General features: G+C 33.4%; 2 protein-coding genes across 2 annotated transcripts; both read left to right on the top strand.

Moving 5' to 3' along the window:
• Nucleotides 1-22,711: 22,711 nt before the first annotated feature.
• Nucleotides 22,712-92,560, top strand: LOC147063619 (sodium-dependent neutral amino acid transporter B(0)AT3). The gene is made up of 7 exons (XM_085959759.1): nt 22,712-22,892; nt 82,981-83,235; nt 84,827-85,384; nt 86,675-87,349; nt 89,376-89,737; nt 90,737-91,000; nt 92,338-92,560. The coding sequence occupies exons 2-7, from the start codon at nt 83,107-83,109 to the stop codon at nt 92,516-92,518; spliced, it is 2,169 nt and encodes a 722-aa protein (XP_085815885.1). The 5' UTR covers nt 22,712-22,892; nt 82,981-83,106; the 3' UTR covers nt 92,519-92,560.
• Nucleotides 92,561-106,757: 14,197 nt separating this feature from the next.
• RpS28b (Ribosomal protein S28b) lies at nt 106,758-115,711 on the top strand. The gene is made up of 2 exons (XM_085959741.1): nt 106,758-107,041; nt 115,634-115,711. The coding sequence occupies exon 1, from the start codon at nt 106,834-106,836 to the stop codon at nt 107,029-107,031; it is 198 nt and encodes a 65-aa protein (XP_085815867.1). The 5' UTR covers nt 106,758-106,833; the 3' UTR covers nt 107,032-107,041; nt 115,634-115,711.
• The last annotated feature ends 28,468 nt before the right edge of the window (nt 115,712-144,179 follow it).

The following is a 144,179-nucleotide window of genomic DNA, read 5'->3' as shown; positions in this document are numbered from 1 at the left end:
ATATTTCGTATTTTTTTTTAAATTCGAGCACTGGCAAGGACGCTACCTACTCGTACGGGATTTTCCGAAGATTTAATTAAAATAAAACTTTTATCCAAAGCAAATTTTGATTTTACCTCCTTTCTTGGAAAATCTACAAGTGCTATCAATAAAGGTTCGATCTGAGAAAAATATAATAAAAAACACATCGCGTGGTTTTTGCCGTTACTGAAAAAGTAACCTAACTCTGTCCCCTTTTAGCGTGCAAAATTTGGACGAGATAGAGAGAAATAACAGTGGATGCCAGGAAAAATTGTTGTGCAAATGCGTCCTTATCTTGATAATAAAACATTCGCAGGAGCGAATGGAACAGAGATAGAAAGTTGTAAAACTGGTAGATTTGTATCATTACTCTAGTCTAAGCTTCTGAATTGATTCTGGAATATTTAGACGATGACCAGTGATCAACAAACTGTTTACAATGTTTGTATTGGTTAAATAATCTAATTACATTGGATGTTTGTCAATGAGAAAATCAACAGGGACATAAAATCGGATTGAAAAGACTTCTGTTTACTTTTGCTCACACACATCCAGAATGAATCGTCGATTTCATTATTTAGCAATATTTATTAAGAGTTATCTGCGAGATCGATTTAACGAAACACACAACTATATAGATCGATGCTGCTAACTCTTAAAAATTAAAAAAATACTTCTTGGGTAAAATTGACAGCGGAATTAAATATTGTGTCACACAAAAAATGTTTTAGCCTGTGTTGGGTCTTCTCCCATGAATTCGCAAATATTGAATCCTCCAAACCAACCCGCTCTGCACCACACCCGGCCAATAAGGCGTATCAAGGAACCCTACGTTTGATGTGAAGCATTAGTATTTTTTATCTCAGATACATAAGTACTGAGGTCGCCACCCACTCAAGTGTGCTTCGACTGAGTTTACAGAGCCCTTCGGAGAGAGGAGCACGGTGAGATAAAGAAAAAATAAAAAAATGTAATTAATAAATATATAGTACAAAAAACAAAGTTAAAACAATACTGACATACAAAACTATGCGAAATCTTCACATCCCAATAAGACACCGCATTTTTTTAAACGCAACAAAATTGGTCTTTGTTGCCATTCCCAGAAATTCTCGAACATTCCCTGAGGATGTGGTTTGCATCATGTAGTTTTCCGCCACATGAACAACTGACAAGTCCAAGCTCAAAGATCTTCGCAGTAATTGACTGGTGTAGTGGTGAGAAGTCAAACCAATCGCATAATAAGGTTTTATTTGGAAATAATTTCCCTAAAGAGTAGCCTTTACATAATATGTATAGTGCTGGTATACATGCTGTGCTATGGCCGCCATCTTGGAAAATGGCGGACCATGCTTAAAATATTTCAACTATATCTCATTAATGGCTGAAAATATTAAAAAAAAGTCGAATACAATTTAAAAATACACAATATTTTCTTACATAAATTTATTTAAATGACGACTAAGTTATGATTCATTTAATTTAACGTGAATCTCATAAACCGGTGGCTGTTTTCACTTACTGTGCAAGTTTCTCATTTATGGGAATTATTTCGAGGTAAGGAGTAATTTTGACATAATAAAAAATTGAGAGTTTCATTTATTTGGTACGTCTAGAAAAAGTCACGTACAATAAATAATAACACCATGCTTATTCGTATATCATTGAAATAATAATAAAAATCAATTCAACATTTCCAATCAAAAATAGATCCATTCACCCGACGACCGTTGTTACATCTTAAGCCTGATGACATAACAGATTTGACAACCTTCCCTTTGGAGGCTTCGGCGCGTGGGAAACCGGCCATGCGCACGCGCTGGCCGTATTGATTCAACACAGCCTCAACAGGTGCGGGCTGGAGTTTAAATGGCCCAACTGAGAAGGCAGTATCGAATTAGGGATGATTGATATGCAACGCAGACGTGCTTAAAGCACCATCGTCAAAACTGACACACCTGTACCTTTGGATTTGCATTGGATTATTAAATTTGTAAAAAAATGTATATTTGAATAATACATAAGTCAGGATTATAATATTAGTAATTGGTAAATATATTCACGTTTCTTTATTGTCTACCTTTATTTATTTTCTAAATGTTTTTTTTATTATTCCAAACTGTAGTTGCAATAAGAGCTCGCTATCCGAACTCGATGCGGAGTGTCTGGGACTCACGACTATACTCAGTCAAAATCGCTCGGTTGCTCAGACATCAGAGCAATATACCCGAGCCGTATACTGAGCTTCGATAATAGATGTCCGCGACGGATACTGGGTGTGCGTATGCCTTTATGAGTAACGAGGAGATAGGAGAACGAATCAAGTAGCCTCTCATCACGTTCAGAGTGAAGAGGCGACGTTGGACCTGGATTGGACACATGGTGCGGATGCCCGAAGATAACCTCAATCTGGCTCTCCTGTTCTTCAAGCCAACCGGATTCCGGCGTCCTAGGAGGCCGATAAATACTATATATATTCTATATAGTGTATACGGCGGAGTTACGGGATGCTAGTATGACCTGGAATGACGCAAGAAGACTGGCGAGCGACAGGTAAGCAGCGTAACAAAGAAGATAAAGAACGCGTCGATTTGAATACCAATACAAGTTAGTAGGTATCTATTTCGATAAAGTCGGTGTATTTTATGTGAGTTTCATTGGTATTTTTTTGTATTAGTTTTTAAAATAATGAAACTTGTATACAATACAGAGAATGTATTAAGAATCGTGTGAGCGAAATGCATATACAGAGGGATGCAACGTAGGTGTGCTATTTATGCGATCGCGCAACAAAGACGCAAACTCTTTCGCATGAAAATTTACTTGCGTCAGAGAGAGTGAGTGTGTGTGCTGTTCTGTGTTTCGCTGCATTATAGACAGACATACAAATCAAGACAAATATAATATATACAAATAAAAGGAGATGGATATTATGAAGAATAGATTCCGTTTGATTTTTTTCAAATCAATCAGATGGACAACAGTTAAGTAGGATCATAATTAAATTGAACATTTAAAATTCTGACCTAAATTTGTATGATTTTGTTTATACATTGTAGAAAACTGTTTTATCCTTTGTATTATAACCAAAAAGCTGTACGGGCCTCTCCATTCATTGTAATGAAAATAGAGCTATTCAAAATGATAAACCGAAAGAGAAGTTTATTAGTGTGTAGGTTATACATACACTGGGGTGTAATTAAGCCATAATAATTCTTACTAAGTATTTAATTTGTTTTGCGCAGATCTTCGCTATATTTTGTTGCGTCAGACAACATAAATGATATTTAATATTGTCTTCCTATGAGAGATAGCAGTTACTTCTAAATACTGCTCGTGAATATTTTCAAGGGTATTTAATTTGATACCCACTTATTGTTATTATTATTATTATTAAGGGTTGTAAAGTTCACTGTCAAGTCAAGATCAGAAGTTATGACAACGCCAAGTTGTTTATCGATGGTGAATTAATAAATTGTTGGAGTTGACAACCGCTTTCCTGGCATTATTTGATGTGGGGAACATTCTCTATCCCTAAGCTATTAACATAAATTAATATTCCTCTAATTTGTATATTGTGTGTGTGTATCATAAACTCATCTGAGCATTAAATGTTGTAATAAAAAATATGTGCGCAAATATTTAGCATTTTAAGTAGATAAATGAACTCGTCAAATTATTAAGGCGCAAAATAATATAGATATTTTATTCACCTATCATGGGAGTATTTTTTTTAAAAATATTAATTGAATAATATTAATATCCGATTTTGGTGTTTATACTGTTTATTACGACGCTTGCATTCTAACTGTGATGCTTTACGGTAGCGAATCATGGCACCTTATGAAGGCTTAAACATAAACGCATCTATTCTATACACAAGACTGCTTTCGGCCGCTTTCTAGGGTAGGAAAGTATCCAAGTATTAGCACTGATTGTAACAATAAAATTACAATAAGTTAGTTATAATTGTTACAATAAGTGCTATGTTTTAACAGCACCTCTATTGGCTGTGATAAATTTTAGAGTGAGATAGACAGTTTTGACAGTTCAGACGGCTAACTTATTTTAATTTTTACAATAAGTGTTAATATTTCGATACTTTCCTACCCTAGTTAGCAGTCTTGTGTATAGAATAGATGTGAGTTTCGACCCAGAAAAATGGCTGGGGGTGAATTTAAGTCAATCAAGAAAAAATATCCATACTATTTTTTATTGATTTTAGGGCCGCGGGAAGGGGCAGAGTTAATAAAATTTAGTAGGTGCCATTGACTTCCACATTTACCCCACTTATTACAAATATCTTCTCGTCGCTTCACCATACCCAACCACTCCGTACTTTGAGTCTAGCAATAAACGTTATTGCGAGCTGTCGCACCCGCAAGTGGTTATTGAAAGTGTGTGGCTTAACGATCATACTTATTAGGCCGTTAGTGTCCGTTTGTGTTGTCGCGATCGGAATATAGAAGCAATCATTGGATGTCACAATTACCTACTTACACCACATTATTAGTGCCTTGGGCATTTCAGGCCCTAGTGACATAGAATGTCGAAAGGAGTGGGAACCCGTTGAGAAGGCTGTTAGAGATTCTAATCATCTGGCTCTCGATCCTCATGAGGTCCTGACGAAGAAGTAATATTCCATTCGATTAAACAATGTTATTTTCATTACGGGGGAATGGGGGGGGGGGGTTCCAGACGCGAATTCCCCTCCTGTGTGTGCGCACCTGGTGTCCTTTACTTATCTAAATTTGTGTCTCTTTTACCTGAAACAGCGACATCGTTTTCTAAATTATCAAGTACCTAGTTGTTACATGAATTGCTTATCGAATTGCGTTATAATGTTGGCTATCGGTTTTAGTACATTAAATTAAGGAGGATATCAATCAATTCCTTAATTACTAACCGACGTTAAACTACTAGTTAAAATCATCGTAGTTCAATAAGATAGCAGCCGGTGTGCTCGAAAAGTTATTGTACGCGACCTGGCGTATGACACGGCGCTGCGTGTGTGGCAGGGGCGATGGACCACTTCTTCCAAGGGCAGACAAACGCATTTGTTTTTTCCTAATATAAAGTGGCGCATGGAGATAACCAGATTGACTCCAGACCGTTGGATTTCTCAGTTCATAACCGGACACGGTGGTTTTGCCTCCAAGCTCTGTCAGCTTGGCCTAATAGAATCTCCTACTTGCTTACGTGGCGAATTGCAGGATACCGATCACATCCTCTGGGAGTGTCACCATATGTCGGTTGAAAGGGAAGAGCTTCTCAAGTCGGTCCGACCCTCAGTTGGACCGGTCGGCCATTGCGACTTGGTATCTACGAGGGAAAAATTCTCAGCTTTTAAACAGTTTGCGGCATTATAAGGCGAGCGAGAAGGTTTTTTCTCATCGAGAATTGACCGTAATACATTATATGGAAGTAGGGATCACGCACACTCTAGTGCACGCCAACCAAGGTCTTGGGAAGTTGCTCCTGGGACACTTTCGGCTCAACTTTGCACAGCGCCTATCATTCGTTACGACACGGTATACGCCTGCATAACGGGTGTGGAGACGTGGCGGGTGGTGGAGGGAAAAGCAAGCAAGTAAGATAGTAGTAGCCTAATTGGAAAAGCATACTGACGCAAATCCAGCAGTGATACAGGTTCAAGTCCGGTCGGGTGTAGTATTTTTTCCTACAAAATGATTTTTTCTAGTGTGTATATGCATGAAATGTTTTCAAATTATGTATGTAAATACACTACAATAAAAACGAATAATTGGCCTACCACAATATTAGTATGCCATACAATGTCTTCTAGATATAATGTAAGTTATGATAAAAGTAGGCTCTATTCACAGTCGTTTATATGAGACGCGACTTTTTCGCTGACATCTGTCTACTAAATTTATTATCTCTGGAACTTACAAAAAAAAGTTTTTTTCCGACTACTTACTTTTCCATAGACGCATAATAAAAGAAAAGTTTCCGAGAAGGAATGTCGTAGTCTATGATTTCTTTTTTTGTCGACGGAAATAGTTTTCAAGAGAACGTTAATAATATTATGCCCGCGTATAAAAAGTTTGAATTTTTAAATTAAGATTGTAAATCACGATTGATTTCATTTGACGAAGGCAGCCGTGATTTGGTATTCAAAAGAATGATTTTCTGTTCTCTGAAAAACTTTTTATAGTAAAACATTAATTTTGTTATATTATCCAGTAGACGTCAACAGAATTGGTCAGTCCAAACGCAATTTTATTAGTCGAATAATTTTTTTTATTGAACGAATAACAATTCGCAAGATTTAAGAATGTAATATTTTAATTATTGAACATACATAATTTTGAAAACACTTTTGAGAAAATATATTATAACCTAGAATATGAGGACTTTTTAAGATACTATTCAGGCATAAAGCCAAATTCATTCCATGCCAGTTTTGTTCTCCTTAAACATACCCACCGTCAATTGAGGTTTGTTGTACGAAATAAAGTATCTACATAATTTGAAACCACCTCAGAGAAATATAATATAACCACTAAAAAAAATCTTCTTGATAAAAGCACTCCATAGAGCAGGGTTTCCCAAACTTTTTCTGCAATGGAACACTTCGCAAACCCAGGATAACGGAACACTTAGTTTATTTTGTAGGTTATTTATTAGCGCAGCTAACCATTCTGCCAATTTTGGCAACTGTCGTTAAACTCACAAGACTTGTCAGCCGGTCAGTTCAAAACAATATACCCCGTCTTTTTCATGCGCACGGTGCGGGAAAAGATGGTCCTCCGTCTGTACCTAGATCATGGTCCCACATACCGAAGCGGCCCCTCTACTTATCGCTATAGTTAAAGGAAAGGCAATGTGACGATTTACAATTGCATATTCCAAATGGTGTTCGAGGTAAAATTAAGGGTATTTTTAGTGATTTTTTGTATTTTTAATACACCCAATTTTATGTTGATATGCACAATTATGGACATGTCAAATATCGACAATAATCAAAGTAAGCATGCCAAAACCACATATTATTAAATGTTAGTAAGTCTGAAGTGAAACAGCGCCGCAGTCGACATTTTTTTTACTATTAGTGCATGTTTGTGATGTGTGTTTATCTCACTTGGCTGGTCAATCTCCGCGGAACACCTATTCAGGTTCGGCGGAATACTGGTGTTCCGCGGGACATAGTTTGGGAAACCCTGCCATAGAGTATTGAAAAAAACTTGTAGTTAATTTCGTCACAATTAGATATGACGCACATAGCTTAGTTGGTAGAGCGCACTGGCACAAATCCGAGGAGCGCGAAAAAGATCTTTTCTAGTGGTTATATATTTCTCGGATGTGTTTTAAAATTATGTATTTTCAATAAAATAAAGTTCTATTTTTAAATCATGTGAATTATTCGGAATAAAAAAATAGTTTACTATTTATAATCGCTGATTTAAAAAAAAATATTTAAAATAATGTAGTGTTCGAATAAATGTAACAAACAATTAATGGAAAACGCTTGTATACCCATAGAAGAATTGTAATTACATTCCAGACAATTTTTCATTTTACAGTTTCTCATTTTTATTTTCTCTATTCGGGAAAATCTGTCGACTTTGAAAGGTAATATAGTCCGAATAATCTACGATAGAAAATTCTACGACTTTTCATATAAAGTCGACTTGGAGGGAAAATTTTGCGGGAGTGGACGTTATGCAATAAAGAAAAGATATTGAAGAAAAATCATCTTATATGCATATTGAGTTTTATAATATCGTCGGTGTTTTGTAAAAAGGGTGAATCAGTCATTTTGGCGAAATTGAGATTTTAATGAAAACACAATATATACCTCACTAGCCTTGTTATGTAAAAACGGCGAACTTGTATCTCCTCGGGAAAGCACTTAAAAACGATAATCGTAAGGGTGAATATCCACTTTGTGTTATGAATAAAAGGCGAATGTGACATATTAGGCCTTTTAAAATAAAATCTGCCCTAAAGTAGTGGTAAGTGTTATGATGTACGGGCGAATATACGATATTCGCCCTTTCTGCATATCTACCTACATATCAATGTGACTATTGTTAAATCGAAATTGTCAAGTTCGCCCAACGTCACTATCATTCGTGTCATTTTATTATTGACAAAGCTTATTGGCGGGATTGTTTTTAGAAGTTTCCTCAGTGTAATTTATGGCTCGATGACATTGAGCTACTTTACAAGCTGCTTGTCGGCGAATTTAAAAGCGGGCGAGTCAGCTAATGCGATTGTGATGATGACACACAAAACTTTCCACTCGCTCAGAAGCCAACAAGCTAGTGTTTTGAAACCATCATATTAAACCATCTATTGAAACATAGCTTGTTCGATGATGACGCTGGGCGAGTTTACAAACAGATTGTAAATTCGCCAACAAGCAGCTTGTAAAGTAGCTCAATGTCATCGAGCCATTAGTGATAAAAGAATGTTTAAGTTGACAACTTGTTGTTTGAAATATAGTTATTTGCTTTTTTTACTAATTGAACAGCATTTGTATTCAATATTAAGTATTCATCGAGTCATACAACATACTTTACCTCAAAATGGGCGAGATGTAAGTTTTCTTGTTTAATTTTTCGTGTTGTACAGTTGTTAAGCAATTTTGGTTTCGTTATGTAATATTGTAATTTTACATTGACATATTAATATTGTTTGCATATGTATACATAACATACCTACTTAATAATAGTATATTCATTCTTTTTCACACTTCCTTCTTTCTACTTTCTTTCTTTCTGAGACGCTTAAAATTACGAAAACGTGATACCTACTCGTTATTTTATTGTATTTCAGATTGTCTCGAGGACAGCATATGGTTAAATTAGTTCAGTTCAAATTAGGTGTAATTACTGCAGAAAGATTGAGTGACGCTACCGCTTTTTACACTAATTTGCTGGCGATTTTACCTGAGAAATCTTCAGAAATCCAATTCAACCAAGTAATTGCTGTCTCAAGTAGAGTTGGGTATTTCCCGAAAAAATCTCAATCTCGAGATTAGGGATTTCCCGAAATGATGAAATTTTGAATTCTCGAGATTCCGGACTTCCAGAACAGAATTCTCGGGAATTCTCGAGATATTGGGAAATTTAAAAAAAAAACTGTCAAGTGTAAATCAGTGTAAAAACAGATAAATTCCAAAAAAATATGATTTTTTATTTATGTAAGAAGACAAACAAAATAAAAGTAGGAAAACAAAAATAATTAAAAACATTACCTACTTATTGAAATGGAATTTCAAAACATAGACTGTCAATCGCTGCGTCTGACAATCGCATACGATTTCGAGATATAAAATTCCTTGATGTTGCAAAAATTGCGCTCATTTGGAGTCGACTTTAGCTTAATTGTCTTAAATACCCCGATCAGTCTTTGAACGTTTTGTGTTTTCTGTCCAGTTTTTCATATAAATATAGAAAATCGTTTTTTTCAATTAATATTTGATAATAAAGAAATCCTGAATCCCGAGAAAAGATTGTCGAGATCCGGGATTTCCCGAGATGTTAAAAATTTCTATTCTCGAGATTCGGGATTGAAAATTTCTCGAGAATTCCCGTCGAGAAATTCCCGAAACCCAACTCTAGTCTCAAGTGATCACTTTCCTCGAAGTGCTGAAAACTATTTGATTTTGGATAAGAAAACAGGGAGCTTTGTGTCCGCATTTATTTGCAATGATTGTGGGCAGAAATATCGTTATAAAAGTAAATTAAAAAATCATTTGATTAATAAGCTTTTGAAAAACACATTAAGATAAAATATCGGAAATGAAAAGAAAAAAACAGCTGAGAGCCACTGGAAAAGAGTATAAACCTGCGACTGGAAATGTTGTTCAACATAGGAAACGATTTAATTATTCTGCAGAAAATGTACATTTGCAGTGATAGATTTTTGGAGGAAGAAAAGGACATGATTTTTGTGGAATTTTGGAAGCTCTGTGAAAACGATGGCAACCAAGATGAACAGAGACAATATATTTCAGACAGTATAACTATTGAAAACCCCAAAAGGCAGCGTGTAAACAATATTTCGCACAATTTTATTCATTTTGTATCTCCAGTCCAGTTAATTTATCCTTACTTAATAAAAAATAATCTGATGTTCCATAACTATTTTGATTAGGTATAATATGCCTTTTAAGGACAAAAACACTCTTAATTTTTACTAGAATATGGTTTTTATTTAATTTAACTTTCACTATTATATTGTTTTGTCTTGTAAAAGTTTAAATAAAATATTATAAACATAATAAAAATTACTTTCCTTATAATTATTCCCTAATAAACCCACACACTCGAGGGCGAACGTGCAACTATTTCGTATTTTTAACACACATAAAGGGCGAATATCCATTTAAAATGATTTTTCTGACCTTTTTATACAAGTTTGTACATTTTTTTTATATTATCAAGACAGTAATTGTTCCAAGCTTTATTATGTATTTATTAGACATTTATAATCATCCATAGGTAATTAATAAATAAATGTCAAAAGTTAAAAATCCTCCTCCTGTAAAATAGCATTTTGGTTGATTCGCCCTTTTTACAAAACACCGACGATATATTGATTTTAAAAATACTAAGCCTAATTAAAAAACTTTTAAATTCTAATGGATTTAAGTTTTATACTATTCCATTTGAGTCGTTTTTTGCAACCCGGGTTTCGCCTTTCGTCATCTTCAGGCGCTGTGTATACTCACCAAACACAAACATACACTGACAATGAACACTCATAACTCTAGCTTACATAATTAATCAATACAATAAAGTAGGTAAAAATTCCATTATCTACATATCAAGTCAAGGGTCAACAATAAAAAAAACTTATTACAACACACACAACAAATTATGAATAGTTAAAGTGTTAGTAAAAAACTAATTAATAAAAAACTTAAGAGGGACATGCTCGGCGTAGGTCAAAATGGAGCTTTTATTGCATTTTCAAACCATGACCCTGGACATTCCTTAAACGTTGTAGATAATCTATTTATATAATTTTGAAGCCTTATTATCCTTTATATTTATTTTAAACATTTGATGACTGCATAAAGTATTTGTATTACATAAAACAGTATTCTTTTAAACCTCTCGCTATAATGTTTTAGAATATAGTCATATTTCGGTACATGAATGTGCAGTGGTGTTAAGATTTTTTACATTTATTAATTTTTAAACGTATTTATAAAAGCATTAGTATAATTTATGACGAGATTATTTTAGTAAAATATTCACGATAAAAAATTATATTGATAATCTCTGTGATCCCAAATTTGACAAGAATTAGGCATTTTATTATTCAAAAAATGGGCAAGATTAACGCATTTGAAGATAATTCTAAAGGTACTAATTATAAGCTATGTCTTTGACCATTCAAGTTTGATAAACATCCTACGAATATTGATTGCTTTATAATAATTATTGACCTAAGAATAGGGTAATGTTTTTTTGAAATACTCCATTTCTTTTGGCATTCCCCAGTGGTTAAGCTACAACATAAGGCCGTAGTCATAAATTGACAAACTATAATTAAAGTAGGGAGTAAAATGATATTGACGCGCATGTTTGAACATGTACCGCTTAAAAAAAAATTAAAAAATTCCGTGAGGTACATGTTCAAACACGCGCGTTATTTAGAATTAAGAATTTCGAATTCTGTATTTTGAATTTCGAATTTTGAATTCTGCATCTAGAAGTTAGAATTTTGTAATAACTTTAATTTTGAATATTGAGGTTTGAATTTCGAATGCATCCAGAAGTTAGAATCTAGAAGTTAAATTTTTAATTTAAGATTTTGTTATAATTTTGAATGTTCATTTTTAATTTTGAATTTGGGGTTTGAATTTCGAATTTTGAAATTCGAATTTCGAATTTCGAATTGTATTTTGTATTTTGAATTTGAATTTTGAATTTCGAATTTCGAATTAGGAATTTCTTATTTGGAATTAGGAAATTCGAATTCTGTATTTTGAATTTCGAATTTAGAATTTCGAATGTTGTATTTTAAATTTTGAATTTTAGCTTTTGAATTTCGAATTTCGAATGTTGTATTTTGAATTTTGAATTTTGAATTTTGAATTTTGAATGTTGTTATTTTAATTTTGAATTTCGAATTTTGAATGTTGTATTTTGGAATTTTGAATTTTGAATTTTAATTTTTGAAATTCGAATTTCGAATGTTGTATTTTTGAATTTTGAATTTCGAATGTTGTATTTTAAATTATGAATTTCGAATTTCGAATGTGGTATTTTAGAATTTTGAATTTCGAATGTTGTATTTTGAATTTTGAATTTCGAATTTCGTATGTTTTATTTTGAATTTTGAATTTCGAATGTTGTATTTTCGAATTTTGAATTTTGATTTTTAATTTTTGAATTTCGAATATTGTATTTTCGAATTTTGAATTTTGACTTTTAATTTTTGAATTTCGAATTTCGAATGTTGTATTTTGGAATTTAGAATTTCGAATATTGTATTTTGAATATTCAATTTCGTATTTCGAATGATGTATTTTGGAATTTTGAATTTTAATTTTTGAATTTCGAATGTTGTATTTTCAAATTTTGAAATTCGAATGTTGTATTTTGAATTTAGAATTTAGAATTTTGAATGTTGTATTTTGAATTTTGAATTTCGAAAGTTGTATTTTGAATTTCGAATGTTGTAATTTCGAATTTTGAATTTCGAATGTTGTATTTTCGAATTTTGAATTTTAATTTTTGAATTTACGAATTTCGAATGTTGTATTTTGAATTTTGAATTTTGAATTTCGAATGCTGTATTTTGGAATTTTGAATTTTAATTTTTGAATTTCGAATTTCGAATGTTGTATTTTGAATTTTGAATTTTGAATTTCGAATTTCGAATGTTGTATTTTCGAATTTTGAATTTCGGATGTTGTATTTTGAATTTTCAATTTCGAATTTCGAATGTTGTATTTTCGAATTTTGAATTTTGAATTTTAATTTTTGCCAGCAAGAGGTATGTCTGTCAGAACCATCATAACACCATAATGATATTGTATAATTAATTTAAGTAGGTACATACTCAATCTCTATATTGTGGGAATTCTCAGGATTCGGGATTTTATAATACAGCATAACCATTACTTCACCTAATCTACTGAGAATTGACACACCTTAATATAACCGTTTAATATAATATATTGGTAATAAACGAAATATATACCGTTTAAAGAAAAAAAAATCGTTTAGGTACATGTACAAACACGCGCGTTAACATCATTTTACTCCCTTCTTCAATTATAGTTTGTCAGTTTATGGCTACGGCCGTATGTTGTAGCTTAAAAACTGGGGAATGCCAAAAGAAATGGCGTATTTCAAAAAAAACACTACCTCATTCTTAGGTCAATAATTATTATAAAGCAATCATTATTCGTAAGATGTTTATCACACTTGAATGGTCAAAGACATAGCTTATAATGAGTATCTTTAGAATTATCTTCAAATGTTAACAGAACACTTCAGATGTGGGATGTTGAACATGTACCGTTTAAAAAAAAAGAAATCAGTTAGGTGGTTTTATAAATGCGTTTAAAAATTAATAAATGTCAAAAATCTTAACACCACTGCACGTTTATGTACTGAAATATGACTATTTTCAAAAACATTAGAGCGAGAGGTTTAAAAAAATACTATTTTATGTAATAAAAATACTTTATGCAGTCATCAGATGTTTAAAATAAATATAAAGGATAATAAGGCTTCAAAATTATATAAATAGATTATCTACAACGTTTAAGGTATGTCCAGGATCATGCTTTGATAATAGAACAAAAGCTCCATTTTGACCTACCCTGAGCATGTCCCCCCTTAAACATTTATATCACTTCCAGGAAGATTTTTAAACCTAAAACATTAAATCAATGAATGGAATAGCCTTACAATACTCTCAATATTTAGACATTATTATTAACAAAAGGTTAAAGAAAAAATGTACAATGTTCGTTCGACAATGGTAGAATCTCTTGATTTGATTTTTATTAATACTAACCTTTCATAAAAATATAAAATTTATTTTTAAATATCCAATATCCATAAAATATGAAGCAAATAATCAATTTCTAAAGTCCTGTATCATGCTACTTAACTGCAACATATTTGTATATTCTTTTAGCTCCAAACTCAAGTGGCAAAAGACAATAAGTTGCCTTTTTGTTAATAAATGCAAATAACTAATTATTATTACTTTAAACATAAATAGATAATCTATTAATCCTATTCTTAAATGATCAATAAACTTCATAAATTGCTTAGTTCGCTAATAATGACAAGATATGAATATTTATAGGAATAGGAATGTATTGATTTTGGAAAAAGTCGATTGTCTTAGCACAAGGTTTTTTGACTTATCGCCTTTTGCCACTATACACACGATATTGTATGTATGCACTATAATCCGCTGCTTTCACTAATTGGACATTTGTCTGGTTTTTGGGGTGGCGGATTACTGAGAGAGTACTGTACTCAGATCACTCCTCACTCTGCATAACGTACAAAAATAATTATTGTATTAATTAAATAAACACGACTATATGGTTTGACTGATATAGTAGTGTATTTTATAAGCTTGATAATATTACAATTTAAATTTGTGACATATGAGCTCACGTGACGTTAAAACAGTATGTTTCTGGTCTTACCAACACGGCTGTAGGTATTAAGTTGAAAGTTTATTATCTTTTGAGGCCAAATGGATAAAGATAAAAACTTTCCACAGAAAAAATATAAGGTGGGATAGGAAAATCATTTTAGTTTGTGAACAAAATTATGGATAAAAAAATATTATATTTTCCTAGTACCTAGTAGGTATGAGCTTTTAGTTTATACGTAACGAAAAGAGTTCAGCTTGTTGTTTTATGTGCTCTACCATTTTTCTTCACTTTTCTTTCACAACGATGTGTCCTATAATAAACAATATATTTAGATAATTCTAATAACACATAAACATACTATAGTTTGGTATCGGAGAGACCTCGAATCCACACTCATAGAATTCCGGCCAATGTCTTTTACCAATTTTATTTAGCTATTTGTATCCTACATAATTATGATTGGTGGCGCTTTCGCTGGATGGTGGATTACGGATCTATGAGGGGGGGCTTACACAGGATCCCAGATGCTGACCTTTGATGTTGAGAGGGCTGGCTCGCACTGGAACTGGTTCGGTGTTCACGCACTCACGCACTGGCACACGGACGATACACTTTGATGGATGAGGTTGATGAATGATGATGATAGGTTGACGCGACGTTCACTCAAACCGTAAAAGACTTAGTGCAACAAATAGTGCGTCGAACAGATAGGTTTTTTATGAGTCACGCTGTAGGTAGCGACGGTAAACTTATAACAAACTTGCCCACGCCATCTTTATGGATATCACTTGAGTTAACTCCTTATTCGCAATCACGGTCATATTATGACCCGTATTTGCTCATCGTCTGGTCTTGTGACAATAATAAATAAGAGGATTTGGCCCAACCAATGATCAAATTCAACCTTTTGATTAATACTCGACGTCATCATCTCTTTAAGTTTTAGTGTTAACATACTAGTTCATTTTCAAATAAAAGGGGAGGAGTGGCATAGGTTAAAAGAGAAATGTAGATTAGTTATAAAAACGTGACATGAGGCTTATATTTTAAATAATGAAACTGTCTCATTCTCCCTTACTACAAACAGAATAAAAGCGTCATAAATCAAGGTTTCAAAACAAACCCCTTAATATTTATTATAATTTACTGTGATTATTAGAATAAATGAACAAATTTTCCATTATTTTAGGAATATAAAGTTAGTTCACAAATTCACAGACTAGATACAGATTTTGCGGCCGCAAAACTGATTCGCTAACTTTTAGTGAGTCGTTATAATAATTTGTCATGAAACATGCCAACAAAACTTTAAAATTTTGATGTAAAGCAAAGTCTGTGCTTTCAAATAGCTTTCAAAAGCTCATAGCTTTAATAAAATACAAATTTAATACAGAAACTGTAGAATTTTATTATTAGCTTTAACGGAGGATCTACATAATATTATATTTCGTGAAATAATATAACATAACTACAATATCCGCGGCACTAAATTAGAGTAGGTAACTGTTGACCGTAAAATGATTCTTTTTTGAAAATACATAATTTTGAAAACACTTCTGAGAAAATGTATTATAACAAATAGAAAAAATCTTTTTGAAAAAAGTAATCAGAAATCGAACTTGCATCCCTTGGGTTTTGCGCCGTTCACATTGACCACAATGCTAAAGGAGCCGAACTTAATTGAGACAAATTTTAACTAATGGCTCTTATAATACTCTCTGAAGCGATTTTCAAAATTGAGCTACATTAGCTATCGGATTTTGTACTTTAAATCAAAGTAGGTATTGCTTTGATTACTAACCGACGTCACGGATTACTCCAAGATATTTTTATTGTAACTTACTTGAACTTGCTAATATTTTTAATTAACTATTTTTTTATTCAACGAATAATTCACAAGATATTCAAGTATTGAACATACACACTTCTGAGAAAATGTATTAGGTATAGTGTATCTTTTTTTTATTGAAAGGTATGTGAAACTTTTTTTCTACTATAAGATATTACGTATAAACATACGCAGTGTAGAGAAATCTTAATATATTTTTTTTGCAACTATGGTTTGCAAGCTTTTCGCTTAAATAAAACAGCATTATCACGTTTCTATTTATTTTTGTTCTTATTTGCCCAAATGCGTTTCGTATATTGAACTTATGGACACCACGCGGTCTCTTAAATCAGTGCTCCGCAACCTTTTCTCACCCACGGCACAGTAAAGGTCTTCCCAGAATTCCGCGGCACACCATACGTAAAACAATTTATACACCAAAATATGACCTCGGTGCCCTAAGCCCGGCAGCATAAGCGATTCTATAGAATTTTCGGCATTGGTTGCAAAAGGGTATCGCATCCAGTCGTATTGATTGTAGGAGAGTAATAATGAAATTTCTTTTGAAGCAAAGTTAAATGTTTTTGAGACGGATCCAAAATTAATTGCTTGTTTTCATTGGTGGTCTAGTAGGTCCCTTGGTACATTTGTAGAGATCCTTGATTTATTAGATCACGTCCAATATATTATTTTCATTCTGACCTTGCATTGTTCTAATAAGTTCATGTAGGTGGCTATTAAGGGGGGACATGCTCGTCGAAAAATTGACCTAACCGAATTTTTTTTTATTTTTTTTAAACGGTACATGTTCAAACACGCGCGTCAATATAATTTTACTCCCTACTTCAATTATAGTTTGTCAATTTATGGCTACGGCCTTATGTTGTAGCTTAACCACTGGGGAATGACAAAAGAAATGGCGTATTTAAAAAAAACACTACCTTATTCTTAGGTCAATAATTATTACAAAGCAATCATTATTCATAAGATCTTTATCACAATTGAATGTTCAAAAACATAGCTTATAATAAGTATCTTTAGAATCATCTTCAAATGTGTTAATCTTGCCGATTTTTTGAATAATAAAATGCTTAATTCTTGTCAAATTTGGGATCACAGAGATTATCAATATAATTTTTTATCGTGAATATTTTACAAAAATTATCTCGTAATAACTTATACTAATGGTTTTATAAATGCGTTTAAAAATTAATAAATGTAAAAAATCTTAACACCACTGCACAGTTATGTACCGAAATATGACTATATTCTAAAACATTAGAGCGAGAGGTTTAAAAGAATATTATTTTATGTAACAAAAATACTTTATGCAGTCATCAAATGTTTAAAATAACTATGAAGGATAATAAGGCTTCAAAATTATATAAATAGATTATCTACAACGTTTAAGGAGTGTCCAGGATCATGGTTTGAAAATACAATAAAAACTCAATTTTGACCTACGACGAGCACGTGGGCCGTTTATACTAAATTATTTGTGTTTTTTTTGGAAGCAATGCTCCGCGGCTCACCTAGCATCGTCTGGCGGCACACCGGTTGCGGAGCACTGCCTCAAATAATCCTAATTGTTCGCCAATTTTTTCATGTAATTCTGGTATCATATATCAGATTCGAAGGGTGACTTTTGGAACGAGGTAGGCTGTGTAGATCAGATAAATAGAACACACTTGTCAGGTATAGGTATTTACTGGATGTAAGAAGATCGGACTTTGGTTTGAAGAAAATGAGGGTCACGTTAAGGTTATCTTGAGAGATCAGTAGTGAGTGACTAAGCTAGATCAAACGTCGTCTGTAAAAACAGCCTAACACCAAATTATTATTATGTACGATCCTGGGTGGATTGAAACATTACGACCATAGAGACGCTCCGTCAGGGCTCTAAATGGACCGGAACGCACCGGAGCACCGTTCCGGTTTATAAAATCCTCAAAATTTTTGCTGTCTCGTGGAAAAAATAGTTTGACCGTCTGAGCGACATTGGCCATATCCAAAATCTAACACTCCGTACTAAAACAGTGGTGGAACGATTCAACACTGATGCTTTCTAGTTGATATTGGCCGAGCATTCTGAAATCTCTCGTGGCACAGTCAAGCTATCTCAGCTTCGACTATCCAGGTCTTATTTTATCCTCAGGAGACGCTTACCCAGGCCGCTATGCAGATTATATAATTTCTTAAATCATGTTTTTTTGTCTATTAAATTCAAACTATAACGTAGTCTTTTCTCATTGTCATCGGATCAAATATGCATTATAAATAAAGCTATCATTTTTGTGAACAACCATAAAGGTTTTCGAATTAAATGTTTTGACGTGGGGCTTGCGTGTTACTTTGAGCTAGACGTATGACTGGCGTAGGCGCGCACACAGAAAAATACTTTAGGGCTTCAATTTGAAAAAAATATACATAATATTTTTTAAGGTGCCTCTGACTTCCACATTTATTTCGCTTACTACTTAAAGTTTCTCGTCGCTTCAACTGCGGAATAACGCACTTTTACGGGCACATTCACCATACCCAGACACTCTACTTTGAGTAGGTACAGCGTTAAATACCTGGCATGCAGGTATAATTAAGGGCTGTTCACTTACGAATTATTGCGAGCTATCACATCCACAATGGTTATCGAATGCGCGTGGCTTAACGGTCATAATTATTCGTGTCCGGAAATTTGTACGTGTACAATTGACCGCAGGACACTTCTTTGTGAGCTGCTGTCCTAGACACATGTGGTCGTATAGCATTTTATCAATTGACGAGTTGTTAACATATAATAATTCATGCCTAAATAAAACACTTAAAAATACGTAATAAAACCATCAGAAAGACAAAAGAAAATAGGCAGGTAACTAAATTAGAATTACAATCATATCGTATATAATTATTATTAATATGTAGTTTTAACATTTCTGTTTGCAAACTAGCGCCGCATTTTGTAACATACGTACAATATAATACTTCACGGTGAAATGTTCCACGAACAACTCGTCATTTGATGAAATGCTATACGAACACATGTTTCAAGAATAACGGCTTACGAAGAAGTATCCTATGGCTAACTGCATACGTACAACTTGCATGTAACTATAATTATTATAGCCATTAGTGTTCGGTTGCACCAATTCATGAGTGTAACGGGTTTTTCAGTTTAGGTGTCGTAGAATACCGAGAATAGTGGTGCCAACCCGCCCGTAAGTGATATTATATTTTCATAAATAATTTGTATTTTTTCTGGGGAAAGGGTCCAGACACGAAAACGTCTCCTTTTGTGCGCGATTGGACTGGCGTCTTTGAAAAATACATATATCGTTCAAAAGAATCATATTTTCTGAAGCTCTTGATTAATATATTAACATTTTTAATGTATTTCTAATGTGGTAGAGTTTCAGTAGTTCAATACTGAATTAAATATTAATTAAGTCATTAGCTAGAATAGTCTAGATAAGACTAGAATATCACTGACAAAAGTCCATGATTATGAAAGAGGTGACTTATCAATTTTGCCATCAACTATAGTAAGGGTCGGACAGGACGTTTGTCACCAATACCATTTCCGGTTGACTGGATATTGTTGCTTCCTGGAAGATTACTGCCAGGGTTGTCATGGCATCAATAATGATTATTAATTAAAAATTATTTAACTTAATTGCCAATTAATACCATAAGCTGCTCACGTTCATTGAATTCGCAAAATTTGAAAGCTTCAAATATTTTTAATTAGCAAACAATTTTGATATTAGGCTCTAACTTTCGTATTCATTTATTAACAATATTATGTTATTAAATTGAATATTTGTAGAAACAATAGGTGACTGCCAGCGTTTCTGGTAGGCATTGCTAACTACGGAACATTAAATGATAGTTTCTCAACCTTTTTTAGCATACCGGCACTTGTTCAATGATAAATTTTCCCAACTCCCTCTCAATGAAAAATGCCATCTTTATCTCAGGTAATATTAATTTAAGGTGTAAGTTTAATTTGAAATTTTCATAAAGATGAAATTTTGAGATAAAGTGTGCAGATACGTGCATTGAAATTAAGAACATATTTATAAAATTATTTTTCACAGGAACACACTAGATTCCTCACTGTTATAATAATTAGAAAATCAAATTCCCATTTACAATATATATATATATATATAAATATTATATATATATATCTCTCTGGATTTATCTATCTATCTTCCGTTAAAACATGATAGAAAATATACAAGAGAGGGCGAAGATGTATTAAAAGGGGTAAGGTGCAAAAAACCATTTACGAAAACGCAAATCCTAAATTTGAAAAATAAACTGACTCGCAAATAGGAATGGTTTATTTTAATCGGGTCGTGAATGAAAACAAATGCTAGATGGTCTTATAATAGCTTGACAGAAACTTACAATGCAGTACTAGCATATCGCCATACCAAGAATGTTAAGAGGTGGCACTGCTACCCGTACATTTTTTCTAGTGTGAAAAATAATAACTGATGAAAAGAACGAGCTTAGTTATGTGCTATCAATAAATTTGTCTATATATTTTGACATGATTTCGACTTTTACCTCATGCGTTTTACGCATAATATTTTTTGATATTCCTTAAACCTTTTCATTGGTCAGCCTATTGGTATTCGGCAGTACGCTGCAAATAATGTGTTGGCTAATTGGTATGGAATACCATGCCGCCAATGATGTTTTATATAGCTAAGGTGTAAGTGAGTCCAAACTGTAAGTGAACGATTATCATGACGTATAAGGGCATCTCCAGGGCGCAGTGAAAATTTCAAACCTTATTGACACCACAGAATAAGTATTGGCATCCTATTATTTTCTATGTGCGTTGTTATCAACCCTTCCATCTGATGATAATGTGACCTGGTGAGGGATTATAATTTTATTTCGCTTGTCTTTGAAAGGATCTTGAAGATATGTTGTGTGTTCAATGATATTTACTATGATTTTGCATATGATAAAAATATTAGCTAAAACATTTAAAAATAAAAAATACTTAAAGAGAAATTATAACTAGAGGGAGGCTTATGGATTTTTAGTATTACGGAAATTGATGACATTTCCGGAATATGTTGTGTGCTTGAAAATTGATAGCCATCACATAACAGATTAATATGAAAGCCAGTCGCTACCAATGTTTTTAGATTATTAGTTTATGACAGTCCAGCTCATAAATCGCCAGAAACACAAAGCGCGTCGAGTGTCCTCAAATATTATCAATGTTGAATACGCATTTCGTTTACGTGACAAACTTGACTAACTTAATGCATATTATGATACAGACGCAACTATTGAAAATAACATAATTTAAACCTAACTCTGAAGGCAACTCACTTTCCTTTAGATTTGTGTTTCCAGGTAACCGCAGAAAAAGTATTATTTTGTGAGTTAGCGTATTGAAACATCTTTGTAATTTCATTAATAGTATAATAATATATACATGCACTTTTTGTGTTTACATCATTATTCGGTGTGTTTTTTCATCTATAAAAATTGACGCAGTTTGTCCTTTTACAGTCTAAATATGCATTATATTTTGGTTACAATACAAGTCGAACATATTTCGTATTTGAAATAATCTTTATATAAAATATCACCCAAATAATTCATATACCAACAGATATCAATGATAACATCCACTCATGATAGATTAACGTTTCGGGGTTGTTTGCACATTGAATAAATTTAAGGAATTTATTATTGTGCTGAAGTGGTTTCAGTTTTTGATATATGTGGTAATAGGGCGAGGTTCACCATAAATTAATCTGTAATGAGAAAATACTTGCAGGTAATAAATATTATGTTAGTTCTATTACCTATTTTTCCAGTTTCAGTCTCGTATATTTAGGCTCAGTTTACTAGAGATGCTTTTCTCCGACGTCTTTGTAAAATGTTCTATTAAATTTGAATATTATTATAATTGTATTTGAAAGCTTCTATTTATAAATTTTGAATCGACAAAAGGAATAGATATGTGTCATTGACAGTTTTTCACGTCAGCTGTTTGATGATTTTAAATGTGACCCAAATAAGGGACGTCCGTCGCAATTAATCATGTATTATTTTCAGAATTTCGCCCCATTGTCCCGTTGTCAACCCTGTCCCAAAAGGTTTCCATAATAAGCGCACGCATCTCCAAAACGTATCGACGACGTACAACCGCCACGATCGGGAGACCCTGTTCGTGAAAAGCCCTCGTTTTACTCAGTCGCTTCTAGCCCGCCATTTCGCTAGCACGCACGTTCAATTTCCCGCGCGATTTCTCATTTCATTTAAGACCCAAATTCAAATATAGAACACAATGCTTTTTTTATTTGATATTTAATGCTATTCAGTTGAATAATATACAGCCAGTTAGTGTTTTTTTTTGTGCACGATAAGAGATAAAACACCTCTACTTCATTATTGGTGAGAAAAAAAACTAGTCTTATAATAAAATTCATACGTTATTTGTATGTACTATTGTATTTTTGGTTATATAATAAATTAACTTATAATTTTGTCTTGTCTAGACGTGGACTAAAATATAATAAATACGACTGATGAATATTTAATTGTTTTAAAAAAAAATATTAGGTACCTCTGTTGTAGAGGGGTGGTGATTTTGCATACCTACGTATTGATTTATAATTAGTATTATCTTCATTCAAATTTTAAGGGAGGTTTGACTAAATTTATTCGCATCTGTATGAATAAAATATTTAGGTAGCCTCTGAATAAAAATAGGATTATGGAAATTTATTGGGGGAAAGCCAGATAACATTTTGGTAGAGTTCTTAAATGTTATATTATTACCATAATAGATAATATATGTATTGTAATATGTAAATATAGATTTGTAAGTTAACTCGGTATATTATACGTATATATAAGGATAAAGGTAAATCATCTGTACAAGAATATAGGATAACAGAAATCAATGTATATATTAATTTTTAAACTATGATTAAACATAGAATGAAGGCATGTTCAAACATTTTATTCCAAAGATTTTCTAATTATTTAAAAAACAAAAAACTCTCTGTTAAATATTTCTCCTTGTCTTGCATTTTCCTATATTACCATTCTTAGGGGTCGTGACCTCTTCTAACACTAAAACAAAGCTCTTTGATCCGTTTCTTTCACACTTCATAACCACAAGAGCTATTAACGAGTAAATCTCTGTGACTTATTATAATTGATTGTTCTACTAAGATTAAGTTATTTATAAGTCAACTTCATCACTTTATCAGTGGGGAAGGGTGGAGGTAGGCTGTTAAGATCCGACATAAATAGTTGACATTAAACTACTTTATCAGTCATTCGTATTTGGTTTTATTAAACTGATACTACAATTTAAAGATGGCGTCGGTTAGTTTTTAAAAATCAATTAAACCCTGCCTAAACCAAACTATCATAGTGTTTGTATGTTATGGGCGATTCGATAAAATAGTGCACACTTTTCATTCATACTTATTTGTTTTCGTTGAATTAAGAATACATATTGCACTGTTATTGGTTAGTTTTTTAAATTCTTTACGCCCTGCCTTAACCAAACCATAGCAGATAAAATATAAAAAATGATCTATGATTCAATTGCACAATTTTAGATATTATAGATAGACAATTATTTTTTGACTATTATCTCAATTTTAACAAACTAATTAACGCCATCTGTAAATTGTAGACTTAGTTCAATAAAAACAAATACGTATGATTAACAAAGTTTATTATGGACTACTTATGTCAGATCTTAATAGCCTACCTCCGCCATTCGCCACTGCATTTTATACAATACTCTAGAATACTTATTATTCTGCTGGTTCTTCTCAAATGAATTATGACTATGTCGTATATTTACACTTCTTCCCGATAAGTTTGATGGTTAAAAATTAAACATATAATATTGAAAAGGAATAAATATGAGGGAAGAAAAAAAGAATCTGTAAAATAATTAATAATATTTTCGCAGACAATCTGATAAAGTTAATAACATATTTGAAATAATTAATATGTTATTGTCTACGTGGGAAGCAAATTTAGGCTCTGAGGGTTTCGAACAAGGAAAGTAGAGCATGCTCCTTCCAGAATCAGTTCTGAGTTCCAAAGATGGAAAACCTTTAACAGACTGAGGATCATGGTAAGGAGAACTGAGAAAAGATAGTAGAGTGGAGGTTGATAGTTGAAAATCATGGATCCTACATGCTGAGAAAAATTGTGGATTATTTAAAAACATTTAGAATGGCACTCTGTAGTCAATTACATTGGAGACATTTATTATTTAAATATTTATAATTTGCCCAAGATAGCGACATTTAAATAAAATAAAAAAGTTTAAATTTAGAAAATGTATTAGAGCTGAATCGTAAAATGAGCATCCAAAACGAGCAATGATACAAAAAGACGATAAAGTAGTGCCATATCAAACTGGACCATTGATTGTTAGTCTCTCTCGTTAAAGCTAATGTCTTTTCCATCTGTATAGATAGTGATAGAACCTTAAATGATAAGTAAATGTGTGAAATTGATGCATTTTGAGATGACGTATTAGAGGGGGAAATGAAGATTTTCATGGATGGAAAAGATGTCAAATAAATCCGATTTTTTTAGAATTATTAACAACCATGTCCTTGCTTTTTCGTACAAGGTCGGTGTTAGTAATTTTGAACAATCACAAACACCCAGGCTTTGAGAAAAACACATAAATGTTGTGTCCTGACCGGGAATCGAACCCAGAACTCTCGGGTAGCTTACCTACTGCACCACGAGAGCCGCGAGTTATGAAAGAAATAAATATAAAATACCGATTAAAAACGATGTCTCTAGGGAGTTTAGCAGTTATTTGGCTAAATAACCAGAAGGGAAAGCAGTTATTTTAACAATACAGTCATCGTCAGCGAAAACATAAAAAAAGAGGGAAGGTTTGCTTACACAGTTGCTCAATCTGACAAATGACTACTAACCTCTGAATACCTTCAACTCTGTGGACAGCGGAATACAGGTATCGCTGGAGAAGCTTAAGGCTATACTTCAGCTGAGGCATGGTCTAAAAAGATTGTGACTAGGCGATGCGCGGATTGCGAACGAAATATAATTTGTCAGAAAAGTTCAACATGCGTCCTTTTTATGTTATGTTTGTTATAATATTCGTAATAATAATAGTATATTCATTGACATGTTTTCTTTTTAAGTACATACGTAAAGTATTTTAGTCATCTTTACACGATTTAAGAATATTTTCATCCGACGCCATGACAAAACGAATCGACGTGCAGATACCTCGACTATCGCTCTCCGAATGGCAACGCGGCCGTAATTTCGTTCCACATACAGTTGAAAATTATTTGCCGTTTCACTTATGTACGCTCTTAAGTAAAACATTTGAAAGGAGTCACGACCCTTAAAAGTTACCCCACATCCATATTATGTCCGTGGAGCTTAAAGAAAGAGCTTAAAAACGAAGAAATAAAATACATTTTAATGGATCAAGAGAATAAAGTGTATGGCAATTTCATTGGCTATTACCCGCACTTGTCGAAAGAGGTCTCATAAGGAGGAAAATAACTGTTTCATTTTCCTTTTGATAGCGTCGTAAGGGTAAATGTAGCGACTGTGCGTACATAGGTAATGTGAATAAGAATTTTTCGCTTTTCAGTACATTTAACACAGATATAATGGGTCAAGCTGAAAAGGCTTTTATGAACTCGAATTATAAGGTACTATATTCATTGATACAATAGTAGCTTAGTTATTAGGTAGGTAAGTATTTTTCTTATTTACTAGACTATAAAAGTTTTTTGATTTTACATAATATAATACTTATTCACTCTAAAATACAATGGCATTTTTTATCATCCAACAACTTTTAATAATATAGTGTTTATACAACTCATTTTATTGACATTTTTAAGACAGATTTATATTTATATAATAAGTCTATATAAATAAAAGTCATATATAAATAGAAATGATTACAAAACAATACAGTTTTTATGAAAACATCATTCATAAAATATTTTTTTTGTACACATATTTTGGTTTACGCCCGGGTTAGTATAACTACTTGTAATTTTTCTCATTTTACTCAACAAAATCGGTAGCTAAGCTAAGGGCTTGCGCAGACAGAGAGCGGTCGGAGTTCTGCGTTCAACCGACCGTTGACCGCTAACGTTCAGGGACAGCAGACAGGTGGCGGTCAACAATAAGCGTTCCATTTGTTTACAAACGTTGTACTGACACAAGCGCTGCATAATGCGAAACCGCTATATTCCGACTGCGAGTGGAAGTGAGAAAGCACCGCTGTTGCGTACTCACTCCCCCGTGTAGTTTCGCTCTATGTTGTGTGACTGCTCAAATTCCTATGACGGAACTGGACGGGAGGTACGGCGTTCTTTGTAATTCCGGGCATAGAACTCCAGAACTCTAGCGTTCCAATTGACCGGCGCGGTCTGACCGCCGGCTGTGTACGCATACAGTATGAAGTCCATACAGTACAAAGAACGCCGAACTCCGAACGCGGAACGCAGACCGCCTGACCGCGCTCTGTCTGCGCAAGCCCTAAGTGTTTCCTGTGAGCATATCACCTCAGTGAGTGTATTATTTTTTTTAAATTTCGTGTGTAAAATAGTCGTTGCCGAAAAATGTGACACAAACGCGTTATGATTTTTTGTTGTAGTTCCTGAAAATAAACGTATTATACGTTAATAATATCACCATTACCAGCCAGGTTTGATTATCTACTGGGTGAAAGCCTTTCCTGGTTCCCTTAATTCTTTTCGATCCCTAGTTATTCGCTGCCACGTGATGTAATCCAGTTGGATTACGGTGATTTAAAATGCTGATAAATATCATATGTTAGGTTATACAATAGAGCGACGAAATACTGGCATGATGTTTGATCAGCTAAGGAGCGGATATGAACAAAAATATAATTAAATTTTCAATAAAGATTTCTTGGTAGTGATCTAAAAATAAAATCCGTTATTTTGAGACAGATTTTTTTAAAATATACTTGTGTTGATAGTTAGTACAAACAGTAACTTGAAATGTACATAATTAAATTAACAATATGAAACATTATATACATAATTTGTGACTTGCTGGAACATTGGTTCCAATTTAGGTGAACTATTTTATATTTACTCGCTCGATTAGACTTGGCTTTTGGTTTTTTTTTCTGATAAATTTTATTTTTGCACTTACCTACTTATCTTTGGATCCATGTTTCTCATTCAAGCCATCAAACAATGAAATAACTTTAGTATATTACGGAAATTTTCCAACGGAACGGTTATTTTCCAACTACCTTTCTACAAGGCATGCTTACTTTTCACTCTCTTGAATCTCGTCGGTCTCTTCTGCTGTTGAAACACTTTTGCCTGTTATCGCGAGGGATGGTTTCCAATCCTGGTGTCCTAATGAATTTGAATTTCCATGCGCCTGTTAATTACCTACGTGGTCGCAGCCATGATTTATTCTGGATTGGAACCGTTTCCTCGTGTCAAGTCTATCAGGAACCATTAGCGAGGGGGGCAAGACTAATAAATGCGCTCCCTAAAGACATAGACATTTTCAATGATGTACTTTGCATTTTATTTTTGAAACTGTATTTTTCTGTATAAAATTGTATATTTTTCGTTCTCAAAAATTATATTTTTCTGTATTAAATTGTACTTAAGTATGTTTTGATTATTTTTTTTTTTTGTTATTATATATATATATATTTTTCTATATTCTCTTCTCTCTTGTAAGGGTAATGTTTGACTTATAATGTAAATCTCATGTTGTGTACGTCTTGAATTTAGATTTGTTATGTCCACAATGTTTTGTATTCTTAAATAAATAAATAAATAAAAAATAAATAAATATACATTTTGAATCGGTTTTGATTTTTATAATATAATATATAAATATATTATTTAAGTTAAAATATTGTAGATCCTTAGTTAAATACATCGACAGATAACTGAATTCTTTACGTGCCGTGGTAAACAACAAATTTTGTTTTTTGTTGTAAAAAATAACTTAATTGCTAAATATGATATAAAAACAAATGAATCACTATTGTCTATGGAAATATATTTTGACACATTATTAATTCTATTTTATACCGTGCAAAGAAGGTTCGTAATTCAAATATTATTTCTATAGATATTTTGTTGTTTTCGCTAGATACATAATTTAAAAAAAAATCACTAGACTGTTTACAAAGTGGTAGAGCAGATATCCCCATTAACAAAATTACACTCTTATTGAGACCCAGATGTTTCATTAAAGCCACCAACCACTGACATACGTTTAGTAGTTTTGCCAGAATTTTATGTAGGTTGCCTAATGAATTGTATGGTTACATGTAAATTGATAGATAGATTGATAGAAGATATTTCACCGTAGCACAGTTTGAGAGATGATCGTATACTATACGGTCTCCAATTTTATTAGATTCAATACAATTCAATTTTCATAGCCGATTTTGGCAAAATTCATGAATTTTCAAGAATGAAAACCTAACCTAAACTAACAAATAATCCAGTATATTGGCTATTTTCAATTGTTTTTTGCTGCTGACTTCCTGTAAACCGACAAGAACCGTGTTTTATTTAGACATAATTTTTTTATCAGTACTATACGACCCAAAGAGGTTGGACGGTCTTTAACACGCCAGTGCTCAAAACACGCCTGGTGTGTGACCATTAGATACATATACATTCACTGCTGACCAGTTAATTACCATATTTAATTATCATGCTAATTGCTACACGTCAGACGTGTCTTGAGCACTGAACGAGTGGTGGTAATTAACTGGTCAGCATTGACTGTGTTAATATACGACCATATATTTCCGATAAAACATTTCACGGTGTGTGATACGGCGAACTGCATACGTACAAATTTCCGGACACGAAATGTATATTAAAATTTATAAAATAATAAAATTCTATAGGGCATCATTAGAAAAGGGGAAATGGAGTAAGTCTATTCTACCATCACCACGAGAGGTGCCATGGTTTGTAGAGTCTCCTTTGACGAGGAATGAGCTTAAGTTAATACTGAGGCTAAAAACAGGGCGCACAATGGGCAAAAGATTTGATGTCATCATGGGAAGAAGCGAATCGCAGCTCTGCGACGAATGTCACGTTTTAGAGGGCATTGTACATATAGCACTACAATGCCCTAAATATGAAATTCATAGAGTACAGCTGCGAATTGCGGATATTTATGAGAATGTCGATGAATTGAAGGGTGTCCTGGCGGTGGGTAAGACGGAAGAGCTAGGCAAAATTGTAAAGTTATTTAACAGAATAGGAGTGAGGACCTGATCGACGGATCCCCTTCTATAAGAGAAGTGGCGATATGACAGCGAGTCGCAGTCAAAGCCTCGGTAAAACCACAAAAAAAATCCTGTATATATAAACTTAAATTTAATGCTTACTCAATTAATAGATAATAAAATTGCTTCCATCCATAATTTATTACAAAATTCCGTCAAACAAAAATTACAAAAGTCATCCATCACTCTGAAACCCCTAATTAACAAAATTTTGCTTTTCATGCATCAAATTTTGATTGATTTTTAAAATGTAAAGTTTTCTTGAGGGTTGATTCCATTAACCTTGCGTTGGGTGATCTTGCATAAATCGCGGCGTTGGCGATTTCCCCGTCCTGGGTGAAGGCTAGGTCACGTTCCGTATATAACCCCGTCAAGTGCAATGCCTTTGACGACGCTCGGTAATGTCTTACGTAGGATGTGGAGGCTTTGTGACAGCGTGAGAGCCTTTCTCAGCGTAGATAGTATACTGCGTAACATATAAATTAGATCTCTGTATAATTTTAAGGTTACGTATATTCAAACAAGTATATTTTGACGACGGGATCCCATAATTTATTTGATGAAATTCCACTTTCAAACAAATTATAAATAGGTAATTTATCAGAATATTACACTCTTTATGAAACATATATGATTTAAATTCTAATGGATTTAAGTTTTGTACTATTCCATTTGAGTCGTTTTTTGAGACCAGGCTTTCGCCTTTTGGCATCTTCAGGCACCAGCTACACTCACCAAAAGGCAAAAAAACACTCACAACAAATAAAATTTAACTCTAACTTATATAACCAATAAATCCAATTGCTGTATGCAAATACCACCAAAACATTACAAATAACTGCCAAATTTGTAGGCTACACACATTATTTAATATACGTGTATAATAATGGTGGTGAATGTGGTGGTATTAGTACGCAAATACAATGAATTCTATAAAGCATTTAAAATTGTATACCTTTACTGAAGTGCCCATCTATATATAAACTGAGTAATTAATTAAATTGCCAATTATGTACATTGTTCGTAAAACAATGTATACAAATGAGAATTAATTCTTGAATACAACAGTGTCTATGGCAAGGATTTCCGCGAGCTTACCTTCATTGAATATATTCAAATGGATATGATTTTGCTTCCTTAACCTAATATTCAAATCACACGGTACGATTCGACTCAATTTGAACTAAATCATAGACAGTGATAATTATGAATGGTTTGAATCGCATAAATAAACCATATATATTATATAAGTAATCAGTCGTTTCTGGTTATACAGTATTGCAACATGTCCAGATTAAAGGAGCGAATTCATTCTGGGTTGGTCGATTATTTGGGACGGTCATTACTTGAAATTAAATCTATGGTGCAGAGGGTTCAGAAGACACTGTTAATACGTATTCACTAGTAACTATATGGATACTATCCGCGGCATAATTTATCTCTCGGACTAATATTAATTGAATTGGGATTTACCTGGCAGAACTTCATTGTAATGATATAAAAAACAAAATCTTTGGTTAATTTTACGATATTTGAATTATTTATATTGACAGCTGTTTCTGGCTATAACTATATAATATAATTCAGAACAATCATAAGATTAGTAACATATTGTTATATTAAAATAATGTTTATATAATCATTACACATTGTAGTTTAAAAAAATATTACTTCACCTACAGAGAGAGACGAAATCTTTTTATTTATTCTATTATAATTATAGTGTTTCTTTGTAATACCCTCAATCACTGAAGGCTGTTGTGTCTGCTCACGAACTTGGGTGTTTGTAACGCGGTCGTACCAATGTACCCCTAAGATTCGGTGGAGACATCGATGAAGAAGAGACGCTTTACGTGGCTGGGATACGTGTTCCGGATGCCACCAAAGAGTGCGACACTTCGTACCCTTGTGACACAGCCTCACCCTGCAGCATTGCTACAAAAGTGACCTACGTGCTGCAGGTCTGACATGGCGGGAGGCGCAAGTGTTGGCGATGGACCAAGCGAAGTGTCGCGAACTTGTGCTTACCCTATTCCCCAATTCTGGGTCGTGACAGGGTGAAGAAGTAGAATATATAGTATATAATTACTGAGGATCGTGGGCATATCCTAGTTTGCTCACGATTCTCGTCCAGTTGAAAAACTTAAACCAATCAGATTGTTCTTGAGATTTTTTTCGTGTGAAAAAATAAATTATGTGTTACATGTCACACGCCAAAAATACACTCTGATCTGATTTTCTATAAGCGCCTAAAGAAGTATAACATCAAAAATGTAGAGAATTATTTACAAAAAAAATCTCTGTCAATATTGTATAACGTACCCATGCTAATCAACGTCTACATACTTTCTAATAGGAGAATTATTGACGATAGTACTCTCAATACGCTGGAATAATTGAAATTGGAATAATTCACAATTGTCGACAGGAATCGCATATTGTGGTGTAATATGACAATGGCGGTAATCTAATAAATAAGGGATAAGTGCTTCCAACGGTGAATGAATTAATTTTGAATGGGTTAACACAGGTTCAAAATAATACCACTGTCATTACAACTTAAATGGTTCTTTCATTATATTATAAATACTTGTTTATTGCCAATAAGTTTCATGTAAATGCATAAGTTTTCATAATACAGTAAACTCACGATTATCCTTGCATGATTTTTTTAATCGCTCGCTTTTATGTTTACGTATTCTGCATTAAAGCATATTGAAAACGGACAATACCTTTATGATGTGTTTAAAATATGATTTAAAGTTTTCATATAACCTTTTTTGAAATAATTGCTATCGATTCAATAGGCTAAAACATCTCTTAGCATAGACATTTTTAAAACCATGTTATTTTTCTTCTTAGATTTTCTTAGTTCATGCCCATTCCTTATATTGTGTTGCTCGCGTCTTCTGATATCATTCCTGCAACTCTATAGATGGTATAGGACTGGGACAACTGGACGCCAGGAAAATTGGGCGCTGAACTGTCTAATGAAATAAATATACGATTTTATACAAAAAGTAGACGAAGAACTTATCTACTACTTAGTAAACATAAATAATTTTGAAAAACACTTCTGAGAAAATATATCATAACCAATAGAAAAAATCTTTTTGGAAAAAGTAAGACACTCCGGCAGGGAATCGAACCCTGCATCTCCTGGGTTTACGCCTTGTCCGTGCATTACCTCTATGCTACAAGGTGACATACTTATTGCGACAAATTTTAACTATTGGCCTTTTAAATATCTTCTAATCAGCGCTCTTCCAAATCAAGCTACTTTGGCAATCGGTTTTCAAAAAGATATTTTCTATTGGTTATAATATATTTTCTCAGAAGTGTTTTTCAAAATTATGTATTTTCAATAATTAGAATGGTACATTCTTAAATCTTGTGAATTATTCATTGAATAAAAGAAATAGTTAATTAGTACTTAGTAGTTTTAATTCATTTTGCTCTTAACATAATGTTTTTTTATTGTGGATTGATAATTATCATGCCTGAGGCTTTGTACTCGTATATAAATAAAATAACAATCTCTCCGCTGGAAGTTAAACATGTGCACAATAAATCATTATTTACCTGTGCATATTTAAATTCTCACCAAGTATTAAATAATAGTTTTAAATAAATATTTTTAACCTATAACTCACAAACGTATATTTATTTCCGAATTTCAGTCATTTGCGTGGCGCCCAGTTGTCCTGGCGCCGAATCGTCCTAGACCCGTTGGTATTTAGTGGTCTTGCAAAATACCGGATTCTGGTTGGCTTAAAGAGAGTACAGAAGCCCGTAGCATATGGCTGAGACAGGTTCAATGTAGCATGATGTTCACCTTACATTTGACGAGGGGTTGCAAGGTCATATTTCATACCTTTACATTGCTGTCAATTCTATGCCACAGCACACCTGGTATCTATCACAAAAAAATGTTAGCAAAGTGTAACATACGTTTGCTCGAAAGTTACCATGATTTACTACTGTACTGTAAAACAGGGGGAATTTGGTTATAATCGAGTACAACTGTACTTCCCAAATATTTCTCACTGCGTTAGATAATAATTGAATATATTATAATATAGAAAAATACCAGGTGGCAGTGCCACCTGTCAAAATTCTTGTCGATGCACTCAATGACACTATTTTTTATGTCATAAGCAAACCAATATAAAATAATAATATTCGTAGCTAAAGAACGCAATTTGAATACCAATGTAGTATCTATTTTGATAAATCCGGTGTATTTTACGTCAGTATGCATGTGAGCGAAATTTGTATACCTGACTAAGCGATCGAGTGCAGCCCGCATGAGAGGGATGCACATGGATTTTTTATTTGTGCAATCGCGCAACAAAGACGCATTTTTTTCATGAAAATTTACGTACGTCCGATAGATACAGCTTTTGTGTTACAGATAGACATCTCTAGCCTTGATTATATTCTTATGATTATACTCTCTCACACAGATTTACATAGGTAAAATGTTTTTTCTCACCTTACGCCTTTTAATATTTATACTCTATTTCTCTCTCGTGTAGATATTTTTTTCCTTCTGAGTTACAGACAGACAGATACATCAAGACAAATATATAATGTAATAACCGCTAGTGTTGGTGTATATTGTGTACGGGTAAACGTAATTAATTATATACCTTACTTACGAGTAAATTAATTTAAATGCCGCTATAATCTTATTAAGGAAATATATCGCGATAGTTATATCGCATAACACGACCCCTAAAATGGTAATTACGCGGCGTAGACAGTTGTCAATTAAACGGGGGTAAAACAGATGGCACTAATTCAGTCGGCCAGAGTCCGTCGGCATTTATTTTGGCGGAGAAATTATGTATTCCAGTCGGCGTCGCGACGACCCCTTCCCCGATCCGAACCCAAACCCAAACCGGGAAAACTTTCGTAGCTTATTTCAATTTATAAATTAAATTGCCGGGCGTTTATGTTTAGCAGACAGCCATTTTTATAATGTAAAAGTTAAACGCCGTTTTTCAATCAGCTTTTTGAATTATATGTTTCAACTTTTGCACATGCAGTCGAACTTGGTTATTACGAGAAAGATGAGACCGACTGAATTTGCTTGTTATAAGCATTACACATTTTTTTTTGTTATATAACGTTTTTCGCGCTACGTTCTATTTAAGCATAGAACATAAAAAATCTGAAAACCATCGTAAAAATCCCCGAAACAAGCTTGGCATTTTAGGCACTGGTAGGTACCTACTGACTTCGCAAAGATTGGATTTTTTACATGCAATTTCAACGATATGCGTGGATAATTTTTCAATTTTATCGGCAAAAACACCAATCAGGTACTTAACTAGTGTCATAAACGTAATTCGTAATTCGATTTAGGGTCGAAAATGTTGTTTTTAAATGATCGAAACATTAACAGTTTTGTTCGATATACCCGAGAAGGAGCTCGTTATAAAAGTGAATAAATATATGGAGAAAATCATAAACTAAAATGTCAACGAATGTTTCCTCATTACATCCGATATCTCGCTATTTCCGTGAACGTAATAACCAAGTTCGACTGTAGTTAAAATGTTTCGCGGTTCAATTTTATTGAGAATCGCTGAATTAGCTGTACTTTGATAGAGCAATTTACAGCTGTTTGCAAATACGAGAAATACTTACCTCTAGACGACAAAGTACCTACGATTTAATTACTTATCTTGACTCCAATTAGTTAAGCAAATAAGAAAGCGAGTGTACAAATACAGAGTCTCCGTTGCTGTTTTCCACGGAAATATTTACCAATTCATTGAGCTCAATCTCAAACGATCCATTTCAAAGGCTTCCAACACTTAACTGCGACCACGCAATTACCAGAGAGCGGAAATAGAATTGTAATATAGCTTGTAACTAGGGAATCCAATCCCGAGCCAAAATTCTGATCCCGGGATATCGGCATTACAAGTTGACAATCCCGGGATCCCGGGAGTGGTCCCGGGATTGGCATTTTTTTCCATTGTTAATATAAAATTTTTATATTTACAAATAACATTAAGAAAATTGGTCAAAAATAAATCTAGTAAATTTATACTATTTAAGACATTTATTTTTAATATTGTATACGTTCAATCTTGGAAATACACAAGTTTAATGGAGTAAATAATATTGTTATATAAATAATAATGTGAATTTAATATGAGATTGCTGTTTCTGATAGTAAAGACATAATGAATGGATTAGAGAGATTTAAAATAATAAAGCAAATAATCATGGTGTACTTATGGCCTTTCCGCTTCATAAATCTAATTAGTCAGCCAAATATGAAACTGCCGTAAAACGTATGATATCATGGCGGAATTACTTTGTTAAAAGTGCGAAGCATTGTTTTTTTTCCAATCTTTCTCATTTTTAATAATTTATGTGAAAAAATAAAATGAATCGGCGACCTACACATGGGTATAAATCAAACTTCATTCAAACTCAGTTTATTTATAATGTAGTTATTCTTTATTAATAGTATTTTTTTTGTTATATTTTCGTTTTTATTTTATTTTCCATAAAAATTAATAAAAAAAATCAATTCCGAAATCCCGGGATTATGTTTATTAATCCCGGGATTCATAGGTATCGAAAATAGCTCTGGATCCCGGGATTGGAATCCCTACTTGTAAATATGTTACAAGACAAAATGTTTTCAAGGAAATGTGAAAGAAGAAATTAATATTTATTCTAAGTATTATTATTGAAAGTGTTTCTCTTTATAGATGGAATTTTGATTTAGCAAATAATTATTACTCAATTTATTTGAGTAAGCATTTAATTGCTGGGAATTATTTTAAAATCGAGACGTAATAAAATTGAATTAAATTGTATCAAAAGTAGGTGATTCTGTATTATAGTCCCGTGACTGGAGAATAAAAAAATGTATTAAGTTATTTTTATATATTATGATGGTAAAGTTTTACGGTAGTGAATCATGACACCTTACAAATGGTCAGAGCAACCGAATGCTGAGCTTCGAGAACACAATATGTGTGGGTGATGGAGGTAACTGAACTGTCATTTATTTATTAATGTATCTAGTATTGCAGTGCCTGGCAATAATTATAGACGTGGGTATGGAATCCATATGGGACTCGCGCTATCATAATTGGCCCAAAAATTGTAATGTTACAAGCTTAAATCTTGTGAATTATTAGCATATGCATGTACGTTATAACTAAAATTTTCAGAGATCCTGACACCAGTTAGTAATTAATTCTGATTGTTTGATTCACAAACAGTTATTATGTTAATATACATATTTATCAATAATATCTTATTTTTAAAATATGGAATCTAAATAAATAATAATTTACAAGATAAAAAGAACTTCTTTATATACCACGTTTTTAAATTTTCTGTTGAATCATATAAACTTGACAATTCTATGTATTAATAAAAACTTTTTATTGTACTTGATAGAAATACTGAATAAATATTATAGAATATTGAAATGTCAGTTTGACATTTCATATTGCTTTCCATAGTAACGCACGTATATATTAATAATTTAGTTGCTAGGACCCCCTTAGCAACCGACAATAATAACTTTCCATAGAAAACAGAATTAACTGAAAATGAATTCAATTCTGCTTAAAAATGGCTAGAATTATTAAAACAATGCATTGTCGTCGTGTTCTGATATATTCTAAAAGTTTCAAATGTCTAGCTAGTCGGGAAGTTAGTTAAAAATCTTCAATCGTCCAATAAAAATCTTGGACAAACAAGAAAAAAAAATACTGGACACACAAGAAAAAATCTGTACCAGACAAACACGAATACGAGCTAATAAAACGTGGTAAAAAATGAGTCCACACATTGTGTTATATTTTGATTAAAAGCAAGCAAATGACATGATAAAATAAAATAATGAGTTCAAATTGTAATGAACAATAGTTAAAATGAAATGCCAACTAGTTTATCGATAGAACATGAAATTATAGTACTTTTTAATCTCAAAGCGTATAGACTCGGCTTTCGGTTAACTTGAACTTCTGCAAGGAATTGCCTCATCTCATAATTAACTTTAATAAAATGCCATTGTAACCTCGATTATAATATGAAAATATAATATTTGGGCGCCTGTATAAAAGTGTGTATTTTACAAATTGAAATGAACAATGAAATAAGAACATTGCGTAGATTTGTTAAAAGAGTCATTTAATTATACAACACAATTACGTACAACATTTAAATTTTGAAATGATACAAAAAAAATATAGAAAATTAATACAACGTTGAGATATATTCGATTGGTACGGTGAAATACAGTCTAAATGGTTTTAAATTGTACTTAGCTTTAATTAGATTGAAGGCTGCATATTTAGCTTGGCTGGATCTGTTTGTTCATTTCCCCGTCCGAAAGGGAAACATCAAAAGTGGCGTAGAACTGTTATTTAAAATTATACCGGGAGATATCCATCCTGTATCGATTCTAATCTTGGAGTGTTCTACTTCTTGGGTCCTGACCCCCTCCACATAACAGATTATTGCATCATCTTCCAAAAACGGGAAGATTTCTTATTGTTTGATTTTTATAACGGTTATTGTTTTAAGCAGGGTTGACACTCAATATCAACAAGATTGTGAAAAATTTATTGTTATTTGTTAATTAATTAACGGTATTTATTTAAGTTTGCGTTACAAGATGTATCCATGTCATATGAAATGTAACATGACAATTGTTATAGGTTTATTAATACATAACCTGCAAGTAATTTTGCATTTCAGATTTAATTGTAGTAAACAATACATGTCTTGAAATCATTCTGAGATTTATTGAGTTCGCGCTCAGCTGCAAAAAGACCTAGATCAGTGTTGTATACTATATAATGAAATAAAAATCACGTAATATTGAAAAAATATTACGTAAGTGAGTCATCATCATCATCAGCCGGGGTCAATCCACTGCTGGATGAAGGCCTCCCCAAGCTTTCTCCAACTCTCTCGGTCCTGTGTCATTCGCTGCCACGTATTTCCGCCGAACTTTACCAGTTCGTCAATCCAGCGGCTTTTAGGGCGACCCTGTGGCCGTTTCGTACCCCTTGGGTACCATTGGATGACGGCATTTATCCAGCGGCCGTCCTTTTGGCGAGCAATGTGCCGCGCCCATCTCCATTTCAGCTGTTTGGCAACGTCTATTACATCGCGTACTCTTGTCTGCTTCCTAACCCATTCGTTTCTCTTACGGTCCTTTCGCGTGATGCCCAACATGCACCTCCCCATGCCTCGCTGTGTGACTCTTAGCCTTTGGACATCTCTCGTGTTGAGGGTCCACGTCTCGCAGCCATACGTGAGCACGGGTAGCACACATTGGTTGAACACATTACGCTTAAGACATAATGGTAGGTCACTCTTGAATATACTATTCAGACGTCCGAAATCACTCCATCCCAGCTTTGTTCTTCGAGCAATTTCATCGTGCATGCTTCCGTCTATGGACACCTGCTGTCCGAGATAGATGTAGCTGCTGACTTGCTCGAGTTGGGTGCCAGAAATACAGATAATCGCAGGGTCCAAAAAACAGTTCCTCATCACTTTTGTCTTTGAGACATTTATCTTTATACCGACCGTTTGACTGACATCCGCAAGTTCTTGCATTCTACCTTGGAGGTCTTTCGGGTCTTGTGAGAGTATAACAATATCATCTGCAAAGCGCAGGTGACTGAGGTGCTCTCCGTTAATTGAAACACCTTTTTCATCCCAATCAAGTTTCCTAAATAAGTCCTCAAGAGTAGCGGTGAATAATTTAGGTGAAATGGTATCACCTTGCCGGACACCTTTGTTAATGGGGAATTTACATGACCGTTTGTGGAGTTTCACGCATGCTGTGGCATTACTGTATATACTGTTCAATATGTTTATGTAGCGTCTGGAAATTCCTTGGTTGCTAAGGGCGTCTAAGTAACCAAAGTAAAAGTCAATAATAGACTTCTATTTTGATTTAATCTGTTGACGACATGGAAAATATTAACATTCTTATATAATGTTGCAGTTATTCACAAAATTCAAAAAATCACTCTTTTTACAGTCCAAATCATTTGATAATATATTAGTAATTAAATATCTGCATAAATCGTCACTCAATTATTATGATTTTAACAAAATTTAGTGAAGATATTCTACTGAATGATTGAAAATTATTATAATCCATATATTATAAACTATCTTAATTTAATTCAAATGATTTCACCACATCAATTAGTACCTCCCAATTAAATTCACGTTATAGCACGCGAACGAAGATTTAATATTACGTAGGCCGTAGAGAGTCTACGCCAGACGTAGAGCTAAGGCGTATAATGAAATTAATGATGTGTATCGCAAATTTCTCAATTAATTGCAACATTTTGATTAAACATAACGTATATAAATTAATATAGTCCATGATTTTATTATTTTTTATTGAAGTTTATTAGAATTTAACGCATTTTATTGAAATATATTACGTACATTTTTCATAACACTATATGAAGGGCCTAGTTTCAAAAGCCCCTAAAATGGTTTTTGAACTTTTTTAGTTAGATATGGAGTTAGATGGATATTTTTGTGACCTATATGATGGCCAAAGATTGAAATTTAAAAAAACGCCAAAATTAGGGTAAATTTCAGAACCCGCTAAAATGGTCGGGTGTGCTTTTCAAATACCGCTAAAATGGAAAGCCAAAATACTCCATAGAATGTAACGAATTAAAAAATAAATACATAAAGTTCACAGATTTAATAGATATGATTTTTTCTCATTTTTCTCAAAACTACCTAAAATCGTTTTTCTCATTTTTCTCAGTACTACCTAACATCGTTTTAGGGGCTTTTGAAACTAGGCGCTTCATATATTGTTAATATAAAGGCTTAAGTACATCAAATGTTATTAAACCAGTAATTCTTATTATTTAAAAATAAACCCCAAGAAAATGAATTTATTAATAGTATAAAAAAGCGACACCAAACAACAACCGATTAAACCTGTGCCAATATAAATATTTATTAACATGCGTCAATAAGTAATGGGAGCAGTACTGGGAAATAAAATCAGGAATTAAGATAACAAAGAGTGTCTTTATTAAAATCAGACGCCTCCTTATCAATCGAGATCTTAACCTTTATTTAAGACTGCATATGTTTCCCTGTTATTTTCTTTCAGTCATTTTCTATGGTATGGACACTAAAGTAAGATATGTCATAACAGGGTTGAGGATTTTGAGATTTTACTGAATAGACGCATCCTCAAAATTTCTTATACTAATTGGGTGATAAATGCTGATGTTCTCAATCGAATGGGGAAGGACTAAAAAGTTATGCGTAATATCAAGGCCAGACAACTACAGTACCTTGGCCACATTGTGAGAGAATAAAATACACAATTCCCTAAATTTTTTTATTGGAGGAAATATTAATGATAAACATAGCAGAAGACGACGCTGTATCGATCGAAAAATACAATTATGAGTATGGAGAAATATGGAATAAACTTTAACACGTGTTAAAGAATATGTCATAAGAATGAGAATTTTCAATATTTTCAATAGTTACGTCTGGATCATAATAATATGTATTAAAGTTTATAATGTAAATGAAACGGGCATATAATATTGATAATATTTGAGGTCACTCAGCGGGCTCTGTATTTTGGCGTTTTATGGTCTGATCATCATTAAGTTATAAACTAAAGCTAACTTTAAGTATTCTGTGTTCGCACTACTCGATGACTCTAATTATTGATGTTGCTATTTTTCTGTTACCTGGAATATTATCAATATGATTTTTGACATAACTAATTTCAGTATCACAGGAAAACTATTTAGCGTGGTTACGCATATGAAAAATATTTTATTTACATAATTCATCATTGTTTAAAAAATAAATCATACCGTGTTTGAATTTATTTATAGAATTAGAATAAATACAGAATTATAGTCGTAATTCATATTTTAAGCCTTGATTGTGTTTTGCTGAAAGTCGTATATTCTGCTGCGTCATAAACAACGGGCGATAATATGAAAAAAAAACAACGGATTATTTAATAACGCCCCGTCAAAGTTTTGTTAACTTTTTGCAGGAGCTTTTTAAACATAGGTACGTACGATTTATTTCAAGAGAACAATATAAATAGAAAATATCGTGGGCGTACAGGCAAAGGTCACTAACTCCAGTTTTGATGAAATTGAGATTTTATGTCATTATATAGAAAAAGCAATGCTGCTTGACTGGCAGAAGTCACGATTTAAGATTATTGAACATATAAAAAAATAAAATTAATGAATAACTCAAAAAATAAAGATTTTACAACCATTTTAAGAGTACCAAAAACACAAAACATTGATTATCTCAGAACTATGTATTTGGAGTTAGTGACTTCTGCCTGTATGCCCACGATATTACACTCAGTAATTTTATTAATTTATTTTAAAAATCAATTGTGATTTAATAAAACAGAATGGCTTATAAATAGGTTAACATTATTTTTATAAATTGTATTACTATTTATGTAAGTGTGTTACTCGAAATTTATACGAAGAAAAAATATTCAAATATTTAGAAAATAGTCTTCACATAAACTAAATAATACAAAATAACATAACGTTTCAAATTTAAAAATACAAGTAAAATTAGTTTTTACTACTAGTCAAATAAAAGGATGAAATTTTAGAAACCGAAACAATATTTCTACGAAAAAAATAATTCTTAATCGTGGCTAATGTCACTATGGTCGGCTATGGTCACGAAATATTTCAGATTTGTCAAAAATAAAGTATGGCATTTCTGTGAAAATTGTCGTTTTAACACAGGTAATGCTGACCTTTTAATTACCATGTTTAAATAACACGTTGCTGCCCATATTCAAATCCAGAAATGTCCACAGAAAAACTAAGACCCGGCTCTATAAAACCGTCATACGCACAGTCGTTGCATACGGGTGCGAGTCATGGACGCTAAATGTGAAAGCAACTGAAATGGTGGATTGCTTTGAGAGAAAGATCCTGAGGCGGATATACGGACCCACGAATGATGGTGGGGAGTGGAGAATTAGGTACAACACGGAACTATACCGCTTATACCAAGATTCAAAACTCTCCACCTTCATAAAACTCCAGAGGCTAAACTGGGCAGGCCATGTCACGGATACCGAAAAAGATCCTCGAAGGAAACCCAGGGGGGAAAAGACCAGTGGGAAAGCCACGCACACGATGGGGTGACAACATTACAAAAGATGCCAACCAGCTGCTAAAAATCATGAACTGGAAAATACGTGCGGAGGACCGTTCCGGCTGGAGGACGGCGGTGGAGGAGGCCAGGGCTCGACTTGAGCTGTAGCGCCATCGAAGAAGAAGAAATAACACGTTAATTATATATAATGGCCAATTGCTCTAAACGCGCCAGTCGCAGTGTTAGCAATAAATGAACCCATATCAATAAAATCGAATATAAGAGTATATGAATTGATAATAATTACTATTGTGTTTTATTTTTTCAATCGGCATTAATCATATGTAAAAATTAAATATAAAATAATAAAAAATGCGATCCATTGTAATGTTTTATTGCTGAAAATCATTTACAACGATGTGTCCAACTAAGAGGTAGGCCTACATTGGATTGATTATGATATAAGAGAAATTATTGGTTTTTGCATAATTAATCATGAAAATGATAATATATTTTGTTTAAAAGATATACAACATACCATTTATATCTTCTTTATCTATATAATAATTCTTGCCCTTCATCAAACTGAATTTGAATTTAAAAATATTATTTTAATTAATTTAACCGCAAAGGAAAGCAAAATGTATATTCCGTCGATACACCTATTTAGTTTTGAGTATCATAATAATCTATTGATAAGTGAGAACTATTAGTTTCCATACTATAAATATACCATTTGACAGTAATGTTGTTGATCATTAAATTTGTGAAAACTATCTATTTCTGATGTCGCTTTCATCTTTTTCAATGTTGTTGGCACTAAGTGACAGTCTATTTTATTGTGCGAATATATAATATTCCCTTTTATGATTATGATTTATAATTAAATTGAAATATACACGAATAAATATATAATATATTATATTAAAGTATGTAAAGACGTTAAAACCAACCCTAGATGTTAATCCATCGATTAAGAAGATGATATCGAATTTATGGACATATTTTCGATTGCCCCAAAATATTGAGCATAGCCCTGTTTTACGTCCCTACCCTACTATACATACGATATTTTTCGTGTTGATTTTTACGTTGAAAACTTCTTAGTCCATGATTCAGTAACTCTATTTCGAATAGTTTGTATATTGACATGTTTAATGCCTCCCTTAATGCGCTCAAGCACAGCTTTTACAGTTGTATCTATCTAATTTGTCTTTTATATTATTTTGTACTAATCCTTTGTTTGGCTGTTTTTATTATTACCACGTTTTTTCTTAGCTCGTATTCTTATTTGTCTGGTGGTTGTTTATCCAGTACAAATCTTGCAATCGATTTTTAACTAACTTCCCGACTAGTCAGGCATTTGAAACTTTTAGAATATATCAGAACACGATGCCAATGCATTCTTTTAATACTTTTAACCATCTTTAAGTAGAATTGAATTCATTTTCAGTTAATTCTGTTTTGTATGAAAAGTTATTTCGGAAGAAATCCGTAAGCCAATCCACTATTATTGGTTGCTAAGGGGGTGGTCCTAGCAACTAAGTTATTAATATATACGTGCGTTACTATGGAAATCAAAATAACATTTCAGAATTCTATATTTGATTGTTTGTTGCAAAATAGCAAAAAAATGTTTTTGTTGACAATTGCCTTATTTGTCCTAAATTATTAATATATAGAATTGTCGAGTTTATATGATTCAACAGAAAATTTAAAAACGTGGTATATAAAAAGTTATTTTTATCTCGTAATTATTTTTATATCATTCTAATCTACATATCCCATCTATGCAGATTACTAAAATTTACAACCAGCAGATGGAGCTATTATAATTGTTTGTGCCGTTTATAAATAAATAATTGTATAAACGATATTGTCACAACTATACAGTTAAATACTATATGCTGTGTTTTTAATAATGAAATCAATAATTGAATTGTAGTAGATTTTTGGGTTTCCACCGTGTGTTCTTCTTCCTTCTTTCCTCAACGTTTTGGGCTCGTTGCAGAGACCATTATAAAGAGATGATATGAAACGTCGAGGAGAGAAGGAAGAAGGACACATGGTGGAAACCCAAAAATCTACTACGATAAAAAACAACCGTGAAAGCCTCAAATATTAAATAATTGAATTCATAAGGTATTAGTTTGTTTGTTTACCTTTGTTAAAAATCGTGCTTGATATCAGGTAATCTGATCGATTTTTAATTATCGTCCGCTTTCTTACTTCCATTCTACTAACTGGATTCCGATACGCTAGCCTTCATAAAATTGTTAACAGAAACTATAGGAAGTTTGCAAAATCCTTCGGAACCTTTTTATCTACATGCTTTCAAATTATTAAGTAAACATCGGTTTAGTTTGTATTAAATTTAAACCAAGCTGGTTAAAAAATAGTACCTATCTGAGAAGACATGATATAAATAAATATAATCAATATGAATCGATAAACATTAAAAAGGAAAATATTTTTGATTTGATTTGTGGTCTACGAAAATACTAGTTTATATTATGTGGATAATCAATCATTACATTTTCTCTTATTTGGTTTGGATCTACTGTTAAATTATTAGAAAACATTATATTTGATTTCACTTAACAAGTATATTATATTTGTAATTTTGAAATATGGCTGTATAGACGCATCCTCAGAATTTCTTTGACCGACCGAGTGACTAAAATGGATGTTCTAAAACGAATGAGAAAAGACCGAGAAGTTTTTTTTAATATCAAAATAAATATAAAAAAAAAACTGAAGTATCTCAGCGAGAGGGAGTGATGTTTTATCTCTTTTTATTTCTTTTATTTGTACCTACATCGTATTTTGTGAATATTTATACTATCGTTAAAATGTAGTTTGATAAAATTTTTCGAAGAACGATTTTGAAATATTCGTAGAAATAAACTGGGTTTTTAATTTTAGTCATTAATTAAAAATAATTTCGAATTGTAGATTCATTTGTGGCAAACTTGTCAATACACCTGTATATATATTACGGTACCTACGTTGTAGAGCTTGAATACTGATAATCCATTCACTGATGTGGTCAGTTTAATAGGATAGGTACTCGAACGAATACATATACAATGTTAACAATTGCGAGTGTTACCAAAACTGGCACTAGACTCAGTTTGGGTGAGTGTTGAAATAGTACCCCCCTCGTAGTGAAATACTTTCGCACATTAAAAAAATGTTCTTACTATAGTATCCGTGAGTTTTTGACACTTCAGATTGGCGTGTATGATGTTTTGTGATGAATAACATCATTTGAGTTTTTTATGTGTACCTATTTTTTTTTTTGATAAACACAAAAAATAATATAATGTGCTTTAAATAAATGTCAAAACATACTATCATTCAATTTTCAAAAGTATATGGTAGACGTGGGCAAATGCGGCTCCCAATATCTCTTATAGGTATTTTCATTCCTCATTATACTTGTATTTTCAAAAGTTTTATATAGCAAAAGGGCGGACGTGCTCAGCGAGGATCAAAATGTAGCTTTTATTCTATTTTTAAAGCATGACCCTGGATATTCCTTAAACGTTGTAGATACTATATTTATGCAATTTTGAAGCCTTATTATCCTTTATATTTATTTTAAACATTTGATGACTGCATAAAGTATTTTTATTACATAAAATAGTATTCTTTTAAACCTCGCGCATTAACATCATTTTACTCTATACTTCAATTATTATACATTTGAAGATAATTCTAAAGATACTAATTATAAGCTATGTCTTTGACCATTCAAGTGTGATAAACATCCTACGAATAATGATTGCTTTATTTATTGACCTAAGAGTAAGGTAGTGTTTTTTTGAAATACGCCATTTTTTTGGCATTCCTCAGTGGTTAAGCTACAACATACGGCCGTAGCCATAAATTGACAAACTATAATTGAAGTATGGAGTAAAATGATGTTAATGCGCGAGGTTTAAAAGAATACTATTTTATGTAATATAAATACTTTATGCAGTCATCAAATGTTTAAAATAAATATAAAGATAATAAGGCTTCAAAATTATATAAATAGATTATCTACAACGTTTAAGGAATGTCCAGGATCATGCTTTGAAAATAGAATAAAAGCTCCATTTTGACCTACGCTGAGCATGTCCCCCCTTAATACTGCATGAGAACTTGACTACGGTGTGGCTCTTTATATATCATATAAAAATCCAGAATGTCGCTCTCGTTGACTTCATATATGCCCATCCCTGGTATATGGTATTCATTTTTATATATCTAACAATAACCAGAAACTGATACCGTTCTGTAATATAAAAGTTACAGACCAATTTCTTTGGACGCAATAATAAAGAAATAAGTCTAAATGTATCGCTTTATACGCGTTTTATTAAAAGCAAACGTTTCAAAATACATTTGTTTTATATCTGCTTGCTGAAAATTGTGTTTAATAAAAGTCTCATTTTGCTACCCATTGAATTAGTAAGCGGCCTCTCAGTACATTCTAGAAATTCCATTAGTCAGCATGGTTAGACTTTATTATGAAACAGATGAGTAAACATTTTCAGACTTTAAAAGCTCCTTCGCCGGGTATTCAGAGCTTTTATTTTATTTCATGAAAGCTGTATTATGAAAAATAGTTTAGATTAATAATACTCGTAGACTATTTTACTGATTGTTTAAAATATTGATTAACCCACAGTACTGTAGCGAATTGTTATTTTTTTTTAAGGTTATCACATCCGTGTGGAAACACTAAAACAGCGCTTATGCCGTATATTGACAACAGCGGGCAGCACTTTATTTGTGACGGTGACCGGACAAAACAAAACAGCCAGGGGAAAAATGAAACATTAATTTTTGTGGAATCTATTTATTAATTAAATTTTAAACGAAATACATATACTTATATATAAATATTTAATATTTAAAAAGAAATCAATTTTTAAATGAAATCATCAAGGTATAATAATATATACTTTCATTTTTTTTTTACAGTACCGTTATTTTGAAATTAAAGCATTTTTATATATATAGAGTATATAAGATTGTATAATGTAATCACTGCATGTTGGCCATTTGGCGTAAATACCTCAATTAATTTGTTTGATTTCGATAATCATGCACGACTATTGCCACTCAATTACTAAGGGTCTCATACTTTTTATTTATAACTTCAAGGCGACCTGTATGGGCTAATAATAATCGGGGTGCCGGACGAAATCAAAAATCACGAAAAAAATGGTTTTTTGTCTCTCCTGTAAAAAAATGCGCAATCGTAACACTTATCTTGAATTGCGCAAATTTTACAAGAGAAACAAAAACCTTTTTTTTTTGTAAAAAATGGGTTTTTGTCTCTCCTGCGAAAAATTGTGCAACCTTAACACTTATTTTGAATTGCACAAATTTCACAAAAGAGACAAAACCATACATTTTGTAAAATTTGCGCAATTCCAGATAAGTGTTGCGATTGCGCAATTTTTTGCAGGAGAAACAAAAAAGCATTTTTTTATCTCTCCGAATCTCTTAATTATTTTTCGGGATTTCGGCTTTCGGGATTTCGGCTTTCGGGATTTCGACCCAAACTCATCCTAAGCTGGCCGGCAACACCGAGCTAATTTTATTTGAGGCTTTCTAGCGATTAGTAATGCAGAAATTAGGTAAATAATTTGATTTATTATGGCGTATTGAAAATCTGTTCTATTAAAAATCTATCAACATAATAGAGATTTTTCCTGAAAGGTCATAATTATATTTATCGTTGTTCTGTTTTGTCACTGTTCTGTTTTGTCATGTTCTATTTTGTCATGTTCTGTTTTGTCGTGTTCTGTTTCGTCACTGTTCTGTTTTATCTTGGAACCCTTTGTGACACAACAAAGAAATACAATGATTTATATTTTTAAGTTTTGTTCGATTTATGGGAGCCCGCTTCTCCACATGTTCTTCATCTAATTTTTGCAAGTGTATTATCTTGGTATATCGAGAATCGTAATAAAAGTCTACAAATTATATATACATGTACAACAGTTGGATCTAGGCGCGTGCCCTTTTAACTTCAACTCACATCTACATTTACCGTATTTTACCTAATCATGATTTCTTTTTAAATCATTCAACTTCGAAATCTCTTAAAATATTAGTATAAAACTTTATTATTTTAGGGAAAATAATATAGTTTATAACGTATGTAAGTTTCATTAATATTGGTCAAGTAGTTTTTGAGTAGTAACAAACAAATAGAAAGACAAAACTGTAATTTTATTATTAGTATTACTATATTACTATAAGAGAAGGACTGCTGATTTTATTTCTAAATTACAGTTATGTATAACATGGTAATCATTGGTGAGAAAATGTGTTTGTTCTCAAAATTGTTTTTTTTTTTTTTTTTTAATTTATAACAATCATCATCATATCAATGAGAAGCATTTAATTTTTTATAAAGCTTGAAATGTGAGTGAAACACTTTTTTTACCATGGCTGATCCTAATAGATAGTATGGGCCTCCAGAGTTGTTTTTATGAGAAATGGATGCTAGTTACTTGCTCAACCTATTAAATACGTGTCGCTACATTTCAAAATCAGCCAAGTCCACCTTCAGGTATTTTTTACTTTTTTTGTGAATTGCTGAAGAACTACTGCTTTCTAACATTTCTGCATTATCAAAATGTGGAATTTATTAATTTAAAATATTCTATAGTCGAAATAAGCCTTGTGACTGTGTATTTGAGAAAACAAAGAGCTGTTTTTCTCCTATTCGTCTATTATGGACTTGGCTGATTTTGAAATCTAGCGACACATTCATACTACTCTGACTCAAATATAAATTGAAAAACAATATGTGTACTTGCCAAGCCCAGGATTTGAACCTGGGATCCACGATGTTATAGGCCTTAATCGTGATACTATGTAATAAATACATTTTATGTTAAAATTATGAATTACATTCAAATAAACGCGGAATCTCGTAAAAATAATTAATGGTCCTAATAATTAATCTATGGTTTTCCTGTATATAACTTTTTTAATATATGTATCGACGCAATTGCCGTAAAGCTGCACCGTAATAAACAAGACAAGTGTTGTACAGGCGGTATTTAATTTTAAAGCGAGTATGCTTGTAAGTTCAAAATATCCCATATTGAATGTGAAGGGTTTAACGTTGTTGTTCTACCAATTGCCATTTAGGTTACAAATTATCTTTGCAAAATGAGTGAGTTATAGTAATATGTTAGGGTAGAAATAAACCTTACGTATTTAATAATGTTAGAATTTTAAAAACAAAAAATTTAAAATAAAATTGGCTATAGATCCACCAGTATAAGTTGCCAGCTGAATGAAGACGCCACGTGGAAACATTTGAGATATCATTCAATACTTTTTATACTTAGAGCTTAATTCTAAATTTGAACACCATGGTACATCTTTAGTTCTCACTTGTAGGGCTTTAAAAGTTCTATAAACTTGTCGTGGTAACTTAATTCTTGTCAAAAGTAAAGTTATCAAATCATTTTATTTATTTATTTTGACACGTTGAGTACATAACAAATTATTAATTCAGGGCGTTCACAACATGACATTTAGAATCAAAATTACAAGTATCAGTTAGAGAAAAAACAAGGTGGAGGAAAAAAAAAAAAGCAAAAATAGTTTTATACAAAAGAAATAAAATAAAATAAACAACAATAATTCAAAAAATACAAATTAAACAATAAAATAGAATTTAAAAAACTGAATATATAATGGATCGCCAAAAATATCTACATCTCTATAGGGAGTGCATTGACCAGCCGCATAACCCTCGCTATTGGTGCCTGGTGAGCCTGACATGAGGAAACAGCTTTCACCCAAAATAGGCCATGGCTGCGACCACGCATGTAATTGACGGGTGCGTAAAAATTCAATTTTTCTAGAATATCGGGATTGAAAACGATACCACGTGAGAGCAAGGAAAAATGCTTTAAGAGCAGATGTGACCTACGAGCTTCAAGAGAATTAAAGGCGAGCATGCCTTGAAGAAAGTTAATCGGAAAAGATATACCATTCAGATGAAAAGCATATTTTTAATAAAACTGTACAGAGAAACGACAACTAAATTTAATATTCATGAAACAATAACGTGTTAAATGCATAATACACTTTTCACTTCTGAATAATATTATCCTTTTTTTTATTTTAAAGAAAGAAATATTAAAGATAGAAACGCTTTTCTCAAAAAATATGTCGGCCGTGTTGTAAAGCTCAAAATTCACTCTGTCATAAATCAACACAAAGGAAAACGTGAAAGCTCCCACACACAATGGCGGATAAAAGATTACGGTCATAAAATAAGGCATCACTGCATGATGTTATTTGTTAGTACAGTTATCGACATTTTTTGGAAAATATATTTTTTATGGCAATACTTATATTTATTATGTTTGATTTAAATGTGAACGAGTTCAGAATAGACTTTCTTTCAAATAATCGTATTCAACATATATATAAATACATGGAATATATGGAATGTTACGTTCTCAAATCTTGTGAATTATTCGTTGAATAAAAGATTTTTTTTGGTTTTTTAAATTGTTAGCAAGTTCAAGTAGACGATATAACTTAATTCCTTTAATCCTTAATTTAAAAACACAAAAACCGATAGTCAATAAAAACGCAATTTGATAAGAATTTCATGTAGGACCTACTAGTTTAAATTATCGCAATTAGATATGGGCTCGTAGCTTAATTGGTTAAAGCATATTACCAGTGGATAGTATACGGGTTCAAATTCCGTCGAGCACCGTTTTTTTTCAATGTGAATTTTTTAGGTGTTTTCAAGTTATGTATGTTCAATATATGGAATGTTACATACTTAAATCTTGTGAATTATTCGTTGAATAAATAAAAGAAAAGGGTTTATTAATAATCGTATTCAATTTAATAACATCATCAATATATTATGACATGATACCTTCTTATTCTTCGTCCAATGGCGCTACAGATCAAATTATGTCTTAACATCCTCGATTCTCCTCTTCTAATAGTTTCAAGTAGTCTCCAGTTAACAAATAATAAAATTGAATATATATAACATCTCATGCATATTTTACACACTAGATTTTTTTTTAGAATAAAATACGATAACCGCCGGGTCTTGAACTTATAACCTCTGTATTCGAGCTAGTATTCAAGTATGTATCAATTAAATGCGTCTGCATTCTTAGAGCGACGTTTGCATTCATACACCTACACTACACTTCAACATAACACATATCTATTCGTAATAGCCACTGCAACGACTCCGAATTTTCGAGGAATGAAGCAAGAAGTAAACCCAAAAATCTATTTCGATGAAGTGTAGTATTATTTGCTGTTTATTTTCTCATCGTGAAGTTTGTCTTTTTGCACACCCTGAAAATTGGAAAAGAAAGTCATAGAAATAGTATGAAATTCTCTGCAAATGGACCTGAAGTGCAAAATAACTTTTTAACATGGAACATGCTTTACTCATGATCTCCGACGCAAAATCGTTATGAAAAATAGACGTAGCGTAGGCTAACTATAGACGCGCAGACCGCCCGCGCTCCGCCCGATTACTTTCGCGCGCCTATTTTCATTGTACGTTCAGTAGCCTACATTCTGTGCGACGTATTGTTCATCTGTTATTATTACTTCTTTAGTTTTATAACTTACTCTCTTTACATAATTTTCAGAAAAGTAAAATTGTTTGAATATTTTGGATTCGGTTACTTTGACAAATAAACTTTCTATCGAATTTGGACAACCAGCATTCAGAGAATCAGTAGGCAAAGCATATTCCATGTTTAATAATTTTAGCCTTCAGGGTTTAAGTAATCATCATATGAGGGGTGAGAGCTGAGCAAAGCCCACCCGCGAGGCGCAAAGCGCCGAGTTTTTCAACTTCTTTGATATATATCAAATTATTTTCTCGTAGAGTCCAAATAATGTAGTTAACATAAAGTTAGTAATTCAATCTAACATTGCACAAATGAGAAAAAAATATAAGCATGCCTTTTTAGAATATAAGTTTTAATTGAAAAATGGTTTTTTCACGCTTCGGTTATTAGTGGAAAAAAGACAGTTACGTACCAGACTAATTTATTAAAAATCCGGTTCTACTAAAACACAAAGGTAAAAAAAAACCCTCAGCGAGATAAAGTGGAAATACGTTTTTTTTGTCGGGCCACACTTTATTTTAACGCAAGGATTTGTAATCTTTATCGCTTTTAAGTACTAGCCTCAAGAAAACCCTTAAGTAAAAACGAGATCAATAGGTAAAACTGAAAAGAAGGCTTTTTGTTCAGTAAAACTAACATTGATAAAAATGTTGGTTTTGGTGTGAAGATTCTTAATTTAAATGAATGACAAAAAGGTTTTTCGGCATTTCTTCTCCACAGAGTGCATTTTAACCCAACAGTCTTTTTCTGAGAAATGGTTATAATATATCTGTTAAACCCGTATTTTTAATATTCAAACTAAATAATATTATAGTTTTATTCTACATAATTTTGTCACGGTTCTGGCAGAAGACACTAATTCGAAAAAATGACATATTGAGTTAGTTATACCAAAATGTACCTTATTTCAAACTTTAACGTCTGGAAACCTTCTAAATATATAAACAGTCTTTATTTTAAAGTCATACTTTTTACGATTACTTAATAAACTCACATGATGACCATTTCAAACATTTTAACAACTTAAAAGTCAAATTACTCAAAACTAGTATTCTCCAGTTAGTGTGTTCTGCCAGAACAGAGACGATTTATTAATGATCAGGACCAATTTGGCATGCTGATAAATTCTTGAAAATATTAATACTAACAATTTAAAGATAAAACTATAATTAAAGATAATATGCACAATGAACTAAAATACATTAATAAAATAGTGTGTTGGTATTTCCTAATAAATAAATGAGTATTTATAGTTCAATTGATCAATCGGAACTGATCTAATACAATTTGATCAATATTAATTACAAGATAAAAAGAACTTTTTATATACAACGTTTTAAAATTTTCTGTTAAATCATATAAACTTGACTTAACTAGCTTAAACGATCAAAAAATTTTGTACTTGATAGAAATAATACTGAAATGTCATTTTGACAATATGTCATATTGATTTCCATAGTAACGCACGTATATATTAATAATTTAGTTGCTAGGACCCCAGACCCCTTAGCAATCAATAATGGTGTCGAAATAACTTTTCATACAAAACAGAGTTAACTGAAAATGAATTAAATTCTACCTAAAGATGGCAAGATTTGTACCGGACAAAGAACCACCGGATAAATAAGAATACGAGCTAAGAAAAACGTTGTAAGAAGTTCTGCGTGCGTTTTTAATCCAACCGTTGACGATCGTGTGGACTTAGTCGAAGCTAATAATAAATTCATATAATTAATAGATAAATGGTCAGATAGTAGTGCTGGAGAGATGAAGTGAGGTACAGGAAGAGGGCCGCGCACCTAGATCTTACTGTTGTGTATATCATTGATTTAAAAGAAAAACAATTCGAATCATTATAATATTTTCTGTTTTAGTGTCTAGTTTTTATTTTAGTACTTCACTCGTATGAGGTCAATAATAAACCTATCTTTCTTATTGTTTATAATTTTTGAATATTAACAATTATTTTATTGAAAATACATAATTCTGAGAACATTTCTGAAAAAATATATTATAACCAAAAGATTTTTTTTTTTTGAAAAAAGTAAGACCCCGCAGGGATCGAACATGTATGTTTCGGGTCTCGCGCCCACGCACCTGTACCACTATGCTAAAGGAGTCATACTTAATTGTGACAAATTTTAACTATTGGCTTTTAATACTCACTGAAGCGCTTTCCAAATTGAGCTTACTATTGGCGATCGGTTTTGGTATTTTAAATCAAAGTAGGTATTCATTTAATAACTAACCGACGTCACGGATCACTCCAAGATTTTTTGTTGTAACTTACTTGAACTTGCTAACAATTTTAAATATTTTAAATTTAATTCGAATGTTACATTCATAAATATTGTGAATTATTCGTTGGATAAAAAAATAGTTTTTTAAAAATTATTTTATTGATTTATTTATTATTAATGAAGTAGTTACATTAAATTTTTTTTAATAATTAATACAATGTATTTGCATAACTAATTTACAGTTTACACCATTGAAGTGATTAAACATACTTTAAATAATAATACTCCAATAATAATTTAACTTTAATAATTTAATAATGCTACACTGAACTGTTCCGGGTAGCAGACGATGATGCTAAGATCGTCTTGATTGTGGCCGACCTCCGCTGGGAATGTCACAATAAGAAGAAGAAATAATAATACCACGTTTTTGAGCCTGCGTTCGGATTTGAACACGTCATGACCAAGTGCTTAAGAGGCTGGTTCCTCCTTTATAATATATACACGAAATTAAAAAAACATAGACTCTATTAATTACATAATTTAATAACAATCATGACCAATTTAGTTTGCTTGAAAAATTGTCGAAACGTATCAAATATTAATAATTTTAATAAATAGTATTGTAAAAATAATATATAACTTTGGTCAAAGAATGTGAGCTATAAATAATATTCATTTTATAATGAAAATATCTAGGTATATTTGTTCCTTTGAAAAACATCAAACTCTCTGTGAAAACAAAGAATTTAGATCGAAAACGGATATCCTTTTAACTTTGTTTTCTACACCGGTATATAAATGACCATCGATTAGTTGGTCATTTCTTCCATGTTCGACTATCGTCGATCGTTGATAATCTTCCGGATTCAATTAAGCAAACTTGTTTTAATAGGGTGCTCGTAAAAAACTTCACTAGAATACATTACGGAAAATATTCGCAGTACAGTAGATTTTTGTAAAGTAATCATTCACCAAGAGCCAATGAAAAAAATAGTAGGAAATTCTATTTGTATTATTCATTTGGTAGTTATTTTATGAAATTATTGTGAATTTAAATATGAGTGGAATTTTATAATATAATTATATTTGTCATGAATTGTCTGTGACGCATGAGAGAAAATATATGAAAATGTGTGAGAGAGAGGGAAACAGGAAGAAGACGTAAAAATATACGAATAAAGAAATCGTTTACTTTAATTGGGCCATGACAGAAAACAAATGATACCCTCGTCCCTCATAATAGTTTGACAGATGTATATGATACGGTAATAGCATATCGAGTATATAGAAAGTAATAAACGACATCACAAATAATGACGGAAAAGTATAAAGACGTATAATGGTATTGAATAAGAAACACGATTTTGAAAATGAAACATCTCTGAAACAACCATACCTCTGATCGTCCCACCCGAAGAAGATAGACTATCCGCATGGGAGGCGAACCTAGCCTTTGAGGGTCTTGAAGATTGGGTAAAGTCAGCAGAGCATCTTCCACCTGGCGCCAGTCTCAGGTACCGTACATGGAAAGCCCTAAACAGACTGAGAACCATGGTAGGGCTTACTCTTGACAACATGGTGAAGTGGGGGTTCTCCGATGACCAAACCTGCTAGTGCAGTGAAATGCAAAGCATAGAGCACCTATTTTCATGCAAGGCTTGCCCAGTAAGCTGCAATTTATATGAGATCCTACAAGCCGAAGAAATTGGTGTTGCCTTCACCAACTTCTGGAGCGACATTTTGCAGCTATTGAAGACCCGACACAACGAATATACTAGAATATACTCGATTCAAATTAAAGAGATTTTGGAAGTGAATAAATCGAAGTGAAACTGTTAAAAAAATCAATAATGTGGCGCTTATATAAGAATTTAATATGTTATCCAAGAGATTTAAGGGCAATTTTAGGGATAATAATATGTTTATGTAACCTACTACAGCGTTAGGCAACTATACACAATCAAAAATAAAATATATATCTATAATTATTATATTCTAATGAATTTAAGTTTTGTACTATTCCGACCATGTCCGATCCTAATAGGATCATATGGGCCTCCACAGAGTAGAGGTTTGTATTAACAGATTTTGTTTTTTTACGAGAAATGGATGTCAGCCACTTGCTCAACCTATTAGGTCCATACTCTGACTCACACACAAATTGAAAAACAATGTGTACTTGCCAGACCCAGGATTCAAACCTGGGACCCACGGCGTGATAGTTCAACGCTTAAGCCGCGCAGCCACCGAGGGTACTATAACTACTACTCAAATGTAATAATACAAAACTTTAAACCATTAGAATCAGACATAGAACCATCAAGTACCTTCGGTCGATAGTATTAATATTATATATATTATGGACGTGGAAGAACCGTCAGCTAAGCGTGACGCTTGACAAACTCCTCCGAAAAGTCATGAGATTCTCCAGAGATTCCATCAAGCTGATGCAGTAGTTCACATACAAATAACAATTGCGTCACAACACCGGAACAAAGACAATAAAATAGAACACGTAAAAGTCAAATGATATTTGCTAGATTTTTATATATTCGAGTAAATCTAAAATAATCTATATTATCATTAAGCAGCCCTTCTTGAGCACCACTTTTATTATGAAACCCTGATTTGTGGGTATTATTGGGCCTCTTTCATTTTACTTCTTCGTATCCGTCAGTAGGTACACACCACGCATTCATAAAATTTCTAGCTCAATTCCCTACCTCAAGTATATTATTTGGCGTTTTCGAGAGGCAGAGGTTGCAAATAAATAAACGTTTCTAACGACGTCTGTAGATACCGATATAATGACTGTTATAAACGATTGAAGTTGGCGTAGAGGGGTTACACCGTAGAGGGGTTACGCCGTAGAGGCTCTACGGAATATACTACGACGTAGAGGCTGACGCTTTTATCGCTCCCATTAGGATAACATCTCTTAGATTTATTATAAGTTTTAGGTTGTTATGGTAACTATTACACTTTACACATGTACGGGTATATTATAATATTATGTATTCTCAGGTACCTATAATATACCGACGCATGAGCGAAAGAAGATACTAAGTACTTTTAAATTTAACCAAGTATTTTTACACATTAGTGTTCTCGATATTTCTATACGGAGTCGAGTCGTGGACCCTGAAGGCAAGAGAACGGAAGGCAATTGATGCCTTTGAGATGTGGTGTTGGCGCCGAATGCTTCGAATTTCTTGGACGGAGCACATGACGAACCGGTCAATCATCCAGAGACTGAAGATAAAGGAACGGCTCTCGACGATATGTCTGAGAAGAATTCTGCAGTTTTTTGGACATATTGTCAGGCGCGGACCGGACAACCTGGAGAGGCTGGTAGTTTTGGGTAGCCTCCAGGGAAGGCGAAGCAGAGGAAGAGCGTCTGCGCGATGGAACAACCAAGTGAAATAGCTGACTGGAGGCAACATCCATTCTGATCTGAGAGAAGCGAACGATCGAGAAGTATGTAAAGTCTTGGTCGCTCAAAGGATGGCGAAATTTAAATGTGGTCACGATCCTCAGCCATGAGTGCACGACCAAGAAGAAGAAGAAGTATTTCTATTAAAAGAAATAATACATGAGATATATGAATGAATTATTCCTTTTGAAACATAAATACTTTAAAATACATCTGAAATATATATTAAAAATAATACTGTACCTAGCGGGATTGGAACCTACGTTCATCGGATACAGGCAAATGATTTGTCTTTACCTACCAGAGGCACTTAGTGGAAAAATGCGAATACTTATTTAGATTTGGTCCCAATATTAAAGCTCGATTTGATATAAATAAAAAGGATTTCAAGTTACATACATTTATATTTTTATAAATATTGATGTTTTTTAAAATAAATATAAAAAAACTATTAAAACTATGAATTAGTCAAAAATCTCTACGACAACACTTAACAAACCAAATTGTAATAATAAATATGACCATAAAATATATGTAATAATAAGATGGGGTCATTTGACAAATTCCATTTTATAATATTTTTTACAATTAAATTTATCTTTGACTTAAAATAAAAAATATTTTTCTTTTTGATGTTTTGAGATACATATTTATTAATTGAATTGCTTAGTTTCTTTTATTTTGTTAACTGTCAATTCATGGCGGAACTGCATTGTATTGTTGTTTTAATTTAATAAAACGCATTTTTTGTGGTACTTATTCCACTTTTAATCAATAAATTAGGACCGGTTTCGTCCGCCTCAGAGGGACATTTTCAACTGTTGGAAATGTTATTAAATTAAATTAATTAATTAAAGTAAATTAAATTAAAACAACAATGAATTGCTTAGTTGCTAAACCCCCTCTGTAGGTTTTTTTGAGTTTCGAGTAAATTACGAAAAACTGTTTGGTGCATTTACGATGATGTTGATGCTTGTAGTGGTGACGTTTGTTTAGCGATTTAAACGTATGCTAAAAATCATGGTTTCATTCGGCTATGTAGAGCGGATTTAGTAACATGTTCTTTATCCCAGAGCGGATTTGGCGACTCTAAGTCAATTATTCATTTTGATTTTTTACGATACAGGGAGGAATTTAAAACTCGCATCTCGATAGACTGGTGGACCTATCGATATACGACATTTACGTATATTTAAAACTAATTTTATTGAAAAATAGCCCAGAGCGGGTTTGGCGACTAAGCGGCTCAATTAATACCGTTGAAATTATTGTAGATTATCAAAAAAATGTCTCAAATTGCAAGCTTCGTATTTTTCCGCTAGGTGCCTCTGTTAGGTAAAGACAGCCTTAATGAATATGTACAATACTAATTAACGTCTCTAAAGCCGTAAGGGTCATATTCCATGTCTATTTGAAATTATTTGTCGTTTTTTTTTTTTTTTTGAAAATCTGTTTGTGACACCCATTTTCCTAATAATCTCCGATAATTTAACTATCTAAGAGCGAAAATAATTATTTCACCTTTTTACTATGGTATTGTAAGAATAGTAATGAAGTAAAAAAAATGCAGACATAGAATGGTCTTATATTTTTTTTTTATAAAAAATATGATTACCTACTTTTTGGGTTGCTTTAAAAAAAACCACTTCAAACTTCAATACTAAATTTAAAAAAATATATTAAACCGCCCTATTTTTGGCAGATGTATTTTTTGAATGCTAATTAAAATCAAAACTTTTGGGTATATGTACTTTGAGGTGTGTTAATTTTGATTGAATGAAATATTTTTTATTTTTATATATACCAGACAGTTTCAATGAAGTCTGATTACGCTTACAATTATTTCCTGGTTAATCTGCGTTCTCATCCAGGGGTTTAGTATTTAATTCTCGACGAGGTTAAAATATATATATGAAATTTTCTCAAATTATGGACGATCAAATTATTCGACCGCAATAATAAATTATCAGCGATTCATATGCCGGTAAACAACTAATTACCTGTGTCAGCAGATTGATTGGCGATATTAAATACGGTATCGCAGTGGAAAATTAGTCTAATATCCATTCCCATAGTATCATATTATATTATGACTGTAATAATAAATAAAATTCACAGCTACTCGTATTTAAACCGCTGACGCGTTCAATATAATTATATACTAGAATATAATGTTTAGGTATTACTTTCGACTGTATAAATTACGAATAATGATTTATCAAAATGTCACTCGAATATACGTTTCCAGTCTGTTACCATCGCAGTCTCTATATCGCTTCGCTCAACATCTGATTGTATCGAGATGCGGACCTCGGATCCGTACTTATCATAAGTTTAGTATTTACTACTGTAACATACTATTGTACCAACCGTCACGCCTAATAAAACTCGCTCCTGCATACATCTTCGACTTCTTCATCATCATCCTCAACGCCATAACCTACGACACATCGACGATTCCCAAAGTGGTAACTCACACATCGAACCCCAAATTGTGACACCTGACTTAAGAAAACTACACAACCTTCTGATCAGCAAGTTCAACAAGATGCTGAGGGGACACGACACAACTATCTCTGCCGCAATTTTCTGCTGGCAAGTTCATCAAAGTACAGAAGTGTTTTTTCAAATAGTTTTATTACAAACAAAATATGTATATATCATTTATTCATCAAAAGTTTTACTAAATTATGATGTGTACATCTCTATATATATAAAAATCTCGTGTCACGATGTTTGTGGTCGAACTCCTCTGAAATGGCTCGACCGATTTTTATGAATTATTTTATGTATATTTTTTAGGTATGAGAATAGGTCAACAAGTATATTTCATACCGCTAGGTGATTAGGGTATCTCTATCCAGAAAAATTTTCTTTAATTTTTTTGACAATTTTTTTTTTGTATTTTTTTTATTATTTGGCATAAAAAAATACCCCTAACTCCAAATTTTCACCTTCCTACCCCATCCCTCCCATTTTTTAATCGCGATTTTATTATTTTTGTATGAACAAATTTAACCGTCGTTCGTATTTCAAACAGAACGAAATTATTTATGTTGTTGAATGACAGATGGCGCTACGTCCGAGAAGAATTCAAGAGAAGCGTCGCGTCATTTTGACATTTCATTAGGCATATCACAACGCAGTGCATGCAAAATTTTGTACGATTTATTTTAATTTATATATTTTTATGTGCGTGTATTACAGTGCACAATGCCAGCAAGACGCAAGGGGGGCCATTTGGGCCGTCGAACGAATAAAGCAACAAACATGCGAAATAGTAGAGCAGAAAGAACAGACGAACAAATCCAACAAGATAACAAAAACGTGCGTGTAAGCATGTTGCAATTGCGTGCATCTCAATCAAGAGGCACGAGCTGAACGAAATCAACAACGACAATTGGAACGGAGCTAAGCACGCCGGTTCGTAGTTAACACACGCAGAGCAAATGACCGACAACGCCAACAAGTACATCGAACATTTACATCTGCTTCGTTCCTTCGTCTCGCATTCGTGTACGAGCCAGATATTAAATATTCCGCTCATCCGAAAGTGCTGATTGGTGCTATGGACAAAGAATGTCTCCATTGTCATGCGCTCAAATTCAAACATGAGTCAGCCGGGATGTGTTCCGCATCAGGAAAAGTGGAACTACCAGAAATTGAGATACCACCAGAACCATTGAACGGCTTGCTCATCGGCACGGTTCCAGATTCAAACCTGTTCCTGAAGTCCATTCGCACATTCAATTCATGCTTCCAAATGACTTCGTCCGGAGCAACAGAAATAGTTCACAATACTGCGGCAAATGGTCAACAATTCCATTCTACGTTCAAAATCAAAGGCCAAGTATACCACAAAGTAGGCTCATTGCTGCCAATGCCAAACGAACCACATACATTTTTACAAATCTACTTCATGGGCGCGGCGAGGCGATGAGGACATCAATCATGTGGATGCACGTTGCGGCTACAATAGCCTCATTTCGCATAATGCCAGGCGCATCGTCGGCAAACTGGACACCCTATTGAATGAGCAAAATGAATTATTGAAATTCTTCTTAGCACACATGCACGAATTGCAAAGTGACAGTCACTGAGATCCTGTCACAGGTAATTCATTCATTATGAACATCATTACTCATTTTGAATTGAGAAAATGAATGGTTGATGTTTTTTTGTTTTTATCGGCGGTTATCGTCTACAGCGCTCTATTCCTCTTTCTGTCATAGATCCCATCCCCACACACTTACGATAAATTCGTTATTTTTTATTTACCAACCAAAATATTCACTAGAAATAATTTATATGGCAGAACAACGTTTGCCGGGTCAGCTAGTAATACTATAATATTATAATTTTTAACCTATTGTTACTTCAGTATAATTCAGTGATTTTTCCTATCGCAGATAATTTGTTTCGTTGTTGGAAAGTTTTAAAGTCTTCGTTTTTACAATTTGAATTTAATAAAATTAAAGTATAAATAAAATAATGACAATATGTTTATCGTGATGTTCCAATCTCTATCCAAAAAAAATAGGTGTGTGTACTTATGTACGCGCGTTAGAAGTTATACTTCTTTGGCGTAATAAAACAAAAACAAAACTTGTGATAAACTAGATTCTTTGACTAGCTCTTAATTATCTTGTTGAATTACACACTCAAGAAAAAGGACCGCTTATTGGAACACCATTGGTTTATTTTTATACACTTAAATTTATATTACTAAATTATATAATGGTTTCTCGTTGTTTTTATTTTTAAAGTACCAACTGTCACTCTGACGTTTAATCGATTGTTTACGTAAGGAATTGCAAATGGCCGACAATAATAAATTCGCTGCCTTGGCAACGGAACAATTCTAAACTATAATATTATACTGTATAATCGTCATGATTGCAGTTTTATACTGTGGCGTAAAGATAGTGCGATCGGCTGATAACCAAACAATCGGTGGTTCGAATCCAATAGAGTGCGTTTTTTTCGTGAGAAAAAATAAATTATGTGTTACATGTCACACGCTAAAAATACACTCTGATCTGATTTCCCAAACGCGCTCAAAGAAGTATAACTTCAATAATATGTACCTACTGTTATTTTTGGTTCCCAATTGTTTACCTCCCCACAAAAGGCAGTGTTATCTACTGATATTACATTTATCACAATAGTAAAATAATTAAAAAAAATATTTAACGCTGTATTTTAATACTTCTTGTTCACTGGCGTTGTCATAGTTTTTTCCAGCTTCTCTTACGATCCTTTTATTAATTTCCTAGAATGATATCTCTTTGTTTTGTTTCTGCCATTCATTTATTTCTGAAACCGTTCTCTCTAAAACAGGAGAGAGAGATAGAGTTAATCATTAAAAACGAGACTTACAAGGTTTGTTTTTGGCTCAAAGATCTTAGAACTTGCAGAAAGGATGAACAGAGAGAAATATTTTGTTCTTTTTAATATTATTTGTTACGCAAAACTGGTTTGAAAAATAACCGTTTTACTTTAACAAAATTAATATAGGTATAGTAGTCACTAAATAAAATAAGCAATTCTTCTTGTTATTAGTAAGTTATAAAAAAAATAATTTAATATCTTGTAGATATTTAATACGTTCGACAAAATATATTAAATACAGTCATTCGGTAAACTAGATGTCGATTTGTGTGAAATTCTATATTAACTTAACTGGAGTTATTGAAAAAAATATTAATTCTGCAATTTTCAAGTTATCGGTACTTGTTAACCTATCTTCAAAATTCAGTTATGGTCAGATACGAGGTTTGTCCAAGAATTATAGACCTTTATTATTTGAAAAAATCAGGAAAATTTTATTTTTACAAAAAAAAGAATACAAAATTTTTGATAGATACATATCCCCACTATTTTTTGACGTAGTCTCCGTTAGGATCGATGCACTTTGTGAGCCGTGGCACTAAGTTCTCGATTCCCTAGTAGAATTCCCCGTCGACCTCAAAAATGTTCTCATCTCTTCCTCCACGTCCTCGGCAGTCGTTTTCTGGCCAAATGTTGCTTCGGGTAAAGAAAAAAAAGGAAATAACTCGGCGCCAGGTCGGGATTATGAACAGGATGACGGAGGACATCCCATTTGAATGAGTCCAACAGCTTCAAAAAGACATAAGCGCTTTTTCTTTGTGAGCTTTCGCCAGCATTTTGGGCACCTAACGAGCTCACCTTTGCATACCCCAATTTTTCCTTCAATATCGTTTGTATTGTAGACTTACTGACGTCTGGGATCACAATTTAAAGCTCACGGACTATCAGACGGCGATTTTCACGAATTTTATCATTGATTTTCTTCAACAAAGCGTCACCAATTGAGGACTTCCTTCCTCTCCCCTCCTCATCATGAACACTCTTTCCACCACTCAAAAACTCAGTACATCACTTCCTGAAATTACACTGGTTCATCACATTACCATTATTGGATGTGAGACGATCATTTCAACAGGGTGGACTCCCTCTTGGTTGAGAAACCTAATGATTGAACGCACCTCGCAGGGGGCGAGATTCGACAGCGGAGCATCCATTTCAAACGGACGCAAAGGTCATACTGAAGCAGCTACCGAGCCGGCTCACTACTCGTTCTGGAGAGGGAATTCTACGCTACACGCCAGTGCTGCCATATTTTAAGAAATAACATCCACGTTGCCAAAAATGAATAAAGGTCTTTAATTCTTGGACAACCCTCGTAGTTTTAAAAATGAGTTTGTAGGTCGTAATAGTTGACAACATCAATGCTCCACAGAGTCTCGAATAAGCAAACAAGTTGTTATTCGAATTTAAAAAAAGACATCGTATGATCTATAAGTACAATGGTATATGAACATTCTTCTGGCCACTATTTACAATTAAAAGTTTTAATGGATATTATATTAGATTTGAAATAAGTATACATAGGTATTCAAATACTTAAATTGGTTTATATACTACCGAAAAAGTCTAAAATCAAGGTGTTGTAGTGCTAAATATAACAGTACCGTGTTTTATCCTAAATAACTTCCTCTCAAATTTGAATGACAGTTGAAAGTCAATTGATAAGCAGGAACTACATTTCAACAAAATTGAATTGAATGAAATATCGGTCGTTTCTACTTTTGTTAATTCAATGGTAAATCATCATTCGAATCAACTTGTTGACTACAGTGACCATGGTAATAAGAACTCGGATCGGCACGCCGAACTTGTTTGTTTCACTTGACGCCATCTTTATACGTAGTTAAATCGATACGTGGGATAAAGCATATTTTTCAATACTTCAATAGTTATACGATTATCGAAAATTTCGTACAGAATGACAGCGATTTCGGTGGACATTTATATATTAGTAAAATTTTAATTTACCTACCTACTGTGATTAGTGATGGGTATAATATATATATAAAAAAATCGGTGTGTGTACGTACGCGCGTTAGAAGTTATACTTCTTTGGCGTAAAAAAACAAAAACAAAACTTGTGATAACCTAGATTCTTCGACTACCTCTTAATTATCTTGTTAAATTACACACTAAACAAAAAAGGTCGCTTATTAGAGCGCCGTTGGTCTATTTCCATACACTTTAAATTATATTACTAAATTATATAATTATTTCTCGTTGTTTTTATTTTTAAAGTAACAACTGTCACTCTGACATTTAATCGTTTGTTTACGTGAGAAATTGCAAATGGCCGACAATAAAAAATTCGTTGCCTAGGCAACGTGACGATTCTACTATCAAACTTGCGTTTGTATACAGCTGACTGATTCGCAGCTAACTTCATACTATCGCGCACTTTCGTAACGGTGTGCTCGCGCAGCTCTCAATTTCACTACCAAACGCCCCAAAAAAAGTATAACTTCAAAAATAAACATGGACAAACGAATATAAATACAAATATAAACGAAAACATGAGTCAAAATAATTGATAATGATTTATGATACATTTATATACATATTATGTTAATGACATGTTGTTACTTCCACGAAACATAATTTATATTGATACAATATTAATATCTTTTCAAAATGCTGCTTCTTAACTGCAAGTTAAATGTGTAAGATTTTGTAAAAGTCTCTTCCGGTTATTATGTATTTGATTTTTCCTGTGTGCCTATTCTATTCAACTGCGATATTATATATGCCTTATATAATTAATAGCATATTGTTACTTACACGAAACATATATTGATATAATATTATCTTTTCAAAATGCTGCCTCTCAACTGAAACTTAAATGTGAAAGATTTTGTAAAAGTCACTTCCGATTATTATATGTTTGATTTTTCCAGTGTGCCTATTCTATTCAACTGAGATATGCCTTCTATAAATACACCATTTGAAGCTCTACGATTGTATCTCTTAGCCTCTACGATCGAATGCTAAGGAGAGAGTCTTGTATCTAACGAGAAAAGGTTTCCTGAAACTCATAACGCGTGAACAAATATACATCTATGCGGCGTAGACCACTAACATATTATATTTATTACAGAATTTTTTTTATGCAATAACACTGTTTATTGAAGATGCTTTTTGATAAACTAAAAAAAATAATAAAATACACTTTTCTAACTTGTTTATTTACATTTTAAACGGAAAGCCCTGTAATTAATATTATCTATCATCTTATTTCATTATTATCTTCAGCTGAAGTTGATCCACACAAGTTGTCACCCACGATGGCCGCGTGGCTTAAGCACCGGTCTATAGTGTCGAGGGTCCCAGGTTCGAATCCTGGGTCTAGCAAGTACACATATTGTTTTTCAATTTGTGTATGAGTCTGAGTATGGACCTAACAGGTTGAGTAAGTGGCTGACATTCATTTCGCGTAAAAATAAAATCTGTTAAAACAAACCTCCACTCTGTGGAGGCCCATATGATCCTATTAGGATCGGACATGGTCGAAAGAAGAAAGAAAGAAGTTGATCCATTGTTGGATGAAGGCTCCCCTTAACTCCTAGTTGTTTGCTGCCAAGTACATTCGCCAAATTTGATGAGTTCATACTGTTCAAATACTCAACAATTTGGGTGGAGAATATTTTATATTTTACATATCAAGACAGAGAGCGTACCGCTTAAAATATTTTTTTTATATTAATTAATTATGTTATGTTTTTCTTAAGCAGGATTAAGACCAAGCGAGCGAATATTTGTTCTTCTCCCACTCCAGCGAAATTCTTATGTTCACTCGACAAAAAGCGTTTACGTCAAGAGAATTTCGCTGTAGTGGGGGAAGAATAAATATTCGCTCGCTTGGTCTAAATGCAGCTTAAGAAAAATATGTTTGAACAACGATATTTTAGAAAAGCACTACGTCGCGACACCAATAATTTTTTTAAAACAAGTACTAAGCGCCACTCTCTATATCGAAACGAGGAACTAAGCCTCAATGACACATATTAACAAAACGGCACTTAGTGCATGCCTACTCACTTTTTTACATTTTCGGGCACTTAGTGCCCATTTTATTTAGTGTATTCCATATATAGAGCGGCTCTCGTGGTGCAGTGCGTAAGACGCTGACCTTCTATCCCGGAGTTCTGGTTTCGATCCCGGTGAGGTCAAAATATATTTACATAATCTAATATATAAATTCCTCAAGCCTGGGAGTTTTACCCCTATTATTAGGCTTCACGGTCTGTTGTGGTGTTTAATAAAGAAACAAATAATAAAAATAAAATAAAATATAATTCGAAATATTTCAGCAATATACTTTCATTTGCTAATAATGTTTGGTGAAACTATTTTTTTATTCACTGAACACACAAGATTTGACAATGTAACATTATTTATCGAAAATACACAATTTTCAAAAACCAAAGAAATATACGCATTCGTAAAGAATGTTATTTTTTAATAAGATTTTTAGGTATAGTTCGGAGTTCATTTCAAATTATGAATGCTATTTCTTTTGTCTCAATACTCGTATATTTTTTAACGTATATTATATAATTGAACAAGGTAATGAATGAATATATTATTACATTGTTTGACTTGTTTCTTGTACAAAGAATTTTTCAGTAAGTACATTTTTTTTACGAAAATTCAAATGGAAAAAATCCAATATGTGTTGAAAAAAATCTGAACGGTTCATTGAAATTTTATACAAAAGAAGCGCGTTTTATTATTGGACGAAATCAGTCAAACGAAAATAAATCGCGGCCAAAAAAAAACTCAAGCAAAGAGATCTTTTTTTAATAATATGATGGAAGAATTATTTTTCTCGGATGGTTTTAAAAAAATGTTACTAGATAGCTGGCTAGACGGTATTTTTTATGGTAAAGTTTTTTTAGTTTCATAAATCTTCTTTCCTATAACTTTAAGCTACTTTAACAGTAAAAACTCTTGACTTATGAATAATTCAGAATAGGTACATTTTTAAATCATTTAAAAAATGTATATTGACAAAAATTTATTTTATTCTTTCTGTTCCATATCCGTTATTGAACGTTTGCGATGATTTCGGCCATCTTTTCCGGATATGATGCTGTTCTGACCAGTAACCAGTGACGTCATTTCTTAGACGAAATGCCGCCCCATTTTTTATACAGTATTTTTTATCATCCTTTCATTACTAAAATATCTACGAAATGTGTAAGTATAGATGCATTATTAACAAAATATATACCACTAAATCTAATTTAAATGTCATCTCTGCTTCAATAGACAATATTGCGAGTCCACGGTTTCAGGTACATTTAAAAATATACCTGACAACTTCTAAAACTGCAAGTGACTGGTAAAAATATTTGGATAAATTTTAAATTAGGTGAGTATGAACCTACCTATAATTCTAAAATCTACACGTGTCATTGCTGGTCAGCAAGAACGTGATCTCCAAGTACAACGAAAGTAAACTAGACGTCACGAACCAGACAAAAAAACAGTCCTGTTATACCTTGTATGTTAATTATTAATACATTTTGCTTCCAACCAGTAAGCTGATTTTTTAATAGAAAGATATTTAAGTTATTACTAAGTTTAGGTACCTATTTTTAGTTATACCTAGTGATTCTCCTCGATTTGCCGCCTTTCGAGTAACTGCCGCTTCCAAACGATGCACAATCTGCATACCACTACGGGACGTCACTGCCAGTAACTGAGTACTGAGTTTAAACTCGTCTAATAGATTTTTGAGTCAGGATTTTGTTGTTCTACCAATCTCGTTAATCAGAAATATTCCCTTAAATTGTAAGATGTGGACATTGATACCTTTCTCGAGATGTCATAGAATATGGCGAAAGTACTTTGTGAAATATGTACATATTGATAACATTGAAAGTTCTCAAAAACATACATATTAGAAAACAAACAAAAAAATCTTGGACGTGGTAGGATTTGAATTTGGCACTTTTAATTGTAGAGTAAATTAAACTCCCGGCATGCAAAAAACGCGTGTTTAAATCCCAAATGCTGCAAGATACGTTCAATGGCTTTCCTTAAGTATGATTATGTATGGTTTTCAACGTGATGTATTTTCAAAGAAGAATACTATAAAAATAATTAAACTAAAAATATTATATTACTCTTAATAGGTGAAAAGTTAGGGTTGATTTAAAACTGAATACACAGGAAAGATATTTGTTTCTTTATTTAATGGCATTAGTTATGGTAGATATACATTGTATTATTTAAAATAAAACACAATGTATAGTACATATTTCACATAGCTTAATAATAATCAGGACCGGTTTCGTCCACTTCAATAGGATATAATCTAATATAAAGTTTACAATATACCTTAGATCAGGACTGGGTAAACTTTTTGGATGAAGGGCCACATTCTTCTTTTCTTCTTTTGCCATATCTGCCCCCTAACTGGAGCATATGGACACTACGTGGCGCCTCTAAGAAGCCCTGTTGCTCGCCAGTCTTCTTGCTTCGTTCCAGGTCAATCCAGCATTCCGTAGCTCCGCCGTATACACTCTGTAGAATCCGGTCGGCTTGAAGAACAGGCAAGCCAAGTTGAAGTTCTCTTCTGACATCCACAGCACGAGGCCAAGCCAGGTCCAACGTCGCCTCTTCACTTTCAGCGTGATGAGAGGCTGCTTGGTGCGTTCTCTTATCTCCTCGTTGCTCCTAAAGTCATACCACCACCGCACACCCAGTATTCGTCGCAAACATCTGTTTTCGAAGCTCAGTATACGGTTGCTCTGAGCCTTCGTAAGGTGCCATGATTTGCTACCGTAAAGCAGCACCGTCAGAATGCAAGTGTTTTATAGGCGGCATTTGGTCAAAGGGCGACATTAGGAATATAAAATGAATTGCGGGCCGCAAGTAAAATACTATTTTTAGACATACATTATTTATCATCATGAAAAAAGAAATTCTCTAATAATCAACAATTTAATGAGAAAAATGAAACTGTTTTACATTTTTCAACATTTTTTTAAATTTCAGGTGTTAATTGTGTAGTTGAGATTCTTAAAATTGCTTGTAAGTTCATCGGTGATGCATGATAGTAAAAAGTTTTTATTGATATTCATTATTGAAAATGTTTGTTCACATATAATGCAGGTTGATCCAAAAATAACTAACATTTTCAAGTTGTTTGAATTTGTCCGAATTAAGAATTTTGTGAAATTTTCAGATTTCTTGACGCAGCAATTCATGTTTATTCAAATTTTATTTTTAAAAAGGCGTTAAATGTACACTTTTTTCAGAAATACCATTACATCGTAATAGATTTTTGGGTTTCCACCGTGTGTCCTTCTTCCTTCTTTTTGCAGAGCCATTATCAAGAGATAATATGTTTTATGATGAAAATGTAGTGTAGGTATGTGAATGTAAACATTGATCTAAGAATGTCAAAAGAAATCCGATTTGCCTCAAACATTATAAAAACTGAAAGCCTCAAACATTATAATACCATTAAAGCTCGCGGGCCCCACAGAAATACTTGGCGGGCCTTAGTTTGCCCAGATCTGCCTTAGATGAATGATATCGTATATACATTATAATCAAGCTAATTAAATTCAAGGGAGTAAACTTAAGGAATTAAAATGTTTGATTTCGTGCTTAGAACAGTAACACCATCTTAACAAACATTCAAGCCAAGGGCATAGACACGATTAAATCGTGCCGCTGAAGGTTTAATAAGACGAAACTTTTCCCACGTCTCTGTTTCTAATTTATGGTTTCTATTTTCGTCGCAAAGTGGCTGTTGAATTTGCGCGAATCTCCAGTGAAACAATAAACGCGATAATTCTTGCGGAATTTAATAGCGTACTATCGAAATAAAAACATTTAAGCGGCGCGATGGTTGCCTTGATGGGGAAAATAAGTCATTTTTATTCGTACAATGGGGGCGCTTTTGCGGTGCCTTTGTCAGGGTTTAATTGCGATAAATTATGTTGGTACGGTGGCATTTTTCACTTGATGGGGGTTAATTGAAGTAACTGGTGTTGTGTTGGGTGTCAAAAGATAAAATCCTTGGCTTAATAAATCACTATACAATTGAAAATACTTTACAGTGCTCGCATTTAAACCAAAAAGGTGAAAAGTTTTCCGAGTATCCCCAGAATTTAATTCAAATTGTATTCATTTTGTTGACGAGATTGCTTGCAGAATCAAAGTGTCATGGAGCACATTTGAGCGCCTGAATCGTATCTTCAAAGGTGACCTCCCATTGTGTCTTAAGCGTGAAGTGTCCAACCAATGTGTGCTACCGACGATCACGTATGCGTGTGAAATATGGAATCTTAATGTAAGAGAAATCCAAAAATTATTAGTAGCGTAACGTGGTATGACAATGTGCATGTTGGGCACAACTCGTAAAGATCATAAATAAACCAATTTTATTAATATGTAAGCAGACAAGAGTACGCGATGTGATTGAGATTGCTAAGCAAATGAAAAAGCAATGGGTTGGACATTTTGCTCGGCGAGTAATGAACAACCGCTGGACAAAAATGCCGTTAAACAGTGGTACCAAAGGGGTAGTAAACGTCCACTTGCATGCATTCAAACCAGCTGGGTGGTCTTATCAAGTTCGGTGGATATACGTGGAAGCGAAGAACTAAGGCCCGAAAAGAATAGAAGGAGCTTGGTGAGGTCTTCGTCCAGCAGTGGATCGACCCCAACTGATGATGATATATTTCGGTTTGGTTTGAGTTGACCAAATTTATAAGTTCCACGGGTCTTCAAGTGGCCTTGTATGTCATTGAATGTCAAAAAGAGTGGGGCCAACACATTGGGAAGAATATTCGACAGCTAAATCATCCTCAGTCATGGGGTCCTGACGAAGACTAAAAGCAACTAATTTCCTTTAACCTAAATAATTTGTATTTTTTTCGTTTCTGGGAGAGAGGGTCCGGACTCTAAAACCCTCTTATTTTCACCAAGTATCACTTCTTTCTAAATATACCAACAGCAGTTCAAAATTTTTTTGATAACGAAATGATTGTAACTTGATACGAGTATCACCTATCAAACTCGATTTATACAGCCGACGAAAAGTAACTTGGCCTTTGAGATATAATCAATACGAGGAAAGCCATTTATACCAATAATATGTTCATCGGAGAAAATCATCAGTTTCTTCGACGATCAATCCTCCAGTTCGCAGTCGTCGTAATTTGTCAAAGATTTTGTTAATAAACCATTTCAGAGTATCAATTTAATTCTGGCGCAAAGTTCGCTATAATATAATGAAAGTGACAAGTGAAAAGGTACTTATATTTTTTGAACGTCGAACACAGCTATATTACAGTGGATTATCCGATTTAATTAAACCTGACTCAAAGACTATACAAACCTTCAATATATCAGAAAACTAGGTAAGTAGGCTAAATTAGGTAAGTATGCACGTGTCATTGCTGTTCACCAATAACGTGACGTCCAAGGACAACGGAAGTAAACTAGACATCGCGAACACGACAAAAAATAAAAGTTATGTTAAAACTTTTATAGTAAGTACCTAATTAATATATTTTGTTTCCAACCAGTGATCTGTATTTTTTAATGGAAAGATATTTCCGTTATTACCAAGTTTAGGTAGCTTTCTATGTATAACAAATGATTTTCTTCGATTTATCGCCCTTTGGGTAACTGCCGACCCCAAGCGACGCTCAATCTGCCTACCCCCACGGGACGTCACTGGCTGTGATAATTAATGAGCGAGATATTCAGTTTAGACGGCTAACTTATTGTAACAATTATAAAACCCCAATATATAAATATGATAAACTACCCTCGATAGCCGCCGTAGCAGGTCTACTGGTCTACGCGGACCTCAAGTACCTACCTTATCCAAAATTGTGCCGAGTAAACGCATCAATTATGGACATTGGGTCACAATCAACTAAAAGTTGCCGCATTTTAACAACGTTTTTATTAGGTCGTATTCTTGTTTGTCCGGTGGTTGTTTATCCAGTACAAATCTTGCAATCGATTTTTAACTAACTTCCCGACTAACTAGACATTTGAAACTTTTAGAATATATCAAAACACGATGCCAATGCATTATTTTAATACTTTTAGCCATCTTTAAGTAGAATTGAATTGATTTTCAGTTAATTCTGTTTTGTATGAAAAGTTATTTCGGAAGAAATCCGTAAAAAGTAAAACACTATTATTGGTTGCTAGGGGGGTATGGGGTCCTAGCAACTAAATTATTAATATATACGTGCGTTCTATGGAAATCAATATGAAATGTGAAAATGACATTTCAGTATTCTATATTTATTCAGTATTTCTATCAAGTACAATTTTTTTATCGTTTAAGCTAGTCAAGTCAAGTTTATATGATTCAACAGAAAATTTAAAAACGTAGTATATAAAAAGTTCTTTGTAGTTGTGCTGTCAAAATACGAGTTTTTAAAAATTTTGATTGTAGTAGGTATTCTTTCTGATCTGAAATCGCCAATTCCTATGTAATATTGCCGACAGACAATTTGTCACGGAGATAGATCGTTTGCGAGGAATTTTCTTGCGATCGCAAAGGAAAAACAAAATTGAAAATATCCCCAGAGACTTTGTTGGTCGCTCTTGTGGCTGCGTTCAGATTTATGTACGCAATTAATATTGCCTCTCCCGATATGAAACATTGCTAAATGTTCTGTGAAAACCATTTTTTCCGCTACTGCCCGTTCATGTTATTTACTTTTTTCCACGCACGAAATACTCGTAAATAAAGAGTATTTTGTTTTGCCGGAGAGCCGAATTATGATTTTCATAGATTTGAATATTATAATCTGCTTATACAATATAAAAATACACATTAAGGTCTGCAACTTTTTAGTGTCGTGTTTTCATGTTCCACTCGAAAAACCTTTTCGCCTACTTCTCGTATACCCAGAGACTTGTTCTCCGTATAACGTTCTTTAAAAAAACTTTTTTGTTAATTACGCTGTTAATCTGAAACATTCGCTTATAAATTTCTCATGGATGTTTTCCAGAAATAATTCAATTCAAATTCAATTCAAAATTATTTAATTATACATACCGTAAACATTACAAATTATAAATTTAAGTCGTTCACAATGTGACATTTAAAAACAAATAAACAGTGTATAGAAGAAATAAATATATGAAGCGCCTAGTTTCAAACGCCCCTAAAACGATTTTAAGTAGTTCTGAGAAAAATGAAAAAAAACGATTTTAGGTAGTTTTGAGAAAATGAGAAAAAATCATATCTATTAAATCTGTGAAATTTATGTATTTATTTTTTAATTCGTTGCATTCTAAAGAGTATTTTGGCTTTCCATTTTAGGGGTATTTGAAATTTACCCTAATTTTTGATTATACGTATTAACGGTTTTTGGCGTTTTATAAAGTTTAATCTTTAGCCATAATATAGGTAACAAAAATATCTAAATACATATCTCACTCAAAAATTTTCAAAAACCGTTTTAGGGGCTTTTGAAACTAGGCGCTTCATATGCAGTATCACAAAAACAGTATGAAAAGTAAAGTAAAAGGTACAAAAATTATAAAAAATATAAATTATAAACCATGTAGCATGAAGCACACCGAATGAGCTAAGTGGAACATATTTTAACAATTTATAAAACAACGTCCACCTATATTCATCCTCACGTAGGTGGAATATATCAACATCCGAAGCGATTTGGTTAAAGAGAGTTATTGCCCTCCTCGGGAGAACAATTAACTCCCAATTTCTAAGACAGTTATCAGGGATACTAGGACACCTAGGCATGCTTTTCCTCTAATTTCTTTTATTTTGTTAACTGTCAATTCATGGTGGAACTGCATTGTATTGTTGTTTTTATTTAATAAAACGCAATTTTTATGTAGTACTTATTCCACTTTTAATCAAGAGATTAGGACCGGTTTCGTCCGCCTCAGAGAGACAAAACTTACTGTTTTGTATAAGAAATGCTTTTCCTCGACTACCTCACACGTATTCGTATACCGTGGCTTAACATATGAGAAGTGATGGGGGAAAGGTACTGGTAGTAAATGGCGTGCCGTAGAGGCAATGCGATTTCTTCTTTGATTACCCCTAATAGTATTACTGTCGAGTTATATGAAGATATCTTCTCTCTCTACGTTTTGTCAAAGAAGAAATTCTATGCATAGTTTTGCAACCTCAGAAACATACATGTTAGACTGAGTGAGGTTTAAAATACAATTGCATGCCAGAATGTCCAGCAATAGACGTCTACAGATTGAATAAAAAGAGAATGAAGAAGGTTCTTGGAAAAAAACGTAATATAGCATTGAATGAAGACTCTAGAGATGTCTAGCTGAAACGTAAACTCACCATTAAAACAATCCTTGTGGAACGTATAAAAAAGAAATTTAAAATATTCTCTAAAGAGACTCCCATCTCCCTCTCCCACGCCGAGCATCAAAAATAGAATAATTTAGATATTTGACGTAACGTAGAATTTTATTATGTAAACTTTACTTTTAATACGCTAGAAGCAGTGGGATTTTATTAACCTTTTAAGCGATGGAAAGGAAAATGTAAATATTGAAATCAGGTTCGGGCTTTAATAAGTAAAAAAATCTTTTTATAAAAAAATATTTAGGAAGAGCCCGTAGATTACTAATATATTAATACCAGACGCAACGAGTACCTGCTAGATGGAGGTAGGTACACGATGAGTAGGCACCTGAATGGATGTGTGTAAAATGTTATATTTTATTTAAAAAATAAATTTTCAAAATACTAACCTTATAAAATGACGAATAAAAATTCTTAAACTATGCTCATTAAATAAAATGTTTCATTACATAATATATTACATACATTATAATGTGTTTTCAAAAAGTATAGATCAGCGTTTCTCAAACAGTGGCATAAAATTCAATATCATAATAGCAACAATATAAATTCATAATAATAATGTTATACTTGCATACATTGTGTAATCCATCATCGATATTTGGTTGCAAAAAGATTTGGAGGACATTTTCATGACGATCTTAATATTGTAGATGGTCCTCGTGGTTCTGGGTTCGATTGCCAGTGAGGTATACTTATGTTGTTTTCTCAAAGCCTGGGTGTTTGTATGATTGTTTCACTTCTACTACTAGTGCTTAGTGCACAGAAAAATCTAATATTTAAAAGAGGTTACATGCCAAAAAATGTAGAGAAATACTGGTTTATAAATCTTGGTATTTATAATATTTGGTAAATCTAAAAATCTATTGAAATGCATGCGGGTTTTGACAGTCGCAGACAATGACAGTGTTAAGTTATAAAGTTGCAGCTAATTTAATTGCTGTTTATTCACAGTAAAAAAAATACCTTCACTTTCATACAATATTGAAGCTCTATCTGAATAGAAGTTTTTCTTCAACAAACTTGCACTAAACCTATCCTAACCACATAAACAAAATTTACCCACCAGGCCTGATTCAAGTATGATCGTTTGGTATATTATATTACAGCTACATCAATAATAATTGTGTTTACTCTTGTAATATATACGTTAACGTAATATATAATATAAACAAAATAAAACACACCCTTGTTTCGTAATGTATACCTACATAGTCAGTGGTGTAGGTAGAAATATTGGGTAACTATGCAAATGCAAGGGGCTCTTCCGTGTTTTTTATTATTATGAAATGTGTCATAATATTTGCTAGATATGGTACCTTTATTTATAAAAATCTCTAATTTCAGGCTGTATCCACTTCTATGACTCTGTCTTAGGTACGTATACACTGCAGTCTAAAAGTTAAGATATATCTATTTGGCTACATATTTTTTTCCTGACTTGTACACGATGTTTGTGAGAACTGTTTTATTTAAATTTAAATTTTATAAAGAATTTTATTATAATTCTTGGTAGTATTGGCATGTGTGTTTGTGATAATTAGAAATCTTAATCATCAATAATTATTGTGAGTTCTCCCAAGGTGAAGAATTAACCTGCCATTGGTAGTGCCGTTTGAGAGGGCATTAACTGTGTTCCACCAAATTCTTTCGAATATTGATATATTTCACTTATTTAGGTTTGGTTACAATATTGAAGCTCGATTTGATATAAATAAAAAGGATTTCAAGTTATACATATTTATATTTTTACAAAAATCGATGTTTTTTTTTAAATAAATATAAAAAAATATTAAAACTATGAATTAGTCAAGAATCTATTAAGTACAACATAGAAAACTTAATAAACTAAATTATAATAATAAATATTACCATAAAATATATGTAATAATAAGATGGGGTCCTTTGACAAATTCACATTTTATAACGTTTTTTACAATAATTATTGTAAGTTTATCATTTGACTTAAAATAAAAAAATATTTTTCTTTTTAATGTTTTCAGATACATATTTATTAATTAATACAGTTTAAATTGTAAATTATCAAAAAAATAACCAGACAAAAGTGTAATAATTTTCACTGTTAATTCGTGATTATACGTGTTCTTAGAAATAATTAAACATTTTAAAGTGTTTGTTATTTTTAATAATAATTATGTTACTACTTTAGATACGTGATTTTTTAAACGCATTTTTCTTAAATTGAAAAAATTCGCGCTTTTTTTAATTTATTTAAAATTATCACTTATCCGGAAGCTTTGTATATTCCTGCGAGGAGATAGCTACGCCTCTGTACGTAATGTGTACCTATTTACGTTCATATACAATGCTTATACATAATATGACGTGAAAACCTAACCCCTAACGTAACGCCCAACCACTAGTAATAATGGCGTACTTACCCATTGTGATTTAAGGGCGCGAAATTGTGCGATGATCCCTTCAATAAAGTGGTTCTCCTTGAGTATTTAACGGGAGTCTCTTATCATTAGAAAAGGTTTATTACGTAAGTAGTCAAAATATTATCAAAACATTTATATTGTCAGTACAGACTGAAGAATACTAGAATAGATCTTGTTAGTGAGAATTCGTGATAATTTGAATGTAATAATTATTATAATCCCGGAAACCAACAACAAAATAGAACCTACTATCCATTTAATATGCATTATACTTTTTATTTGCCAAATCAAATACCCATTGAAAATTACCAAATATATTTTTGCCAGACTTTTTAGTCAGACTACTTTTCCATGGGTTATGAAAACAGCACAATATAACTCACCGCCCATCTCACTCAACACCACACTTGGTATTAATCGGGAATATCACATAATATAAAAGGTGGCTACATTTAAATTGTACGTAAAACATTTCACCGTGAGCTTTCTTATCGGAAAGAGATGACCGTATACCAGTAGCGAAGGGTGGAGGTGGGCTGTTAAGATCCGCCATAAATAGTGCATATTAAACTTTTTTTTAATGAACTAAGACTACAATTTACAAATGATATTGGTTAGTTTTTAAAAATCAATTAAACCTTGCCAAAACCTAACTAATATAGTTTTGGTATACTTTGGGCGATACGACAAAATTGTGCACACTTTTTTATTCATACTTATTTGGTTTCGTTGGATTAAGAATACATATTACACATATTGTTGGTTCATGTTTTTAAATTCACTAAGCCCCGCCCAAATCAAACTATAATATATATAATATGTTATTCTATCTATAAAATATCCAAAGTTATGTATGATTTAATTGCATAATTTTATATTTTATTGATAGACGAGTATGTTTTGACTATTATTTATTATGGCTTGGTTTTATAATAATTATTGACCTAAGAATAAGGTAGTGTTTTTTTGAAATACGCCATTTCTTTTGTCATTCCCTGGTGGTTAAGCTACAACATACGGCCGTAGCCATAAATTGACAAACTATAATTAAAGTAGGGAGTAAAATTATGTTAACGCGCGTGTTTGAACATGTACCTAACCGAATTTTTTTTATTTTTTTTAAACGGTACATGTTCAAACACGCGCGTCAATATCATTTTACTCCCTACTTCAATTATAGTTTGTCAATTTATGGCTACGGCCGTATGTTGTAGCTTAACCACTGGGGAATGACAAAAGAAATGGCGTATTTCAAAAAAACACTACCTTATTCTTAGGTCAATAATTATTATAAAACAATCATTATTCATAAGATGTTTATCACACTTAAATGGTCAAAGACATAGCTTATAATAAGTATGTTTAGAATCATCTTCAAATGTGTTAATCTTGCCGATTTTTTGAATAATAAAATGACTAATTCTTGTCAAATTTGGGATCACAGAGATTATCAATATAATTTTTTATCGTGAATATTTTACAAAAATTATCACGTAATAAATTATACTAATGGTTTTATAAATGCGTTTAAAAATTAATAAATGTAAAAAATCTTAACACCACTGCACAGTTATGTACCGAAATATGACTATATTCTAAAACATTAGAGCGAGAGGTTTAAAAGAATACTATTTTATGTAACAAAAATACTTTATGCAGTCATCAAATGTTTAAAATAACTATAAAGGATAATAAGGCTTCAAAATTATATAAATCGATTATCTACAACGTTTAAGGAGTGTCCAGGATCATGGTTTGAAAATACAAAAAAAAGTCAATTTTGGCCTTCGACGAGCATGTCCCCCCTTATTGATAAAAAATGTATTGTATCTACGCCACTGAATCATTAATATTCATCCAGCGTTTCTACTCTGCTGAGAGAGACGTATATTACAAGTTAGAAACATGAGAAATATGACATGTAGGTACTACTTACAATATTTTGCATGAAGTAGGCAACGCAATTACGTATAATATTTTATAAACAAGGTAGAAACTATTCCGTTTTATAAACTATACTTATGTAGATCGTGTTTACCTATTTATTTAGGGAGACGTGTACCAAAGATGTCAGAATATTGATAAGGGGGGTATAAATAATAATATAATACGCTAAAAATGAGCGAAATATATTATGGTGCACGTCGCGTACTAAGCTGCCGCTTGTTGCCGCCAAATGTTATCAGGCTGATGCTCTCATCCCGTAGCACATTTTGAATCTTTAAACCAACATTGTCAGTTAACAAAATCTGCCGCAATCACCAGAATAACAATGAGGTCACCTCACGTTGTATTGCACTGCATCGTTAACTGCATAACGTTTTGAACGTTTTTATCATTTTATAGATATCTACACTTTTTCGAATCATGTCAAAATCGCATTTTTTTTGTTTTTAGCGGTTGGCACTATGTGTTTTCTAGAATAATGTTGTCTATTATCTATGGTCTGCGGGTTGGGTTCCATTCAAAATATTATGGAATTCACAGGGAAACTTACTAGGTTACTCCATCATTGAATTTACCGAGGTCGTGTTCGTTAAAAATATTCTGCAAAATGATGAAACCATAGATTAAATTTGTCGCCGTGACAGCGTGACAGTACGCGACATGCATCTCAATATAATCACAACATTATTCTCTAAATCAGTTATTGTGGGAATTAACCGTACTCGAGTCTGTCTTCTGTAAGCTGGCGTGCAGTCCCCCCCCCCCGCTTCAGCATTCAGCACTGCATTCTCTCTCGTTCCCTCCCGTTGAAAAATTTGTAACAGTCGAACGCGATGACACAACGCTTTCCGTCCGCAAACGACGTGACGTGAACATCAGCTTATAGAATACAGACTCTACCTACTATTAATAGAATAATATGTTACTAGTTAACAGGATTACTTACCCAATTATTAAGTCAACACAATATTATTTTTTCTACACATGTCTTCTTATAAATAAGTACGCGCGAACAATGAGAATCAATTCAATTATTATATATAGGTACCTATAATATGAGGCACCAAGGCCAAACGGCCTTTTATCCTCCTAATCTTCCGTACTTGCGTTTGTATATGTACCTATTAACGAAGAGCGCATGGCCCTTCGTCGTGGGTCTGAAGGACAAAAAGAAAAATAACGGTAACCGGACAAAACAGAACATGACCAAACAGAACAGTGACAAAACAGAACAGCCAGGGGAAATATGAAACATTAATTTTTATGGAATCTATTTAGGTTAGGTTATGTTATGTTAGGTTAGGATATGTTAGGTTAGGTTAGGTTAGATTTGGTAAGGTTAGGTTAGGTTAGGTCATTATTTCGTTGTACCTAACTAGTCACTTAATCATTTTGAACATATTATATTGATTAAGATGAGATATCCTAAGCTTGCCGGTAAAGTCCCGTTTCTTTGAGGCTTTCTAGCGATTAGGAAAGCAGAAATTAGGTATATAATTTGATTTATTATGGCGTATTGAAAATCTGTGCTATTAAAAATCTATCAACATAATAGAGATAGGACAATTGCAATATAAAATTTATATTTTTCCTGAAAGGTCATAGTTATATTTATCGTTGTTCTGTTTTGTCACTGTTCTGTTTTGTCATGTTCTGTTGTGTCATGAAACCATTGCGTACAAACCACGAGGCATCTGTGATTGTGCTGAGAGATTTGTTTTGTATAGTCTGTAACGTTTTAAAATGTTTTGCAGGTAGGATTAGCATAGCCCCAGCATATTATGTCATAATGGAACGGTTAATCGCAGTAGGTATAGAGAAGATGTTTGTTTCTAAGGACGAGCTTGCCTTTTCTATCTATCATAGGGCATAGTCTGGCATTCGTGCCTTGAGCCTAGCGCTTTTTGATATCCAAATGTTAGATGTTCGTCTAAGCCGGCTCTCACATCAAAAGTCACCTCGTTTGCAACATGTTGAATACGTCGATGTGGCGACATCGTTATTCACAAAACACACTTTGCCAATCGTCGCTGTAGGATTGGTTTGTCGAATAGACAACATGTCCATGAGACGAAAAACAAATTTCATTATCTTATATTTAAATACATGTCGGTATTTAAATTGTTGTTTTTACAGCATGTGAATGCTGTATTCATTACAAAGAAATTTAAAGAAAAGGATGGTTCTGGTCCATTTAGATACAAAAAATCATTAAAATTCTGCATTAAAAGGTCGATTTCGACAAAAACGAATGTTCGACAAACCAATCTTATATCGATGAAATGGAGCTCCGCAGATTGGCCGAATGCGACTGTTTAGTTTGAAAAAAACATCTGCTGTTGCAATCGACAAGTTACATGCTTCTCGGGCTCCGAGTTCTACACGTTTCGAAGGTTACGTGCGACTGTCGCTAACTCTGCGCGGTCTTCATTTGCAACACCGGATCGCCGTTCTTGGAAGGTTTGATTTATGACTGTGCGGCAGACGAGGCGAGTTTAGATGTGAGAGCCGGTTAAAGTTAGGCCTATGTATTTTACTGATCAATGAGAATGGTCCTATCCAGTATCCACAAATAATGAACTCTTCTGTTTTCTTTTTTCAGCACAAGATGGTGCGGCAGAGCGACCACAATGACATCAGAATCCATTCAAAAGTATAATTCAAAAACCGTCCAAAGATAAATCGAATCAAACACCGTTTACAACGATAAAGAAAATAATATTCCAAGATGGCGAACACTGCACATCTGGTGAGGAGACAGAGCTCTCGGGACCTCAACCCGCAGAGGTCTGTGGACAGGCTGGAGATGAAGGAACTAAGAGGAAGGCTTGTCCGAATGGAAAGTTTAGCTGCTAAGGTAATTCTTGATTTTAATAATATTATTAATATGATTTGTGAACCAATGAACCATGATAGGGCGTATTCCAGACACTATAGAAAAATGGGGTAGGTATTTCTGATGACCAAGCCTGTATATAATGCATAACACAACTGTTTTCGTACAAGGTGCAGTGGCGCACCCAGGGGTTTCACATTCACTGTATAAGTACCCTTAATTTGAACTAAAACACAGTTTGAAAAACGTTAATGTAGTGTTTTACACTGCCTTTAATCTTAGCGGTAGGTAGGAGGGCCGCCAAATATCCTAGCCTGAGGGCCCGTTTTAGGATGTGGGGGCCATGGTGTAGGTACACCGAGTGCAATAGAGAAAAGACCGATAAACGAGAAATTAGGCTGTGTTGTGTTGAATAGGTTTGTATATAAGTTAAATGGACTAATACTTTTTTTGTCCATTTTCAATAAATATTTTGGAACCTCAATATTAAAAAACCAAAAATCGATCATAAACATTCGGCAAAAAGAACGTCTACACCCACTAGTCGGTGGTGGTGTAAATCAAAAGAACATTTTTTTTCAGTGGAATTCGGCATAAATATTGTAACTCTCTAGACCAAGCGGGTAGCACAGCCGATAATATTTGAGTAATGTTTTAGCATACTAGGCGCACATGTCCAGCATGATCGCTGTTAGTCACTTCCAATCCGCCAGTTGCTGATGACACGCTCAACGGTTACCGCCGTTATGCCTCCAATATAATAAAAACTAGAAGAAACTGTACAAATATACCACCGTGCCATGTATTGTGAAAATATGTAAAACATAATTATATGAAGAAAAAAGATGAAAAGATGAGCCTTTGGGACTAATTTACATTCTGCTTCTTGCCTCCCCCCAATATTAAATCCTGAGTGCACCACTGACAAGGTGTAAACACAAAAATATAATTTCAACAATTTTCTATAAGGTAAAGAAAATTAAATTAAGCTATTAACGGGCATACATGAGAAAGAAGAAGATCCGAACGTAGAAACCGATAGCCATGGCCCCCACAAAGGGGGATGAGAAGACTCTAGCCTGGGGTCCTGGGCTCACGAGAGGACCTGCGTGGCGAGTCAACCAAATAAGTGAGATAAACACACATCACAAATTTGCTCTAATGGTAAAAAAATCGCCTGCGCCGCTATGTTACCACAATGATATTAATATTTTTAAATATGTGATTCTACAATACAATGTTTAATTGTGTGCCGATACCCGACTACTCTAGAATTCTAATGGATGTATTATAAATACAAAAAGTCGCTAAGTTTACACATTAATTTTACTGCGTACACCATTTGGAAAACGCTACTGTAGAGCGTCACACTGTCTTTACCCTCAGCGATAGGTAGAGGGGCCGCCAAAGATCCTAGCCTAGAGAGCAGTCAAGAACAAAAATATTTTACTGGCGTCTTATGATAGGATCATAATTTTTCCATTCTCTAAATCTAAATAGTCTAAATTAAACCGACCTATCTAGTCACGTACGTCATTATAACTAAGAAAAACAGGAAGAATGTAATAATCTCTAACTGAATCATTAATGATCTGAATTTATTTACTTCCAGGCAACGATAAAATATGGAGCCACAAATGCCGCATTTGAAGATACGACTCCAACTAGACTTGCCCCTATCCCCGATGCAGTCAGTAAAATGGGATCTGGAGAAGGGAAAGGAGTATTTAAACCAGAAGGAGCTGAAGAAGAAAGAGAATCATGGGACAGCAAATTAACATTTCTTCTTGCAACAGTAGGATATGCGGTGGGACTGGGAAACGTTTGGAGATTTCCATACCTAGCCCAAAAAAACGGAGGAGGAGCTTTCTTAATACCTTACTTCGTGATGCTGGCGATTGAAGGAATTCCTATATTCTATTTGGAGTTGGCTATAGGTCAGAGATTAAGGAAAGGAGCCATTGGAGTCTGGAACCAGGTGTCTCCGTATCTTGCTGGAATCGGAATATCAAGTGCGGTGGTCTCTTTCAACGTGGCGCTGTATTATAACACTATTATTGCTTGGTGCTTGTTTTATTTGGCGCAGAGTTTTCAATCAGAACTGCCATGGTCTGATTGTCCCAATAAATACTTTCCGAATGGATCTTACACCTCTGAACCAGAATGTGTGGTAAGTAATTATTTGATAATCTTCATCAATAACAATCAAATTTCCAATTGATTTGACTTACGGAAGATACTCTTTGAACTGTATATTTAATATCAAACTCTTTGAAAGAGAATGATGTAGTCTGACTTAGGGAAGAAGTAGTCTTCTAGATTCAGGACATTATTACACATCAGTGGCGAAGGGTGACTTTTTGAAAGACGTAGGCTGTCGAGAAAGCACACTTGTCAGGTATACTTACAGGAAATAAGAAGGTAATCCGATATCACTACTGTTGAATAGATACACACTAATGACAACGACACACTAAATCGATGACATTTCTAAAGCTCACTGACGATATGACATTGAGCGATGACTTTGGATTATGTATTTTCCTAAATATTCATAAACGTAACATACATAACTTCATCTGTAAAACTAGACATTTTAAAATACTCAACTGACATAACTGACTGAATAAATTATGTTAGTCTATGACTGAACTAACTGATAAATAAAAATCACGAGGTAAAATTATTATTTATTTTTAAAATAATATAATATAATATTATAATATACTTAATATGTGATTGAATCCCATAGAAATTATTTTATTATTAATATTATTTTGATAAAGCTGCAATCATCAATAACAAAATAAATATCTGCGCAACGACTTACGGCTACATCTCTTCTGCCTACGAATTCCTTTACTTCATGCCAGACGTAGCTGATGTCATGTAACTGCCGGCCATACAAAATATACGCCGAAATCCTTTAGGATGAATCGATAATTTTATTCAATAAAGAACAGATGGCGCTTGTCATTTATTTTTTATTTATTCTAAATTCTGACAATAAATTATTAATATAATTGTTAGATATTCTAACGATAGATGGTTCCCGCACACTTTTTTATTTATTAAATTAAATATTACTTGGAGATATACTTTTTTTTAGATGGTAGGCTTTAAATAATTGCCTAGTATTGAGTCTTCGCCACTGTTAGACATCTAATAATTATTACCTATGTAAAAAATTCTTTTCTTTGTTTCATTTTTTTTCACTTATTAAACTGAATTTTCAGGAAGAATAATTAGTGGACATGCCATACTACATTGCAGATGTGATTCTCACAACATTGACCATATTTCCTATAATTGAGAGATTGCATTCGTTTGTATTAGTTCTAAACTAGATGTACATGGATCAACATTAGGGCAATAAAAAATATCTAGTATCATTTATTTCCTTCTTTAGTCCGGGACTATCAAAGGCTTGGATAATTGAATATTTTTCTGTTTGTTCCAGACCAGTGGTCCGACCCAATACTTTTGGTACAGAACAACTCTGATGGTTTCCGAAGACATCGACACTCCCGAAGTATTCAACTGGAAGATAGCGATCGCTTTAATAGTCGCTTGGATTCTCGTCTACATGTGCATGATAAAGGGCATTGCATCATCGGGAAAAGTAGTCTACGTGACTGCAACCTTCCCCTACATAGTCTTAGTGATATTTTTCTTCAGAGGTATAACGCTTAAAGGAATGGGGGATGGCCTAATACATTTATTTACTCCATCTTGGCATACTATCCTGGACCCTGTAGTATGGTTGGAAGCCGGTACTCAGATATTTTTCTCACTGGGTCTAGCGTTCGGTGGGCTTATAGCATTTTCTTCGTATAATCCTGTCAATAACAACTGTTACCGTGACGCCATCATGGTGTCCATGACTAATTGTTTGACTTCAATGTTTGCTGGCATTGTTGTGTTTTCGATAATAGGATTTAAAGCGACAATGGTTTATGAGAAATGTCTAGAAACAAGAAATGCAACTTTACTTGCCACTCTTGGCAGTAGTTATGACGTTAATAATCTACCGATTGAAGGCTCTATCATCAATGTGACAAATTCTGCAGGATCCTTGGATACTTTGATAATGCCTCATCTTCCAGAATGCGATCTGCAGAAGGAACTCGACAATGTAAGTGTACAAAGATATAAAAACTATACCTATTTTTTTCTGACCATGTCCGATCCTCATAGGATCATATGGGCCTCCACAGAGTGGAGGTTTGTATTAACAGATTTTGTTTTTATGATAAATGGATGTCAGCCACTTGCTTAACCTATTAGGTCCATACTCTGACTCATACACAAATTGAAAAACAATATGACGTGTACTTGCCAGACCCAGAATTCGAACCTTTTTGTTATTATAAATATCTAGAATAATGGCCAAATGCAGAGTTATCAACATTAAGTAAGCCTTAACTAAGCTAATAAACCACAGTGACTCTAATAAGAATAAATATAATAAAGACATGACTTGTTTTCTCACATTCACTAATGGATCCCAGCGGGTCTATTCTATATACAAGGCTGCTTTCGGTCCACTACGGCAGCTAAATAGGGTAGGAAAGCATTTTCACTGCCAGTCAATTTCAACTAGGTGGACACTTGTAGGCCAACTATTTTTGGAATAAAATAAATTCCTTAAAAATATGAAATAGGAACAGAATGATAAATATTTGTGAAAACTTACTAAATCAACATGTTTCTCGAGTCTATCGTGAATATTTTCACACTAAAATGATAAATATTGTTCAGAAAATGTACACAAATAGTTTATTCAGAAATTATGACGTTTACTAGAACCCGCGAGTTAACTCGTTCGTGGCCTGATACGACATACATGTTTTGACGAGTTAACTCGTACGTGGCACTGATTTAACACATCTTATTGTAACAATACAATAATTTTGTTACAATTGTTACAATGAGTGCTATGTTTTAACAGCACCTCTCTTAACTGTGATACATTTTAGATCGAGATAGACAGTTTTGATAGTTCAGACGGCTACTGCAATTTTTACAATAAGTGTTAATAATTCGATACTTTCCTACCCTATTTAGCTGCCGTAGCAGACCGAAAGCAGGCTAGTGTATAGAATAGACCCGCAGGTTCGAATCCTGGGTCTGGCAAATACACATGTAATTTTTTAATGGAGTCGGAGTATGTACCTAATAAGTTGAGCAAGTGGTTAACATCCATTTCTCGTTAAGACAAAAATCTCGAAAACAAACCTCCACTCTGTGGAGAGCCATATGATCCTATTAAGATCAAACACGGTCGAAAGAAGGAAAAAGAATAATTAATAGATAGTCTATAATATGAAAATGGAGTTGAAAAGCAACAGTTCATGGTCTATTGTTTAAATTATCTGCAATTCATTTCGTATTATTGGTTGATTTGTAGCAAACATCACCGTTTTCACCCCAATCTTTCGTTTTAACTAAACTTAATTTCAACCACTCCAACAGTTAATCCCATAAATTATAATTAGGTACTAATATGGCCGATTCATGAAGATGAAAAATCAATGTTGGTTAACTTTTTATGACATAGCATGACAAAACATGACAATATGATATAAATCGATATAAAATGACCTGTCTATCTGGAATTTCATTATTGTTATTATTCATGTACTAGCCAAGTTTACAGTTTGCAATACAAGTGCAGATATTATCAAGATATGTAGGGAATATTTTGAATTTTGATGAAACATCACAAATATATTAATATTGTTGTTTGATTTAATAAAACGCATTTTTTTTGTAGTACTTATTCCACTTTAATAAATAAATTTGTACTGGTTTCGTCCGCCCCAGAGGGACATTTTCAACTGTGGAAAAGAGGAATAAGTACTACAAAAAAAAAAAATTGCGTTTTATTAAATCAAACAACAATACAATGCAGTTCCACCATGAATTGACAGTTAACAAAATAAAAGAAATATATTAATATATTATTCATAACGAAAAGTGAAAAAAAAGATGATGGCTATAAGCAATTCCAATTAAATAATTTTGCTCTGGCTATCAAATCTAAGACTATTAACATTTCAGAAATGCCATCAAGTGTTGTAAAACTAAAATTTCAAAAGATCCTTTCTTATTATAGTCAAACTATTTGATCGTAATATTGTATTTGTTTTATTTTACAGTCTGCGTCAGGCACCGGTCTCGCGTTTATAATATTCACAGAAGCCATCAACCAATTTCCCGGAGCTCAATTCTGGTCCGTGCTATTTTTCCTGATGCTGTTCACCCTGGGGATAGACTCTCAGTTTGGCACTCTGGAAGGAGTGGTCACCTCGATAGTCGATATGAAGTTGTTCCCGAACCTCCGCAAGGAATACTTGACGGGAGCGCTGAGTCTGACATGCTGCATCTTATCCATGGCTTTTGCGCACGGAGCTGGGAGCTATGTTTTTCTTCTGTTTGACATGTACAGTGGAAATTTCCCGCTGCTTATCATAGCCTTCTTTGAATGCATCGGAGTGTCTTACGTCTATGGGCTTAAAAGGTTGGTGACCCATTGTTTTTTTTACGCTTGTTTACACGCTGTAGAGTGAACCTCTTTTTCTTACTGGCTCTACACCCTTATGTGGGTTTTGGCCTCTTCTAGCATAATGTTTTGATTTTTGGATTATAATCAGCGGAATTTCGTGAAATGTTATTTTGACTAAAGCTCGTAAATTTCTACGATATATCTTATTTAAACTACATTTAATTTCATAGTATGCCTATAAACGTTTGTAAGTGTGCACATGTGATAGTTTCAAATAAATACTTGTGCATGGTCATTTCTGTTGAGACAAATGTTTACAGACATTTGTATGCTTTAATACAGATGCCTGGTCCGGATGGACTACCAAAACATTACATACAAAGCGATTCGTCTATGTACATAATTTATTTTTTGTAGTATTGTCCTGAGCAATACTTACTCTGTATAATAAATCCATATTTCTTTAAACACAATTATTTACTAAAGACATCTAGAGACGGATTTATGAAGCATGCAATTAAATATGCCGTATCGTGACAATATTCAACTAAATTTAAATAAAAATGATTTATAGGTAAACACATTTATATTTTTTGATGTTTCAGAAAATAAAATTAAAAAAATCATTAAACCTTGGAATTATTCAAAAATTTCTTCTAAACATTCTTGAGAATTTATGAAACTACATTTGAATGGTGAAAATATATATATATAAAAAAGTAAAACACACTGAATGAAAGATTTGAATTAAAATTAATATTAATTGTAACATTAATTAAAAATTTACTGTTGAATTAACATTTTCAGTAAAGTGTATTTAACTGCACGTTTCGGAATTCCGTCACTAGATATCGCTAGTGGTATTAAAAAGATTTCAGGGAAGTGAAACAAAATATTAATACGTAAATATTCAAATTCGCTTTCGTTCAAAGGTATAATGTACTAAAATGCTAAATCAATAAATATTCATCGACCATAGCATAATTAACTAAAATAAATCTGGTGACATTCAAGGTTTGCTGATGACATCGAATTGATGACAGGCCAAAGACCCGGACTATACTGGCTGATCTGCTGGAAGTATCTATCTCCTCTGGCCATGCTGAGTATTCTCGTAGCGTCTTTCGTGGACATAGCTACCGAGGGATCAGGTTATATGGCGTGGAATAGCGTCCGTGGTGAATCGGAGAGGCGGCCGTGGCCGACATGGGCTGTGGTTCTCATCATAACTCTTATCTTGGCTTCTGTCTTGTGGATACCTCTCGTTGCTATCTGCAGGTATTAGATTGTAATAATTATAATACACATTAATTTTATATAATTTAATAACATGCAAAATTTTGCGTTTTATTAAATTAAATTAATAATACAATGCATTTCCACCATGAATTGACAGTTAATAATAAAAAAAATTATGAAAAATTACTACTTACAGGCCATCCATAGACTGAAACCGCATGTGGATTTGATTGTTTTGAACCGTTAGGCATACTGAATGTATTATAATTTATGTTCATGGAAATATTTATTTTCACAAAGCATCTTTTAAATATTATCTGATCATATTCGTTTATACTATGTATACACTTACACACTTAGTGAAAATATATTTTCATGAACAGAAATCATATGTTTAATATGGCACACGGTTTCAGTCTATGGATGGCCTCTTAGAGTAGTTTGAAAAGTTTGTTAAATTTCTATGAGATGGTGCCACAATTATTCATTAAGTTAAATCAGTGCTGGCAAGTATAATATATTCTCTAAATGATTTCTGTTCAAATTTAATAACAGCCATCTGAATCATACATTATCGCATTAGTCGAAGCAATGTAAAAAAACTGAGTTCCCATGGGTTCACAAATCATTTTTATTCAAAGAAATTAATGGAGTGTTCCCACATATTAATTTTTATTGATTAACTGTCAACTGTTGAATATAATTATTAAATAATTGGCACATTGAAACATTAAAACATTGAATAGGTATGTTCCCACATATCAGTAAATGTTTAAATTGACTCGATAATCATAGGCCAAAATAGAAAAGTAAACCTCCTCCCCATAAAGGTTTGTTATATAATGTTTGAGGCTTTCACGGTTGTTTTTTATCGTAGTATATTCTTGGGTTTCCACCGTATTAACAGGGAATATTAATAGGGATGATGGATTACGGTTAAAAACGTCATGGCTTCCGGCCCTATCAGCAAAATCTAATATTCGAGCCGGTATCCCTGGTCGTAACGATTGATAGATTACTCTGAGCAACGTTTGCTATTAACTAATCGGATTCCTTTTGACATTCTTAGAGCAACGTTTACATTCACATACCTACACTACATTTTCATCATAAAACATATCATCTCTTGATAATGGCCTCTGCAACGAGCCCGAAACGTCGAGTAAAGAAGGAAGAAGGAGACACGGTGGAAACCCAAGAATATACTACGACCAAAATAGAAAGTTTATCAACTTTGTTGAAATTTGATTGAGTACTTCCTTTAATTTCAATAAACATTCAATAGACAGTTGATCAACACAAATTTACATGTGGGAATGCAGGACAACAGTCATGCATATCAAACTGTTTTTTATTAATTAAAATATCTTTTTCAGATATTTCGGCATTGTAATCATTGACGATAACGAAAAAGCCTGGTTCCCCGCTGAAGATCTGAAGGAATTCCATGGAATCGTTGACCACGAGGTGACGCAAGCGGAGACATTGCTTTTCTGCATCAGGCCCGACGGCAGAGAAGGACTCTGCTGCATCACCGGAGGAGAGGATGATAATTAAAATGACGTAACAAGCTAAATTCAATTACATACATATTGTTAATCTTAATTTAGTCCTTGAGAACTGAAATGGTATAATCTTGAATAAATAAGGTTAAGATGTAAAATTTACAATCGATTCTGAATGAGAAAATTGACAGGATGGTGTTTTGAGCAATGAGCTCACCAACAAAATATTGAACACCAAACACCCACATTTGATTGAGTGGTAGAATATCTGTTTTTGAACCTGTGGGTCGCGGGTATGAAGAGTGAGCATTGACTAACTATCATTAAGATCTACACCGGATTGTAGAGCCAATTAAAAAAAATGGTTTACATACATACAGGCTGACATAGCTGTCAACATTTCCAGCTGAAAATTGCACGATTAATGTATGTTTATTTCTCATGATTATAATAAAGTTGTACAAAGTAAGCTCCAGATCAATTGATGAAATTGAATCAAGGAAGTCTATTCCAGTTGAAAAATAAGATAATATATTTAATACATAACTATGAATATTAAATGTACCAAATGACCTAATTAAATTTCACCATTACGTAAATAAAATCTGAAATTTATTGAAAAGAAACATAATATTATATTGACTAGATAACATTTTAATACCATTTGAGTTTTCACTGATTAAATTATTATTCTGTATAGATTCGCGGCAAGACTAATTTTGTAAATGGCTAAAGGCCAGAGGGATTTGTCCATTGTGCGTTAGATAATTTTAAGATCGAATGAATGTTTTAGTGATTTATTATAATAAATATAACTACAAGAAAAGAAATGCTGTCAAAAGGTTGATTGACGATTTGAATGCATAATATATCAAATTGGTCATTTTGTTTTTAAATAAATTCTCCAAAGAGATGAATATTTTACTTAAAAGTCATTCACAATCCCATGTGAATAAAATATAAATATTCACACCTGTTATTTATAATGAAGAATTAATTATTACTCATGCTGGTTTGTTTCGATTTCATCAGATATTTTATAATATAGCTTGAATGCTACAAACGAATTCGAATTACAAATTAAATTTATTTTGAATGCAATTAGCAAAATTTCGAATTATAAAAAATCTTTAATTTTGGGTGTTTGTATTAACGGGGTTTTACTGTACATTGGATATTATGTAAAAAAGATGACAGTATAACTCTTACATAAATAACAGGAAACGATGGTTATGTAAAATTGTAATCTATGAAAAATAATGCATTAGATAAATGAGAAAAAATATTGTTGCTATGAATGTTATATCATATTATTATATAGAATAAGTTATAATATAACAGAAGTTTTGGAAGATTTATTGAAATATTACGTCATGTTATATTAAGTTTTTGAATAATTTATTTTTGGTGAGAGCTATATTTTATAAATCTTATATTATGCTCCTTTCATCCTTTACCTATATTATATTATATGTATTGATAAGCCTAATCCAGTGATTTTCAAACTTTATCGACTCGCAGCGCCCTATTTTTTCACGGCGCCCGAAAAATATCAACTAGTGGTATGGTACAGGTGAATCTGCCATTCTCCGCGTAATTCCTCATATCTTGAAATCAATTTGCCTATCAGTAGATTCGAAATGCTACATTAGTGTCAAATTTTATGTGAATATAATTGGAGACACACTAAGATTTTTATATTCTGATAAACACATACATAGCTCGTAGCAAGGTGAAAAAATTAACATCTCCACTAAATCTACTTTTAAAAGTTATATTATTCACATTCATTTGCTGCCTTCGAGCAACGCATAAGAGCCATCACCCTTAATTTCTCTTGGATCTTGAAACCATGTGAATGTCGCCAGATTATCTTTTGCTAAGATACGATTAGTGATTTTCAAAAACAATTTTACAACAATCAAACCATTAGATGCCACAAACAGGCGCAACAATGGAATTTATCACTGTGATCTTGCATTAGTATTATATTATAAAAAAAAATCGAGCAGTTTGCGGCGCCAGCGCCATTGGTACACATTTGAATACCACTGGCCTAATCTACAACATCAAGTTTCAGATAGGCAACGATATTTCCTGGTTTACAATTATTATTGGGTTCTGTCTTTACAGATTCATTGTGTTTAATAATATAAGAATATATTATAAAAAATGTAAGGTTATTTCATCATGGTTGCAGTTTGTATAAAAGACTTATTTGATCATGAATACAAACGGTAGTAAATTGAGGAAGTCATAAGTTTTTCCATATCTTGTAAACCTACCATATCTGATAAATTAATGAAATTATCACTTCGAATAATCGGAATGTGTGATATCCGAACGACTCATGGTTATATTATTATGTATCACTGACGTTTGATTTTTGGTAATGTGTATTTGTTTATTTTCATTATGAATGTATATTAGAAAATACGACAGTTACTGTTTCATACGATTATATTAAAACTGTCCAGAATTTAGAGAATAGATGTTTAGAATTTAAAAATGTAGGTGTGAATATCAGGCGGAAAATAAAAATTGTGAAAAGAGAATTGAATGTATATAAAAACGAAACCGATTTTAACAATAATTGAAGATAATAATTATGTATTTAAAAATAAATATATCATAATATATACCTACAGTAGAATATTTACAAACGGAAGCATAGATATTTATTATAATGTAAAACATTGTGCCATTTTTATTATTATAATGTGGATTATTATCGACAATATTTGGTGTGAATCAACAATAATTTACAATAGTAGAAATATTGTTAATAAATGAATTTTGTCTATATACAAGATTGAGCCGAGTAGAGTGCCAACACGTTGAATTGTTATAAAAATTGTACTTAATGTGCCAATATTGAATATTACAACACATACTGCTATAATATTATTATCATTATCTGCTAAAGATTTGTTTTAAATGTCATTTTTAGGTTCTTAAAATTATGATTTGGTGGAATAAATTAGAAAATATTTAGTGCGACACAAATTCTTATCTAACTTTTGACTTTTACAACAAAATAAGAAGGAAATAATATGAAATGTAATAGACAAGATAATTAATGAAACCGTCTTATGCTTCAAATACATTTTTATCACGTTATATGCTGTCACATGCTGTCATAGATATTGAGCTGCCACTTTGGGAAAAAAATGTGTAATTTCATTTTTAAATGTTATCAGATTAATGCTCCCATCCCGTAGCACATTTTGAAACTTTAAACAGACATTGTCAGTTAGCAAAATCTGCCGAAATCGCCAGAACAACAATGAGGTCACCTAACACGTATCGCACTACATCATGAACCGTACTAGTCAATGAATGTTTTTTTTTCTATTTTCTGTAGACCTACACATTTTCGGCTCATCGAGGGTTTTCTCTGTAGATTTTCTATTAAATTATTATCTATGTCTGGTGTTTATGTCTATTATCTATGGTCTGCTGGTTGGGTTCTGTTCAAAATATTATCTATGGATGCAATATCACAAGTAATTTTAACGTAGGCGCACGGAGAAACTGTTAAAATTAATTGAAATAATCATGGATAATGAATAGTAATTCAAAATAGGTAGGTACTACTAATTATTTAGAGTTGGCAATTTCCATCATTGAATTTATAGAGATAGTGATCATTCAAAATATTCTGTGGAATGACGAAACCATACACTAAATTTGTCGTTGTGACAGCATGTGACAGCATGTGACGTGATCATAATGTTATCATCGCATTATAGATGACTTGTTGGGTAGAATAAGGGCATAAATAGTAAACTAACGTTTTGAGAAAAATACCTTTAAACATTTTGATATTTACATTTTTACCTTTAGCTGTATAATACATTGTCATCAAATTGAAATTAAAAGGAATAAAAAATTCTGTCATTGCATAATGCCCCTATTTTACATAGACTACTCTCCTATCCAGCACCTTAATTACAAACATAACATTATATTATTATTTACCTTAAGAGGACTTCAATAATTTATATTTTGTAAAGGATTTTATGGCTGTGGTTCGAAGTGTTAAGTTCTAAAAAAGCGTAACAGAAAACTACCTATTTCAATTTATTTTTCGTTGGACAATTTTTAATAAATAGAAAATGCAAATAGAGACATTTTTGTTTGTATTTTCTAAATTTCCTGTGAAAATAGTTTAATAATTATTTAAAATATTGTAATAGAGAAGTATCTGTATCTACGACTGTCAGGAAAATGTCAAGGTATTGTCAAATATATAAAACCAAAATTGTAGCCAGTATTCATTAACTTAAATTAAAAGGACTTTTTTCCAATCTGTATAATGAATAGTTAAATCGTAGAATCAGATATAAAATGTTTCGACTGTTAAGAATAAATGAAAATATATTACGGACTAATGTAAAATAATAATATTATAAAGATCTGTCATTTTTTAAATTTAAATTTTAGCCAAAAGAGGTTAATTTAAAATGACAATAACAATATTGTGACTTGTAACACTAGAGAAATTAAATAATATTGTAATTTTATTTAGATTTACAGTTCATAAGTAGATTTTATTTACAAATATTTGAATTGTGTATTAAAGTGTAATGAAAATTTGACAACCATAACGATAATTTACACCATTTTAAATTTGGCATTGTATTGTAGATTATTTATTACATTGGTGTTTTAGCTTTATAGCAAAGGCACAAATTAGTGATCTATGTTATTCTATAAGTAAATAAATTTAATATTTTCTAGGTCTGTATAATATTTATTTGTTAAATTCATTAAGATCTCATTTGCTACATCTTTTAAATATTATTAGCTATTTCATTACAAGATACACGTTTTATATTACGCAATCATATCAATATATTATGATACAGGTAACCCCCCGATCATTGCGGGGAATACGTTCTGGATACGGTCGCGATAAGCGAAATTTCGCGATCAACGACGGATTCCCTTGTTTGGCCTCTCTACGTTTACATGTTGTGCAAAATTTGCGATTGCTGTCAAGTAATGCATTAGAGCCACGTTTTACAGCACCCACTCGTTCGTAATCTTCGTCGTTTTATTCTAACAACTCCATGCATTGATTGCGAAGAGAAAGGGCCTTTTCAATTTTTAAGGGTCTTAACACTTAACTTTCGCACGACAACAGCTTCGGAGACATCATTTTCTAGGGACGTATGGCAGTCCATTTCCTGCAGCTCTTCATTAGTTAAGGTGACGCATCAGTGAAACGCCAAATAATTTTCAACTGTACGCGCGACGAAATTTTGTACTCGCTTCGCATTCATTGAGAGAACGGCGAGTCAGACATACATCACTTTGCTGCGTGATGGCGACGGGCCAATTAATTCCAAAATCGTGTAAAGATGACTAAAAACGTTACCCATTTACTTTAAAAAGAAAACATGTCAATGAATATATTATTATTGTTACTAATAGAATAATAAACAGAACATAAAATGGACGTATGTTGGATTTATATGAGAAATAATATTTCGTTTGACAGGCGTCTTTTGCACCCGCGACCCGCAATCCGCACATCGCCTAGCAACGATCTTTTTAGACCGTGCCTCAACTAATGCATGGCCTTAAGGGTTTCCCGTGTGATTTTAACAAAGTCTGAATATCATCTACATCAACACCTTCGATGCCTTCGGATATGGTTATAAGACTAATCTCTTCGGTGATATTTTGAATATCATTTTCATAATAATTGTAGTGAACTTCAAAAATTTTACTGAACAACCTTTTTCAAACACCCTTCATACACGACTGCGTGACTTCATTCCACGCTTTGTCGATGTTTCTGATAGCTTTCATAATATTAAATTATTTCCACCAAACCCGCATGCCATCTCTATCACCTCCATCAGTTTCTTCAATGAGTTGAGAGATGAAGAGTTAAAACGATCCTTGGATGCTTTAAATCCAGAAGCAGTCTTCTCCTCTATGGAAATAAACGTACGTGTTGGCATTCGTTTTTAATAGAGTCTCGTCTCATCCACATTAAGATCGCGATATAACGAATCCGCACGAATCGCCGTGGTCGTGATGAACAGGGGGGTTACCTGCAATGTTCCCTGTAAGGTGTGCACATGTATACACAAATATGTCTGCACACATGTTTTCATCCCCCACACAGTCCTCACACAAAAATAATTGTTAAAGAAAGTTTCCTTTGCCATATTTTAGTTTTGCTCGAATGCACGAAACCATCACATGCACTATTCTTCGACTCATTTCTCGGAAGGCGAAGGTCTTTACTTTTTTCGTTACTTTACTTCAAAAATTATCATTGATAGTGTTATTATTATATAAAATCACTGAAATTAATAAATACCTTAAACATTTGTTTTAATGAAAAATTTTGTGTTGGTTTGTGGATGGGGGGGGGAGGGGTGTAAATTTACCGCACCGTGTGACACCAACCCTAGTTACGCCACTGCTCAGATGCGTTGATGATCCGCACACACAATAGAAAAATTAGAGAGAACGTTGGTCACCTGTATTAGTAACACACAAGGCCTTTCAGAAATTCGCGATGCCTAGGACAACTCTGAATCTCCCATTTAATAGTCAAAACTTTGGGGGAGGAAATATAAACTGCGTAGTAAATTTTAAATGTGAAATATTATACTTTTATTAGTCTGAAATGTTTCAAGATTACATAATTATTATTATTTTGAATATGCATTACAAAAAGTGACAGCAGAAAAAAAACAAAAGAAAGCAGATTTGAAAAACAGAACAAAATAGTGTTATATTTTTTGTTGCCAACTGTTTAACTAAATGTCATAGACTATTGAATGTTTTTTCAACAACAATATTTAATATTATTTACCTATTTACAAATTTTATCAAATTTAGTTATTATTTCAAAATAATCTGAAGTAACTATTTATAAAGTTATTACGTTTAGGATTGACAGACCATTTACTTGCACCTTGACACATTGATCGTAGAAAGTTTTAGTCCTTTTGATTAGGCATACTAAAATGATCTTTCTGCTTCTAGGTATTATACTCACAACATTTTTTTCTAAAAAATTTACATCTCATATGTGAATATTTTATATAAAAGTTAAAAATTGAAACCTCTAAGTTTATTAGGCCACGGCAGTTTTTACCCATCTGATCCTGGTAATATTATATACGTAACGATGTTACCTTTGCATTATACAATATGACAATAACTCTCATTATGGACATGCCAAATATGAATCTGTACATAAAAAAATAATTTGTTTCTATAATAATATTATAATATTCTATCGATGCATGTGTATCAGCAATTGACTTATTTTTCTTTCAGTTACACTCACTCCCATTATCTGGGTGTATGCTATGTCTTAACGAATGAGAAATGCCTTTTTGCTCGAAGTGTCACTGTTAAAATTCAGTTGGTTGACACTAAGTACTCTAGAAAATCTAATATTCGTCTTTCTTTCATGTCAATAAAATTAAAAAAAGAAACTTTTATAGATAGGTATCATTTCTTATTGAAAGCAGTTATATACTCGTATTATATTATTCGACTTCTAATAACTTACTAAATAAATAATAATTCAAATTAATATTTAAATCATTTGGAATAATGCCCCATCGACTCATTAGGTAATTTGCTCAAGAGTAAATTATACCTATCCGTTATGCTATAATAACGTATATCTACGTCGAAAAATAATAATCCAAAGTCAATTGTGTCAGAACATATTTTTAATTTTACATAATATTTGAAAACAATTTTGATAAACAGAACAGTTTTTATACAATGTTCAATGTTCACCGAACCGATGTATCTTGGGTCTGGACTAGACATAAATTTGCTATATCAAAGGAACATCGTTATATTTAATATCATGTCTCGTAATTCCATCAATAGATATCGTTAGTAAATATTACAAACCGCATTTTATATTTTATGTATGCATTATCATTAGGTAACTCAGTCATCCTAAACTACATATTATTATTACTATTACTATATTTAAACTAATTATTTATTAAAATTGTGTATCTTCATGATTTTGAAGAATCTTTTACAAGAGTAAATATTGAAATAATGTGATTGAAATTTCATTAAAGTTCTATCAAACATTCAAAGTCGTTATATGATTAACGGTACTTATTTTAACACAACAACATTATTATTTACATTACATCAATTAATTATACTTGTTTATCATCGAAAGCTTATGAAGGAAATGTCTGTACTTAGAATATAATAATATATTTCAAAGTCATACACTTACATAATATTATATACTACTAAATAAAAAAATCATCATCAGTGTGTACTAAAGCGACAATAAAATGTTATAATAACACGAAAAAAGGTTCATAATAATAGTTAAGTAAAAGATATAAATACATATTTTCTTGGATGTTTACTCTTTGTAAGTATTTCTAATTTTTATGATACCAAAGTATTGTAGAATGATTGAAATCTAGTTACATACTGTCATTCAAAATAATGACGTTCATTTTAACAATATACTATATATATTATTACACCTCTATACAAAATTAATAACAATTGATGGGTATGTGGAAAGAATGATCATTGTCCACAAAAATCACAACATGTGTTAATGATGCCATCTTGTGAAGAATCTTGTAAGCTATTATTAGATGGCATACTAGAAATAATTAATTAAAATCATTGTCAAAAGTACTGACCTCAGAAAGAAAATATTGAAATTCAAAAGAAAGACCATTATCACAAACATTTGACAAAGAATATTAATATTTAAATATTTTTTTTATCTTTCCAAAACTGAATTGTGATTGGCATATAAGTTTAATAAATTCTATAACAGGGAAGTTTTTAAGTATATCTCAACACTGAATTAATGTGACAATGATCTTTCTTTTCCGCTTGCCCTTCAATTTCTATATTGCGTTATTTTGTAATTATTACCTGTTAGCATTGACGTATTAATGGACGCAGCTTGCAAAGAATAACAGTGCCCCCCATAGATGTACACTTATACAACTTTTGTTCTTTCGTAAACAGTAAAATACAGTGTTTGATAAATGTGGTTGAAAAATCAACGCTATCTATATCTTCAATAATGATCAGTATTGCAAATCGGTTTTTATGTCTTTACAGGGCTGTTGTCATATTCTCCAAACGCGGTTTAAATAGTGCTGTGTACATATAAAACGCATTTGTATGTACATAGATAATTGAAATATTAATTCTGTCTAATTTTAAGTCTCTGATCTATTCTGCTAACATGTCCAATTTGAGATTTTTTTATGGGAGCGTATGTCCTGGTATTTAAGTCATTGGCTGTTGGTAATAATAAACAGTGTTGAGAAATGGACAATATTGTATTGAATATATTTTGTTTTCTACAAATATTTGAGGTGTTGAGGATTAAACAAGAACATAAGACATATAATTAACGAATGCATTAGGAGCAGTTATCATATCACCACATACCTATTTTTGCGTGAAACAGGAATGTAGCTGTTTTGTATAAAAAATTTTAAGAGTTTAAATTCACATACAGGTAACTCCATATTTATCAGGCATGATATGTTTTAAATCATGATAAGTGAAATTTTGGGATTTTAAAGACCTACCTACCTACCTAAATCAAACACAATTAATAACAAAATAAACGCCATGAAAATAATTATGTAAATTTTGTCGATAACTGTCAAATAATCTAATCACACACGTGATTCCACTCATTATATAATGATTCCTAGCAGGTGGCATATGGTAAATTAAGTGCAGAACTGAAAAGATAATATTAAAAATCAATCACGACATAATGAATTCGCACTCACTGGGGTCGTAATGAACGAGGGTTACCTGTATTTGAGTATATCCCATAAACATGATCTGAACATTGTCTTTTTTATTATTTTAGCAATTGCATATAATATTTTGAATGTTTTGGCGTGACTTGTCCACCTTCAAAAAATTAACAAACAATATCAATATTTTTTCGTGAGATATTAATAAAGGAGGCTTTACAAACGAGTTCTCATCTACTGAATGTTATGTAAGATTTATAATACGCTATTTAACTTTGAAGTCAATTTAGTCAGCTTGGTTACCGGTGTACTAAACTTGTACTATGTACTATAATCCTGAATAAAAATACCTACCTATATACAGTTAGCAAGGTTTGTTTAGTTGAATGCATTGATGTCTCGTAGAAATGATAATAATATTAGTTTACAATAATGAGTTAAGCAAAATGGCTACCTAAATCATATTTTAAAGAGATTTCATTATTATAAATGCGTATCCATTAAACTGTAAATGTATTATAAAAAAAAAAAGTCAATTTATAATAACTGAATGAAAGATTGTTTTTATTTTACAATAATTTATTTTATTATGAATGTATCTTAACAGAAAAATATACCCATATAAATGATAATAAGTGTTACAAAAAAAGATTCCATATTATTACTGGAAAATGCAGTGCTTAAATTTTAAATAATAAAAATGTTATTTCATTATTGTTGTCTGTTTTAATGTGAAAAGAATAAAACATGTTAATGTAATTTGTGTGTTTCTTTTATAATTTCTAAACCAAACCAATAGTCACTTGCCCACTTTTTTTTGGAGAAAGAAACATCTTTAGTTTCAAGGCTGACTATATTCAGCCTATGGCACTGAATTCCGAATTACGATAGTATAGATCCACCAGTATAAATTGTCCGCTGAGTGAGGGCGCCACATGCTAACATTTGACCTTAGACTATAGATACATCTAGACGCCACCTATTGCATTGCTAAATGAAGCTGCGTGCCGTGCGTTTGGTTTGTGGGTGAGCAAATGTATTCATATACAAATGTTTGGGACCAAAGACAATTTCGCTAGACGCTCATAATTAAAATGTAATTTTCTAATTTTTTACTTTATATAGTATTTTTAAGCGGTTAAAACGCAACCATTATGTAAAGATATCCATAATTTAAGTTATTTTAAAAAAACACTAGGTCAGTTGATATTAAAATATATAATAATATACAAATAAATTATCACGAATATGTATCAATTTACCTATCTTCTTGCTTATCAGTACGGCTACTACATTTTAATACAGGACACACAACCATCTTTTCTACTTAATTAACTAAAAATATTTACCGCTAACATTATATTTAACACAAAAAATAGCAATTTTAGCAACACTTAGCTATTAGACAAACAAAGATTTCGCGGTGACACCATAGCAAGAAATCTTACACATCTGTAAACCTTTTATCTTACTCTAGCGCATGTAGCAGAGATTATAAGGGTGCCGAATACTTTCTTACTCGCACTTATGTATCGTTTTTGTTCAGGCCTTGCATTTGACATATCAATCAATACTTTTTGTAACGTGATGAGATTTGTTTTAAATTCAAACACCGGACGATTTATGATAGTATGGTATGGTAAGTGAGTGCACAAGAGAAATATATAAAAGTTTAATTGTTACGATTTTTTTCAATTCGCTAGCACCGTTTGAAAAAATCAACCATTTTATTAGGTTGGGAAAAGTAAGATTAATGTGTGATTTAAAAGTTGGTTTCTGATCGAAAATGATTCCTAGGTCACGGTGGTAGATGGACTCCATCAATGGAGTAGTTAAATTATGACTGTTTACTGTACACCATTCTTGCAATGTTTGAGTTTTTTTTGGATAATAATAATATTTTCAAGACTATAAACGCAATTGAAAATCTTTACCAATATTATCAGTGAAAAGAAGAACATGAACACCTTTGAAGATACCGTTATATAATTATTCTTCTTCTTATTGTGCCATCCCCTAGCGGAGGTCGGCCATCATCAAGGCGATCTTATCTTTGTCGTCTGCTACCCGGAACAGTTCAGTGGAGCTGCACTCGTACCAATCACGGAGGTTTTTAAGCCACGAAATGCGGCGCCGTTCTCTGCTACGCTTCCCATTGATCTTTCCTTGAATGACAAGTTGGGGAATGCTGTATTTTTGTCCTCTCATCATGTGGCTAAGGTACTGTAGTTTCTTGGTTTTGATACTACGTAGAACTTCTCGGTCCTTCCCCATTCGATTGAGAACTTCAACATTTGTCACCCGGTCAGTCCAAGGAATTTTGAGGATGCGCCTATACAGCCACATCTCGAAAGCTTCAAGTCTCCGTGACATCTCTTGGTTTAGCAAAGGTGCTCCTTGTGATCTCAATTCTAGTTTTTATTTCCTGAGACTGGTCCCATTTCTCATTGACCCATGTACCTAAATATTTATAATGGGTCACACGTTCGATTGGTTCGCTGTTAATGACAAAATTTGTGTTGGTGTCTAGTTTCGCAATTTTTGATACTAGTAATAGTTTTGTTTTCTTGAGGTTCATTTTTAAACTATAAGAATTACTGACCTCATTAACCTTTTCTATCAGTTGATGTAAACTCTTTAAACTATCAGCAATCACCACAGTATCATCGGCATATCGTATAATGTTAATATGTTTGCCATTAACCAAAATAACCACCAATTCACCTTGTAAGGCTTCCTTGAAAATGGCTTCTGAGTACATGTTAAATAGCAGGGGTGACAATATACACCCCTGTCTTACACCGTGACGAATTTTTACCTTTCCACTGATTTTGTTTTCGATCTTGATATTCGCTGTTTGATTCCAATATAAGTTAGCTATCAGTTGAATGTCTCTTGCATTGATGCCTTTCTAGAAGTTTAGGATGCCTAACAGTATCGAATGCTTTCTCGTAATTGATGAAACACATAATATAAACATCAACATTAACATCTAGGCATCTTTGCACTAGAACATTTAAGCTGAAAAGTGCTTCGCGAGTGCTCAAACCACTTCTGAAGCCAAATTGTGTGTCATCCATGTCTTCTTCGCATTTTCGAAAAATCCTATTATGGATGATTTTTTTTAACTCTTTTAACATGTGGCTCATCAAACTTATTGTTCTAAACTCGCTACACTCCTTTGCATTCGCCTTTTTTGGTAGAGTGGTGAATGTCGATTTCAACCAATCATCGGGAATTATGCCTGTTTCGTAAATTTTATTAAACAAATCAACGAGAATTTCTAATTGATCTTCTTCTAATAATTTTATCATTTCATTGTAAATATTATCAGGGCCGACAGCTTTACCATTTTTAGAATTTCGTATTGCGTTTATTATTTCTGCCCTATTTATGCATGGGGCTTGTTCACGTTCATTAAAAGTATAGCCAATAGGTCCCCTATCATCATCAAACAGATTTTCAATATATGTCTTCCAACGAATCAGCTTCTTTTCTATATCTAATATAATACGCCCATCTTCGTTTATAATTATTGATGAATAATAAAAATAGGAGAGGACTTAAATAATATACTTGGGAACTCCAGATGTAACATGGAAGAAATTAGATTAATGAAAGAACCTATAGTAATAACTGACCTAATTTAACAAAGTCTTTCAATAATTTGGAAATGAGTAGGTATCTTATGAGAGACTTTATCACAAGCCTTTGAGAAGTTAATATTATAGGTATACTGCTTGTTTTCAAAAGCATGACAGATAAACTACACTGCTGGTATATGAAGAGATTGGTATGGGTAGAAAACCTGGGAAGAAAACCATGTTGATTAGGGATAATAATAATATGTAATTACATTTTTCTTAAATATGTAATTATAGTAGGTACCTAATCGAAATACACTTCCTCTCATTTGGTCACTTTAAGTTTAGTCAGGTAATTAGTCACGCGTACATACGAAATATTATACAATAATAAATAATATTCCATTGAATACATAAGAATTTCCTATATCTATATAACTCTACTCACTCTACTAATAGTAGTAATAATTATTTTACTAATTCAAAACTACATAGACATTATTTTTATTACTATTTTTGTAGATTAAAATCCAATGAATTGCTAGTCAAAAGTGTATCAACATTCATAGAGCCGCAGTAAAAATAACGTAAACTAATTTGCTGACAAAAGAGTATTACATACTATAACAATTGAAGTTTATTTTCCACCGTAATTGTTTAAAACCACCATTGTTTAAAAATAATAACAAAACAATATAAAAAAAACATATGTTATTGTTTCTGATTTTAATAAGTCGACATGTAAAAGATATTTTTTATGAATTTGTTTATTAAACTTTCCGGCTTTGTAAGCAGGTGTACATAATTTTTAGGTAAGGATATTTTAACGTGTTTTATTTTAATCAAGAACGTCAATTCGAATTTACATGGCTATGAAAAAAATATTTCTTATAGCCTATTAAATAGTCATAAACAATCGGCCGCCATCTTTCTCACTCCTTTTTGCTTCCGGTACGTACGCGGTTTGTACGTTGTTTCCACACGTGCATTGAAAATAATTCAATTCAACCAAAATGGATAAGCCCTGTGTTCGCGCAAGAGTTATCATGGTCTTGGGCCGTACTGGATCCCAAGGACAGTGTACTCAGGTCAAGGTAGAGTTCATTGGAGAACAGAATCGTCAGATCATCCGCAACGTCAAGGGACCTGTCAGGGAAGGCGACATTCTAACCTTACTCGAATCCGAGCGTGAAGCTAGGAGATTAAGATAATTTCGTTTAGGTATGTATTTTACTCAGTTATTTACTATTCTACGCATTAATGCCATCCTTGTAATTCACTGTGAATCCATTTTTATCTCGGTTAAATGCTCGGCAAACGTGGTCGTGAACTGTCAAACGTCAAGTTTCTAAATTCAGAATCTACAATCTGCCAAAATGTATTCAGTCATATTCATTATACAATTAGCCAAGTCTGTTGCACAATTTTACTTATTCGGGGGAGTGAAGTTTTAAGATTGAATATGTTGCAATATGATAGTTATTTTATATTGGGAAACGTCAATGTCATCTATGTTGGGTTATGAAATACACTCTCTTGGAACAACAGTTTTAGTTATCGTAGCGAATGTCGTTTGGTGAATTCGTATCTTTTTTTAGCAAAATGAATAATTAGTTACCATCACACAGCCTAATACATTACAGTACTTGGTATTGTAAAAAATATGGGCCTTTTTACTGGTTCTCTGCCACCGCTCGCTGTCGTCAGTGAGCGAAGTGTTGCCAACCGAACTATAATTATAGTACATTTTGGTTCGCGTACTATTAAAAAAGTATAGTACATTAAAAATACCACAATTTTGAAAAATGGAATTAATTGAATTCGCCGGTTGTGAGAATATTCCCCATTGCTTATCTCATTGCGTTTAAAAGTTGTCCATATTGTCGATGCTTAAAGTTCCGTAAAATGTTCGTACTTCAAGCACAGCAAATCGTAATTACGTGAAGCGAGGGACGTAGTAAGTATAATCTATATAGGTAATATAAATAATAAAAGATCTGTGTGCGATATTAGTCTATGGACGTAGTCTTGCGTTGTATACTCTAAAAAACTAACGTGACAGTCAATGACGGCGGCTGGTGTTAGCAGTTTTCGGTCATAAACGGTGTTTTAATAAAGCAGGGCATAGGAATTTCTCGAATTCTCCGTTTTGTTTATGGGACAAACAAAAAACTTACATTTTCAACACGGTGATACACCCCTGTTACAGGCGGGCTTCTCCCGGTGTAAAATAATCATTTAGTAGCTCAAGTCGAAACGTAATCCTGACCTCTAGAAACGGCTTCATAAAACATCTAATCTGATTCCTTGCTCAACCATGTAAGTATTTTTTATTTATAAGTAAGGGCCTTCGTCCGGTGTGTGAAAATCGCATATTGGGCGGAGGTGTAATTAAGATATATTTAATTTAATTTAAAAAGTATAAATGATGATGGATGAAAGCGATAATTTTAAGACTAAATATAAGTATTCAAATATAATAAATTTTGCCGGCAACGTTGAAGTCTTCGCGCGCCTGCGCCGAGGTGGTCCTCGTGATTCGTCAAATCGTAAGGATCACGCGATAAAATTTGGCCAATCACGAGAGTCCTTTTTGCTGAATGGCGTGGGTACGCGAAGTTAAAAAAAAAAAAAAGAAATTAGTAAGCGTCCCCTTTCCGACATATACGGACCTGCGTAACTAATTGTAAAAACCTAAACATGTAAAGAAAGTGTAAAATATAAGGAATACCAAGTTACACGAGACAGACGTGGTTTTATTTAATTCCACCCTCAAATATATCGTACTTTTTTTTGTGAATCCGGGGTTCGATGGACACCTGAGCTAGCCGCTGGAACCCCGGGGATCTCAATGGCGCCTTGGCAACGTGAAGCTCGAAGAATCGCATGGATTCTTCCGAACCCGCGAAATAAAATTTACGCCCGCGAACGCTAAATAAAAGTTTATGATCCAGGAGCCGGAACAACCAAGAAATGGTTAACTAAAAAGTGGACTCCGACGTGACCCTTATCAAAGAAGAAGTGCTGTCTCCAACATCAAACCGGGAGAGCCCTCCTCTGGTGTTCGAAGACAGTCCACATACGGAGCTGACCGCGCCTAGCGTCGTGCTGGAGACCGTAGCACCAGCGCGTCTCCAGTACGATGAATGGCTGCACAAATCCCACCTATGGAGACCAGACACATCATCGACGGTATCCAGCGAGGAGGGCTCGTAGAGGCCACGGCCCACTCGCGATGAAAAACGGCGAGCAAAATGCCGATTTTCCTAGGGTATCACTAACATGTTGTGTACCCTATTCGACCACGGGATATTCGGTGAGGAGAGAAAAAGGAAACGGGAGGCCAGGAAGCCTCAAAAGAGGGCTGAGAAGGCGCGCAAGCTGAGAGGAATCAAAGAAGCTGTGCGGGCGCAGGCTCGACCACGAGGAGATGAAGCAGGACCAGTCGCCAACCCTCGAGTCAAGGGTGAACGCCGAGTTCCTGTTGGAAGTGAAATGTGTAGATTATACGAATAAAACATCCGGAAATTCTTCTAATTACGGATACAAAGTTAATTAAGGACCCATTTTCTGAGCCTTGTAAACTTAAGTTCATTAGTAAGAAAAATGTACATTCTAGTTTTAAAAATAACGCTTCGCAGAGTGACGCCAATTCTTTCCGTTCAAATAAAGTAAATATGAATGAATTCGAAAACATTAACATTGAAAATCGCAAACAATTTTATAAACGGGAAAGAGGATATTCTACAGTAGCGCGAAACCTGTTTCAAAGTTACGCCGTGTTAATAATTTGAATCCAAAGAGAAACGAAGAAAATAGTATACGACCGTCACTATTATTTCTTTACAAATTACCAATCGTAAATTTAACACAGCGAAAACGGAACGGGAATAATACGGCATCACTCGACGAAGTGTATATTATAGTTGATAAGTGAAATTTTAATAATACGTTAAAATTAGGTATAAGAGGATGAAAGTAGAGATTGTATGCTTGTGATAAAAAAAAAAAAAATGAGTCAATAAGCCGTAAATTTCTCTTTCAATAATGAAAAAAATAATAATAATAATAAAACGTGAGAGGCACCGCAAATCGGCGCGGCGCGCCTTTGGAATAGGATGTCGGGCGCGTAAAACGAAACAACAATTTTTTTTTTAAATAAAATGGGTTTCACTAAAAATAAAGTTAATTACACAGTTTTAAGTGTACTGATTCAGAAATAAATATAATGAGGGTGGAATATTTCAATTTTAATATCAATGTGATTTATACAGTCAATACAATGTTGCAAAATAATTATGGGTATTAGGGTAAAATATTAAATGTGATAGTAAGTACCATAAGTACAATGGGAAGATTTTATATAAAATTAGTAGCTATTTAATGTATGGGGTAGGAGTAATTAATAAAGTAAATTCGGATAAATTTAAACTACAGGAAGTCTTATGAACGAATAAATTACTAAAGAAAGAAAAAGAATAAATACAGATGAAGACAATTTGGAAGCACAAAGGGAGCCACCTCTCGAAGTAAGCGCATCCAAAGGCAGCGTAGCCGAAAATTCATGATACCAAAGCTTGATGGTGTGGAGAGTGCGCACTCTCCTTTCTCGCGCAGGTTCATGGAGAGACTAGGGACGTGACGCCTGAAAGATATCGTGAAACAACAAGAGGTACTTCCGAAGTGTAACCATCTACAAAGAAAAGAAAGGGAAAAAGATACTTATTGTGAAAATCCATCCTAGTACCTGTGAGAAAGCCGTGCCGCCGTCAACGAGCCTGGCCGTTGTACCGCTATACGATGCCTTGCCCGCAGTAATAGGAACAGATGGAGACACAGTACCTGTCCATCTATGAGGTGATACTCCAGAGACCAGCAGATCAGTGGAAAACTTTCCACAGAAAGATATCCGCTGCTCGAAACGAGCCTGGCTCAATAGTAACGCCACTACCACGCCCTGGTTGCAAAGGCAGACGACGCCAAACGAGGTACGCTCCTATTGCACCAGAAGAAGAAAAACGTAACACGAAACTATAATTCCGAACGAGGGCCAAACGTCTACAAATGTAGCCTCTCGGAATACAAAAAAACTGGACAGCCCAAGAGTCGAAGACTGCAGCTCCACGACCCCTCCGCTGACTAGTATAAAAGAACGAGAAGAATAACAAAAACATTACGAAAACAAAATAAACGCACGACATTACAGGAGAAAAATAAAATAATAATAAATTATGACAAATGATAATAAGAAAGGAAAATAAATCAAACTCTGACTTATTCAGGAGCATTGCTTTGAGCAGGAAAATAGTAATTAAAATAAATATAGAAACAATACGTAAAGTTAGTTGTGTAGAGTTTTTTTTTTTTTTTTGTTAGAATAGTTAGATTGTAGTTGAATTTTTTTATAAACTGTTATCATGCCATGTACTTAACGGATGAACAAGGAATTGGATGGGTGGCCGATGAGATCAGGGCGTACCTTTCGACTTTAATCCAGATGGGGCTAATTGATACACCCCTGTTACAGGCGGGCTTCTCCCGGTGTAAAATAATCATTTAGTAGCTCAAGTCGAAACGTAACCCTGACCTCTAGAAACGGCTTCATAAAACATCTAATCTGATTCCTTGCTCAACCACGTAAGTATTTTTTATTTATAAGTAAGGGCCTTCGTCCGGTGTGTGAAAATCGCATATTGGGCGGAGGTGTAATTAAGATATATTTAATTTAATTTAAAAAGTATAAATGATGATGGATGAAAGCGATAATTTTAAGACTAAATATAAGTATTCAAATATAATAAATTTTGCCGGCAACGTTGAAGTCTTCGCGCGCCTGCGCCGAGGTGGTCCTCGTGATTCGTCAAATCGTAAGGATCACGCGATAAAATTTGGCCAATCACGAGAGTCCTTTTTGCTGAATGGCGTGGGTACGCGAAGTTAAAAAAAAAAAAAGAAATTAGTAAGCGTCCCCTTTCCGACATATACGGACCTGCGTAACTAATTGTAAAAACCTAAACATGTAAAGAAAGTGTAAAATATAAGGAATACCAAGTTACACGAGACAGACGTGGTTTTATTTAATTCCACCCTCAAATATATCGTACTTTTTTTTGTGAATCCGGGGTTCGATGGACACCTGAGCTAGCCGCTGGAACCCCGGGGATCTCAGCGGCCTATAATTTTTGCCGAAATACTATGTCTTGGACCGCGTACTATAACTCGATGACAAAAGGATAGCTGAATTCCAAAATGGCGACTGACAGATAAAGATGACGGAGAACCAGTAAAAAGCACCAAAAATATGCGTGAAATGGCAAGAAACACATTTTAAATGCAGAAATCAAAATGAAAATAGGTACCTATATCATACATTTTTACAATGTACTCAGAACTTGGATTAAGTTGAATGAACGCATGTAGTTTTCCTCCACAGGATTGCTGCGAAATAGTTTACATACCTAGATAATAGTTAAATTAGCACTCTTGAGTACATACCTAGCTCATAAATTTCTCAAAAAAAAAATATAAATTTGTTTATACAGCCTCCGTATTATATCTCTATAATATGTTTATTAATTTTGTATTTTTTTCCTGTCAACATTAACTTTTGATGTACGTGTACACACATATCGGCTTGCGTAACCGCCGGTGTATGCATACTTTACTTTGGAGACCACTGTTTTCTAGTGTACTAAACTCAAAGCATACTTTAGTGTGTGGCAACTGACAATGGTTCAATTACTTGTGCGGTCAAAATACACCTGTAACTTTTCTCACGATGGCCGCGGCTTAAGCGTTGGGCTATAGTGTCGTGGGTCTCAGGTTTGAATCCTGAGTGACAGGTACACATATTGTTTTTCAATTTGTGTATGAGTCACGAGTATGGACCTAATAGGTTGAGCAAGTGGCTGACATCCATTTCTCGTAAAAAAAAAACAAAATCTGTCAATACAAATAGTGGCGGCCGATGATTTTTTGGATTGTAATTTTTGAGGGTGCGCTGGAAACTTACCTTATTGAAAAATGAAATCAATTCGGCGTTGTTTTTAATTTGACAAAACGTTATTGACATTGGGAAATTACCTGTATATTGGATTAGTTTTAAGAAACGATTGTATCTCTTATAGTAGATAAATACCTCTTACTTTTAACGGAAGCCATCTTATTCTTTATATGTACATTAGGTATTTTTAGCAATTTGTACACTGTTTGAATAATAATTATTATTAAATTGCACTTTGTGAAATAGTATTAAGATTTATTAGCTTATCACTAGAATTCATGAATTAATAATTTTCTATATTATAAATAACCAACATCATTTCGCGTTTAGTCAACACACAGGATAATGAAATATTAATTTTCCAGAAATGCGGTAGGTAGCAAAACTATTTTTATCTTCACTGATTTAAATTGGAGTATACATTAATCAAAATATCTTTTACCGACATTGTATTTCTTACCGATTTTAAATTTAGAAAATAATGAATTCTATTGTTTTTAGTTTTACAGGCATTTTACATACGAGATTGCTAAATATGATACTAAACATAATTTGGTCTGTGAACAGAAAAACAGCAGTGCCTATAATAACACACCATAATTGAAATCTGTAATTGCTCTCTACTCAGAACAATATGATGTCATTTTACCCAGTCGGCGCATGATATTCTGGAACTTACGCATGGCATAAACGATTAGCACGGTTTAAGTTGTGTTATAATGGCTTTAGTTAATACTAAGCTTTAGGTTCATTTTAAGTAAACAAAATATATTGCCGGGGCGCAAACGATTTCAGTGAGGATGACGTATACGTTGCATAGTGCCTGTATTATCGCCTATTGGCCAATATGGGCAAATCGGTTTATGGTTTGCATTACAATAAATAAGTGAGCGATAATATTAAAAACCTATGAAGAAAAAATATGATTTACGATGTTGAACGATGTTTCATAGCAATGCAAGCAGTGCAGTGGACTTGTATGATGTTAGACCAGCCGCCGCTGAATACAAACCACCACTCTATGGAGGCCCATATGATCCTATTAGGATCGGACATGGTCGAAAGAAAAGAACTTTTACACAACCTGGGTGTGTCTATAATTTTTTCACTGCTACACTACATTACTGTTCTTGAATCTCATGGCTTGTGGGTCTATTCTATGCTTATCGACCGCTAAAGTGATAAAGTGATAAATATTATCAAACTTAGGGTAGGTTTGTATCAAAATATTAGCACTTATTGTAACAATTACACGAAGTTGGTTTTTATTGTTGCAATAAGTGCTATATTTTAACAGCACCTATCTTGCTGCTGTTAAAATATCGCACTTATTGCAACAATAAAAACCAGCTTCGTGTAATTGTTACAATAAGTGCTAATATTTTGATACAAACCTACCCTAAGTTTGATACTATTTATCAATTTAGTGTTCGATAAGTATAGAATAGACCCAATGATGTAGTAATGAAAGGAATAAAATACTAAAAGTCAATTGTGTGGCAAAGATAATTGCCGCCAATTGACGGCCTCTGTTGACGCAAGTCATCTTGGACAATGTTGCAATATTTTTTTAATTTTTAGATATTCCTTCGAACTCAATAAATTTATCCACATATTTTATAAGAAATATTGAAATTTCAATGCATAATAAAAAAAGATATAGCAGTTTTATTCTTGTAAAACTAACTAGAACATTTTGAATTTTGGTCCATTGTTTTTTTTTTTTTAATCTGTCCTCAATGGGTTAAGGCTATACCCTTAGACTATATACTTGCGTTTGATTTGTGGGCGAGCGAACGCATTCGTCTACAAATGTTCGAGACCATAGACCATTTCGCTAGTGCTCGCCCAAAGTGCTCACACTAGACGGTCAGAATTAAAATATAATTTTCTATTTTTTTTACGTTATATAGTATTTTTAAGCGGTCAAAATGCAACCATTAGATAAAGATATCTATAATTTAAGTTATTTTAAAAAAACACTAGGTCACTGATATTAAAATAAATAATAAAATACAAATAAATTATCACGAACATGTATCAACTTACCTATGAAACGTAATACCATCTTCTTGCTTATCAGTACGGCTACCACATTTTAAGACAACACACAGAACCATCTTTTCTACTTAATTAACTAAAAATATTTACCATTGACTTTATGTTTAACACAAAAAATATCAATTTTAGCAACACGAGCTCGCAAGTTATCGACGCTATGTGAAGCGTTTCGCCCCGATTTGATGGCGATACTTATGGAAACTAGCTAACACATATGTAGACCTTTTATCTTACTCTAGCGCGTGTCGCAGAGATTGTAAGGGTGCCGAATACTTTCTCACTCGCACTCATGCATCGTTTTTGTTCAGGCCTTGGCTATACCTCAGTTGAGGCATGGTCTAAAAAGATCGTGGCTAGGCGATGCGCGGATTGTGGGTCGCGGGTGCAAATGACGCATGCCAAGCGAAATATAATTTGTCATATAAATCCAAAATGCGTTCATTTAATGTTCTGTTTATTGTTCTATTAGGAACAATATTAATATATTCATACACATGTTATCTTCTTAAAGTAAATGGGTAACGTTTTTAGTCATCTTTACACGATTTAAGAATTAATACCCCCGTCGCCATCATGAAACAAATTGATGTGTTCCCAGTTCGACATTCTCTCTCTGAACGGCAGCGAGTCCAAAATTTCATCGCACCTGTAGTTGAAAATTATTTGCCGTTTCACTGATGTGCCTTAATGTATTGGTTGAAAGTATCTCATGTCTTCAAACTAATAATTTGTTTTTTCCTTTGTTTCAGGTTACTTTTCCAGAGCCCCCTTCTGATATGACCACCTTGTACAACTTTAAGTTACAATAAACCTTGAAATGTAACAAGCTCTTGACTTTTATTTCATCCTATATCTGTAATATTATCTGACATGATTTAAAAAAAAAAACACTGACATTAAACATCACCTTCACTATTCCATGTATCACTTTTTAATCTACAATTTGAGAGATTAGTTGAAAAGTCAGTTTCCTCTATATTTTCTATTGTGTGTAGGTTAATCAACCATCTTCTGCTATTTAAATTTGGTCAAAATCAGAATTTAATACCAAAATTGGTAACAGCCAACATGTTCGACTCGCAGAAAAGTTTAATTAAATAGAAATGTGAAAGCCAGTCTTCATGGACCCATGGTTTTAAAGAAGGGTTCACAAAAAACACAGTGCGCTGACTGTCCTCTTGACCAATAGAAAGATAAGGTTTCTTATTATGTACGAGGGTGGGTCAATAATTCCTTAGAAAAAAGCATTAAAACAGGTTTTATTTTTGTATTTTTTTTTTATTTCTCAACATAATTTCCTTGGAGCTCAATACACTTGGTTAGACGTTTCTCAATTTTTTTTAAACCGTCAGAAAAATAAGTTTTCGGAAGGTCCTCAAAATAAGCATTTGTCCGATCGATGACTTCTTCATTTGAAAAAAACGTTGTCCACTTAGCCATTTTTTTAAGTTTGGGAAAAGGAAAAAGTCACTGGTGGCTAAATCTGGCGAATACGGTGGGTGGTCGACCAATTCGAACTTCAATTCTTCAATTTTAGCCATTGATCGTAAACATGTGTGAACACGGGCATTGTCCTGATGAAAGAGGATTTTTTTCCTGTTTAAATGAGGCCGTTTTTCTTCAATTTTGTTTTTTAGCTGGTCCAATAAAGATGCATAATAATCCCCTGTTATTGTTTTTCCTTTTTCCAAATAGTCAACGAAAATAATTTCACGTGCATCCAAAATACAGTAGCCCAGTGGCGAAGGGTGGAGGTAGGCTGTTAAGATCCGCCATAAACAGTGCACATTAAACTTTTTCAGACATACATATTTGTTTTCATTGATATAAGACTACAATTTACAGATAGTGTTGGTTAGTTTTTAAAATTCAATTAAACTCTGAGAAACCAAGCCATAATAGATAATAGTCAAAAAATACATGTCTATCTATAAAATATCTAAAAATATGCAATTAAATCATATATAACTTTGAATATTTTATAAATAGAATAATATTTTTTATTTATTATAGTTTGGTTTAGGCAGGGCTTAATGAATTAAAAAAATTAACCAACAATATGTGTAATATGTATTTTTAATCCAACGAAAACAAATAACTATGAATGAAAAAGTGTGCACAATTTTATCGTATTGCCCAAATTAGACCAAAACTATTATGGTTTCGTTTAGGCAGGGTTTAATTGATTTTTAAAAACTAAGTTACACCATCTGTAAATTGTAGTCTTAGTTCAATAAAAACAAATACATATGACTAAAAAAGTTTAGTGTGCACTATTTATAGCGAATCTTAACAGCCTACCTCCACCCTTCGCCACTGCAGTAGCCATAACCTTACCAGCTGATTTTACGGTTTTCGCCTTCTTTGGACATGGTTTGCCTTCGCAATCCACTGCTTTGACTGTTCTTTCGTCTCGGGAGTATAGTGGTGTATCCATGTTTCATCTACCGTCACAAAGCGACGAAAAAATTCATCCGGATTGCGTTGCATGAGCGACAACAGGGCTTTAGAGGCCACCACCCTACTGCGTTTATTGTCGACTGTGAGCAAACGCGGCACCCATCTTGCAGAAATATTTTTCATGCCCAATTTGTCATGTAAAATAGAAATGACGCTACCTTTTGAGATCCCTGTAACCTCAATTATCTCACTCAACTTTAATCTTCGGTCACTTAACACCATATCGTGGATTTTATTGATCATTTCTGGTGTAGTCACCTCTACAGGACGTCCTGAGCGTGGTTCATCCTTTGTTGATGTACGACCACGTTTAAATTCATTTAACCAGTTATAAATAGTTGCAAGTGACACAACAACCCGACCAATCTGATTGAAACTTCGCAGCATACTGAATCGGTAGTGCCGCTGCATGAAAACAAACCGCTTGCAGTACTAGTCGCGCCACCTGTCGGCTTTTCTAAGGACTTATTGACCCACCCTCGTAATTAATTTGTGTTTTAGGACATTCTATCATATTATATCTCTTAGTTTCTTAACCGGTGGTCTGCGAAGATTTTTGGGTTGTCCGCAAAAATTTTCTGCAGTTTAATAATAGTTACCTAGAAACCCAATATTTGAAGTGGGTTGTATTATATTTCGACAATTGTTTCAAAAATAGTGTAAATATAAATATTTATTATTTTATTCCAATGTTGATGGTCAGCAAAACATTTTTCGATTTTTTTGTGGTCCGCAGATGTAAAAAGGTTAAGAAACGTTGATCTACCTCATATATTTCTAATTATTTAATATGGTTGTCAAATATTTTAATTCAATACCTAAGTATAAAACTAGTTTTTACATATAAGTATAAAAACCTTACTGATTAAGTAACTAATACCATTATATTATATCTATTGATGGCCATGGCGAAGAGTGGAGGTGGTCAGTTGAGATCTGACATAAATAGTGGACACTAAACTTTGTCAGTCATATTTCTTTGTTTTCATTGAACTAATAATGCAAATTGCAGATGGTGTTATGTATGATTTAATGGCATAATTTTAGACATAATTTTTGACTTACATAATAATTATTATGACTTAGTTTATGTAGGTTTAATTGAATTTTAAAAAGTAACAACACAATCTGATTTCTAAGCTTATTCAATGAAAACAAATAAGAGTAGTGGGCACTATTATGCCTGATCTTTATAGCCTACCTCCACCCTTCGCTGCTGAGTCATTTCAAAGTATTTTAACGAATGTTGGAAGGCGAGATGAGTTGCGAGACAGCCAAGGCTTTTATCAACTGATAGTATCAGTGCGAATGTTCCATCAGTAGGTGTTTAGTATTGGCGCTTGGCAGCAGACAACATCTGAGTTCCTGAATAGTTTGAAAGCCACCCTGGCATGTGAAGCCAAGGCTGATATTTTTACCAAATTTGTAAAATAATTATCTCAAACTGTTTTGGAGCGATTGCAAGATCTAGAATGAAAGGTGTGGTAATGTATATTTTCCTTATAGACTTTTTAGACATGTACACAAAAAAAGGGTTCGTAAGGTAATCAGGAAATCGTCATTGCAACTTGAAAATTGTGGAACTCCAAAAATACTGCATTACAGGAGACAAAAAACATGGTTTCTTATACAAATATATGGTTTTGGAATTATATTATCGATGATTCAATGTTACATTTTTTTTTAGAATTATGTCGTTGAGATATTAACAAAGGCCACTAGATGGCATTCAAAGTCAATTTTCGATTAAAACAGCTACACATTTTTCTAGTTTCAACGACGATATGCAATATAATAATATGCCCACTTTAAAGTGTCAATTTTTTGTCAATCTACTGATATTTTTGAAAAGCAACCAAAAATTTATTGAATTTTGAAAATTTCATCTATCAACACTTGTGCCATGACTTCACTATTGAAAATTAGCACTGTCAGAATGCAAACGTCGATAAGGCAACATTTAGTTTTAGCTAAACACATTCATGAGTCCTGGACATTCCGCAACGAGTTAAATGTTGCCCTTGCCATTCCCAAAGTGCCATCTCCTGTGACATGTACTCCTAGCTATTTAAAGCTGTCGACACAATGTTTTGCCTGTCACTAATCAGGGGGAAATCTGGTCACACATTTACTAAATTGAAAATTAACGGTCATTAAGGGTAAATATATGCTATGATTTTCGCTTATTTTGAGAGTTTGCGGTAGCTTTGCTGAATCATAAATTATTTATATTCAATAATATTGAGACCTACTTGAAACTCATAAATTATTAAAGACATCCCAGATTCTAGTATTACGTAATATGTTAAATTGAAATAATTAGCATAATATATTACCTAGCAAGAAATGTGACCTAGTTATGACTTATAGACCTGATATATCCCAGTGGCAGCTCTAGAACATTTCAGATGGTGGGATTTGTAATATTACGAACCAGTATTCCATATCAATAAATTTATTATTTCTTTATTATCAAGAAAATAAATACATTTCTGCGTTAAAACAAACTGAAATACTACCTACTATTAGTAGATACCAATATATCGAGGGTATACTGACAGAAAGCATTGAGTCGTTAAAACAAGTTCTGAGATAATCGCAAAAAGGACTTAAATGTTTTTTTCAAAGCATTCTCCCATGTAGATTTTTTAATGATTTAAAAACATTTTTTCTACATTATAAAGACTAACCTTTATGGCAAACACAATATACAACATGTTACAAGTCCTGTATTTTGTATACGCAGAACGCAGTAGGTCATTATCATGCTTTCTATCAGAATAAAAGAAATACAATATGATTTAATAATGTTTCTATTTTCTCACCATTATATCCAATGCCTTTTAGTGCGTTTTACCAGGACGTAGAGCGTAAAATTGTATACATTTTGGCATTTAAAACAGAAAAACAGCAAAAACTGAGTTAATGCGTTCTGTCAGTATACCCTCGATATGAATGGTGATGGGTGGATGTAGGGTTTTAAGATTCGCCATAAATAGTGCACACTAAACTTTGTCGGTTATGCTTATTTGTTTTCATTGAAATAATTATAGTCTTCAATAAAAATAAATATGTATGACTAACAAAGTTTAATGTGCACTATTTATGGTGGATCTTAACAGCCTACCTCCACCCTTCGCTAATGCTAAATATAATATCATTGATAAGATAGAATAGGTAGGTATACATAAATGCATCATAAGAAACGCAATCCTATAGGACACGGTGGACCGGTATCCATACAGAGAAATGTTGACTATATTAATGCATTAATGGCGTCAACTCAACGCACATGAAGATTATTTTCAAGCTGAATACGCGTATATAATTGTATAAAATACATTCAAACGTTAATAATTGCATCGCTAGCAAAATCACCCCCGCTGGCCGTTCATTGTATTGGGGTGCAAGTTGTGTTCCATCGGTGTCGATGGAGATATGTGAACGAAATACCAAAAATATAATAAAAATGATTTATTATTTTTTATACAATTTTTAGAATTAATTTAGGTAGGTGTACATACATAATAATGTAATTAGTTTCTTCGGTATATCAATTTGATTTTAATAGTGCAATAAATAAATATAGTATAATAATATTTAGAAGAAACAGAGTTCATGTTAATAAAACAAATTTTAATGTTTGTTTTCTTTGGTAGGTAATTTTCATTTAATTGTTACCTGGTACCAGGTTGGAGGTAGGCTGTTATAAACATACCACATAAGCAGCGCGAAGTTCGACAGTTTTGATGAAACATATGACAGAGCGACGCCGAGTGAAAGAGAACGATGCAATAGGCTAGACTCAGGATGGGGCATATAAACGTGTTTCATAGACATCAAATATAGAAGAGGGATTTTCCAACATGCTGTCTTCAGAAACAATTTGTTTGAAAAAAAGGGTCACTTGAGTGATCACAAAAAAGTATGAGACAACCATTTTTTAATTATTTTCCTATTGGTGATGTAACTTCTTTTTATTTTTAGAGTGATTTCAATTCAATTCAATTTATTTATTTTTACATATTGTGGACATTACAAATTATAAGTTTAAGACGTTCACAACATGACATAAAAAAGAGATAGATAGTATGTTATTAAACAGTAGAAATATGTACATACAAAAATATTAATTATATAGGTACATGGAAATACACCGGATGAGTTAAGCAGACCCTATTTTAAAAATTTATAAAATAACGTCCACCTATACTCATCCTCACGTAGGTGGAATATATCAACACCCGAAGCAATTTCGTTGGACATAGTTATCGCCCTCCCAATTGGCATTACCAATGGCAGGTTGGTTCTGCACCTTGGGAGAATAAACAACTGATGTTCTCTATTTCTAAGATAGTTATCTGGGACACACAGGTCAACACTGCCCAGAATGGCAGATTCCTCATTTATACCTTGTATAAGTCGAAAAAAATACGTAGCTAAATAAAGATTTCTTCTAAATTGCAAACTGCAGTATGTAAGCATGCCTAAGAGAAAGTCAGTTGGATAAAGCCACGGATAGTATCCGTACAACCTCAAATAAAGGAGTCTCAAGAATTTCTTCTGAACCCTCTCCACCATAAGGCCATACTTCAACTGATGCGGTGCCCAAACAATAGACCCACTCTCAAGTCTGCTTCGAACTAAAGAATTAAATAAAAGTTTTAATACCGTAACATCCGAAAAGACCCGGGAAGTACGCATGACGAAGCCCAACATTTTAAGCGCCTTGTTACAAATGGTTGTATGTTGGATTGCAATAACTTGCGATGTTATTTTTATCTCCGCAATATACAGAAATGACATCACCGGTTCTGATAAGCTTATTATCTTATGGTAATGACGGCGTTACATACACAACTTAGCTTGATCGTTGATCGGACCCAATAGGATGGGTGAATAGCTAACAACCATTCCTGTTAAAAAAATGAAATTATCATCACTCTGTGGAAGCCCATATGCATATTATGAAAATGGTAATTTCCATTCTTATATAGATATCTATTAATGTATGGCATCCACCGTGGCCTAGTTAATATAGCGGTGGATTCGATCCCGCGGTATATAGTATTATATTTTTCAATGTTTGATCCAGTGCAAGTATCTAATGTGTTAGGTGAATGACTAACAACCATTCCTCGTAATATTACCTTCAACATTTCGTACCTACAGTCAGTTAATACTACCTCCACTCTGTAGTGGTACTGTAAAATTGTAACTTGGGTACTTACTTTTATTTACCTAAATAGAATTTTGTGTAAATTTAGTTTTCTGTCTTGAGTTTCTTTAAATGTGTTTAATTTAATTATAGGTACCTGTGTAATTTATTTTGAAAATCTTTAGAATTATTGTTAAATAAGTTATGAAAATAAAACAATATTAACTATTAGTAAAATTATTGGCCACCCTATTGTCAAACAGAAAGTCATACCTACAAAAAATGGTCTTGAGTTACACATTTTTTATGACAGTGGTGACGCTTTTTAGTGGACTAAGAATGGGATGATTTGGATGCGGGGGGGGGGTTAAACAGGGATCCAATCCAGGCACTAACCTTTGATGTTGATATGGCGGGTGCGCTGGGCTGGTTCCATATTCCCGCATTCACACAATTAGTACGATCACTCTCTCAGTTACACTGTACTTGTGACGGATGGGTGGGTAATGAGTTTATGAATTACGGTGATTGACGCGGTATTGGTCGAACCGTAACTCGTAAATGAATTACTTATTTGATGACGCTAGGGCGGTCAAACTAGTGCAAGTCTTGACGCTTTGATGGTCTGAATATAACTAACTTTTGCAAACACGTTTGTACAGTCATTCGTTAATTGATAAAAATATGGATGACAACAATGAGTATAGTACCTAGGTAGGGTGGAAATATGGGATGTGATTTACGCCACGATAATTGGCGCCAACAGACAGTGTTATTAAAAAGATATATGTATTAGTCATATTATTATGTATTCTTAATTCAACGAAAACAAAATATAAGTATGACTGAAAAAGTGTATTATTTTTGTCGGATCGCTTATGCATACCTACCTAAGTTGAGGCAAGGTTTAATTATTTAATTTGAAAAACTATCCAGCACCATCTGTAATTTGTATTAATAGTTCAATAGAACATAATATAATTATTAGTATATTATGACTGACAAAGTTTCGTGTGCACTATTTATCTCGGATCTTAACAGTCTACTTCCACCCCTCGTCACTGCCGGGTACGAACCTTTTGATCCCCTTAGATAGAGCCGCCACTGTGTATACCTACGGAATATAATAAAACACAGTTATTTGAAGATATTCTGCCATTAATCATACATGTTTGTGCTCTATAAAAATTCTACCCCAAAATGCATCAATTAGCATATTATTTACATTCTCAACAATGAAAGTATACAATGACAAAAATGAAGATTTCCTATGCCAGAGGTTGGCAACCTTTAGTCACAGTGTAAAAATAGTTATAATTGTTTTGTTATTATTTTAATCTTCAAAACATACTATTTGTCACAAACATGATTAATTTATAATAACAAAACCAAATGCTAGACAGTACATTATTATTGTCAGTCTTCCTTATAAATAATATGATTGTTTTCCTTTAGCCAAAATCATAATCAAGCTGGGGTCAATCCATTTTCGGATGAAGCCCTTCCCTAGCTTCCTCCACTCATAGTTCTTCGGTGCCATGTACATCCACCGAACTTTATGAGTTTATCTATCCAACGGGTTTTAGGGTGTCCCTGTGGTTGTTTAGTACCCCCTGGATACTACTCGCCACCTCAATACTTTTCCGACCATGTCCGATCCTGATAGGATCATATGGGCCTCCACAGAGTAGAGGTTTGTATTGACAGATTTTGTTTTTTATGAGAAATGGATGTTAGCCACTTGCTCAACCTATTAGGTCCATACACCGACACACACAAATTGAAAAACAATATGTGTAATTGCCCAGACCCAGGATTCGAACCTGGGACCCACGGTTTTATAGTCCAACGCTTAAGCCGCGCGGCCACCGTGGGTGACCACAGAACAGATAATAAATAGAATACCGATAGGCTATATTCAATGCGCCGCATCTTGATTATTTGAAAATTAAGAATTTGTCTTTTGAAAAAGATCTCGTTGTATGATATTATACAAGGCGAAGATTTATTATTCTTGAGTATATGTTTTCTGTGTTGTCACACCATTTTTGCTTTATTGTCTATGGAAGCGAATTTCCGGATCCGAGAGAAACTTTGGCGGGAAACGGCGCGTCAGGTGAAAAAACGCGGAAAACTGTCAAAAGCTTTTGCTACACAATAAAAGACCGCTTTTGGAAAAGTTTCACAGTTGTAAACTTTTATCATGTCTCCATTGTTTGTACACATTTCATTGTTTTTTTTCCACGCTTAGTGAAATGCACAATGCCGTGTTTCCTGGTTTGACAATATGTACAAGGCTGGCAGCAGAAGTAGGTATATTTTATTGACAGTAATACTTAGGTACAGCAACGATTTTCATTGACGCAGATGCCGCAATCGATTTGTCAGAAGATTTGAAAGGGGATTTCGAAATAGTTCAAACTAGTCATATAGTTATTAAATATACAAATATCATAGAAAAGGTGCGCACTTCTCACAAATTGAGTGTGAAATATTACACAAGGGATAAGAAAATCTCTGCAGCTAACATCAAAGGCACGTATAAAATAGTCAAAAAATGACCGTTTATCTATAAACTATCTAAAATTATGCCATTAAATCATACATAATTTTAGATATTTTGTAGACAGAGGTAAGTATATTTTTCATCGATTACGTTTGGTTTAGGCAGGGCTTAATGAATTTTAAAAAACTAACCAGCACCATCTGCAATTTGTATTCTTACTTCAATGAAAACACATAAGTGTAACTGGCAAAATTATGCACTATTTATGTCGAATCGTAACACTCTACCTCCACCAGTGACGTCCCTAGACAAAATGCCGCCCCTAGGCAGCGCCAAAACGCCACGCCATTTTTTATACAGTATTTTTTATCATCCTTTAATGACTCCAATACCTATCTAATAAACTCTTGTATGGATCCATTACTAATAAAATATGGCGTGCATTTTTGAAGCAAGTATTAATAGACAATTTTGAAAAGTTTTTAAATAACAACTGTCAGAATTTTAAATGAATGGTAAGTATTTATTTCAAAGTATCGGTATAAGCCCGCCAGTTTTAATGTTGAATGTAAAATATTGGTACATCAAGAAATAATATTCAAAAATCAGTAGTAAAAATAAATAATCATTATTTAAATGGCATGGGCCAATAGATAAAATCAATATCCATTATTATTTTGATAGTATGAAAAGTAAAAAAACATTCAATGGGGCGCACGGCATTTTAGGGTTACCATTATCGCATATAAAGTATATTAGTCTATGCATTCATGAATATCGGTAAGAACAAACTATTTATGATTATATTATTATTAAAAGAAGATCAAATAAGAAGTCGCAGAGGTGCAGAAAAAAGAGCTAGATGGACATTTCACAAAATAAATGCGAATAACCTCAAAGATTAAATTAATAATTGATCAAAAATATAGGTTCTCTAGGTAGGTACTACAAATATTACAGAAATAATTTTTTAAAACTAAGTACATTTTTATTACGACCTATTATTGTCTAATTTTATAAAAAAAATGAATCTCAGTTTGGGTACAACAATAATTAATAGTATGATATTAAATTTATCTCAATTAAAATTGTATGCTAAATTAATTAGTTAGGGTTCGTGGATTTTTTATATTTTACATGTTTTTTACTCATCACTACAAAAAAGGTTTTTTTCAACGTCTTTTAAAATTACTAATTTAAGTAAGTATCTTAATTATTTATATAATATGTATATTATTATTTTTACTATTAGTGTAAATGCCGAATCAGATAGGTAATAATTTAATATTGTTAACGAACCTATTAGGTTCGTTTCTTTCAACATGAACGAAACAAATCAAATTAAACCATAGACAATATACATACAAATTGTAGTTGACCGGAAATGGTTTGAGATTTGACGTTTGGTTCAGTGTATCATTGAAAATCAAACCGTTCTCGGACCATCAGAAATGGTTTGACATGAAACGTCAAACCAATTCGTACGATCCATAGACTAATGGCAATCTGTCAAAGTGTTTTGGCATTTCGGCATTTATATATCGTGAAGTGTTCATATTAATATGTTAGATATTTACACCATAGGAGTTCACTTGAATTATATGTATTATAGATTAATAATCAATACCTATTATTCATAAGTAACCATACGCGAACAAGACGCCGCTTTTGGTGTTATTATCTCAAAATCCAGCACTATTTTCTATGCAAGTTCGATTTAATATCATTACTATAATTATTATGTCAGACAAAGAATTTATTTTCATTTTATTTATATTTTGTAACGGAGATTCTAAACTACAAACTGTGTTAAATCAGCCCGGAATGATCTTTATATTACCCAGCGAATTTAATATGTTCGATTGTCGTCTAAGTCACAATATCATACTGTCGACATGAACAAGTGGTCAATTATGAAAAGCTCTAATCAAAAGTAATTTTTGAAAACTCGTCATACCTATAAATCTTATAAATTAACTAAATGGCTACCTATTTATGAAGCATTCTTTATATTTTGTATATTTAAAATGAATGAATACGACAGTTTGTTAAATTTGTATTATTGTAGACCACGATAGGAGGTTAGAATTTCATAACAAGTTGACGTTTCAAATATGTTTCTGTTTTAGAGACTAATATATTATGAATTAATTTTAAGTACTGGCAACACTAATTAGTTGTCAGAAAAGCGTTTCCGTGGACATTCTACCAAACGGTTCCAAATCAAATAAATCCAACGGTGCCATTTGATTCGTTCAGTTCAGGTTCAATGATACGAACTTAATGTAAACAAGACCGTGAAACGTATTGCCATTGGCAAGCCAAAAGTCCAAGGACAATTAATAAGTCGTCCGATTTGTCTATGCTCTGATACTGATCGACTTATACAACGAACGAATAAAAAAATCGAGCTGTCAAAAGTTGCGATTATCGGAATGTTTTCCGATAATCCTAAAATGTTGTGTTATTTATATGTAGACTTGCATAAAATAATAACAGTAAAAACAACACAAATTTTATGTTTTCTTTTATGAATTTCATGAACGTTTTTAGTAATAGGTTGTACGTAATTGAAGGAAAAGATTTTTATGTTATCGTTTGACTGGGTGTGTATTCTAGATTATCATTTTCAATCATTCACATTGATCGACATCGGTCGTCTTTAGTAATAGGTTGTTTGCAATTGATATATCATTGAAGGAAACGTCTTATTCTGTCATATGTTTGTTAACATTGATTATTATTGTGAATTTTTTAACACAAGAAATACATTTATTGTAAACAACTGAAGTCTGTCTTATTATTTAACTCTGATACTGAAAATAATATGTAATAAGCACTATACAAGTCTGAAGTATGTCTTGTTATTATTGCAAAGTTGAAAATGTATATAATAGACACTACAATTTATTTAACTCCGCAATGAAGTAGAGATTAAGGGTTTGAATCTCATAAGGTAAGGTTACATATATCTTTGAAGTGCGCTTAGATCAAGAGTGTATACAGCTACCTACAACTGATGGTTCGGAAGGTGCAGTTAAGTTAAGTTACAGCTGGTAGTTAAAATGAAATAGTATCTTAAAGGCACTAGAAGCTTGCTCAGGAGACTCGCATTGCATCATTGAGCCATTTTATAGATACACAAATGCTGCTACACTAAATGGGCGTAAGGGATGAAATAATAGAGAAATACTATTCTAATAGTACAATCTGTTCTGGAGAGCCAGATAGAAAGAACAATACTATCCTACTAAATTTAACATAATAAGGAAGCTACTAAATAAGTTATTTCTGTAAAAGAAAAAATCTGTCCAAAATAGATTTTATACTGACAAATTGATATTTATACTTACCATTAATTATTTAAATAATTCCCGGAAATTATTTAAATAATTCCCTATCCTAATTTAAATACTTCCATTGTTATATTATAATACTTACCAATAATCATTTTTACTTGCTGTTCATATTAAATAGTTCCCACCTTTTTAATAAAATACTTGCTCGACTTTTTATTAAAATACTTGCTGTTAATGTATATATATACTTACCCAATAATTTGAAGCCATAAAATATATAGGTACCACTAATACATACAAAATTAAATTTAGATGTAAAAATACCAAATCATCAGAGTCTAAGGTTCTATGTGGTTGATATTTTACTCACAATATGGTTGTACCATTAAATTTAGCAATACACAGATTTATTATTTCCACACCATTTTTACTATGTTATTATTGTAGGCATGTAAACAAAATAATTTTAGCTATGTCTATATCATCTGTGTTTTGTAAAAATGGCGAATCAACCATTTTGGCGAAATCGAGATTTTAATGAAAAAACAATATGTAGGTACATCACTAGATTTGTTGTGTAAAAACGGCGTATTTGTATCTCCACAGGAAAATACGGGTACTTAAAAACGACAATCGTAAGGGCGAATATCCACTTAGTGTTACGCACAAAAAGCGAATGTGACATATTAGGCCGTTTAAAATATTATATTATAATGCCTATTATAAGGACAGTATTCTTTCTAAGATTTATTATAAACTTGTTAGACATTTATAATCATCCACATGTAATGAATAAATGGATGTCAAATGTTAAAAATCCTCCTCCTGTAAAATAGCATTTTGGTTAATTCATCCTTTTTACAAAACACCGACGATATATTATATCAAATGGTTCTCCTCGATTTGCCGCCCTTCGAGTGACTGCCGCCCCCAAGCGACACTCAATCTGCCTACCCCCACGGGACGTCTCTGCTCGCCACTGTCAACGCTGCTAACCAAGTATGGTAAATGTAAACCGATAAATGTTGCGATCTCATATGAAGTCGGGTACCTACATCATCTAGTAGTAAACACTATTGTGTAAATTACACCCATCATCGCATCTATTCTGTACACAAGACGGCTATCGGCAGCTATCGAAGGTAGTTTCTCATATATTTGAATCGAAGTATTATAATTATTGCAACAAGTTAGCCGTCTAAACTAGTGCTTCTCAAACTTTTTCATACCACGGCCCCCGAAATCAGAAAAAAAATTCCATGGATCCCCTCCCCAAAAATTTTAGTCTTTAGTGACCAATAGTACTTTATTTACCATTAATAATTATGATTATAGGTACATTTTTATCAAAAAAAATAAAAACAGTCTAATGATAGGGGTGTGATTACATATTTTTACATAATACATCAATATCCGGTGACCGGTACAATGTTTGAAATGATAATTCGCAAGGTTTGCTCTAAAGTCTCCGTTGAAAGACACTAGGTACTTGTGTTTATTTTTTATTACCAGTAATGATAAAAATGCTGTTTCGCATAGGTATGTTGTCGCAAAAGGAATAATTATGAATGCTGCTTTTGCAATTGACGGATATTCTTGCTGTCGCCTTATTCAAAACTCTGCAAGACTTCTTTCGTTAAATTCGACTTCAAGGGATTATTTGATCTAATATCAATATCAATTCTTCTTGAGCTGCCCACGTTATATAATCATATTTTAAGGATTTAGCAAATGGTGTTCTTATCCAATTGTACTTTGGTCTTCATCTAAGTTTGAAAAATATTATCGTCCGGTGATAATATTTCAAATACTGAAATATTTCGCGGCTCCCTGGCAGAAGCTCCAGGCCCCCCAAGGGGGCCACGCCCCCCAGTTTGAGAAGTACTGGTCTAAACAGTCAAAACTGTCTATTGAAATTGAAATTGTAATTGAATTTTATTTATTTTTACATACCGTGAACATTACAAATTATAAATTTAAAACGTTCACAACATGACATTTAGAAACAAGAAATAGTGTATAAAGAAGAAATAAATATAGGTACCTAGGCAGTATCACAAAAACAGTATGAAAAGTAAAGTAAAAGGTACAAAAATTAAATTAAATTAAATTATAAAGCAGGGAAGCACACCGAATGAGCTAAGTGGACCCTATTTTAAGAATTTATAAAACAACGTCCACCTATACTCATCCTCACATAGATAGAATATATCAACATCCGAAGCGATTTGGTTGAACAGAGTCATTGCCCTCCCAATTGGCATCACCAACGGTAGGTTAGTTCTGGAAGAATAAACTGCTGATGCTCCCGATTTCTTAGATAGTTATCAGGGACTTACAGGTTAATACTACGAAGAATGGAAGAGTTTTCATTAATTTACACCACGTCGAAAAAAATACGTGGCCAAACGTTAGCATAGCCAAGAGAGTTGCTGTTGAAACATAGCACTTATTGTAACATTTACAACATGGTTACAAGAAGTGCTAATACTTCGATACAAACATATGATAAACTACACTCGATAACGGCCGATAGCAGTCTTGTGTATAGAATAGATGCACTGGAATAATTATTGTGAAAACTCAATATGTCATATTTAGCAAAACTTAGGGGTTTATTAATTGTGTAACGGCACATATATTATATATGTAGAGTAGGTATACTACAGCGCTTGAAATGGAAAATTTTACGAACCGGAGCGCTCGATGATTTCACGAAAATATTAACATAGTTATCTAAATTTTTGAGTATTTTATAAAAATAAATGTTAGGTTTTTTTGTTTTATGGCCGATCTAGCTTAGACAGTCAAATTATTTTCCTACGAAATTTTATTAATCGGAACGGCGCTCCGGTGCGTTCCGGTCCATTTCGAGTCCTGGGTATACATTTTAAAACTTTGCACTTTTTTGCATTTTTTTGCACTATTTACTATAATGATACGTCTCTTTGTCTGATGACCTCACATAATCTATATATATAAAACAAAGTCGGGTTAGTTACACCATTTATAACTCGAGAACGGCTGGACCGATTTTTATGATCTTTGATTTGTTAGATTTGTCTCCGCCCCGAATAGCAGAATAACTATTAAAATATCGGATAAATCACGGAAAAAATACATTATGAAGACAATTCATTTTCTCATACATTTTGACATTTTGAAAAATGACCTCGCGCATTCGAAAATAAAAGAAAATCACAAAAAATTTAAGTCCATATACAACGATACATCACAGAAAGAATAAACAAGGAACAAATGAAAGTCGTTGTGTGCATTATCTATCCTTTGACAGTTGATTCAGTTTAGCCTCAGATAATCCCGAAAGACTTGGTTGTATACTCCGGTGAATTTTGGAGGAAGTTGTCCTGCCTGAATCTTTTTTACTTCTTCGACAGCGTCCAAAAATAAAGCCAAGGATAAAATTACATGATCTCATTGCTGGTATTGCTCATTATTTACCTACCTATTTCAAAATCCATCCTTCGAACTTCATTCGACAATCGATCTACGTGAATAATCGAGCCGATTACCAGCTAGGTGCGCAAATAGCTATTTCGATCGTGATTTTCAAACGGTAATTTGCCTTCGAAGATGTTCACTTTGTGAGGTTATCAAATTTGTGATTGTGTGTGCATCGATAACTGCTTCATTATGTGATTTTGAATTATGTGATTAATTTTCCAGTGTTTATCATTTGATGATTCGTCAAAATGCTGACAACTATTTGCTGCGATTTTGTCGATTGCTTAAAATCGAGACGGAGCGCCTCACTTTCATTCGGTTGAACCAAGCCAAACTGCGATCGGAGGAGTATATTCATTTACGCGATGCAATCAGCACCGTAGGAGATGCAGCTAATGTTGGTCGATTGACTATTCTATCGGCGATGTACATTGGCAGCCCACGTCATATGCATGAATATGCGCAAGATGCAATGAAATATGTTCGTCATTACGGTCGTCCAGATCTATTCATCACCTTTACATGAAATCCGAAATGAATAGAAATTGTTCAACTGCCACTCCCCGGACAAACATCAAGTGATCGGCACGTGTCTTCAAACAAAAAATCCTGTCGCTGATGAACTACATTGTTAAGCGTCGCGTCTTTGAGAAACTCGATGCTGGATGTATTCGATTGAATGACAAAAACGAAGCTTGCCGCATGCACACATTCTTATTTGGTTAGTCGAAAGAATTCGACCAGACCAAAAAGATGACATCATATGTGCCGAGATTCCTGATCCCGAAACCGATCCAGACCTGCATGATGTTGTAATTACTTAAATGATTCATGGACAGTGTGGCGCCATCAACCTCTTCCCCCCCCCAATCAGCGTGCATGGTCGACGGCAAGTATTCCAAGCGTTATCCATGAAGTTTAACGGCGGAGACTATCACTGCCAATGATGGTTATCCACTGTATCGGCGTCGATCACCCAATGATAACGGTAGAACTATCACAACGAAAATGAAGTGAAACGATATCGTGGTCGACAACACTTGGATTGTTCCGTATTCACCACTTTTTTCCAAAACATTCAAGGCGCATTGCAACGTGGAGTTTTGCAATTCAGTGAAATCCATCAAATACATCTGCAAATATGTCAGCAAAGGCAGCGATATTGTAGTTTTTGACGTTCAAACTCCCAATACCAACGATGAAATCACGCACTATCAAGTTGGTCGATATGTGAGCTGCAATGAAGCAATTTGGCGTATTCTCTCATTCCCCATTGATGAACGTCATCCCACTGCTGTACATTTGGCGGTGCATCTGAAGAATGGTCAACAAGTTTATTTCATCGCATGGAATGTTGCTCAACGTGCTGAAATATCTCCAGCGCCAACATTGACCAGTTTCTTTTCGATTTCCCAAAGCGATCCGTTTGCACGAACGTTGTTCTACTCTAAGATGCCACGTTATTACACTTAGAACGCTTCATCGAAGAAATTTCAAGGTCGGAAGCAAGGCGATGCGGTTCCTGATCATCCGGATGTGCATTCTACTGATGCTCTTGGTCGCATTTACACAGTTCATCCGAAGAATGGCGAATGATTCTACTTGCGGTTGTTGCTGGTAAATGTTCGTGGGCCGACATCATTTGAATCACTTCGAACTGTCAATGGTGTAGTGTGCCCAACATTTTGTGCTGCATGTCAAAAGCTCAATTTGCTTGAAAATGATACTCATTGGGACATGACAATCGCTAAAGCATTTGTTTCTGCATCTCCAAGTCAGATACGCACATTATTTGCTATCATTATTTCGACATGCTTCCCATCGAATCCACCTGAACTGTAGAAAAACTACAAGGATGACATGTCAGAAGACATTTTACATCGAATTCGTGTCATTTCAGGGAATCCTGATCTCGAGGTGAATAAGGAGATACATAACCAGGTTTTCCTTTTGATCGGGATCAGTTTGTTAGTCAAGTTAGGAATGCCAATGCCACATCGTGGAGTGAATTACGCTTTCAATCTAGAATTGGAACGTGAACGTGAAAATGATCGAGATGCATTGAACTAATTAGTTCGAACGAATGTACTAATGTTGAACCCCCAACAGAAGGTAGTGCACGATACGTTATTGAAGGCAATTGATGATGGAAATGGTGGCTTATTTTTCTTCGATGCGCCCAGTGGAACTGGGAAGACATTCCTCATGTCATTGATTTTGGCCACTGTTCGTGCGAGATCCGAAATTGCTGTAGCAGTTGCTTCTTCCGGGATAGCGGCCACGTTGCTAAAAGGATGCCGAACGGCTCATTCAGCGTTGAAATTGCCGTTAAACCTTCAAACGACTGAAAAACCGATATGCAATATTGCGAAACATTCAGCAATGGCCACAGTTTTGGTAGCAAGTAAAATCATCACCTGGGATGAATTTAGAATGGCGCACAAACGCGCATTGTGAGAGATGTTTTGGAGGCGCAATGATTCTACTATCTGGCGATTTTTGCCAAACACTACCAGTCATTCCAAGATCGACCGCTGCCGATGAAATAAATGCTTGCCTCAAATCATTGACTCTGTGGCGCTATGTGAAGAACCTTCAGCTGACGACAAACATGCGAGTTACATTGCTAAACGATCCGTCTGCCGAAGATTTCTCTAAGCAATTTCTGACTATCGGTAACGGCCGTGTTCCTGTCGACGAATCAAATGGATTGATTTCGTTTCCGCTGAATTTTTGCAATTTCGTGTCAACAATTGGTTGAGTGAACGAGCAATTCTTGCGGCAAAGAACAAAGATGTGTATCACTTCAACTTCACAATTCAAAATCAAATCGTTGGTCTACTGCATTCCTTCAAATCTATCGACTGTGTAAGTGCTCGGCCGTAGTAATTTGGCGGGCGTGGTGCGGCGGCGTCTTGCGAAACTCAAACGTATAGCCATGTGTATTATGCCCGAAAAAAGACACTCTAAACATGTCTAAAAACATTTTACACACGGTTATACGTTTGAGTTTCGCAAGATGCCGGCGCGCCACCCCCGCGCGACCACTACGTTCTTGCACTAACAAATGAAGAAGAAGCAACCAACTAGCCAACTGAATTTTTAAACTCATTGGATCTTCCTGGCTTGCCACCGCACAATTTACAACTTAAGGTTGGCTCGGTAGTCATCATGCTTCGAAATCTGAACCAACCAAAACTATGTAATCCATTTCATTTTGGTTTGATTTTTGCACATTTATTGAACTTAATTCATTTTGAATATTCATTTTAACTTAATAAAAAAATGAATTTAATTCAGCTAATAAGTTAACACAAGATTATTGATTCTGAGGCGGTACGAAGTTCGCCGGGTCAGCTAGTACTAGATAAAATGATATGTACTTGTATTACTATAATATGTAGTAATAAATAAATAGATGGATATTATGTAAAAAAAATATTTTTAGAATATATTACATTATTTTCATCCTAGAGCCGGAGTGCGAAACTTTGAAACATAATATACTCTAGTCACCAATTTGGTTAGTGTGTATACAAGATAGTCTGCATTAAAGTAGCTAGGGAAGAATAGATGACGCTGAGGTAAGTAAGTAGGTGTAGTGTTTTGACAAATAAAATTTTCTTGAAAGAAAATAAATAGTCATTCTTCTATTTTCTAAGCAAAAAGAAACAGTATACACAACCGCAACGGCTGTGAATTGTACACACAGTGAAGATAATGCAGTGCTGTACTCTAGTATTAAGTGAACGATAATGATGAATTTAATGACCCGAAGAAAAACTTTAGATCTAGATAAAGCATTAAATAAAATAGTTCCCAAAGATTTTCTCATTAGATTGATGTGAAGAAAATTTCACACTTGCGCTCAGAGATTTTGTTGCCCAGGTCTACATTAAAACAGATTTGATGGTACAATTAAACATAACCACTTACTGAAAAATCACGTAAAACTACGAACAACTACTGCAAGCGACCAAATCACGGCGTCAAACATAGGGATTGCAATACCGGTATTCCAGTATTTATCAATACCGAAATACCGGTATTAAAAATCCAAAATACGGCAATTTTCGGTATTAAGAAGCCACACTCGTTTACGTTTTGAAAATGAATTATATGTTATGTGCTGCTAAAATGCAAATATATTGAGTGAATCCAAAAGAGGTGAAAAAATAATAAAACAAATTTCATCAAATATATTAACCAGTTAAGTGCCCAAAGCGTCTTTGGACGCCCTAATTACATCAATTCTTATGTTAATTACTATCAATTAACTAATTGCGGCATAGAAAGGATTAATTATATAAGTAATTGTCGCGATTAATTATCATAATAAATTATTTCGAAATAGAAAACATCCGTGACAAAAATGTTCAATATTATTCTATAATATTATTGATGACTATACAAGCGTTGCTGCAGCCGGACTTTTTGCACTAGATGAACATTTGAGGGCTTTAGTTAAAATTATTAATATATTCAAATTATTTGTAAAAAATCACTAGTTCTACAATTGTGTTCAATATATATTTTTAAATGTCAACATAATAAATGTAGATTTTTGTTATAAAATATTATTTTAAAAAGATTTTAATAGCTATATTATTTATTGATAAGCATCTACTTCTGTTTTTTTAATGTTTAAGAAATACCGGTATTCAATAAGAAATACCGAAAAACCGGTATTGAAATTTTAATTCGGTATTGCAATTCCTAGTCAAACACATATAATTAGTGTAGATACAATTCCCCGAGCGACCGACATTTCCGATTGCCCGCCCACGCACACCGAGATAAAATCGGCTGTGAAAAGGCTCAAGAACGGAAAGGCACCGGGGGGAGACGGGATTCATCCTGAATTCCTCAAGTACAGCCTGAGCGCAATCCTGCACCCTATGTTTCATTTGATGACAAAGGTGTGGGAAGAAGAGCGCTGTCCAAGGGACTGGGTGAACGGTGAAATCATCACACTTCACAAAAAAGGTGACCCTCTAAGCTGCGACAATTACCGAGGCATTACGCTACTCAGTGTTCCGGGAAAGATTTTGGCAAACATCCTCTTGATGAGAATAAGGGACCCAATAATGCACGTCCTCAGGAAAAACCAAGCCGGGTTTCTACCTGGTCGAGCGTGTGCAGACCAAATCCACAACCTTCGATGACTTCTCCAGCAGAGCCATGAGCTGAACAGTCCGATGGCCTGCTGCTTTGTGGATTATGAGAAGGCTTTCGACAGTCCGCACCACCCCTCCCTCTGGACGATACTGGGAGCATACGGGATCCCTCCCAAGATCATTGCCATAATCAAAAGCCTGCACGAGAATAGCGAATGCTGTGTCAGAATTGGAGACACTGTCACGGAATGGTTCGGGGTCACGACCGGAGTCAGACAGGGTTGTGTCCTTGCACCGTTTCTCTTCATCATTCTCTTTGACTTCATACTACGGAAGTCAATACCACCCGACCGAGGCATACCTGTTACCCCCGCGACCTAGAATACGCCGATGACGCTGTCCTATTCGACAACCCAATCGAGGGCATTCAAGAGACAATCGACAGGTTGCATAACAACTCCTCTCGCGTTGGTTTGAAAATCAACGCGAAGAAAACCAATGTCTTGTGTAATAGCACCTGTCCTGAAAGAGCTCGCTATCCGAATGGGAATGGATGGAGCAACATTCAACTCGAGGCGGAATGTCTGGGACTCACGATTGTACTCGGTCAAAACCAAATGCAGCCTATTCGATGCTTGTATTCTGACGGTGCTGCTTTACGGTAGCGAATCATGGCACCTTACGAAGGCTCAGAGCAACCGTATACTGAGCTTCGAAAACAGATGTTTGCGTCGAATACTGGGTGTGCGGTGGGGTGGTATGACTTTAGGAGCAACGAGGAGATAAGAGTACGCACCAAGCAGCCTCTTATCACGCTGAAAGTGAAGAGGCGACGTTGGACCTGGCTCGGCCACGTGCTGCGGATGCCAGAAGAGAACTTCAACCTGGCTTGCCTGTTCTTCAAGCCGACCGGATTCCGGCGTCCTGGAAGGCCGCTAAATACAATCTACAGAGTGTATACGGCGGAGCTACGGGATGCTGGTTTGACCTGGAACGAAGCAAGAAGACTGGCGAGCGACAGGGATTCTTGGAGGCGCCACGTGGTGTCCATATGCTCCAGATAAGGGGCGGATATGGCAAAATAAAAGAAGAAGAAGATACAATAGGCTCGTCGTGACTTCTTTACTTCAGTATATTTGAGACATAGAGCGTATGGCTGTTAATTTACAGAACTGGCAGGACACATTGAGAATATGATATTATGGTTATATGTATATTATTATGTATTACTAATAATACAATTTATTGAAGTGTTTGTCTATGATTCTCATGTTGGTCATGTAAAGTAAAGTCCATACAAAAATATCAGTATTCCTCTATTAATAATCCGATACAATAGTTAAAAACAGATAGCGCAGTGCCATATATATTATATATTTCTGTATATATTTATAATACATTTCTACATATACGACAGTGATGTCGTTGGAAAATTAAATAATTTTTGTAGAATATAAAATAATCAAGTTAATTATTAAATGCGTTAATATGAAATTAAATTATGAAGAAGGCTTTAAATAATCGCCTAGTATAGTCTTCGCTACTGAAATAAATACAAAATTCATCGATATTTTCATGATAATACTAATATTTAACTCCACAGATAAAACGGTTGATGCGCCACTGCGTCTACAAGATAAATGTAGAGAACAATTTGAGGGTTTCGTCAGCTGTTCTCGTAAAACTAGCTGCATTTTGTTAGCGCAGTTTTGTTTCGCAGTTTTCTTTCTGCTCTTTACAGAACGCTCCGTTAAAATTGCACGGTAGCACGCCATTGCATCAAATTCCAGAAAACTACGTGACGTTTCCACAGGAAATGTTGGTTTTTATTTGTCTATCTACGTAGCTAGTACCAGTCAATGCTGAAACCCTCGTAGTCCAATGCATAAGTCGCTGGCCTCTCATTCGGGGGCTTTGGGTTCGTGTCATATATAATATATACTATGTACCTACTAGGGTTTGCAATTTGTTGATCCCCAAATTCCGGGAATGTTAATGATATCACATTGAATATGTATATATTATAGTATATTATTTATTTGAAGTAGTGAACGATACGTTAACGAGAAATTATAGTTTTTCAATTAGTGGGTATAGAAAAATGACAAACTTCTTAAGGGGAGACATGCTCAGCGTAGGTAAGAATGGAGCTATTGTTCTATTTTCAAAGCATGATCCTGGACATACCTTAAACGTTGTAGATAATTTATTTATATATATTTTAAACATTTGATGACTGCATAAAGTATTTTTATTACATAAGTATTCTTTTAAACCTCTCGCTCTAATGTTTTAGAATATAGTCATATTTCAGTACATAAATGTGCAGTGGTGTTAAGATTTTTTAAGTTTATTAATTTTTAAACGCATTTATAAAACCATCAGTATAATTTATATCGACATTATTATAGTGAAATATTTACGATAAAAAATTATATTGATAATCTCTGTGATCCCAAATTTGACGAGAATTAGGCATTTTATTATTCAAAAAATGGACAAGATTAACACATTCGAAGATATAAGATTATAAGCTATGTCTTTGACCATTCAAGTGTGATAAACATCTTACGAATAATGATTGCTTTATAATAATTATTGACCTAAGAATAAGGTAGTGTTTTTTTGAAATAAGCCATTTCTTTTGGCATAACTTCTAAAATTATCTCGTCATAAATTATACTAATGGTTTTATAAATACGTTTAAAAATTAATAAATGTAAAAAATCTTAACACCACTGCACATTTATGTACTGAAATATGACTATATTCTAAAACATTAGAGCGAGAGGTTTAAAAGAATACTATTTTATGTAATAAAAATACTTTATGCAGTCATAAAATGTTTAAAATAAATATAAAGGATAATTAGCCTTCAAAATTATATAAACAGATTATCTACAACGTTTAAGGTATGTCCAGGATCATGCTTTAAAAATGGAACAAAAGCTCCATTTTGACCTACGCTGAGCATTTCCCCCCTTAATTCAAACACCATCTGATCTCTGAGTCTGTACTCCTGTATTTCATACTTTATATTTGTCCACTTTAGAGACGAATAAAATATAAGTTAATCTTCAAAAGCCTTTGATTGATACACCTACCACTCATGTTGCTAAGATAACCACATAACATCAACTTAACTATGAAACGTTATAACATCACGTTGCTTCTCAGTATGACTACTAAATTTAAACACAACATTCTATTAAAATAACTAATAATAATTACAGTGAAACCCCGATCTACCGTTCTCGCACAAATCATTTTCCCGCACGGATCGTTAAGTTTTGAAAGTCCCGCCAAGAACACCCATAAGAACAATGTTAAATAATCCCGAATTAACCGTTACCCGATTGATCGTTTTCCTCAATATATCGTCCCGTCACAAATATTATCCCGATTGACCGTTGTTGTTGAATATTTTTCATTTCGCTTTCGTAGAATTGTTTGTGATACATACAGATGATAGGCTTACCTCGCATAAGTCACAACCAAAATGCCCCCCATGAATAAAACTAGAACTTTAGCTGAGAAACTAAAAATAATTCAAGACGTCGAAAAAATTCCAGGAGAAAAACAAGTTTAAAAAAAAAAATGTTTTTATATATCCCGCATTTGTCGTTTTTTCTTTAGGGTCCCTTGAAAACCGTAGAATCGGGGTTTCACTGTACCACTAGCTTTAAACTTAACACAAAAACAATAAATTTCAGCAACATGTGCTCGTAGTTTTTAAATGTATGTAATCAGCCAAATATTTTTTTCCGGCGACGTTTTAATTTTTTTAAAATTCAATCGTAGAAATTCTATCTTACTCTAACGCATGTAGTGGAGATATAAGCATGCCGAATGCTTACTCACTCGCACTTTTGGTTTGTTTTTGTTCAGGCCATGGTTGAGACTTAAATACCATAAATTAATATTAATTTCGAAATACCAGTATGGCAAATTATAAAATTCTGTCCGTGGACGCCATTCCTAGTACCTACCTCTATCAGTTTGTCATGACGTACAATAGGCGTATGCGAACCCGGCACCGGTTATCGCAGCCTAACGTTTTTTAAGGCTTCAACCTCGGCACCAAAAAATAGCGTCCCCTCCACTTCCGACGCTTAGAAATGTTATCGGAAAACTACTTGACAGTGGAAAATCACTTGAGGCGTCGCGACGCTGCCACACGCTATCTTTAATAATATCGAACATATATGCTATATTATTCAAAATTTCGGTATATACCAGGGTTGGCGAACCTTTTTACGCACGCGTGCTAAAATTTCCCAAATTCCCCTGACGTGCGAGCAATTTTCCATGGGGAAAAAATAGTTTATAAGAATTCTATTAAAAATGATCAAATTCTAGATACCACCCATAGAACATAGCACATATATATAGCTTTATCACTTTTTTCAATTACGCCATATATTTCGGTCCAACCATAATTTTGAAACAGTTTATCAGAATTACTTCATAATAGCTCTACCAAGTTTTTGTTTCTTATTTGGTATAGCCGATTTTGTGGGAAGACATAAAATTGTTTGTTACTGTATAACTTAGTTTGATTCTTTATGCAAAAATTGACATCAGATTAGGCATTCTCTCGCGATAGTGGTCTCAACCATTGTAAATCCATCAAACTCAGTGCGGCGCGGCTTCCCCCGCCGCCTGATGAGGTTAGTGCAATAATACTGTATGTGACGTATAAAACCTAAGGACCAATCTAATTGTCAGCAAATATACCCTCCCACTCAAAGAACGTTTCAAATTCCAAATCAGTAATCTAACCACAAATTTAAGAACAGCGTTGAATGACCAACCCTGCAAAAGTTTGCAACCCCCGATAAATATATTATAAAATAATATTATTATCGCAAAACGCATTTGTCAGAGTTAGACGACGCACATTCATTTCCATGCGCTTCTAAACCGAGAATTTCTCAGAAGGTTCTTCCGGCCTGTAGACACTGAGCCAAGCCCTCCCCTTGCTCCGCGCTCACATGTTTCGCCCCCCGCGAGAAGGGATGCATTTATAAAAATAAGAGATAAGAAAGTGAGTACCGAAATAACCGCCATACCGATAAAACCGAGAGACGGCGTGATTGACGCCTAGGATATCACAATGTAGGCCGCGCGTGTTATCCCTTGTCGTTGCCGTATTAATAATAATTCATTATAACCACCCTTAAATTAATTAACCATCGAATTAACAGTGTAGTGTGATCAGGTAATATACCAAAAGTTAATCCGCCCATCAGTGACATGTGACAAGTGTAACTATAATAATCGCCCACCAAATTATGTTTACTTATCTAATCTTTATAATATACCCGTAAAATCAATGTTTGTGTAATTGAAGAAAATAAGTGCAGCTCTGCGCGGAGCGCCATACAATTAAATTATTGTGTTATACTAATTGTGCCCGTTATGATGTCCCTCACTCCCCAAACATAAAATAATGCTCGAATGAAGGACTCCACACACACATGTGAGTTCCCAAATGGTATTACTATGTTATTATATATTTACATTAAACGTAATGCTTATTCTTGAAAAGTATGTGCCTACTATTTTTTTTTATACAATGCGATCTGTCATTCATTATTATTATACTTAGCTATTATTTTTCTCTTCAAAATAAAACATTCGCGTGCCATAGGTTTGGTACCACTGGATATACATATATTAATTTATCGTTTACAGCACTTAGCTTAGTACCTAATGAAAAGTCGTGTGAATACAATCATACGTATAGTGGAGCAGCCTAAAAATAGTAGAAAATAACGTCCCTACCATAGACTATAGATACATCCCTCCGTCCACATCCGTACGGGCCCTACCTACTGAGTGTTGAGCTTGCAACCATTGCAATCTTAGCGAGAGATTTATTAATTCAGCTACTAGATCGAGTGCTATTTTTATGTTGATATGATGAATGAAGAATTTATTATCGTTATTGAAAGTTGGTGTATGTTTGCTAACCTTCATATCGATTCTAATTCTATCTAACAGTAATGTTGATATCGAAACACTGTAATATTGTGGTTTAAAACACCAACGATGGCTGCGTGGCTTAAGTGTTGGTCTGTAACGTCGTGGGTCCCAGGTTCGAATCCTGGGTCCGGCAAGTAGGTACACATATTGTTTTTCAATTTGTGTATAAGTCAGAGTATTGACCTAATTGGTTGAGCAAGTGGCTGACATCCATTTCTCTTAAAAAAAAACTGTTAACACAAATCTCTACTCCGTGGAGGCCCATATGATTTAATTAGGATCGGACATAGTTGAAAAAAAATGTGGTTTAACACCTGATCCGTGCCACGGACGAATTAACTCGCCAAAACATGTATGTCGCGTCAGGCCACGGACGAATATATTTGCGGGTTCTTGTAAACGTCATAACTTCTGAATAAACATTCTTTGTATATTTTCTAAACAATATTTATCATTTTAGTCCGAAAATAATCACTATAAACTTGATAAACATGTTGTGTTGCTAAGTTTTCACAAATATTTATCATTCCGTTCCTATTTCATATTTTTTAAAGGATTTATTTTATTCCGAAAATAGCTGGCCTGTTTTTAATGTGTGATGTCTAGTTTAATATTACGCGATAGTATAGCTTTCTTATTTTATTAGTTTTACATCAATTGCGGACAAACACGGAATGGGTGTAACGATTATTCAAATGAGAGATTTTTTGTGAACTGATTGATTGAAAGGTTTGATATCGACTGATTTGAGTGTGAGAATAATTTACTTTCTTTTTCTCAACGCTGGTGTTGCTACATAATTAAATCGCTGATACATTATTGAAAATTTCAGTGTGTAAAAAGCATTACGTCTTTCTTTGTCATTCTTTCGTTCATTTGATCGAACACTTTATAATAAATTAAAAAAAATATTACTATATAACTTTATACTCGCTTTACTTATAAATTCAATCAACATATAAACCAGCATGAAAGTAACGATACAAAATACGTTTAGTTTAGATTTAGTTAGCTGAAAATAATTTTTTGAAATACCATAATGAATGTCAAAATTTTTAAAATCGTGCAATTTTGTTGGTGGGATCTTACAGATTATTTCGTGACCAGTGAACAGCCTTAAAGGGTTACTTATTGTCTTATATTATTTATTACGATGCATTGAACGCGTATGGTTTTATAGACATCATTTTATTTGCCAAACTTTAAGGCAGTCCAAGGGTTACATCTCAGATAATAATATACGCTTACAAAAAACATGACACGATACTAAAAATATCGAAAGGTATGGAATGGAATTTTACG

The sequence above is a fragment of the Rhyacophila brunnea genome, unplaced genomic scaffold (assembly GCF_057557595.1).
Source record: "Rhyacophila brunnea isolate RB1 unplaced genomic scaffold, BYU_Rbru_1.0 scaffold_9, whole genome shotgun sequence".
Lineage (NCBI taxonomy): Eukaryota > Metazoa > Arthropoda > Insecta > Trichoptera > Rhyacophilidae > Rhyacophila > Rhyacophila brunnea.
Note: the sequence above shows the minus strand (reverse complement) of the source record. Positions and strands in the feature narration are given on the sequence as shown.

Excerpts from the sequence above, each read along its gene's own strand:
- RpS28b (XM_085959741.1), top strand. The coding sequence starts at position 106,834 with ATGGATAAGCCCTGTGTTCGCGCAAGAGTTATCATGGTCTTGGGCCGT.
- LOC147063619 (XM_085959759.1), top strand. The coding sequence starts at position 83,107 with ATGGCGAACACTGCACATCTGGTGAGGAGACAGAGCTCTCGGGACCTC. Across the intron at positions 83,236-84,826 it reads TGGAAAGTTTAGCTGCTAAG|GCAACGATAAAATATGGAGC; the intron begins GTAATTCTTGAT and ends ATTTACTTCCAG. Across the intron at positions 85,385-86,674 it reads CCTCTGAACCAGAATGTGTG|ACCAGTGGTCCGACCCAATA; the intron begins GTAAGTAATTAT and ends TGTTTGTTCCAG.